Raw genomic sequence first — 107,773 nt, forward strand, 5'->3', positions numbered from 1 at the left:
GTGATCACACGATTTCGGTCAATTGTGGGCCGCCCACACACTCTCAATCGCTGAATAGAGGAAGCAATACGAGGACGTTGGGGCTCTTTGATGTGTGGGCAAAGATCCAAACAAAGCCATTCTTGCCATCTTGTGGTGAGTTATCATACTGAAATTATGCCCAGAGGCTTGATACTTAATGATCAGCTGTGCCAAAGCCTCTGGAATAGTTTTATTTTTTTTAAAGAATAAAAATAATATTTTTACGTTTTGGCACTCAGGGTCAATGCTCCTGTATTTATGTTATGGCATTGAATGAGGTAATGTATAATAGAATATAATATACCTTTATTGTCATTGTTACAAAATGGGTTGAACATATTGTGACCACCAACATGGACGTGGCACTCCAGTTTCACATTTAACAGTGAGGATAAAAGAAAACACAGATGATAAAGGCTATAATTTACGCAATATTTACACAAGAAATGTGGGCAAGTAGGATGTTACATACAGTTTTGGGATCGTATTAGTGCAATATGAGGTAGTGCAAAAATAAGCAACATTGTGCAAAGTGAGCATAGGCATGAATAAAATTAGGTAGTGTGTTTGCAAGAGTTTCAGTTTTTTGTGCGGTGTGTGATAAGAGTGGTAATGGCTCTGGGGAAGAAACTGTCTCTGAGTCTGTTTGTTTTTGTTTTGTGTGACCTGTAGCGTCTGCCGGAGGGCAGCAGGTTAAAGAGGTGGTGGCCGGGTGAGAAAAGTCCTTGATGATGTTTTCTGTTCTGCTGAGGTAGCGAGAGCAGGCAATGTCCTCCAGACTGGGTAGAGAGCAACCAACGATTCTCTGGGCTGTGTTGATGACCCTCTGGAGCGTTTTCCTGTCTGCTGCTGTGCACCCACACCGTAATGCAGTATACAAGAATGCTCTCCACTGTGGCTCTGTAGAAGGACACCAGCAGCTGCGGTTTCAGATGATTTTTCCTGAGCACTCTCAGGATATGGAGTCGCTGCTGGGCCTTCCCTACCACCGCTCTGGTGTTTGCAGACCAGGAGAGGTCATCTGAGATGTGCACACCCAGGAATTTGCAGACACAGAAGAATGAAATATGTACATTTTATACAGTCTTGTTTAACTGGGATTTCGTTATAAAATACAACTTTTGATTTGTAATCGTAAATCACTTCTCCTGCTCCCAAGGCCACACAAGAAAAATACAACCTTTCGGGTTAGCTCTGGGCTTGGTCCTACAAATTAAGTTAATTGGTCGGGATCAGGTTGAGTCGGGCTTTAATACCGGTAGGCCTGGATTGTTTTAGCCCATATCTTATCTCTGAGGCACAGCAAGGGAGGGATCATGTCGGAGAGAGAGTGGTGTGGGCGAGGCTAAAGGGGTAAGCACTTCCGGTTTCGTGGCCACGTGTTTCGCGTCTGTCTGCCTGTCAGAGTAGGTGAAGCTCTCCAATCCTCCTCTCCCTATTCTCCTCTTCTTCCTCCCTCGTCTCCTCCAGTCGTCTTCCTCCTTCGCTATTTCAACTTTTTCTCGTGTGGATAGCAACCGAGAGGGGAAAGTGTCCGCGACGGGCGTGATCGTGTATGTGTGCTTCGCAGCTCTACCCGCCCGTCCGTGTTCTCCTCCCTACCCAGCATTCCGCTTCGTTGTGTCTGTCATGACGTTGGAAGCGATCCGCTACCGTTCCGGTTCTCTGCAGATCCTCAACCAGCTGCTGTTGCCTCACCAGACGGTCTACGATGACATTCGCTCGGTGCAGGACGCCTACCAGGCCATCAAGTCCATGAAGGCAAGAAACCTCTTCTCCCTCCTTCTTCCACCCCCCTCCATGCACACCGGCTGCATGTGTATCTCCTCTCGTCGATTTCTTTGTGCTCCCGCCGGTGCGCGCATCTGTGGCCCTGCTCTCGCGACAACCGGCCTCGATTTTTGTTTTCGGGGGGGTGGGGGGTATACAAAACAAATCCGTAATGAATAGACTACACACTTACCGTCTAGTGCAAGATAGACAATCTGTTTAAATAGAACCACCCGTCAAGCAGACCCCTCCTTTCCATGGTAGGGTTTATTGATGAATTATTAATGCCCCCTGCCAGGGTTTTTTGTTCGCATTTTTAGTCTTGCATTCGGTGACACCCCCACTGCATTTCAGTGCACAGATGAAATGTGCTGTCTGACCATTTTTAGCAGATGGGGCCACAGATGTTTCAATTCCTGACAGTTACACAAATAGGCAGCTTTTCGAAGTGTGGCATTGTGGCTGTGTCAGCATGAGCGACTGTGCCTTAAGCGAATGGAGATGTCATGATGATGTCGTTTAATGGTAGTGGGGATTTTTGTTTTTACTGTTCTCGGAAGGCTTCAAAATCTAATGGTAGTGAGAAAATGCCCAACTCTTCTCAGAATGTCGTCACAGCGATGCTGAAGTTTTCGTTTGTTCACTCTGTTAAAGCCCCAATGAGTAATTCTTGACCACTAGATGACACTGTGTTGTCTATTACGAGTGTGGCCAGTGATACACGACAGAGCGTGGCGGCAGGATACCATAGTCTTATATTTCCTGTGTTTTTTCAGCGTTGATGTGTTTATATAAAATGATTTTTCTTTCATCGCTTTTAATTTGTTATTTTTTGTGTTTCTCTTTTTCCATTATTTTCCATTTAATTTATTAATCCTCTTTACATTATTTACTGCAGATTGTTAATTTATTATATTGTTTGATGTTTATATTTGTTGCACTTCAAGTTTTGGATACATCTGCTGCTTGTGAGGTGAAAATCAATATTACAAGATCCTATAACACAACTACATTTCTGTTCTTTATTCAACTGACCCAAATACTGCTCGGAGATCTTTTTAAAGTAATATAGTAATTTTTTCTGGTAAATAGTTACTATTACCAGTAATTTAGTTACTGACTCAGTTATTTTTTGGAAGAAGTAGTGAGTAACTATAACTAATTACCTTTTCAAAGTAACGTGCCCAATACTGCGTATCATCAAGAGTCGTGCGCCATTACTCCGCCCACCCGCCCTTTCCTACTCCTGCACCTGCGCAACAGGCGGACACCTTCGTTATGGTGACTCATAATAAATTCACATTTTATTTAGTTGATATTATCCTATTTCAAAGTCAATTTTATTTTTCTGCATTTATATATAGCGCTTCTAAAGTCAATGAAGACCTCCCAAAGTGCTTTACAATTTGCTTCACACTTACTAACTAACGGATAGCAGTGTCAGCCATGCAAGGCAACTACCTGCTATCGGGGGTATTAGGGATTCAGTGTCTTGCCCAAGGACACTTCGACATATAACTCGGAGGAGCTGGGAATCGAACTTGTGACCTCCTGAGGGAATACTGCCCAATTTCTTCAGATGCACTTGACATACAAAGGAATCAAAGTAACGTTTCAAAATGTGCCATGCGTAGACAATTGACAACAATAAAGTGCAGATACACGAGAACAGTCCTAACCACAAGATAATCATATTTATCTTATGATTGTATTTTTAATGTTTCATTATTATTTGAATGTGTTTTTAGTGATCAAGAAGATTTGTTTTATAGTTATTTAGGTTTCACTTTTTGGCAGGTCTGAATCGGTAAATTGTTCGATTATTTCATATTACGAAAATTCACTTATTACATGAGCATATGAGCAATATCCTTGAACGAATGAATCCCATATGTAGAGGTACCACAGTATAACTAAATTGGACGGCTTCTCCTTTTAGTGCTAGTAAAACAAATAAAAAGGTAAAAATGTGGAAAAGGATAAAAAACATTAAACAATGTAGTAATGATACATAATTTCTGCATATCAACAGTGGCAATTGTACAGTAAATTGAGCTCATGGATGCTGTAGATGGGAGTTCAGGGTGGTAATAGCTTTGGAGGAGAAGCTGTTCCTTATTCTGTTTGTTTTTGCTTCGATGCACCTGTATATCCATCCTGAAGATAGCAGGTCAAAGAGCTGGGCACCTGGTCGTAACCTGTCCAGTTACCTGTAACTAAACAGTGGAGCAGATGTCCATCAGGGAGGGGAGAGGGCAGGAAATGTCTTAGTTACTGAATTAACTTGACTCGTAACTTGAAGCGCAAACGGTTGTTAGGTGTCCGGTCTGAATATGAATATGGCCACCTCCCTCCATCAGGTGCGTGGCGCCCCAGCAATTGCCATCGTCGGTTGCCTCAGCTTGGCTGTGGAACTACGAGGAGGAGCTGGCGGCGACGATCCCGTGACGTTCGTCCGAGAGTCTTTGTGTCACCTGACGTCAGCGAGGCCGACCGCCGTCAACATGGGTCGCGCCGCCCGCGAGCTGATGGAATTTGCCGAAAATGAGAGCATGGAGAAGAATTCTGAGCAGCTGAGAGAAAGGTGTGTCAATTGGAATTTTTAGAGTTACCCTAACATTCTTGCAATATTTTTCCAAACCATTTTATTTGGTCTCTAAACCAGTGATTATCAATTTCAAGTCACATTTATTCGTATAGCCCTAATCAAAAAAATTCTCAAACGACTTCACAGGTTACAATGACACCATCCCCTGATCTTAAACAAAAAAATACCCAGAAATTTAAAAAGTGCCCCTTGTATTCTGTTGTGCCTTACAGACCTACTTTTTTGCTACATTTGGAAACATTTTTGACGACCTTCTAGAGAAATGAGTCCATATGTTTGCCAAAAGTATTAATACAATACATAGCAGGAGCAAAAGAGGTTTAACAGTACTTTATTTAATATTTACAAAATACTATATTTCAACTTTTTCACCCCCAAATCAAGTCCTCAATTTATACATCAGGAATGAGCAGGAGTGCAAGTTATTTATCAAAAATTCTACATAATTCCTTTGGTATCATCAATGTCATTGTCAGGTGGCTGAAGAGATCTTTAATCCTCAAAGAACGATACTAAGCAAATACAGCTTGCTGGGAGCATGCATGGTTGCCAGGGAGATTTTAAGTGATAGCCAGTTTGTTTACGTTGGTTAAATTCCTGAAACGGCGAATACCAGCGCATACCGCTCCGTATTTTTTTTTTTCTTTGTAACTAGAGGCAATATTATTCTATTAAGGTACTTTGTAACCTGAAACTTTTTGTATGTAGAGACATTCGAAGGTAGAGGTGCCACTGTATATGCGATGTAAATCACATAATACCTAAATATATGACTGCCGTAAATACAATTTATTAAAATATTTACGAATTTTTGCCATTCATTTGTTACAACAAAATGTTATTCAAACTAACTTGATCCGAGCAAATGACAGTGTTCCCCATTTGGTCTGGATCACAAATAACAACTGCACGTATTATTATCTTGACTTTGCAGTTCTATCTTCATACACCATAATTCATTTTCATTCTCGCAGTAGAATCTAATTCATCAGTAAACTTTAGTGACCCTATTTCACTGCTAATAAGGCTGCCTCCTCTATGATCCACAGATACCCCAAATCTTTGGATCGCCCTTTTCTATTTGCACCACTGTGCTACAAGTTCATCTTAATTTCAACCGTCCTATTAGAGTCGTAAGCTTTGCTTTATGTTTTTTTGTGAGCTCTGAGGTAATGAACTTTTACTGCCCTTTTAATGCATTCACATTCACAGTTGATGTGACTGGTGCATTGTTACTTTCTGGCAGGTGATTGTTTTGCTCAAGGATCCTTTGGAAATTAAAGTTTAGCCATTTGATATCAAGATGCCACTTCTTTTTATTTTAATTTATAACTCTTCTTGGAACTGCAGAAAAAAATCTTGGTTAAATTCAGACTTTTTTAATGGTTCAATTCTTTGGCTGCTTCTGCAGCTATCAGCAAATTCTATTCTTCTTAACAATGTAGCAGATTGGAGATTTGGCAAGTCATGCAGTAAATGCCATCTGTCTTGATCATTTTTAGGCCTAATAATGTTCCCTTTCTCCTTGCCTCTGAAATTCTTTTACCAGGTAAGAGATTCCATGACTAGATTAATAAAAATCACCTCAATGCGTTAGGAACAGATGTCTAGTAACTTAACATATTCAGCTTCAGTTATCAGATGAGTTGAGAGTGACAAATTCAAATATTTTTGTACCTGTTTCGACAGTCTTTAGATTCACAACTTTAGGGGGTTGTTTTTTTTTTACCCTGTTCCTCTGTTCACATCTACCTTTGCTTTCTTCTATCTGTAGAGAACCGCAATGGGCTTTCAAACAATCTAGCATGCATTTTTCTTTCATACCCAGGTAGCAGCTGTCATAACACTTATTTTTTCTAAAAGCTGCAGGAATTGTAGCTGATGAAAGACGATGAAATGGTGTGATGCCATCTTTTTGAATGTCTAATTGTAGCTTAGAAAGTTAGTGTGAAGGAGAAAAAGCACCATTGATGCAATTGAATGGCATAAAAGGCTCCTAATATGAATAAATACTATGAATCTTTCAATATTATCGGGTTATTTAAGATAAAGATAATTCTTTTGAAGGTAGGTTAAACCTTACAGACAGGTCTAATTTTCAACTAATTTACTGCCAGTGCCAGAAAAATGAATCAACAATGTCCTTAGACGCCTAGCTCAGTAAACAAAGTCCATTGTGACTGTTAAAAACTGATGAGTTTAAAGTTAAGTAGACATTCAAAATGAGGAGGGAAAAGTTATTTTTTAAAATTAAGGATAGAAGGCATCAATGGATTGCATGTGCACGTTTTCGTGACAGAGGTTTTTACAGTATAACAACGCCAAACCGCTCTGCAATAATGCATTTGCACACTTTCAGATAGTGTACTTCTCAGGTGACATAGATGATGATGATGCTTTGGCACTGTTGTCTTTGTTTTGATGGAAATATAGGAAAGAGTTTTCTGCTGGCACTTGGCCATTGTCTTGGATCGCCCCTATACTGATGACCTCACATCTATTCTGCTTAGTAGGCCAACTTGCCACATCAGGGTGCCCTTGGTACAGGAAGGCAGTTTTTCTGACCACCCAACAGCAATTCTAAGCCACTCTTATCATATAGTGGTCTTTTGTCAAACATTACCACAGCTATAAGACTAAGCAGGTGGTGTTACAAAGTTTTTCTCTATTTATTTTGGAAGTTTCAGTAAAATGGTTCAAATTCATGGCACCAAGGATGGATGAAATCCCAAAGTGGAAAGAGCTGTGTTATAATAACTGCACGTTTCATCACAGCCGACTCTGGGATTTTGAAGTCCAGTGCATTGTATTTTTCATTTAGTAGATATCATGTTAATTTTTATTCACCAGTTTTGGGAGACCTAATTCCCAGAGGCATGTCTGCAGCTCAGAGGCAGAATTGACGCAACTGGCTTTTTTCTTATGGTAGAGAACAGAAAAATGCTGTCCTCAGGCAGTGCCATGTGATGTCAGAATTCAATTATTTGCAGTTTTGACTTGACATCTGTTAAAGAGCTTTATATTCTACCACGTAAATTGTACTTCTAGCCTTAAAACAACTTGTGGACGGCCATTTCATCCGGAACAGGCTCTAACCGTATTTACATGTGTTTAGATTACCCATTTAATGACGTCACCATTGTTCGCGAAAATGAAATTGTTATGATTATTTTGCGCACTAACTGAGTGCTTTCCAGTGGCTTGGTGGGTATAGCTAGCTTCGTGAAGGCTATCATGAGCAACTGCATTAGAATAAAGGAAAAACAATTGATATTCTAATCAAAATACATCGTTAGAATATATTTGTTGTCGATTTTCTTTTTTCATTTGTTGTCTTAAATGCAGATTTTCATTGAACAGGTAAAAAATAATTGATAATATACATCCAATCTAGCCAGAGTTGAGTAAAAAAAACACTTTTGCAGATAATAAGTTGACAATCAATTTAGGACTAAAAACACAAGCAAAAAATTAACAGAATTTTCGTGGATTTCTATGAAAGATTTACTGATGCTTAATGGACTGGTGACTTTGTCAAAAGGTTCAAGTTATGTAAAAGACACACCCAAAAAAAAACCCATCCCAAAATACCCTCACCAAAATTTTCCCAGATCATGTTGTCTTGCCTATATTCTCAACCAGCACAACAAAGTTAACAGTGGTGCAATTATCCCTTGTAAAATGTAGGTTTTGTCCAAGAGAATAGCAAATGTATCTTTTTTTCTCTATAGGGACATTCTTAACAGCAAGGGAAACAAATATTAAAAATCTCGTTAACATCTTGATATATCGCCCAGCCCTGCCCAAGGGATTCTAACCTCTTTCCTATCCCATAGCATAATAACTTGGATTGAAGACATGCTGACGCGAGATGTTAACGACAACAAGAAGATCGGAAACTTTGGCGCCCAGCACATCCTTTCAGGAGTGCCGAGGGATTCCGTCACCATTCTCACACACTGCAACACCGGCTCACTTGCTACGGCAGGGTACGGGACTGCACTAGGTAAGACTTTTTTTCTTTAGTTGGGAAATAAATCTTGTTAATGAACCGCAAATTTCGGACTACAAGCCGCTAGTTTTTCCACAACATTTTAAACACTGCTGCTTTAAATACGGTGCAGCTTATTCTTAACATCTTCTTTGGCGGCACAGAGGGAAAAAGCGAGCTGCTCTTTTACAAATAGTATGGGCTGTAAATACAAAACACCATGTTGACGTCTGGAAATATTTATGACGCCCTTCAAAAGACATTAGTCCCTGTTTTTGCCAGCATTCTTCATATTATGCGTAACTAAAGCAAAATGGGAGCTTAGACAGTACTTCATTATTTACTCAAGATATTTAAACTTTCACCCACAAATAAAATCCTCAATTTATACATTCAAATTTAACAGCAGAAGAAGTTGTCTATCAAAAATGCTACATTTCCCTTTCCATATCATCGGCGTCAGTGTCAGGTTAAAAAAAAAAGACTTGACACATCTGTGTTGCAATCTGGTACTATCCTCCACAGTATGGTGGCACTGGCATTTTTCTATGGGGCTCATATTTTAACAACGCAGCCCTCATTCGTGTTTTTAGGCGCAGTAGTAAATATGTGCTCGTCTTTGTGAAACCATCTTTAATGGTCACGTGACCTGAAAACATGCAACGTAAACAACTCTGAGCAGAACTGAAAATAACGCAGCTGAATGTGTGTGCTGGGCCTAAAATGTGTTACATGCATGTGAATTATAGTATTTATTCGTGTATAACATGCATGCGTTTATAAAATATAATGGTGTTCCAATTTTTCTCGGCTCAAACTAAGCATTGTAAGTGAATGATTAAAATCATTTGACAAAAAAATCATTGACAACGTAAACATGAACACAATTCCAACATAAAATTTACATTGCATTTATCTAATGTCCTTCAAAGTCCGATTAATCATCAGACGCACAAAAGTTCTTTGCCTCGTCATGCTTTTTTGCATTCTGTGTTTCAGGAGCAATTTTTTTTCCATTCTCTAACATTTGTATCTAGTACCATGAATAAAATTAGTGTGATAATAAGATAAAACCTTATGCCCTTTCTTATGTCATTTATTGCACTGGTGGGTTGTGGTAAGGATGTGACGCTCTCACCGCCGAAACCTGGGTTCTATTTCCACTGCATCCGTTGTTTTGTTTGTATAGTGCGCACCCAAACTTTGAGTTCTTGTTTAGGTAAAAAAATAGCCCCTTAGACGCGAATAAATACGCTAGGTAATTTTTAGGGCTGTTTGAGCCCATGGCTTTTACTAAGAGAAAATTAGGATTTGTTCTTAAATTTGAGCATGCGGGTTTTAATCAGATGCGCTCTATAGTCTGCAATCGACTGTACTTAATCATGAGTCTGGTTATGTAGGAGTGGTGCGAAGCCTCCACGCGTTGGGAAGACTGAAGCGGGTCTACTGCACAGAGACAAGGCCGTACAACCAGGGGTCTCGACTCACTGCATACGAAGCCGTCGCTGAGGGGCTCCCTGCTACTCTCATTACTGACAGCATGGCGGCCCTCACCATGCGAGAAATGAACATCACAGGTTTGCGTTTTGCCATTCCTTTCCACTTGTTTCACCGCTTCCTCGTTTCAAACTTTGTCTGTCTGGTTTCGCTCACAGCCGTGGTGGTTGGAGCTGACCGGGTGGTTGCCAACGGCGATACAGCCAACAAAGTGGGAACGTACCAGCTTGCCATCGCCGCTAAGCATCACGGGATTCCTTTCTACGTAGCCGCTCCAAGCACGTCATGTGACTTAAGCTTGGAAAGTGGCAGGGACATCATAATCGAAGTTCGCCCGCCTGAGGAACTCACCAGTATAAATGGAGTGCCCATTGCTGCTTCAGGTATGCTATTCAGTGGGCTTGAAGGCCGGATCCGGGTCACTGCACCAATTGTCATTGGTAACAACGTAGTTTCCATCGGAATTGGACATGGCATTTCAGGATAAATTCTTAAAAAATACTTTAAAGAGAAAAATAAGACAAAACAATGTCAGGACAAACAGGCTAGAATGTTTATAAGATGACTAGCATAAGTAGTTTGAGTAGTCCAACATGACAATAGTGATTATTGGACTATTGAAAACGTCAAGGCTTCAATCATGACTTTAAGCCAGAAAATGGTGGAAGACTAACACATGATTTGCATGCTGGTATATGGCATTTCTTAGGCGCGCATAAATTGACCCTTCTTTTTCGTCTTCTTAGGGTTTTTTTACGCCCCGAACAGGTCTGCACCGTTTATCCTCAGTAGGGAGCCGGAGCCCATCCCATCTATCTTTGGGCAGTGGTCAGGGGACACCCTGAACTGGTTGCCAGCCAGTCGCAGCGCACACAGACAGACAATTCACTCGCTCATTCACACCTAGAGACAATTTGGACCGGCCAATTAACCATGCATGTTTTTGGAAAGTGGGAGGAAACCGGAGTGCCCGGGAGAAACCCACGCAAGCACGGGGAGAACATGCAAACTCCACACAGGAAGGTTTGATCTCATGACCTCAGAACTGTGCCGCACACACGCTAACCCCTGCGCTGCCGTGCTGCCCCATGGATATATATATATATATATATATATATATATATATATAAAATTATAATGACCTTCAGATGCCGCTTTACGGTGTAGTGCAACCTTAAACGAGTGCTAATAAGTAAAAGCAAGAATAAAAAATTACGGAAACTCGAAGTGGCCAAAAAGGATTTTGAGGTTTTTGACAGCTCCCTCTAGGTGAGGCTCATGTTATATAAAATAAACGCAGATTTCTTGGCCTATGTTTTTTTTTAAATTGCATGTTTATATCCTAGTCCATGTGTTTTTGTCTGTCATTTGAATCCATTGTTTTTATTAAGTTTGTTGTGCCACTATGAGGCGCTAATTAATACACACTGCCCCCTTTAAAGCAAAAACAAATGAAACGGTACTAATAAAACGCCTTGTGTCATACTTATTATCTACAAGCACATTGCTTCTTTTTTGAATGAATGAATGAAAACTTTTATTTCGAACATAAAAATAAAAACAGGACAAAAACAACGAGTCAACAACAGAATAATGTCACATAACATGTTCTAAAAGGGGTAGTCAGAAGCAGATGCTTATTTTTCCTACCCCTTTATCTTCCCCACTTCATACATTCCACAAATCCTCCTTTCCTCTTATGTCTAATATAACAAAATCTCATGGATATACTTATTACATAGGTCAGATATCAATAATTATAATAGTTACAATAATCACATATTTTATACACTAATCTTCGCAATACCCATCCCTCAACGTCATAATGCGCATAATGTCACTGCGGCACCAGTGATAATAACAATAAAAATAAACACAATACGTATAATAACAGTTCTGATATAATAATAGCAACAATAACAACAAGTTGACCATAGTTTGAAATGCAGTATTTCCAATCTCTCTCATATCCCATTTTCTTCATCCCTGTATTTCGCCAGTAATGCTTTTTTGTTTTTAAATTTGAACACATGGATAGTTGGACATTGTTTGATCTCATTTTGCAAATTATTCATATTTCTAAGCGGTCTTGAAATGGCATTTTAGCAATTTTGCATAAAGCCAAGCGTTTTCACTCCCCTGAAGAATAAGGTTAACAGGGACGCTTGCGCTAACACAAAATGACAGGTGTCGTAACTATTTTACCTGTATTAAAGACCAATGCTGAATGTGGTCCGGGGTCACCATGGAAACACCAGTCATGCAGTTCATGCAGTGAGACTGTGTAGAGACGATATAAGAAAGATAGCAAATCTATTGCGTGTCCAGTTCAGGTCCAGTTGATTAATATTGTTGGTCTGGCGTTGGGCATGATTATGTAAGGACACTAAGGATAAAGCAGACTAAGTGGATTTTGTTAGTCCTGGGCTGAGTCATTGATCTATAATTGCATTTGTAGAGGAGAGAGGTGCTTCACAGTAATTAAAGAACACTTGTTTAATGGGCGCAATGGTCCTTGGAGAAGAGGGGGCGGGGGCCTTTTAACTTGCACTTCTCGTCTGCTACCATTCCATAGCTGGCTATAACAGAACATTTTTCTTTCCAGATGGATTCAATTCTTAGGTTTTGGTTTTTAAGGAGATGCTTAATTAGTTATTATTTCATGGTTTTGCCATCATTGCTACTGTATACCTGTGACGTTCTGATTAGCTTTAGCAGATTTCAACATGATTTAATCCTTTTTGAAAAATGACTGAAGAGACCTCTGAGTGTGGTTTATGCCTTTTTAGTGAATAATCATATTGTAATTTTGGTCAAACTTAGAACATAAACACAAACAAACATTACATTTTCAATGTATAGACATACAAAGCAGTCAAAAAGCACAAACGCTGTTGAAATGGATATAAATATTGGGTTGTCAGTAGCTTAGGCGGTAGTGCGCTCGTCTTCGGTCCCTGGTTTGAATTCCGGCTCCTCCTCTTAACCAACGTTTAAATGACATTTTGGGGGCATAACACATGACTTGGTTCCATATTCTCTTCAGTTAGATCCAGTTAGTGTTCCAACATTTTGTTTATGGGATCGTCGTCTTGACACTAGTTATTTTTGTATCCACATGTGACAATATGTTCTTTATCCTTTCCCTCTTTTGTTCAGTTAGAGCCACTTAGTGTTCCAGCTCTATATTTCATGGTCTTATCGTTATGGCACTAAAGTTGTTGTCTTGTCCACATGTGAAGGAACGTTTTTGTCATCTTCCATTTATGTTTTGGTCTGTTAAAACTAGTTGGTTTTTCAACATATCCTCCATTGTCTGTCATGTTTTGTTCAGTTAGAGCTAGTCTGTGTTCCAATGTATCCACTGACACACTTTCATGTTGATTTAGATCTTGTCTTTGATGCTGTTTTTGCACCATTTCTGTGGTTGCTTATATTTACTGTTGTTATTGACTGTGTATTGTCTGCTGATGTATCTGCAACATCCCTTGGAGCCAGGTCACCTTTGAAGGGGTGTGACCCCTTCTTAAGGTTGATAAATACCAACAATGTCGATCTGCTTTCATGTACAAACAGCTGTGCATTTGGTCATGATGCTCTTTGGCTCTTTCTAGTGGCTCCCTGGCACTTTTTGAACAAATCACAGCCCCAACAACCTCGCGCAAGTAGAATCCCCTCCAACGCCAAGCCCGGCAACGCCAAGCTATTAGCCTTGCTCTTACACAACGAAATACGGGGCAAAATAAAAGACAAAATTATTACAGAAATAGATAAATAACAAAATGCATAATTAAATGAATAGATACCATTTAGTTCCACGGACAAACTGAGATCATTTCTTCCTCATGCAATGAGGCTCTTTAACTCCACCCGGGGGAGTAAAAGTCCACATTAAGCCACACCCCACTATGCATATTACCGTATTTTTATTACAGTGTGTATTTTATGTAGCGCTATCTAAATACTCTATATCAACATGTTACATTAGGTATTTATGTATTATATTCCTTTTACTTTATTATTGTTTTATTTTCAACACAGGGATACTGCTGGAAGTATGAATTTCCCTACGGGGATGAATAAAGTATTTATCTATCTAGGGAATATATCTGGGTATAATGTGATTTGTTCATGTATTCATTTACTGTATTTATATAACATATATTTCCTGGTATTTATTTATATATTCTACATATGTCAGGTGCTGCTATAAACTATAGTCTGTAAGTAAGTGAGTGAGTGAGTTGGTGGGTGGGTGTATTGAGTAGATTGGTTGAGTCGGTCGAGTAAATGTTGTTTCTGTGTGCCCTGCGCCTGGCTAACAACCAGTCCAGCAACCCTAGAGAAGATAAGCAGTGCATAAAATGAATTGGATGGATGTTGCTCACGTTCTGTCGCTATTTGTCCTTTGAACATGCAGGTATCGAGGTGTGGAATCCGGCGTTTGACGTGACTCCCCACCAGCTCATCACAGGCGGCATCATCACGGAGCTGGGTGTCTTCCTCCCATCAGAGCTCCAGGCAGCCCTCACTGGTCGCCTCACTGCCCTTTAGAACGTCACCTGCTGGCACCTTGGCGCCACTGCACCTTACTCTCAAACACCAACGCCAATTTCCTCGTACACAGACGCACACTTTGATGTTATTAAAAATCACTCACATTGGCAGAAGAAATAGTTCTTTTACCTTTATTCTTTCATTTACTCCGTCATGCACACAAGAATAAACACTGCAGGGATACAGAGACAAGCGTGCAGTTAACCTTTTCAAAAATTAATCCAATCGCACTGCTGCTCTTAATTTAAGACACATTTTCGTTTTTTTTTCTCAGAAGGCTAGCAAATACAGGTATCAAATTTTGATCCCAATTGTGGTGAATTTTCAGGCCTACTCCAAACCGTTGGTTCAAGTTGATATTTTGATCATCTAGGTCTTTTTCTGAAAGCGCCGCTGTTGTCCACTTGTAAATACACGCGTCCCTGCTGGTAGCATGTACATAATGTAGATCAAGTGCACTGCTACTTCCGATTTAGTAAATTGAAGTGACACACGGTGGCATCGAAATGTTATATTAACATTTTTTTCTTTGTGTAGATACTTTAATAGGAGCATCATTCAAAGTCATAGCTGTTGTAGGAAACAATTTCCGTTTATAGCCTGTGTTGCCAAATTTTGAAAAAAGTGGAGCATCTTGTGGGGCCCTGTTAATGATACGTAGCTATATTTATACATTACAGCACTTACTCTTAATGATGGCCTGATTTTACCATCTTACAGTATATATGTAGGCATACCTAATTCAAACATCAATGTCAACTTAAATCGCATACTTGATTTAAAAGCAAAAGAAAGACTCTTATCATTTAAACATTGAGGCACAGATGTGACAAAAAAAAACTTTGGCATTCAATTAAAAATGTTTTGATTTTATTTTTTCCTGTAGGTTGCTATGAAAATACTGATTGATTACATTTATTCCGATAAGTTAATATGCGAATAAGCCAACCCCACATCAATTAAATACTTCATTTGACACCAAATGATGTAGTCAAGAAAGAGGCTGATGTGAAGAAACCATGAGAGCCTAGCGTTTATTTGGTCTTGATTTTGATCAGTTCAACACCAAGGGTTTTTTCTTCTCAAAAATGCTTTAATAATGCAATACAAAATTGTTGAACGACATATTACATCATTATCTCAATAAATTAGAAATTTGCCATAAGTTGATTTTGTTTCATTCCAATTAAAAAATGGAAAGTAAAAAAGCTATGAAATATTTTACGTCTTTCCTTTTAACAGTATTTATTTTCTAATATTGCCTACAATCAAAAATCCCTTAGTCTAAATGACGACAATACGCAAAAAAAAAGGTATGTAGGTACTGATCTCTTGTAAATAATTTACACATCTTTAAAACTAATGTTATACAAATGTTTAATGAATGTCATGTTGACCTTCAGCTTTACTGTCTAGCAGTCTATTCACATTCTTGTATTTTGTTTTTTACCCAGACCCAACACAAAAAATTTGATATTTTAAAGATTTGTTTTAGGGTTTTTGGGCCTGATATTACTACTGTATTAAATGAACCTGTGGCAGATTCTCCCCTACTTTTGGCAAGGTGAATGTTGGATTCAGGACTCCTCTAAAACGATATATTGGAATGTGTTATTTGGGCATAAAATAGCAACTTGAAATATAAATTATACAAAATTAGTGTATAGTATGTATAGTGACATGCGATGAGGCACAATCAGATTTACAAAGAAATGAACCGACATGTTACTCATTTGTTTGGCAGAGTGAGGAAGCAATATATTAACTGTATCATATAAAAGTAAATGTTATCGCTGCTCCTTTTGAATAAAATAATTGATCGATAAATAATTAAAATTGATAATAATTTCTTGCAATGAGAAAAAAAGGTGTTGGATGTCCAGCCTTGCTGTTAACTTGGTAATTTTAGCTATATTTTTGGGGCGGTGGTGTGCGCCAAATCACAATTTTTGGTCTAATTATTGCCCTCTGGCATGAGACAAGAGAATCATATGCCTCACTACATCTGTAGACACTCGGCACAGTGAAACATTACATACTGCTTCTTTTGAATACAAGTGTCAATAGGTATTTTTTCTCTACAGAAAAAATGAGAAAAGAAAAAATACTAGATAGCTTGACTTTCTGTTAGCTTGCCAACACCATCACTAATTCGATTTTGGGGGGATGGGGTGTGCGCCAAATCAGAATAGTTTGTCTCACTATCGCCCTCTGCCATGATGCAAGAAAATTGCATGCCGCACTCTGCATCGGTGCAGTTAAACGTTACATACTAATTGTATTATTATTTGTACTATAATGGGAAATTTCAAAGATTGTGAAAAAGAAAATCCCAAAATGATGAAGGTAAATGAGACTTATAACACGCAATAAATATAACCATTATATATAATAAATTTGAGGCAAAACCTCACATGCCTGACTTGACTGCAAGTCACTGAGTGTGTGGATCTATATATAAGGAGAAAGGAGTTTCGAGTGGTTAGGATATCCTATTTTTGCCTTACCAAGATGTTTGTTGTGTTGAGCCCATTTCTTAATCATTAGACTCACACATAATATATAGCGAGATCATTTACTATTTCTCCTCTATGCCCTTGACTGTTCAAAAGTGCTCTGTGTAATTTTTTGTGGAAAGATGTGCTACACTGTACACTACCTCATTAACTACAAACATTTTCAAGCACTGACTCTCTCAAAGTGGATTGCAAGAAAAAGAAGCAGACCATTACAAATACATGTTTACATATTGGTGATCATCGTGTATTGAACTAAAGAGTCACATTTTTTCCATATTGTTCAGGGCTCAGGATTGGGTCTCCCTTCAGGGATTTGCAGAAAACTCTGCCCTCATGAGGCCCTAGAAATGCCTGACTAGGTGCTAGGACTAAGCATGTTTTTTTAAAATAACATTTTTTTCCATGTGGAGGACTTGACTTCAGATGGCTTCTTTAGAACTAAGGAATTATGTGATTTTTATTTAAAAAAACACTTAATCATTGTTGTGGAATCAGGTTTCACCGCGGATTTTTTTTAATTGTTGTGTATGTACTTTACTTAACTGCATTCGGGTCTAGTCTTTTCACATAAGAACAATATACAAATAAAATCACCGTGATGTATTTGGTTTTAAGAGTCGTGTGTCAACTTTGCACTAGAGCCAGTAGGTGGCGGTAGAATGAAAGGCGGACGATAGGAACAGCGGAAAAAGGTCCCCAGCGTGCTGGTTTCTCTTCCTGGTAGCAAAGATGGCGCAAGGTTCACAAAAGTTTAAAGCTCAACGCCCAGGAGCAGCGAAAAAGCCACATCAAAATAAACTAAAGGGTCCGAAGAAAGGAGGTATGACTGACATTTTTAATTTCCACGCGGCACATACGAAAGGCAAAACGTGAGATCGTCAGTTGTTGAATAACTTAAGTAGTACTGTAATGTGTTCCTTGGCTCGAATCCCTGAAGCGTGTGCGAAGTGTTTGAGAATAGTGATGGAAAAATGAAGCCCTCAAGGGAAATCGTCCACTCACACGGAGGAGCTTCAAGATGATTCATTACCTCGACAATTTCCGTCATGTGGACAGAAAAATGTACAACATGCTTGTGTAAAATGCGCTCTGAATTCAAGAAAATGTTGAAGAACGTATTAAGAGTACCAGATTAAGAGTGCATCAATGATTGTTTTATGTTGCTCTGTGCTTATACAACAAGTGAAAAAATGATGTAAAAAGGAGTATTCATGTGTATTCAAAACAATAGTTTTCCCAAAGTTTCGGGACCCAGTCGGTTTATTTTCTTGCAGGGAATTTCACCTGCTTTTGAAATAACTCAAGGTACAGATGAGGCATATATGTATGATGTGTGATTTTTTTAAAGAAAGGGAAGTGCATATTTATGTGATTCTCAGTACTGAAGGGGACTTTCAACTCTGGGGGCGTTTCCTTTCTGCTTTTATTTTGAACCACACTCATGCAAGTGAATAATTTCACTTGGTACACCCGCTTTCGCCGGGCTTAAAACGTCTTTGTACAGCCTTTAAGCACAAAATGTCTCTAAGGACTGCACATGTTACAATTACACCATCCCTTGATCTTAAACCAACATGCAGACAAGGGAAAAACTCACAAACCTAAGCATGAGGAAAGTAATAAACCTTGAGAAGGGGCCTCTCTAGTGGTAAGCCCCCTGCCAGGATGACCAGGGAGCAATAGATTAAACATTGGCTAGCAGTACACTAAACATAGTAAACATCGATTGAAAAGAAACAAACATTGCTAATCTGTAGACATTGTCCAGAAAGTGCATGAAATCAACGACTCCACGAGCCTGAAAATCGTCCAAATAGTCTCTGACATCAACGAAACCTAGAGCCTGTAAAATTGTCCAAAAAGTTCATGATGGGAAAATGCAGCTTCCCATCTCTGCTGGCTGGTTGATGCAGATGTTGACATGCTTCAGGTCCAGACACTAGTCTGCTGACTCATCGCGAATTGTCCTTCACCCTTCTATCACAACCAGCCAGGCAGTCTGAAAGCATGGGTAAAGAAAAGTATGAGGTGGGCATCAATCATAAGCTATTGAATAGAAGATTTAAAAACTTCCACATGGGTTGCAAATCTTATCTCCGGAGGCAGATGAAGTAAAACTGTTGAGGAAACTAAAATGCGAATAGCACAAGCAAGTGCATTGTATATCCTAAAATTACCGTAAAATTCAGACTAAAGAGCACCGCACCTGATTATGAGCCGCACTCAGTTCATTTTTAAAGGAAAAAACAGTTATTACATAGATAAGCTGCACCAGACTAGAAGCCGCCTGTGCCCACATTGAAACATGAGATATTTACAAAGAAAGCCGGTACACAGAAAGAGTTTTAATAATATCCGGTTTCTTAACCCCTTAACATTCTGACGGCTCGCCAGTGGGCTGCCAGACTATCGATAAACAAATACCGTAATTTCCGCACTATAAGGCGCACATAAAATCTGATTTTTAAAAAAAAAAAAAGCTGACTATGCGCCTTATAATCCGGTGCGCCTTATATATGGATCAATATTGAATTACAAGGTCTCTCAACTTACGGTAAGCAGCCACCGACTCCATTTTTTGCGTAGAAGAAGAAGTGCGCTGTGCATACTGGGAAATATTAAACAACGATTCTCTTTTATTTGTGCGTTTGTATAAAGACCCTGAAATGGCTCCTATTAAGAGACACGCTTACAACGCAGAGTTTAAACTCAAGGCGATCAGTCAAGCAGTAGAACATGGGAATAGAGCAGCAGCGAGAGAGTTCCAACATTAATGAATCGATGGCCAAGTAAGGAAGAATAAACAAAGTTTCCGTGGCAATAAAAGCGAGATGGCCACAGTTAGAGGACACACTTGAACAGTGGGTTGTTGAACAAAGAGCAGCAAGTAGAAGTGTCAGTACAATAACTATTCGAATGAAGGCAACAGCGCTGGCACGGGAACTTAACATTAAAGAATTCAGAGGTGGTCCTACTTGGTGTGTGTTTACATTGTAGCGGGCAGAGACGGGAGTCGTAGGCGGAGTGTCAAACAAAGGTGCCAACGAAAGCTGCTTTAATGACATTTAAACTTGCAATCGAAACTTAAAAAACAAACAAAAACACGAGAGTGGCTCGAGCCGGCAGAATAAAGAGTCCCTCTAGGAACTCGCTAACTGAACAATGGTTCCATGGGTGAATTATGAAAAACCCACTACAACGTTTTACATTTTACAGTTATTATGTTATTGCTTCACTGTTATTGTTTTGCACTTGTTGTTTTTGCACATTACGAGTGTCACTATATTGCGATTGCACTAACGTTTAATTTACCATAACAGTATCAGAGGTTTTTTTGCGTGTTGACTAAATGGAGGAAAAGTAAACTGTTATGCTTTGCTGTTGTTCAAAGATGTTAAAGATGTGTCACGACAATGCTTTACCTCAGAGAAAATAATAAAACAGCTGTTTATTCATTTTGGGAGTGAATGGAGTTGTGGTAAGCTTGTTTGTTATCTATTGATAAAGTTTGACTGACCTATCTGATTGTTTTGTTGACATTCCCTTTAGCGCGGCACCATCTAACGGTTGTATAACGTAACTACATCCCCTACTGTAGCCAAGTCAAGTTAAGTCACATTTATTTATGACGCCCTTAATCACAAAAATGTCTAAGGACTGCACAGGATTACAATTACAAAATTGCACAATTACCTGATCTTAAACCAGCATGCACTTATAGCGCCTTTTAATGGGGTGCGCCTTATGTATGGAAAAAGTTTGAAAATATATCATTGATTGAAAGTGCGCCTTATAGTGCGGAAAATACGGTACGTGTCTGTACGATGTCACCAGTTACTGAAATACATCATGCCACATATCATTGGAAATCTTAAACTCTTGGGATTCAAGATATTGAAAATATACTCTTTAGAGTAACACCACGACCAGTCTGAAACAAGATACCCAAAAACTATAAAGTCGGCCTAACTCAACATTACATTCCTTGGCCGTCTTCTTTGAATGTTTGAGAAAATACCTTCGTGACAATAAACACAATCCACTGATTCCAAGCTTGTAAAATATTGACTCCAAAAGACATGATAATGCTGGCAGATAAATAGGAATCTGCCTTAAACATTTCTGCTTTGTTGGACGTTGCTCCTTGTAATCCGTTCGTTTTGCTTCAAGTCAAGTCATGTTTATTTGTATAGCCCTTTATCACAAGGAGTCTCAAAGGGCTGCACAGACCACAGATTATTGCAAACTACAGACTTAATACACCATCCCCTCCCCTGATCTAAAACCCACATGAGGGCAAGGAAAAACTCAAAAACATCCACATCAGGTAAATGAAGGGACCTCACATGAAGTCATCCCCCTTCCAGGATGACCAGGCTGCAATGGATGTTGCAATAACAATTAATACACAGATATTGTCAACGTAAAATTTAGGTCATTCCTAAGCTATATAATAGAAATGTGTTTTAAGCCTAGATTGAAGCAGTTCAGATTTAGTCGCGTCTTCTCACCACCTCTCCATAATTAGAAAATATCTTGATCTTCTATAAAAGTTATAGCACAACTTTTAATAATTTCCATTTACAATTGAACAGACTCAGAAAATATTACCCAATATGGTAGTTAGCGATCCCATATCAATTGACACCTTTTCCATGATAATAGTTTGTCCATGCTAGTTTTTTTCACGCCCAAAGCGCAGAGTTGTAGTAAACTTGTGTCTTCCTCGACGCATCTATTCCACGTTTCTCACTCTTACCTTCACTACTCGAGCGCCCCCGGCAGGTGTTAGAAAAAAACGCGTAAATTAGCTGCATAGTTGCATAATTCGCAGGGTTGAAAGCTTGGGAAAAAAGTCACGCTTTATAGTCCGAACAATACAGTTGGTGGTTTCGGTTTATGGGTTCCCTGTTTTTTTTTTTTTTTTTTTTTTTTTATACAAATCATTCGGTGACCACACCCCTACCGATAGTTTAAAATTGATACATTTAAATAGGGAAATATCCAATACAGTACAGTATGTACTCGGTGGGGCCCTTGAGCACCCGAGTTGGTGACTCCTGGTTAAGGTGATGTTTATTTTTTCGTGACAGTCTCCTCTCCATATTATTAGGTTTTCACTCAAAATTCCCATTTTTTTCTTTTATTAAAGGAAGGATAATTGCTCCCAAGAAGGCTCAAGTGATTCAACAGCAGAAGCTGAAAAAGGTGAGATAGTACACCCAAGCATCTGTTACGTGCTCATTTTCAACCGGCGACCCATATTATTGTATTGCACTTGTTTTACTGTTTAATATATCATCCATCGAAAAAAAATGGTTGGAAATTGTTCACATACTCAAAGGGACAATTTGTATTTGTTAGCGCTGTTTAGTGGTAAAAAAGCACTTCATTCATTAAAAAAGGTCCAATATTAAATGATCATTCAAACATTGATTTACTTTGATTAAAGTAGATTAAGAAATTAGCATTTATTCTACATGACATGAGCCTCACATAATGAGAGCTTACATATTTGTCCCCCTAGCTGCGGCTACAGCTACCCAAAAAGATTAAAAAAAATTGGGCCGAAAAATTTGAAGTAAAATGGTGGAGATTTGTCACTTTGAGTTTCTGTTTTCTTCTTTTAAGCACTCATATTCGGTTTCTCTAAACTACATGTGTCAAACTCATGGCCCAGTGGCCTGATGTGGCCCACCACATCATTTAATGTGGTCCACGAGAATTTAAAATGTCTGAGCGTCTAAAACCTCATGGGTCAAAGGATTAATATGACCCAAAACTACTGTCCCTTTAAGTAACATTAGTTAGCATTTTTCATTTGAAGCTGAAAAGCACATTTAAGAATTTATATTGAAATAACACCGGATCAACATGGCACTTTTGTAGTGTTTTTGATTGGACAATTGATAGTAGGTTTTGAAACAACCGAAAAACACCACTTAATAATCATTGGTGTAATCATTTTAATTCAAAAAGTGGTTATTTTTCTCTCTAATCAGGCCTTACCATGTGTAAACATTGAATTCTTAAAGATTTTTAGATTTTGCCTTGTACAAAGGTTTAATAAAGCTAACACACACCTTTTTATTTGAGTGGATTCTTTACCAATTGCTTGATTCTAACAAAATGAATGATTTTTGTTCTTCCTAAAAGGGTCTAGACGTTGCCATCAGAAACAAGATTGAACACGATGTGACCCAAAAGGCGAGCTCATCCCTACACAAACCCCTCAGCGTGGTTAAAGGGGCTGAGAGCAAAGGCAAGCCCGGGGCCCCAAAGCCTGGAAACAGCTCCAAATAGGATGTGATGCAATGGACACAAATCATCATTTAGACTTTTGGAAAAGAAATATTTTAAGGTTTTTTTTCTTTCAAAGACGGGAAATGACTTGACTCAAAGCTGTATTGTGTTTTTTTTTCATGTTTTTTTTTAATATCTGAAAACAGAATATCAACATTTAAACAAAGAATAAACATCTGTAATTTACAGTCAGTAATTATATAAAGAAGTTTTCTCTTAAATACTTTGCTGTAAAAGTCTTACTGTTTCTTCTGTTCAGGGTTTCTGTGAAGGTTTCATTACCTCCAGGTGGTGATTACTTTAAAGATGGGCGATACTAAGAATTTTGGTATCCACCGGATACAAGTAAATACATGAAAGTATTGATTTATACCACTCCAAGATAGTTTTACTTGGACATGTCATTATCTTTGAATATTTGAACCCTTCCACCTTAGTTCATAACGATAAACACAGCTTGAAGATTTTACGCACTAAACATGTTTCATCTTTTTATTAATTAACATTATTGCAAGCTTCAACAGTATACAATTAGTGTATAACAATGTCAACTGTATAACTAAAATACCTTCCATTGCACAATATTTTGAAAATAAAGTTATAAATACAAATAAAGGGTCAATCTAATCTTATCTGCTCTTGCCCTAGTTGCAACGTATTTACAGTTTTTTTTTGTTTAGGAACAGTACAATGGTTAATTTTTTGGTTGCAGCTTCTTGCTCATCTGAAGCTTTTTTCCTGTGTTTATGTGAATTTGTGGTGTTTCCACAGTAGCAGACCACCTTACCCATTAAATTACACCTGATATTTCCCTATCATTTTGTGCTTCTGCTAGGGGTGCAGATTTGGCCCTCTTTTGTTCAACTGGCAGGCAGGATGCAGTAACAGCCCAGGGGTGCCTGTCACTCACTTGAATAACATATAATGGTGTCATTCCATGGTTTGTAGAAAGAAGTTATTGCCAAAATTTAGAACAGAAACTAGTTGCCCATTGTGGCCAACTGAGTCACTCGTGCTGTACTCTTTAATTCCCAATGCCGTGCTTTTTGTTTGAGTATATTCTTTCTGCTTATTGCCCAGAGTCAACTGAGACTGCAGCTTCTCTAAACAGAATATGTTGTATTGAAAATGGACGGGCAGCCAAGTGCACTAAGTGCAGATGAAAATCTCCAGTGAGCCACGTTCCGCTTCCACAGTTTTGACTGTGAGCTTCCGGTGTTCAAAACTCTATTACAGTTTTAGTTCGAACATGTGGCCCTTACTTTTTTTGTAAAGTAAAACTGATGAAATGAAATGATCTGCATTTCTATAGCTCTTTTCAGGTCAAAGACTTCCCAAAGTGCTTTACAATGTGCTCCACATTTCCCAATAGCGGCCTTGCAGCCATGTAAGGCGCTAACCTGCTTATTGGGGGTATCAGGGGTTCAGTGTCTTACCCAAGGACACTTCGACATGTAACATGGAGGAGCTGGGATTCGAACCTGCGATCTCATGATCCCCAGAAGAGCGCTCTACCTCCTGCTACTGCCACCCCCCAAAAAATATCATGAACCTCCATCCATCCATTATCTGCGCCGCTTATCCTCAGTAGGGTCGCGGGGCTTCTGGAGCCCATCCCAGCTATCTCCAGGCAGTGGGCAGGGGACACCCTGAATTGGTAGCCAGCCAGTCGCAGGGCACACAGAGACCGACAACTCACTTGCCCAATCACACCTAGGGACAATTCAGACCGACCAATTAACCTGACGTGCATGTTTTTTTTGGAATGTGGGAGGAAACCGGAGTGCCCGGAGGAAACCCACGCAAGCACGGGGAGAACATGCAAACTCCTCACAGGAAGGCTGGTAGCTGGATTTGAACCCATGACCTCAGAACTGTGCTACGCACGCACTAACCACTGCTCCGCCGTGAACCTATTAAAAGCAAAAGAAAGCATAATGAATGCAAAACAAAACCACTGTTTCCAAAGTTAACTCATTAAGTGCAATAACGTATGAATATGTTTTCAGAAGCATGGTCCTTGATTGCCAAATTTTTATTTTTATTAACTATTATAATGGGTTTGGCACAGGTCATTAGTAAAGATCAAGCCTCTGGGAATTAATTCAGTATGATAAATCGGCATGTGCTTTCCCTTCTCAAGGTTTCTTCATTTTCCTCATGTTGAGGTTTTTGAGTTTTTCCTTGCCCTCATGTAGGTTTTAGATCAGGGGATGGTGTAATGATAGTCTGTGGTTTGCAATAATCTGTGGTCTGTGCAGCCCTTTGAGACTCCTTGTGATTAAGGGCTATACAAATAAACATGACTTGACTCGACATGACATTAGATGGCAGGAGTGGCTTTTATAAGATCTTTGTCCACACATCGAGGAGCTTCCACTTACTAGTGTTCCATCTTTTTTTCCGGCCAATGAGTAGGTGTAGGTCGCCCCATATGGTGAGTACGTATAATGAAGCAGTGTTGTGAGAAAAGTAAAGATATGGGTAAGTACAGGTCCGGGGTTCGATTGGAGCTAATGCAGGCTGCAGTAGCTTAGACTTAAACGGACTGTATTTATATAGCGCTTTAACCAGTCACTGAGGAATTCCAAAGTGCTTGACAATGCACTTCACTCTTTACCCATTCACACACATAATCGCACACCAATAGCTGAGTCGGCAGTCTGCAGCCTCCGTGCCTGCTTGGGTTTCTCCTGGGCACTCTGGTTTTCCCCCCAAAAAATATGCGTGTCAGGTTATTTGGTTGGTCCAAATTGTCCCTAGGTGTGAATGAGAAAGTGAGTCGTCTGTCTGTGTGCCCTGCGACAGACTGGCAACCAGTTCAGGTTGTCCCCTGCCCACTTACCGAAGACAGCTGGGATGGGCTCTAGCACCACTGCGACCCTAGTGAGGATAAGTAGTGCAGAAAATGGATGGATGAGAGCAGACATTGACGCTTCAACTGAGCTTTTTCTTTCTAAAAAAGATGACAAAGTCTTTTTGACTTTCTTTACACGTCCGAAGCATTGCGATCGCTGTGGTGACTGGAATTGTGTGATGAAGTTGCCGTAAACACCGGGCGCTGAAGAGTTTTTGCAAAGTACACGCATTGTTCATGCATAAGTTCAGTGTTCTTGCAATAAAATTAAGTTTTGCAAGAAAAGTGCCCATGTGTTTATGAAAAGCATTGTTTTAGATATTAAAGGTAAAAATAAAAGCCCAAAAGTTCTGCTTGAATTGCATCCTTTAACAAAAGCCATTTACTTTGAAACAAATATTTTCAAGAACTTGCAATTTTCAACTGTTGTTTACTAAACAAAAAAAAAAAAGAAACATAGTTTTTACATTTAATGAAAGATGAGAGTCGTAGTGTTCCTTTGGTATGTCCAATGCCTATATAGCTACAGAACTAAATTTCTGTAGGTCTTTGAAAATAAGTCAAAATGGCAAACATTGGGTGGCACTGGCTCTTCCCATTTGAGAGAAACGTCTGGCATTGAATGAGTTAAAAAAACGGCCGTACCATTTATTGATGTTTTGCCAATACCAGCCTATTTTAAGCCTGGGATACTCATGACGGTACCATATTCAAGTATCAGCTGGCTTCTTGTGGCCATTCAATCATGAACCTCAAATTAAAGGTATGGTGATTTAACAAAAAAAGACTTGGAATAATGAAATGACATTGTGTATTGTTACTCTCCTCTTGGTGGATTTTTTTTTTTTAATCTATAAACTTAATGGCTCTTTTCATGAGTAGGCTACATATGGCTCGTGAGCCAAATATGGCTCTTTCATGAGTACTTTCCAAACTTTTTGAAGTATAAGTTGCACCAGCCCAAAAAATGCATAATTAAGAGGGACTAAACATGTATAAATCAGATTTTTGGGGCAACTTTTATGGGATTAAATCCAACACCAAAAACGCACATGTCATTTTGAAAGGCAATTTAAAATAAAAATAAGAACACTGTATGTACATGCAAATCTTAGACACGCTACTCAGGAACAAAATAAAAAGAGTTATTATATATAAGCACCTCTTATCCTCAGTAGGGTCGCGGGGGAGCTGGAGCCCATCCCAGCTATCTTCGGGCAGAGGGTAGGGGACACCCTGAATTGGTTGCCAGCAGTCGCATGGATGGATGGCTGGTGCTATCTGAAGCAGAGTACAATGATGCATATTTTCTCCCTACTGACATTCTCTCCTCTGAATAAACTCGCATCCAAGCTGTATTTACAACTATAAAATAAAAACTAAAATCAGCGGCTCAGCTTAAATGCTCAAGTTTGGTTTTGTTTCACAAGTGGCAAATGGTAGGCAGCGCGTGGAGAGAGTGTGTGGCTTATACAGGAACAACTCAATCAATAAGGCAAATGTGGACCCATCATTTGCGGTAAAGTGCTGAATTTCGTCCTTTTATTCGTAACATTATTTTTGCAAAACATCATACCTGGAGAATGAAGAAAATGTTTTGGACATTACCCAAAATAGAGAGGGAAATATTCAAGTGGTTTGAAGCCCAGGGACAAAATGAATATTGAATGTCTCCGCTGTGTTAGTTTGCCATCTCTCAGAATTAAACTACCGGTAACCAAGAAATATGAAGGCTTCAAAAAGTTAGTGTACACGTTTCATTCTGTGTACATTGTTACAAAGAATGACAATACAAAGGAAATTACTATTATTATTATTATTCATTATATTTATTTTATGATGTGGCTATTTTTTAAAGGTGGTGACTGTGACTTCAAAATGGTGTACTTGCTGGCGCCATCTTCTGGCTGATATCCTTACTGCAGCTCCTTTAGTTGCACGTGCAAGTATGTGAGATTCTTAGATACAATTACAATACTTGTTAAATGAAGTAACTAGTAACTGTAAAACGCCCAACATTGTTCTTTATACTCAATTGATATGCATGCATCCTGCATTCACAGAAACGCCGGCAATGGCAGGGAACTATAATGGTGATTTGGAAGGTGCTCGTAAATGACTGCGTGTTGAGAATAAAAGCAGAAGCTTTGCATTGAATCCAAGTTATGACGCAAACCCCCCCAACCCGGCTACTTTCTCTCCACATTTCGGTCCACGGAGCTTCAGTCCGATTTAATGTTTGTTCGTGGACCTGCGAGTTTTACGTGTCTCAAGGAGGGGAGGGTCCACGGCAATTGAGGCTTTTTGCAATTCATTTAAGCAGAAACGGATCTCAAGATTATAAGGTGAGCACTGAGAGTTTACTTGTATCCCCTTTTGCACTGAAAAATACAAGAAATAGACCTTAGCGTTTAAGTTTGCATGCCTGTAATTGAGACATATATTACGAAAAGTCACCTTTGCAAGTTGTGCAAAATTGTTCCACTTAAGACTTTAAGAACAACTCAATCATTTTTTCTTATATTTAATTTCAATTCATCTCAAATTCATTTGAAGATGAGGACGAAAATCAACGCTGTCCTGCTGTTGTCTACTCTCTTTTTTACAAGTAAGTTTTCTTTCAATTGTACGCCCTTTACACAATTTATATCAATTTTTTGAGTGGTGCTCCTTTTCTTTATATTTTTGAACGTTTAAACTGGATATGTTGATTCACTGTGTCAATTAGTTTATCGAAATTATATTGGTGGACCTTGGGATATTTTATGTAAATATACAAATACCTTTAGTATGTAGACCTAAAAACGAGATAAAAAAACTAGTAAGCTGAAACGTCTTTTATAAGTAAATTCAATCTTAATAACTCAATAAATACGTCGTTTTGCGTCTTATACTTCTCTTTATGGAGTAGTATAAAACTATTTAGCATTATTTCAAGAGTTGTTTCGAACAAATCAAAATTAATTTGCACGGCACGGCACTCCGAAATGCATCTCAGAGTACTGTGTAAAAATATTCATAAAATAATGAGAACCACCCCTGCCTTTTTTCCCCTCCTAAGTCTCAGAATGTAAAATACACATAGAATAACACAAAATGGGACAAATACAAAAACATGGTGGAAAGACACGTTTGGAGAAAACCCACTATGCCACTGTTAACCAGCTAAACATAACTGATGACACCCACAAAAGTAGTTTGTGCTCACGTTGTATAAATTGATGTTGATAAAAATATTATATGGAACAAATACGGCACACTTATGTTATCTCTGTCTGCTGTATCAGTGAAACATTGACTGAATGACTGAAAAGCAACCAATGACCTTTATTTTGTCGGTTTTCTTTCTGCTCAGAATCTGTATGAGCAAAATACAGGGTTCGTGCGGGTGCTAGAAATCCTTGAAAATGCTTGAATTTTAATGCTGTATTTGGATTGAAAAGTTCTTGAATTTTGGATGAAGTGCTTGGAAATGCTTGGAATTGTCACCTTGTTTCTTAACAAGCGTACTTAAATATGACTGCTCTCTGGTGGCTTTGCTTTGGCATTGTATTTATTCTTTGTGTTATGAGTTAGCACTAAGTTTGTCACGGGAAAGGATTTACCCAAGTTAAGAGCAAAAAAAATGTATCCAAGAGGGATTAAATGATATTCTATGAATAAGTGCTATTGTCATAAGAAACATAAAACCTAATCTTCTAGCCAAAAGTAAAGTGGAATTGTCTCACCGATGAAATATCATTGTGGAAAAATGCAATGAGAATTATTTATTGAACAATGTGACAATTGAGGCAAGCACATTTCTTTCATGGCTCCCACTTGAGTTTGTTTATGTTGGTTGTGGTTGTGGTGAGTTGGTTCAGATGTAATGCTGCATTTACTTAACTGTTTCAACAAATTGACAAACAAATTGTTACACATTCAATGCCAAACATGAAACTCGTTTTATTTCCTTTATTTATGAATACGTGGATTGTGCTTAGGAAAGATCTCTCATAATCTGTTATTGGTTTGACATGCCTGTCTTATACTTTTTAGGTTGTTCAGTGGCATAGTGGTAAATTGATTACCCCGAGACTGGGAGGTTGTCAATTGAATTCTTGGTCACATGAGAACAAATTTCTCACCTCTGTGATACCCCCCAAAAAAGTATGCTTGTGTGTGAGTGTGTTTGTGAATGGTTAAATATAAAGCACATTGTAAAGCACTTTGGGAGGTCTTCAGTGACATGAAAAGCGCTAAAAAATGCAGACCATTGTCATTAACTACAGCTGGCATTAGTTTGTACAACATTGTCCTATTAGGGGTTATCGCCCCCTATAGGTCGCACCCAAGAAGATAGGTGCATGCTACACCGAGGGCACTTTGAAATGTTTATTAGTGCAAGATTTATGTACCAATTATGAACAATTATTGTGCACCATGCAAAAATTGTAATGTAAAGAACTTCCTGCAACTGAATATGTAAGCTACATGTTACTGTCATTTTAACCGATACCTTAATGGGGAGAGATTTGTCTGAAAAACAAATATACTGTATTTGATTTACTTAAGATCTAAAAATTCTATAACTTGATTAATGCACACTCAAATTTAAAAATTGCACATGTAAATCACAGTTATGTGAGTGGCCATGCAAAATACATGATTCACACCAGTTTATTTTTTAAATGGCGCCGCACAAATAAAAAAAAATGTCTTTGAAAGTCCTCAAAAAGTACTTGTATTTAGCCATGAAAAAGGTATATGAACCTTAAAAAAATGCTTCTCCTCACACTCCAATATTGTCCAAGCAGATGATGTATTTAGGCATCTTTCATTAACTGTCGTTTGAGGTTGTAAGTAAAGTAATTAAAAGTCTATTCGGAGTGCACACACCCTAAAATGTCTTTCCCTTAATTTATTCGGTTTTCTCAGTCAACTGCATTGACCTGGTTGTATGTGGTGTCCATTAACTTAAAATATCTCTACCTAGAGGCCCTTAATAATTTACCGTTGGACCTTTCAACCTAGGTGTAATCAAGGAAGCAGAAAACCGATCTGAAGAAAGGAGGACTAACTTGCTTTGTTTTACATAAAGCTTTTGTTTTTCATTTAAATAAGAAACCAAATTATCACCACAAGTTGACATCTGCTCCATAACAACAACTGGACTGGCAAAGATGTTTTACGACAGAACAGTGAGTAACGCATTGTACTCAAGGCAGAGATACCCTCAAGTCACAAACTAAATTATTGAAATTCTGGAATCTATGCTTGAGTCTTCCCACATGTTTTTTGGGATGTGCGCTGGCACAGTGGACGGAAATGCAAGCACAAAACTTGTCATTTTAGAGAAGGCGACCCAAAGGATTTCCTAACATCAACACGCAGAAACTAGTGTACCCCTCTCATTTTAATTAATCTTGTGGTTTTGAAACATGAGTAAAAAGCAGTTTCCTCATTTTTTCAAAAATACATTTTAGGGCAGGTATTTTGCTATTTGAAATCTACTGAAAATGACAAGTTTTACAGCGCTAAAGTACCGCAAATTCCAGAGTACAAGCTGCAATTTTTTTTGCTGCAATTTAGATATTGTGCGTTTTCTTTCTGTTTTGTGGTGGCAGAGGAAAACGGCGAGCTGCTCTTTTTATTTATGGAGCCCTTCAAGAGAAATAAGTTCATTTTTTGGCCATTATTATTCATATAATATATAAAAGGAGCAAAATGTTAACAATCCTCTATTCAATATTTATAATGTACCCACAATATGTCAACTTTTTCACCCACAAACCAAGTCCTCAATGTATATATAAAAATTGAACAGCAGAGGAATGTATGCACCAAAAACGCTACATTTCTCTTTCCATATCACTGGCGTCAATGTCAGGCCACTGGAATTTCCTTTAATCCTCCAGGAACGATGACAAGTGAATGCAATTTTGTCCATTATTGCGGCAACCATCAATAAAAACAACAGAAAGACTACTCTCTGGCACTATTCTCTAAAGTATGGTTTCCCTGACACTGGCGTCTACAAATATAGGGCTCACCATTTATGGGACGTAACCCTCATTGAGCTTTTCTTCTGGCGCAGTAGTAAATATGTGCTGGTCTTTTTAATCGCCACCTAGAATGGTCACATGATCGGAAAACGTGATGTAAAAAAACCCCAGCAGGTTGAAAACGACTCTGCTGAAAATGGCATCAGGTTCCGTTTGTGTTCTTCAGCCAATCGTTGAAGTTTGCCAAGTCCATCATATTCCAGAAAGTACATTGTTTAGACCACAGGTGTCAAACAGGTGGCCCGCGGGCCAGATCAGGCCCACTAAAGGATTGAATCCGGCCCGCGAGACAACACTCAGAGAAGCGCAAGAGAAAAACTAGCTGCAGGTTGAAATATGTCAACTTGATGTTGCCAAAGCCAGGTGCCTTGAACAAAGACACTGTACTTGTATTTGTCTCTCTCTCTCTCTGTCTCACTCTCTCTGTTTTCCACCCCCTTTCTCCCACTCTCTGTCTCTGTCTCTTTCACTCTCTGTGTCTCTATCTTTCTCTTCCTTTGTTGCTCTTTGTCTCTTTTTCTCTCTGTGTCTTATTTTGCACTAACTTCCCTTTTTCCTTTTCTCTTTCTCTCTTCCTACCCTTTGCCCTTTCTTTTGTCATTCCTCTCCTTCTGTCTTTCAATTTCTCTTTGGATTTTTTTTCTTCCTCACCCTTTCATTTACCCTCTCTCACGACTTTTTATCCTTTGTTTCTCACGCTCTCTCTCTCTTTTTCTTTCTTTGTCCCGCTCTCTCTCCTTTTCCCTCCCTCTTTCTTTTATTTCTTTATCTCTTTTTCTTTCTCTTTAATCTACTAGTCCGGCCCCCAACAGAATGTTTGTTCTATCGCGTGGCCCCTGAGTTAAAATGAGTTTGACACCCCTGGTTTAGACTTTAGAAGAATAGTAAAGGTATAAGTCTATTCGGAGTGCACACACCCTAAAATGTCTTTCCCTTAATTTATTCTGTTTTCTCCGTCAACTGCATTGCCCTGGTTGTATGTGGTGTCCATTAACTTAAAATATCATGTTTCCCACCATTTTTATTTTTCTCTTGAGTGGTCACCGATACCGATAATCAGTGTTGGTCGCATTACTGAAAAACAGTAATTAGTTACAATTACTACTTACTTCCTTTAAAATGTAACTCAGCTACCCCTCAGATTACTGAGACCAAACCGTAGTGTATTACTCGGAAGGAAGAAGCTGACCCTTTAGAACTTCTTTAAAGTGGCCACAGAATAAAATAAGCAGAAGAAATAATGTACACCAACTTGTGGAAGCAGTGAACCCTTTACATTTCTTGGCTTGTGCAATTTTGAAAGCTTGCAAAAAAAAAAGCAATTAGCTGAGACACTCCATATCCATTTTGTCACTTGGCTTCAAACCACTAGAAGATTTCCTTTTCAATTTTCAAGAGGTTTTCTTTTTTTCTCCAGGAACGATGTATTGAAAAAAATAACTTTAAAAATAAAAACACCAAAATTCAGCACACTTTTACAATACATTTTGTGCAGGTTTAAGCCTATCTGCCTCCCTCGTCACTGGTGACACACAACCAAAAAATGCTCATATAACCTGACATTCTTCTTTAAATATTTTATTTCGTTGTGTAGATGCTTAGATGTGAGTATACACAGTAGGAAGAATATCTCCGTGAGGAGATATTCACTGCCCTCATATTCTGTGCTTCAGACAATGCCACCATAACAGTATTCAGTTGTACTTTGTAGGTAAATATAAACAGGCCTACCCTTCTTAATTGTGCCTGGTGGATTGAGTGTTGTATGTTAAATCATGAGATTTCGAAAAATAGTGCTCAGAGGACGTTGTTTATGTTTTGGTTTTTAAGAATTAGCCGAGTAACGCATCATATTGTGACTTGAGTTTGAGATACAAAATGTTATCCATATAGCGTTACAGTACTCTGTACGGAGAAAAGTAATTGCATTCCAGGAACGTGTTACTTTGTAACTCGTTAGTCCCACTAATGCTGAAAATATACTGATACAAAGTTAAATGCCCTTCTCTGTGCTAACAATGACTGCTATTTTAAAACAAATACAATTATTGTAGAATGGCAGTTTAACATTCTTTTAATCTTGGGTACCTGTTCATTTAATGTTCAACACCAGGGTACTTTTAAACGAAAAAATCCTGGTATAGATACTTGCCCCTAATTTGTAAAGGCTCTAAAAATGAATTCAGTGCATGAAACATGTTTATTTGTGACTGTCCAGGCAGCAGAGGCGAGAGTGCCGAGGAGCGTCTGGTCAATTTCCTGTTGGGTCCCGAACGCTACAACAAACTGATCAGACCGGCTGTCAATAAAAGTCAACAGGTCACCATCTCTATTCGAGTGTCGCTGTCTCAGCTCATCAGTGTCGTGAGTATATTCATCAACGATACCTCATAAATGTTTACTTGACAAAGGAGACAGGCTAGTGATAAAGCATCATTTACGACATGGTCAGGTACAGAATACCGTAAAATCCTACGAGCCACCAATTTTTGATACATTTTAAATGTGGCATATTTTTTTTCGTGGCGGCATTGGGGAAACCGACGAGCTGTTCTTCTACAACGCATGTACTCTAAATACAAAACATTGTAATGATGTCTGGAAACGTTTATGACGCTCCTTGAGAGAAATGAGTCACATTATTTATATACTACATAATAGGAGAAAACAGATGGTTTGATAGTACTCCGTTGAATATTTACAACATACCCTATTTGTGTATAACGCACATTTCCTTTTTTTACCCAAATAAGAACTCAAAGTTTGGGTGTGTGGTATTCATGAGGTTTTATTGTATTTGTGCAATTATTATTCTGTCAAAAAATATTGCTGACAACTATCACAAAACTGTCACAAACCAGAAACGGAGACAGGACCCACTTGCGTTCGTTTTCTCAGCTTTATTTAGAAGGAGGAAAAGGCTTGCACCCACGATCCGGCGATCGTCAATCACGGCTAGCAGATCGCTCGGAACGCGGAAGTGGCACTTCCGTGGCGAGTGAAGGCATTGTCGAGAGCGGGGGAAGAACAGGTCGATGGCCGGGACGGAGGAGCAGAAACGTAATCGATTTCAGAAAAGGGGTCGAAGCCGGGAGTCAAACAGCAATCAGGACAGGATAGAGTCAGAAAGGGCTTGCCTAGCGTGGGCTGAGGTTCGCAGACGGACTGACAACGGGTGACAGGAAGACGGGGGTTTGAAAAGAGGTAAGCAGCCAATCAGCGCCCGAGAAAGTTGGCACCATAGGAGCCGACTCAGGTGCCTCGCATCAGTAATCATGACACAAAACATTGGTTGCAACAGGAATCAAACACGGGTCATGGCGGCAAAAGCGCCAAATCCTACTCACTGGTCCACCAGTGATACAGAAGATATATAAGACAGCATTAGACATTATCTCATCTCACTTTTTTACAGTGCCATTCATCTCAAGATGCCGTGAGTATAAATAATGTGATAATGAGATGCCTTTTCATGTGTCATGTACATCACTGGTGGTTCAGGGGTTATGATTCGACGTGCTCACAGCTGCGATACGGGTTTGAATACCATTGAATCGAGCTGCAAATTGCGAGCTAAGAAAAAGTGCCACCCTTTTTTTTTATGATTTTAAAACAAAAATTAAGGTGCGCATTACAGTATACAAGAAATAAATCTGGTACCCACGATATTTCAGCCACGAGTCATGTTCTCATATTGCACATAAGAATTGAACAGCAGTGGGGGTTATCTCTCAAAACCGCCACACTTCTCATTATGTAACATTGGTGTCGATGCTAAGTGGCATTTTTCGAAGAATGCTAACAGCGAATGCATTTTGGTCCATTACCGCGGAAACCACCAAAGAAAACAAGACGAATAAACATGTCTGTGTTGCAATCTGGCACTATTCCCCACAGTATGGTTGACCTGGCGCTGTCATCTAGAATTATAGGCCTTACATTAATGCAACAAAGCGGCAATTCATGTTTTCCTTCGGCACAGTAGAATATTTTGAGCTTGTCATTGTAATAGCCATCTTGAATGGTCACATGATTTGAAAACATGTGACGTAAACGACTTGGAGTACTGAAAACAACCCAATTAGGTGTCATGTGCGTGGGGTAAATGTCCTTTAATCCTCAAAGAATGATAACTAACAAATACACTTTGGTCTATTACCACAGAAACCACAAATTACAACAACACTAAAATACACATTTGGGATGCAAACTGGCACTATTCCCCACAATAAAGTTGCCCTGGCGCTGTCTTCTTTGGAACTGTGCAGCAAAGTTGTCCAGGACAATTTCCGCATGCGGTTGGCGGCAGATGTGCGCCAGGCTTAAAATGTAAGAAATTAATTTAAATTAGTTAATTTTTTTGGCTCTTCAAGTCGTGGCTATAAATCCAGTGTGCCACGTACAAAGAAAATATTGAGATTCATACTTAATATTTGAGTTTGCGGCTTTGGATAAGTGCCGTAGTTCAGAGTCATGTTTCCGTGGTGCAGTGGTTAGCACATCTGCCTATCTTCTGAAAGGTTCCTGCTTTACAACATAACAATATAGTGATTGTAGAGTGGATTTTGAACAAGAATGAACAAAAAGAAGACAATCATATTTACTAAATGTCCCTTAACGCATCACTAGCAGCCATCCCGCACACGTAAACAGCCTCGCGACACTGCAGTCTCGCACTAATTAAATTTAATGAGTGCTACATTGTAAGGATGAATAAAATACAAACAAAAATAAAAGAGATATTACCTGCAACACAGTGTGACAAACATGCAGTGATAGACGAGTTGGCTGGCTGTACAACAGATTGTAGATTTCTCTGTCTCTCTCTTGTCAGTGGATCAAATGATGATAGGCACAATTCATCTATTGGCGTATTCTGTATATAGATAGATAGATAGATAGATAGATAGACAGATACTTTATTCATCCCCGAAGGGAAATTCACATTTCCAGCAGCATCCCTGAGCTGAGAACAATGCAATAATAAAGCAAAAAGAATACAATATACAAATACCCAGTGTGACGTGCAAATGCCCACTGTAGCGTGTTATATAGAATATCTAAATAGTGCGACACAGAATACATATTGCAATAAGATTCGGTAATATGCAATGTAGGTGGTGTGGTTTAATTTGGGCTTTTACTCTGCCGGGTAGAGTTAAAGAGCCTCATGGCATGAGGAATAAAAGATCTCTTCAGTCTGTCCGTAGTACAAGACAGTGACAGCAGTCTGTCGCTGAAGCTGCTCTTCTGTCTGGAGATAATATATATACAGGTATATATATATATATATATATATATATATACAAAGTAATCATTATTTTAACTAAATGTACCTGTAATTACGTAACTCCCCAAGCCTATATAAAAGTTACTGTAGGGTTTGGTGAGGGGTGTCCAAACTTTTCAGAAAGCAGGCCAGATTTGGTAAGCTGAAAATGTGTGAGGGCTGTCTATTCAGCCTGGTTTTCTTTGAACAGTCTTTAATGAATTCACACCCTGTAAAAGTCAAGTCAAGTCATTTTTATTTGTATAGTCCTAAATCACGAAGAGTCTCAAAGGGCTTCACAGATTATTACACTATATCTCATCTCATCTCATCTCATCTCATTAGCCGTACCGCTTATCCACTATATTACACAGACTATTTTTCAGAATATTATTATACATTCCCTTGCTCTGGAGCCGATGAGAAGAGTAGGTTATTCATGTGCTATAGAGTAGAAGTGAGTTTTAAGCTTAGATTTAAACATTTCCACTGAGGTTGCAGATCGGATCTCAGGGGGAAGAGCATTCCACAGCACCGGTGCCAGGATGGAGAACGCTCTCGAACCAGCAGAACACTTCTTTGGGAAGTGACCTTGCAGCTCACTTTTGTAGCATTTTCATTTGACTCGCAGGGTCTCGAGAAAAAGTGCTGCTGTGCCTTTAAAAAGCTTTCAGTTACTATACCTTTTCACAGGGTTTGTTTCCAGTTAGCTTTTGGCTGTGAGCATGTTTTGTCTGGCAGTGCCTCTTGATATTATATCCTTTGAAAACAGCCACAGTCTCTTGGCAAATTAGGCATACGCCGTTGTTTTGGGTGAAAAAATACTCAAATTTTTACTTGTCCTGGAATTGTCGGCCCTCAAAGTCAACTTTCCTTTTTTTCATGTCTGGTGTAGGGTTAGTTTTATGAACTTGATTTTGCTGTCTTCAGATTTTGTGGGTGTTTTTTGCCTGAAGAGAAGCTATTCAATTTTGTTATCCTAACCCATAACTTGGACTCAGGGCTCTTGTAGGGATTTAAGTAACCTAATTGACCTTTTTTCGCTCTTAATTCTCATGATGAGTAATCAGTTCCTAACTTTCATTTGTTATTTTCCTGCAGAATGAGAGAGAGCAGATAATGACAACCAATTTGTGGCTATCTCAGGTGAATGATTTTCACCCTGCACAATTGTTTCATCACACAAAATGAATGTCATTTAATCTGGTTGACTACCGGATTTTCTTTGTTCTCCCTCACAGGAGTGGAATGATTATAGGCTTAGATGGGACCCAGAAAAGTTTGAAGGCATTAAGAAACTTCGGATACCCTCCAAACTACTCTGGCTTCCTGACATTGTGCTCTACAACAAGTGAGTCCTAAAATACATTTTACTGCTGTTTTGAAATCATGTTTCAATTAATTTAAGAATCAACAAGCTCATTGGTGTAATGGCCATTTGTGTTTGTACTTTGAAGATAGAAGGCCTTTTTCTTCCTCTACGCGTCGGTAGGTTGCGATGAGAAGTTTCTTCACACTTTATCATAACAGAATATTCCAGGCACAAACGAACTTCACGAGTTCCCCTTCAAAATGGTTGATAATTACTTTTATACAAAACTTTAGAGCAAGGGTGTCCAACCTGGTGCCCACTAAGGAGAGGTGAGGTGTCCGCAGACCTGGCATGAAAATAGGTCAGCAGTGCTGGGTCATTGTGATTTTCTAGTAAAACAATTTAGTGGTTGACTGAGTCTATTCAACCCTACTCTTAATAATTCAGATTCAGATATACTTTATTGTCATTCTTGTACACGTGTATACAGAACGAAATGTCGATACATCTGACCCGCACAGTTTCCTTGAATGTACAAATATAAATAAAATGTTGTATTGAGTTGGCGTATTGAAGTACTAATAATATACTAAATAATATAATAAATAATGGTAATAAGATAGTAACAACATAGTAATAACATGTTACAAGTTGCTATTTTAGAAATGCATATCAAACTGGTTTCCCTTTGCGCTAATTAGTAAAAAAAAAGTAGCTCTCAGTTTGAAAAAGGTTGGAGACCCCAGCTTTCTGTACTTCACACAAGCCCTTTGTTTAATCCGGGCCCTGGCAAGTACTGAAAAACTCAAAGCCAAGTGCAAACTACTAACACAATGTGAAAAACACTACTTGAAACAATGTAGGGACTAGAAACTGAATAATAACTAACATAAATAATTATATCAAGACATTAAATTAAACTCAAATACATAAATAATCATCAAGTGTGTTAATTATGACTAAATAAATGAAGGAATTATAAATGACTGAAATAATAAAAGGGTTAGAAATGAACAACTCATACAATCATGACCAAAAATGCAGCGACACATTTAAACTTTCGAAAAAATTCTTGTGATGTGGAAAACTTCAGCAGTAAGAGCACTTTGAAATTCATGATCTGCATTTAATGAATAGCAAAATAATACCGTAACGCTCCATGAAATAATGACAAAAGAGTTCAATGTTTTATTAGCATGTAACAGTACTCATTACCGAGAAAAGTAATCGCACTCCTTTGTAACACGTTAGTGTCAACTCATGGTATGATCGGACCACAAAAAAAAAACCAGCACGAGCTGACCCGTCCCGAGGTATAAAAGCCAGAATCAGTCTGAGCCCGACAGAATAACATGATTTGAACGACCGAGCCTGACAAAAACTTGAATTTTCACATTTTATTTGCGGGAATGAAAGGTGATTTTGTCAGTTTCCGACAATGAAAAGCCCGGCGCCGAGGTGCTCTGCATGCACGCTACCCTGACAACCTCTTAAAAGCGTTTCCGACAACAAACAGGCAGGCGCAGAGTTGCGGACGTTGGCTGCGAAGTGCACAGCATGCAACCTATCCTGACTACCTTGGAAGGATGATTTTTGCCATCTGAGATAATAAACCTGTAAATCGGGCCTGGTTCGGGCCCAAGATCTTACCTCCTGTGTCAACACAGTTGATGATTCACAATTTTTCTTCTAATTTGGTCTTTCTAAATCTTTGCTTTCTTCTCCCTAATGTGTGGTCACAGTGCAGACGGTGTGTATGAAGTGTCCTTCTATTGCAACACGGTAGTGTCCAACACCGGGGACATCGTTTGGCTTCCGCCCGCCATCTACAAATCGGCCTGCGCTATCGAAGTGCAGAACTTCCCTTTCGATCAGCAGAACTGCACGCTCAAGTTCCGCTCGTGGACGTACGATCACACCGAAGTTGACTTGATTCTCACCAGCGACTATGCCAGCCGCGACGATTTCACGCCCAGCGGAGAGTGGGATATCGTCTCGCTCCCCGGGAGAAAAAACGAGGATCCCAACGACATCACTTACCTGGATATAACCTACGATTTTGTTATCAAGAGGAAGCCGTTGTTTTATACCATCAATATGATCATCCCCTGCGTGCTGATCACCTCGCTGGCTATTCTGGTGTTTTACCTGCCGTCGGACTGCGGAGAGAAGATGACGTTGTGTATCTCGGTACTGCTGGCACTCACTGTGTTTTTGTTGCTTATTTCCAAGATTGTACCGCCAACTTCCCTAGCAGTTCCTCTTATTGGTAAGCCCTATTTTTTTCACATGAATACAAATCAATATGTGTCATTCACTCTATCGGCAAGAACAGAGGTGGGCAGCCCAGTTCTTGAGGGCGGTATGTCATGCATATTTTTGGAGGTCTCTCTTTTATAACTCAGCTGATTTCAATAACCAGGATCATAAACAAGCTCCTGCCAAAGTCAATGTATTTGTCTTAGATGTCGAAATTTCGTTTCACACTCTCCCATGCGCAGACATTGACAACAATAAAGTGCGGATGCACAGAACAGTCCTAATTTAAAATAATACTTAATGAAAGTGCAAGTGATCTTTTGACTAATACTGAAGTTAAAAAAACTGACATATAAGACACGACATACAGTAAAATAAATATAAAGGTTAAAAATGTAAAAAGGTAAGCTACAATAGGTTAAATATAAATACAATCAGCAGATGTGTGCAATTTAAAATGCAGTCGTGAGGGATCATTTTTCACTGGGTATGGAAAGAGTTTGGTAGTTTCACTGGCTGGTGGATGAAACTGTTAGTTAGTCTAGAAGTGCAGGAGTGAAGGCTACTGTATCTTTTTCCCGAGGGCAGGAGGCTGAATAGACAGCGTGCAGGATGGGTTGCGTTATTAGGAATAGATGTCAACGATACCAATGCCAGCTTGATAACGTGCTGATAATTTATATCCCCTAAGTTGAAAAAGAGAAACCTCCAAAATGGAGAACCGGGTTTCCCACCTCTGATCAAGATCAATTCTAATGAAACTCTAAAATTTGGGGGTTCATGTCATGTACGTGCAAATAATTGCTAGCAAAAGTGGGAACTGATTTTTCAGTGGGGATACATCTAAATCTGGGGTGTCAAAGTCAAACGCATGGAGGGCAAAATAAAAAATAAAGCTACAAGCCGAGGGCCGGACTGGATTGATATTGAAAATTTGTAAAATGACGCAGGTAATCTAGACCAGTATTTCTCAACTGGTGGGTTGGAACCTAAAAGTGGGACGCAACCCGTTTTCAGTGGGTCACAAGCCTTTGTCTCGGGAAAATAATGCTCAGAAAAGAAAAAAATAACTGAGGGTCATTCATACTCCCTTTGTGTAGCTGGTGATAATTCCGGCAAATACGAGTCGCCACCTGCTGTTTCACACCACAGGAAAGATCAATGAAGTTTGTCTACCTATAGTCAGACCATTCGTGGACTACTGGAACCTAATTGAACCTACTGGATAGCTAAAAATATATATTCCAATACGAGCAATATACTCTTATCGATCTGTCAGTAATCCTGAATTTTCAACAGGCACAAAATAATTTGTGTGACAAAGGTTGTGGCTTCTAGTCCGGGATTTGCGGTAATTGCAAGAAAAAAAAATATGCAGAGAACTGTTGATTATAAACATGATCAGGCATCATTATTTTTAACCTGTCAGACATTGTTTTTATTTCTTATTTTAGATTGGATGATTTTTTTAATAGCCATGTCATTACAGCTAAAATACGTTTGCCTAGCAAGAAAGAAATTGTAGTTAATATTCTTTATTATACAGTGTAGAAAATCCTGCCCCATTGGCTCTTAAGGAAACCATCCAGTGGTCAAACATTACACACAGGTCATAAATGCATACATTATTTCTTGGTTGCTTCAAAATGAGGGTCACCAACTACTTTTACTGGTCTAGGAAACATTTGATGCATCTTAATTTGTTTTGGGTGCTTCCTTGTAAGTCCTGCTCCTTTCGCTCTGCAGGTAAATACCTGATGTTCACAATGGTGCTGGTGACCTTCTCCATCGTGACCACCGTATGCGTTCTGAACGTCCATCACCGTTCCCCATCCACTCACCACATGCCCGGCTGGGTCAAAAGCCTTTTCTTAGTGCAACTTCCCACTTTTCTACTCATGAGACGCCCGAGTGCGGCCACTGCCCGCGAGAAACTCAGAAGAAAATATACCGAGCGGATCGCCGCCAGAAAAAGTCCCTCTCAGACAGCTGTTGATAAACAGCGCTTATCCAACATAAAACTGAGTGGGCTTCAGGGGAGCTCGGACTCGTTCTACGTGAACGCTGACTGGGCCCACAAATATTGTTGGCGGGTCGGAGACATCCCCGATGCTGGCGGTGGATGTTCCGCTACCCAAAGGCCTTTGCGCTCTCAGTGGAACGCCGACGTCGAGGAGGCTGTCGAAGGTGTGAAATACATCGCTGAGCACATGAAGACGGAAGACGATGATGACGGGGTAAGTGTTTGCCGGTGAAGGCTGTGCATTTCACACCTAGGCCTTCAGCAGGCTGAATCAACCCAAACTTTCTGGTGATAAAACATTTCTTTCAGCTACAGATTTGACACATAAAAAAATACATCGTTTAACTATTATTTTGGAATATAGCCACATTGTACTCACCAAAATTCCTTTTTATGGAACACAAACATCCACCACCTTTTTTTTTTCCACAAAAAGATTTCAATTACTCTGTTGTACAGATTATCCGAGCGTTTTAGTTCCCTCAAGAAGTTCTTTTCTATCCCCATCAAAGCTAATACTTGAAGTTAAGCTGGCCCCTGTTGTTTTTTCTGTTATGACTATTTCTGTTACCCCCCTTAGCCAATCATAGTTTGCGAAATCACTGACGTTTCCTTACCCCTTTCTAAAGGGCCTAACATGTTGCCAAGTTGAAATCTGAATGGCTAAACCAACAGTATTATCAATTTTTTTTTAATGCTTCAGGCCCTGCAGAACAGATTGTGAACACCTCTACGTAGATTTCTGACCCTGGCAACAAGTAATGACAGAAATGTAATTGGTTAAATTCTTAACTATGAAAGCACACTTCTGAAAGCAGCACAAACAGGGGGAAAGCAATTAAATGAAGTTTACAGACAATTTCGAATTATTTCCTAAATATCCATGGACTAAATAAAATTAACATCAAATTATTCCGATATTTTTTATGCCATAAGAGAAGGCCTCGCTGGCTCTGACGGCCCACCACTGGTTCTTTGCTGTGTAAAAAATAAACAAACGAGAAGAATTGATTAAATTAACTACTTTTTGACACGCTTGGAGAGAAATTAGTCAATATTTTTGCCAACATTATTCGTTATATACATAAGTCGTAAAACTGTAGGTTTTACAGGTTTTTTATTTAATATTTACAACGTATTAACGATATGTTAAATTTACACACACAAATCAAGTCCTCAATTTATACATTCGGATTGAACAGTAGTGGAAGTTATTAAAAACGCTACACTTCTCCTCAGGTTGCTAAAGTTTCCTTTAATTATCAAGGAACAATAAGAAGTGAATGCAATGTGGTCCATTACCACTGTAATCACCAATGAAAACAACACAAAAAGTGTTGCAATCTAGCATTAACGGTATGGGTGACCTGGTGCTCTCATCCATACCTATAGGGCTTACATTTTACATGACACAGCTACGATTTGCGTTTTCGTTCAACGGAGTAGTTAATATGTGTTAGCCTCTGAAAGCGCCATCTTGAATGGTCACATGATCTGATGACACGTGACATAAACAACTTAGAACAAAACTGTAAACGACCTTGGGTGCGTGGGGGCACGGCGCATTGGCGCTCTGCAGCCAAAGCAAGGATGCCAAAATTCTCACGCTGCTTAAGCTTGCAGCTCAAAATCCACCACAACATGTATAAAATATATGAGTTCATGAATTTTTGCTTCTTATTTAAAATCAAGAATGTTTTTTTATGAATGACGTTTTTTTTATCAATAGGAGGCACTAAATAATAGGGTTAGTCACGTCAAGTCATGTTTATTTGTATAGCCCTTAATCACACGGAGTCTCAAAGGGCTGAACAGGCCACAGACTATTGCAAACTACAGTCTATTCTTAAACCATCCCCTGATATAAAACTTACATGAGGGCAAGGAAAAACTCAAAAACCTCAACATGAGGAAAATGAAGAAACTTTGAGATGGGACCGCACATGAGGTAATCTCCTTCCAGGATGACCAGGCGGCAATGGATTTAGCATTGACGAACAATACACAGATATCGTCAACAGGTCATTCGTAAGCTATAGAATAGAAGTGTGTTTTAAGCCTAGATTTAAACAGTTCCAGTCAGAATCTCAGAGGGCAGAGCATTCCACAGCACCGGGGCCCGTATGGAGAACGCTTTCGAACCCGAGGAGCTCTTCTTGGCGATTAGCCCAGCATTTTCAGAGCGAAGTCTCTGGACAGTAACATTCTTTATTTTGTCACTTTAATCAAATATAGTAGACCAAAATTGCATCTCGCTACTTGCTCCACAATTTAAGCCTTGTCAGTACTGGTTGTCCAGAAGTGGAACCCCCCACAACCAAAAACAATAGCATTGTCGGCACCTCTTCCAAAGACCCAAACACGCAATCAAGATGGGTCAGTTTTTTACGCCTGATCATACATGCGTGCCTACAAAAATAGAGCCCCGAATATGTAACATCGGATTAAAAAACTTTCATAAAGCTCCCTTGCTTAATAAATATTAAAGAATCCTAATTGCATGTTAGTTTAGTGAATCATAAAGATTTGGTGTGCTGTTATCCTCCTAATCCTCGCTGGCATTAATAAAACACGGGCATTTTACAGTGAATTTCATCTCCAACACCCAAAATGTGATGTGTGTGTTTCAGATAATAGAGGACTGGAAGTACGTGGCCATGGTGATAGACCGTTTGTTTTTGTGGATCTTCATCCTGGTGTGTTTGATAGGAACGTTGGGGCTCTTCATGCAGCCGCTTTTCCAAAGTTACAACACGCCGACTGCTGATGACGCAGAGTGAGTCTTGAACGCACCCTCCAGAACTTTAAAATTGCATAACTGACACCTAAAGATTGTCTGTTAAGACTAAATCATATTGCGTATTTAGTAGGTCTTACATTAAGTTTTTAAAGTAATCGAATGACAAATAAATCATCAATAATTTTCTGGACTATAAGTTGCTCCGGAGTATAAGTCGCACCAGCCAAATGATGCATAATTAAGCATGAGTAAAAAAACATATATAAGTCACACCCGGGTATAAAATGGCGGCGCCCTCTGTTGGCTGCGGCTGCATCGGCTCGCTACAACGGATCAGGTGTATCGACATTTCGCTCTGTGTACATTGTTACAAAGAATGACAATACAAAGGAAATTATTATTATTATTATTATAAGTCGCTGGATAAGTTTGTACGGTATACAAATGTTACATGATTGATATGCTCGTTACTTTCAGTTACGATGTAACATATTAGGAGTTATTCAGATGGCATAATGCACAGGTGTCAAACATGTGGCCCGTGGGCCAAATCAGGTCAGCGAAACAACACCCAGAGAACCACAAGCGAAAAATGAGCTGCAGTTTAAAATGTATCCACTTGGTAGCCAGGTGCCACTTGGAAAGCAACTGGAGCTATAATACTTTTTCCTTTGACCCTCTCTTTTCAGCCTCTTTCTCTCTACTCTCTCTTCTGTTCCCTCTGTCTTTCTGACTTTTTCCTATTTATCTCTTTTTATATATCTGTCTCTTTTCCTCTCTTTTCCTCCCTTTCTCTCCTTCTTTCTTTCTTTTTCTAAATCTTTTTTACACTATTGTTTCTCTCTCTTTGCTCTCTATTTCTTTCTTTTTCTATCTCTCTCTTTCTTTGCTCTCTCTCTCTCTCTCCCTCTCTTTATTTCCTTCTTTATATCACTGATTTTCTCTTTCTATGCCTCTCTGTCTTTTTCCTCTTTTTCTTTATACCACTCTGTCTTTCTCTTTCTTAGTATCTCTCACTCTCTCTTTATTCTCTCCCCTCTCTCTCCTTCTAACTTTCGCTCTACTTTATCTCTCTTTCTCTCTCTTTGCTCTCTTTCACTCTCCTTTTTCTAACTTTTTCTCTCTGTCCCCCCCTCTTTATTTTTCTCTCTCTCTTATCTCTTTTTCACTCTCTCTTTTATGTATTAGTCCATCCCGGTGGGGTTTTTTTCTACGATGTGGCCCCGCAGACACAGCATAAAGCATAAAGAACAAGCTTAACAAACTATCAGTTTTAATCCAAATACTCAAATCCAATGAAATTTTCATCCTCGGTGTCACAGTAAGATACGTCGCTTCCTCCTTTCGCTTCTACGTTGCTTCCATCCGACTCCATCCATCCATTATCTGCACCGCTTATCCTCAGGAGGGTCGCAGGGGTGCTGGAGCCCATCCCAGCTATCTTCGGACAGTGGGCAGGGGACACCCTGAACTGGTTGCCAGCCAGTCGCAGGGCACACAGGGACAGACAATTCGCTCGCTCATTTACACCTGGGACAATTATGACCGGCCAATTCACCTGACATGCATGTTTTTGGAATGTGGGAGAAAACCGGAGTGCCCGGAATAAACCCACACAAGCACGGGGAGAACATGCAAACTCCACACAGAAGGTTCGATCTTATGACCTCAGAACTGTACCGCACACATGCTAACCACTGCGCCGCCGTGCTGCCCTCCATCCGACTCATCGTCACTTTTGCTTCTCACCAGTTCTTTATAAGTCTTTCGTTAACTCCAAACTTTCTTTCTACTTTTGTGCAGCATATTTCAGTATTTGCATTTTATAATCTGCAGAATATGATTTTCTTTCCAGTGCCATTTGTTTTTAGAAATTACCAGAGTCAAGACGAAAATTGTCCCGGCAAGTCCACATCTGGCAGTATATGGTAGCGCCTTACCCTAAAATGTGGCCCAAAGAAATTACGTAAGCAGTAGCAGACTGGAAAAATGAGACAAGAAACAAAATAAGAATAAGGTCTTAAAATGATGGGCAGTTTTGCAGCACATGCTCCCAAAAGCTGATGTTGTCAATGACAAAGAAATGACAACATACAGTGGAGCCTCGGTTCTCGACCATAATCCGTTCCAGAACACTGTTCGAAAACCGATTTGGTTGATCACCGAAAATCGTTTTTGCCATTTAAAGTAATGTAAAATCGTTTTAATCCGTTCCAACACCCTGAATGTTTAACATGAACCTAAACATGAAGCTAACCCAGGCTAATTGTACGTTCGCGTTAGCGTAATCTTTCATACGGAAGATTACGTTAACATGAACGTGTAAAAACTAAAAAAAAAAGGATTATGAATAGGATTTCTTACCTTTGTGGTGGACAGTGGGGAGAGAAAAATCATCAAAAGTTTTTCAACCTGTTCTAAAACTTGCGGCCGTTGCTTGCTTATAGCGCTAACTTCCTTAGCCGCATCACTCAATTTCACAGCCTCCTTATTCTTTACTATCGTATTGATAGTAGATTTAGCCATGCTGTATTCACTAGCAAGATCGGAAATTCGTACACCTCTTTCATATTTAGCTATTATGTCTTTCTTAAAGGCAATAGTTGGACGAACAACTTTTTTTTTTTCACCTGTCCTGCTTGCACCGTCCTTCTTCGGAGGCATAATTAGGGGCTAAAACACCCGTACGCCGCTCAGCATCGCACCATAGCGTACCGGCGTTTGAACTCCGATTTTTTGACCGAACAGCGAAGTAAGAATCTCTCGAAATTGTTGGTCGAACACCAATTTGTCCAAACTGAGAGGCGTTCGAAAACCGAGGTTCCACTGTATATGAGAAAATACACCACGATAAATGACAAAATACAGAAATAAGTAAATGGCAAAATGCATAAATATATGAATAAATTGCATTTCTGTAACATATTAGATATTAAAGAATGTATTTAAGTGTTCATTTATATGGCAAAGATTTGTGGGTATTTATTTATTTCTTCATATGGCAGGATTGGTCCTCCATTGTTTCAATGTGTTATCCAAAAAGCTCGCACAAAACAGCTTGACTGTCTAAAATAGCGCAAAGCAAGCCCTAATATGACATGCTGTAATTCCATTAATCCTCTTTACACAGAAAGAAAACCAATTAAATCTTGAAAATAGTATTTTTCTAATTTTTCTGTGTTTTAGACAAGGTGTACATATTGGGTGCAGTCTATGAATAATTTCAGTTTTTTAAATCTTTAATTAAAAATGCCTTCAATATATGCATATTTTGGTTTTAAATGCAGAATAAAATGGTTATATTTGTTCTGATCAATACAATTTTCAGTCTAAGTCATTTTATTTGAAAGTGATAAGTTTATAGTTTAGTAGACACTCAAAATAAGAATACACATCAATGGATTTAACATGCAAGGAGAACATTCGGTAAGAAATTTAAACCCCATCTAAAAGCCCTCCCCAGAGCCCTTTCTTTTCATTAAACCTACTAGGTTACAAAATCAGATGAGCTCTAAAGGGCGTGGAAATATATACAAAAACAGCAACACCATTGTTCGATAGTGAAAATGACGTAAATAGTGCCTGATAGTCAAACAACAAAAGGCAGTGCACGGTTATATTCGAAATAACAAACTGGTATCCTGTATAATCTCTTTTGCAGGTTTCTCATACTAAAATCTGAATAAACTTAAGAGAAACCAAAAGAGAGTCTGGATGTGATGTGTATAGAATACATCATGAAAAAACAAAGAAACATATTTTTACCTATAATCTATTCTTCATTTATTTTTGTTATATAAACACTGCTTCAAAAATGTCCCTCAAATGGGCAGGAGAGGAGTTGTGACCAATGCATTCATCCTAGACAGACATAATCAGCCGAACATAGATCAACTGATCAACCCAGACACACAATAATTTCTGATCCCGTGATTGGATCAAGATATCCAAATTTTTTTGTGGGTTATGTTTTTGCCCTATGCAAAGTCCAAATGAGTCCAAAAAAATATTCTTACACCATGTTCAAATATGACATCAAACAGGAACAGTGCAGACTGATTTTTTTCTTTAGTTTCAGTCCTGCCTTATTTCGGGTTATCCATTTCTATTGTAAAATATTGATACAACCTACTTCTCAGAGCAAGTAATAGAGCAGAAACAATCTTACATCATGCTGAAGGTTTCTCCCCCCATCCACCCAATACACTTTTTTATGGTACCAAGAACGGACCATTTCAAGAGCTTTTATCGCACTTCTTGTTGTGACTTCTAAAATGGACAAATCAGAGTCAATGTTAGCAAGTAGCAGCGTAACCTCAAATTATGATCTAAGGATACTGTGTGAAAATGAAGAAAAGGGTCACAGGGCGGCACAGAGACATAGCGACACAAGTAACACAGCAAAAAAAAAAACAGGACTGGTTAAAAACAGACACAAAGTGGTAAAAGTCACTGAGATGCAGCAAGTATTGTAATACACACAAAAAACAGCAGCAACAGAAGTAACACAGTGCTAAAAGAAAATGTATACATGAGCTGCATCTCTGCAAAGGCCACAGGGTTGTAATTGCGTGACAAAGGTTTCGGCTTATAGTCCGGGATTTACGGTAATTGCAAAGAAAAGACATAAATTACCCAAAACATAGAGATATGTGTTCTTCACATAACAGCACATTTATGCTGAGAACTGTTGAGAATATAAACATGATCAGGCGTCATTATTTTTAACCTGTCAGACATTGTTTTTATTTATTTTAGACTGGATGATTTTTTGGGGGCAATAGCCATGTCATTACAGCTAAAATACGTTTGCCTAGCTATTAAGAAATTATAGTTAATATTGTTTCTTTTACAGTGAAGAAAATCCTGCCCTATAGGCACTTAAGGAACCTTTACCTATAGTATTTTTTCTCTTTTTTAAAATATTTTTAACTTACACGTGTAAAAAAACAATTTAATCTTCTGTATTTGTTAGGTTTGGCAATTGAACCCAAACGCGGACACAGTAGCAGTGTTGATAGATTTGGGGAGTAAAGGGAGGTAAACTAAAGTGCTCCGCACAGGCAGGAAGAACTCACGGCTGGAGGGGGTAATGAAGGTCTTTCAGGGGCAGGACACAGGTGACAAAGAGTCAGGAAATTTTGGCAGGCATCAACGATCTGACAAATACAATTTTCAGCCAGTCCATTTATACCAGGCATGTCGAAAGTCCGGCCAGGGGCACAGTTAAAAATCACCATTTCAACAGATGATGGCAGTGGCCCCTGGCTACCTTGCCCTCGGCTTTCTGCGAGAATTTTGTGGATATTGAGATACAGGTTTGGTGATTCTCCAACGCCTCCTGATGAATGGTGGCATGCTAGATCAGGACAGTATTTGAAATTGTTTCTCTAAAAAAATAATACATATCATATGGAACTTTGAAATATTTTTTTAAATGAACAACATTGGTAGATAACTTGATAGATAGCTCATTTTCATTGCTGTTCTTCCGAATCCTGTTCGAAAATCATTACATGAGGGAATCATTGACTATATCATATTATTCCAATCCTTTAACGGATTTGTTTTTATCAATTAACTGTCCAAATACGTTTTTGAAAAATCAAACAAAAATGTGAAAATAGGATTCACAAAATGAGCAAATTATTTTGTTGAGTAAATTATTCTGATTTGCATTATATGCTTCAGTAAAATAATCACAGAAGGTTTGAAATTCTGTCTTACCTGGTTGTGTTCTATTTCCACAGGTATGGGGATTTTTAGGACATGCTGTGCCTGCATCAATCACTGATCCGATCAAGAAGTGGCAGCTGGTAGAATTTATGTACTTGCAGTAAATACATGCATACAAAGAAAGTGTAAAACCTAATTAGAAGAGCGTCCTTGTACACATGTGCACCTTTTCATAAATAAAGGAAAAATACGTTTTTACACATGGAAAAAAATAATAAAGCACACATGTCACAACACTCACAAACTAAAGGAATTAAAAAGCACTTTGGCATGCATTTTAATTTGACAAGACTTCCCTGAATCGCTGTTCGACTTGTTGACTCGATGAATCGTTCTTCTGTTTGACTTTTGAACATATTGTCTTTGTAGTCTTTCAAAATAAATGCTTATCTTTCACAATGTTCAGATGTGCACAACAGTCACGTGCGGTCAGATTAATTTCTGGTGAGGCATAGTCAGATTTACAAATAAATTGACATTCAACTTATTCATCATTCGATATCCACAGCAAGAAAGCAATATAGTAATACCTCAGTTGTCGCGGTTAATGGGGACCAGAACCCCCCGCGAAAAGTGAAATTCTGTGAAATAGCGACAATCATTAAAGCCCCTAAGAGTCAAACTTACCTCGAGATTGCTGGCCTTATCGACTGAGAGTCTTCAACTTAGAAAATAACACCCATAGATCTAAAACTATACATATAGAACACAGAGAACAGAATTGCAGTTAATAAAATGAGCTTTATCATCCAAAAAGTACAACAAAATCGGAGGGCTTTTCCCTTCAGTGTAAGAAAACAATTTAGAGAGTGGCTGGCTAGCTGCATGCTAGCATTCGGTGTCCTCTGGTTGAGCTCAGGTTCTGCAATGATTGAAATACAACTGTTACAAATGAAGCGGTTTCCCACGAGTTCAAGCTCCAGGCCTGTTTCATAGGTAATGGTGAGAAAGTATTGGTGAGATGAAGGTTCGACAGGGGTAGCTTGTAGCTTCTAAGAGTTTTTATCTAGCCTAGCCACATTAAACAAACTAACAGACTCGCTACAGTCTTCTCTCCTGACGCCACCTCAGCTGTTTCCCAAACCCGATAATAATCACACTTGCTGGTGATCACCACTTTTTTGCGCTCTTCTGACTGTCGTCAGAGTCCAATTCAATTGGTGAATTCATTTTCAATGTAAAGAGATGGTAAAAGCTAGCTGGCACTGTTTGTTTTGGGTGGATCCATTTACTTTACCACCGCTCTGCTGTTTAAATGACAGCATACACTAGCCCATCACAATCACGCACACCATAATGCCCACCCAACACACACAGTCCTACCTAAGCTGTTACCATCATAGCTTTTGCTGTATGCTGTCTGCTCAGAACACAATGCACAATACATTAAGATCAATGACAACAAAGACAATTAAATTCAAAATCTGCAAAGCAGTGAACCAGAGATAACCAAGTGTGAAGCAGCGAGCGGTACTGTATATAAACTGCGGCAATCTTTTGATGACAGGTGAGGCCGTGCCTCACCTGCCTCCCCTGACTGCACGTCACTGGTGCTCACATCACAAGATAGTAACTTTTTCAGGATTAGATCAAAAAGCAAGTCTTTGTGACATGCATGTATGAAGTTACATTTACGCTAGGTTATCACAAAACTTTGATGTACAAATTTTGTTACTATCCATATTAAGAGAGGTAAGATGTTTTCCTCTATTAGTTGTACAAATTCTTGGCCAAAACTACCTTTGTTTTCTTTTTACTTGTTTATTGTGCGTTGCTGTTTTAAGAAACTAATAAAATTGATGTATGAGTTCCGACAATGTTCTTTCTGTGATTATTTGTTCATCTGATTTGTTATTATTGCTTTTATCCATTCGACAATGTCGTAATGTCACAGATTCAAAGAGACACTCAAAATCAAGAGAGAATACATCAATGGATTTATAACTTGCAAGGAGTGCAGGAAAGGACTGAAATCTCCGATAAGAAATTCCAACCTTTTCTAAAAGCCCTCCTAGGAGCCTTTTCCTTTTATTACATCACTTGGGATACAAAAGAAGATCCGCTCTTAAGGGAGTGGGAATAAAAGAACAGCAGCATGATTGTTTGACAGTGACAATGATGTAAATAGTTTATTATAGTGAAAACAATGAACAACTGTGCTCAATAATAGTCAAAAACCAAACTGGCATCCTATGCAATCTCCTTGGCAGGTGTGCAATATTAAAAACAGAATAAACCAGTCTAGATTGGAGTCAGATACAGATACATTATAAATTATAAATTCAAATCATATATATTTGTTAGCACTTTTTCAGGCAATAAATGTACACTCAAAGTAGTGCATAAAAATATTCACTGTACTATGAGACAATCAAATCTGCTCCTTTATCCCTACACAACAACTCAAAACACCTAAAGCACATACACAGATAACAGTTCAAATAAAATAAAAAAATAAACAAAATAAATGATAATAGAAATAAAATATAATTGTGACAAGGCACGGCCCATCCATGTGAGGAAAGGGACCTGAGGGAGACTTATCCAATAGCAGACAGCCTACGGATTTTTAGCATTTGAACCTCAACCTACGGTATAGTATTGTGTCATGCAGTAATTAATAAAATGATCAAATCACGCCTCTTGTTCAACTTTATATTTACTTTCATTTTTCTTTGCACACTTTGAGATGCAAATCTGTTGCAGGTAGCAATCAACATTCTAATGCTCCTTTGATCTCGGCAGGATGCCTCAGGCTACATTCAACAAGGCTGATTTCCATCCTGGCTCTTGTTTTGCGAATGAACCAAGCTTTGCATCACGGTGGCTGCTCCGGCAGCTCTGCTCGAGTTTCCTGAGGTTGCACTCCTAAATAAGCAGAGTGTGTCAGACGCCCCTGCAGTTGTCTGGAGGACTTAGTTGAGAATATGAAACCCTGTGGGTGAAAAAGCACAGATGGCCCGCCATAAAACCTCAGTTGAACCTGGGCAACCACAAAGCGTCATCTCCCTGGCTCATGCCATCCCTTTTTTCAATCAAACTCTAATAAAAATGCTATTAAATTGAGACGCAACAAATGTGTTGTTTTTCACACCAAACCTCTAATAATATTACGGGGAACTATCAGTATAATGGCCACCCATATTGTGTGTGAGCTCCAAGCTGACATCTACTAGCTGATGTTACCAAATAAGACCTAACTTATGTGTGTATTCATTGCTCATTTTGACATTATTGTTGTCCATAACCTAATAAGGAACAGAGGTAAAAAATATGTCTGCCAAAGTGTGCTCTATAATCTGGTTACTCCCACCTGGTGTGTGGAGCTTTGCTCTTACCCAAACACCTACCAAAACGATACAAAACAGTGTTGCCTGTAAAAGCGTCTCATCGCTGGGGTTGATTTTCTCCTCAAAGACTATGTCTTAAGCCATTACCTTATACAAATTGGTCATGCTGCTCTTATGTTACTATGACTATCCATCAGAGGTAAAATCGGCCCTGAAAAAAAAAACAGCCTGACCTAACCCAGGCCTTCGGACCATGTTGGGACTAACGCATTACAAAGGTACACGTTCCTGGAACACAATTACAAGATTGCACAAGCCAAGAAATGTGAAAGGGTTCACTACTTGCACAGATTTGTGTACACATTTTCTTCAAATACTTTTATTATGTTGCTATTTGAAAGCATTTAAGGGTTGGCTTCTATGCCAGTACAGAGACCCCTCCCTACGTCGTGCTTCGGTTATCGCTAGTTCACTCCTTGAAGGATTTTCAATTGAATGTCTGCTTTGTCATTAAAATCAACATATTCTTTATTGTGGTCAGCGAGAGCACAGAGTAAGTGCTGAACAGGCAGGGTCTGTGTGCGTGTATTGGGTGGACGTGACTGTCTACGTGCGCCACTATGACAGGCTCGTGTATGCTGTCAGTCAAACAGCTGAGGTGGGCATGCAGAGTCTATGTCTCTGAATCGAAACAAACTCGGCGCATGGCTACAGCTATTTTTCAAAAGAAATTGAAAATAAATTTATTAATCAAATTGGACTCTGTGGAAAGTCAGAAGAGCTCGGGTCCCGACATAAACTGAAGCGGCATAGGGAGAGAAAGCAATAGCAAGGCTTCGGGTCCAGCCTACTGCTACAGCTATGCTAACAATCCTCACAAGCTACCTCTGCAGAGCCTGTATTCCAGAAACGCCAGGTCCATTAACCATGAATTAAGTGATATGGAGCTACAACTCGTTGGAAATCGCTATATTTGGGACTATTTCATTATAAATGATTAGATTTTTTTTTAATCATCGCGCAGACTTTGCTCAAATTGAGGACACCTGATGAAAGTGCCCGGCTAGCCACCTTTCCTCTAAATGCTTTCTTACTATGAAAGGAGAAACCCTCCAATTTCGTTTTTCTTTTGTATCATGACAATAAAACCATCCATTCAACTGCATTTATGTGTCGAATGTTTTTATTTGTAGATTTATAGTTGTTGAGTCATATACTCTAAGTAGGTAATAACGTCATCTCGAGGTAAGTTTAACACTTTGGGAGCTCTAAGAATGTGCGACGCTACTTCCCTGCCTTCACTTCTCGTGTGTGGTTCTGGTCCGCATTAATCTTGTATACTTGGTCATTTGTAACAAAATAGTTACTTTTGGAGTAACGTGCTGGGGAGTATCTGGGTCATATTTTAAATGAATTAATTAATAATTGTAACTATCTACTGTTTTCCAATAACGCGCTCAATACTGACTTTTGCGCATCGAAATAAAAGACACAACCACCAGTAAATGCTCTTCATTTGGTGGGCATGCTTCATGATATGTAATAGTTTATTTGCTAAAACAACTATGTGAGAGAAATGTAATAACTGACATTGTTTTGGGCTGGTATTCATCCATCCGTCCATCCTCTATATAAGGCTCATTATTTAGACGGCTGGGTGGCTAGCGCGCAGTCCTCCGCTGTTCTAGGGCTCAATTCTAGCTACCGCATGCGGAGTTTGCATGTTGTTCCTGTACCTGCATGAGTTTCCTGCAGGCACTCTGGTTACCAATAACATGTTGGGTTTTTCGGACAGTCAAATTTGTCCCTAGATGTGAATGTGCAACTGAGTTCAAAGTCTCTGTGTGCCCTGCAACTGGCTGGCAACCAGTTCAGGTTGTCCCCTGCCCAATGCCCGAATATAGCTGGTATGGTCTCCAGCACTCCTGCAACCCTGGTAAGAATAATGGGTACCGATCGCTGCTTCACACTTTGGTTATCTCTAATTCATTGCTTTGCAGATTTTGAATTTTATATTCTTTGTTGTCATTGATCTTCATGTATTGTGCACTACATTCTGAGCAGACAGCACACAGCAAATGCTATGATGGTAGCAGCTTAGGTAGGACTTTGTGTGTTGGGTGGGCATGATTGTGTGTGCGGGCAGTGAATTGAGGGCACACCTGTCGCTTGTGATTTCTTACCCCGTGTGCTGTTTTAGAAAAAACAATTGAATTGCGTTGTTATGAAATTTTAAGTCTAGATTTTTGTGTGATTGTTACTTCACAGGTTGTTTGTTTCTTATGAGTATTTTTTGTGTGTTTGGCCTAATTTGTCTTATTTGTCCGGAGCTTTTGCTGAGAAAATGCTGGTCTACTAATAATCCTATGAGGCAAGAAGAGGTCTGCAAGTTCGAGAGCGTTTTCCATCCGGGCCCGGGTGCTGTGGAATGCTCTGCCCTCTAAAATTCGATTTGCAACTTCAGCGGAACTGTTTAAATCTAGACTTAAAACACTATAGCTTATGAATGACCTATATTTCATGTTGACAATAACTGTGTATTGTTTGTTATTGCAACATCCGTCGTAGCCTGGTCATCCTGGAAGGGGTATTACCTCATGTGCGATCCCTTCTCAAGGTTTCTTCATGATGATGTTTTTGAGTTTTTCCTTGCCTTAATATAGGTTTTACATCAGGGGATGATGTAATAATAGTCTGCAGTTTACAATAATCTGTGGTCAGAGCAGCCCTTTGAGACTCTTTGTGATTAAGGGCCATACGGTTAAACATGACCAGACATTACTTGACTTGACTACACAGCCAAATCTCCACATGCTGATTCATGCATTAGGATATTCAGTTGTGAATTTTGTGCAGTAATAAATGTTCCTGTTTAGTTGTGTTTTAATGTTGCGTGCAAAGCTTGATAGTTGGAGTCAGGTTGTCATTTCAGATAAGCACGTAACAGCAGAGCACAGCATGCGACCACTGGTGCGTCACCTTGCATGCGCATGCATGTGTGGCAAAACTTGACCCTCACTGTCAAATACATTCAGCACTGCAAAAGTTAAACAACTGAGAAAAACATGAAATAATAAAAGTCATATTTTATATATTTTCAAGTAACGTTTCTTGTAGTGTTGTATGAAAATTGTGCTTATTTTTTCGTTGCTTTTCGTATGTGTCCCTTTCCTCTATTTCTGTATTTCCATATAACAATAATAGAGTTAAGAATGTAAATGAGAAAAAATTGGTAAAATGAGGAAGATACATTTACAGATCTAATAAAATAAGACAAATAGATCAAGTGAGAAAAATTACGTGAATGAAATATATCTTTTCTTAAAAACAAGAATAACAAATCAAAAAATGAATAATTTAACACATTCATGTTGACTTGCCTCTGCGGAATGTCAGATTTTTTTATTCGCCGCTGATTTACGGTGAATTGTAACTACGGCATGTAAGAGCTAAACAACTGTGATCGTTACTCTAATTTTAAAGCCATATCTTTGTGCTGCTGCATCAATAATTCAACTTTTTTGACATTTTAATGAGTGGGATGTTCTTAGACAGCACTTTGCATGTTTGTACATCACTCTTTCAGTTTGTTGAAGTTATTCTTTTGCTTGTGGCTAAGCACTGTGTCAGAGATGTTACCTTCTCATTAAATAAGTAAACCTAGTCAGTCTTGTAATATAATCGTGTGTATTTCTTATTCAGAACCATAAATCCATTTTTACTTGCTAGTCATCTCTGAAATTGACTGTGTTTGCTATGTATCTGTGTACTAAACCAGTCTACTGTGCTGCAAGAAATTTCCAAATTTGGTGCAACAAAGTTTGCCATTGTTCAGTATCTTTGCTCTCTCTCAGCGATCAGCCGAGTAACTAGTATTCATTCATATCAGTAGGTGGCAGACTTTTTATTTTTAATAATTATCTGCTCATGAGGTAACACAAGGAAATATTTTGTTTTATAAAGATGTTACAGATTTCACTGCAAATATAATGATATAAATGAAATGATAAAAAGTGAAGATCTTGTTTATACTTTTCTGACTTTATTTTTTTATTGCTTCAATAAAAAAAGTTATAATGTCAAAATCTAACTGGCAGACACTGTTTTCTCATTTGAAATTGTATTATTTTTGTTATTCTTATTGGAAAAAAATACATAAAAACAACTGTCACCAGTTTGAAATATTATAACTGTCACCAGGGTGTTTGTTTGTTTTTTAAGAATCTTGAGATGGATTGTGTTTTGCATGTAAGAATACAGTGTGCAAAACATTTATCGCTTTTTAATGTCAAAACGTTGTGCCTCGTGTTGTCTTTAATCAAAAACGTGTGCCCTGGCTCAAAAAATATTAGGAAACACTGTACTAAGGAATCCAGCACCACTCATCATAAAAGGAGACTGTGTAGAGAGAGTCCACTCTTTCAAATTTCTGGGTGTGCACATCTCCGACGACCTCTCCTGGTCTGCAAACACCAGAGCGGTGGTAGGGAAGGCCCAGCAGCGACTGCATTTCCTGAGAGTGCTCAGGAAAAAATGATCTAAAACTGCAGCTGCAGGTGTCCTTTTACAAAGCCACAGTGGAGAGCATTCTAACATACTGCATTATGGTGTGGTATGCTGGGTGCACAGCAGCAGATAGGAAAACGCTCCAGAGGGTCATCAAAACCGCCCAGAAAATTGTCGGTTGCTCTCTGCCCAGTCTGGAGGACATTGCCTGCTCTCGCTACCTCAGCAGAGCAGAAAACCAAGGACTTTTCTCACCCCGGCCACCACCTCTTCGACCTGCTGCCTTCCGGCAAGCGCTACAGGTCACACAAAACAAAAAAAACAGACTCAGAGACTGTTTCTTCCCCAGACCCATTACCACCCTAAACACACACCGCACAAAAAACTGAAAACTCTTGCATACACACTACCTCATATGAACGTAAAATGGTACTCATGTCTATGTTTCTTGCACAATGTTGACTGCACTATGTTTACTGCTCACCTTGCACAATGTTGACCATTTTTTTTTGCACTATGTTGACTATTTTAAATAATTATAAAGGTATATTCTATTCTATTCTATTCTATTCTAAACCACACAAGGGAATCCTTTAGACCCGTGAGCTCATAGTTTTATATATGATTAGTACAAAAAATAAACATGGCAGATTGCATTTTTGTTGCGGACATCAGCACGAGAAAACTCATTTTGGCATCGTGCACCAAACCACATGACCTTCAACATCCCTGAGGAGATTATTTGATAGAAATCAGCTTGTTTTATTCTGTGTACTCTGCATGTTTTTGAACGTGGTACCTGCAGTAGATTGTAAATCATTGGCACTGTATGTAGGTCTGCAACGGACGCAGGTGTTTGTTTGCCATGCAGAATAAAAAGTACAGACGGCTGGAGACAGATCAGGCCTTTCATTATGCTAAAATATTAACATTGCGGTTAAGTCTGTATGTGGGTGTGTGTTTATTTATTTGCTGCAAACACAACACGGATATTTTTGTAGGCTAAAAAAAAAAAAAAACTTTTATTCGTACGTATTGTGTTTAATTATTTGTGTGTCCTTAATGCTCCCTCGAGCCACAAAAACATATACAGGCATGACAATAGTTGCCTTCGATATGGATAATGTTTAAAACCACTGTTTTCTTAGACCTTGGCTGTGCTTAACGACCATTCAATAAATGAAGTTTTATATTTCAATCTTGAAAAGGTGCTGCCTTAAGGTTACATCTAAGAGCTTGCTCTGTCCACTCCACGCATCGGCCCGGTATTGCATTTCCTCCGGGTACGGTGCATTCGCAATGATCGCAGCAAGGCTTTAGGGCTAGGACCTTAGCTTGGCCTTTTGGCTGAGAGTAAGTGTCCCGGCTCCTAGGCTTTGTAGCGTATTATGAACTGACCGATAATGGATAATGAATAACGAAGATAGAACAATAACCCTTAAAAACCCCAAAACCCCATCTAATATTCAACATTTACATTAAGTTCAAGATCGCCACACTCTAGCATGAATACCACCGAGTGAATATTTGCTTCATTGATTTCCACAAAAACAATAATAAACAGAATGCGGCATTTAGACAATTGGGAAAATACAGGATATGAAAGTCATTTTTTAAACCAATAAGGCAACAGAATACATTTATAACACACCCACAACAAGATATGAGCTTTCCATCCGCTGTAGTCACAAAGTTTAATCTATTTAAATAGGGTATATTATGGTATTCGTTAGATATTTTACATCCACATACTGTGTGTGGCCTGGCCAACACTAAGCGGGATTTGTGCAGAAACACAAAACTTAAAACTTGGGAGTTTTTTAAGTCAGGCCCAACATTGCACTGCGTATAATTTGCAGAAGCAGCCAAATTATTGGACAGAAATTAAACTGATTGTCTGCAAATAGGATATTCTATGCCATCCTACTAAGGATAAGCGGTCCAGATAATGGATGGATGGATGGATATTGATGAGTAAAAATAAAATTGAAATGCTGCCAATTTGGCATACACAATCAAAATTGGATCAATTCTTACTTGGCTCAATGTTCTTGAAGTTTATATGTTCGTTGTTATTTCAAACAAAAAGGTCTTAATGGATACGTTTACATGCAGGGAATAGTCTGACTGTATTCTGGTTATTTAAAGCCAGTGGTGGGCCATCACCAGTAGGCCTTCTCTGCTGGCCTAACATAACCAGACACCGTTATAAGTCAAGTCATGGTTATTTGTATAGCCCTTAACTACAAGGAGACACAAAGGGCTGCACAGACCACAGATTATTGCAGACCACAGACTATTTTTAAACCATCCCCTGTTCTAAAACCTACATGAAGGTAAGGAAAAACACAAAAACGTCAACATGAGTAAAATGAAAAACCTGGAGAAGGGTCTGCACATGAGGTAATCCCCCTTCCAGGATGACCAGGCTGTACTGGAAATTGTAACATATGTAAAATTAATTTTAAATGTATGTGTCTAAAGTGTATACATATTATTATTATTCTCCAGATTTTGTATTTTTCATGATATATTTTATCCATTTTATTACACCACCACTTGTATTTTTAGGTAGGAGTTTTTATCCAATAAGTTAAAAATCACCCAAAACACAAGTCAGCTGCCACGATCCTACACTGAGGCTCTCTGGCGCGCTCTCTCTCTCTCTCTCTCTCTCTTTTGACCCCACCTTGCGGGTTCAATTTTCCTCCTCACATCTGTGGTCACTTGTCTTGCTATCATGATTTTTCCTCTGATCACAACTTGTCCCCCTTCCTTTATTAGTAGTATGTTCCCTTGGTTCTTTGCTATTTTGTTGTCTTCCTCATCTCATCCCAAGCACCCTTGTCTGCGTTCCTTGTTCTTCCAAAATACTGAATCCTTGCCTGCCCCTCTGGATCACAGGTATCGCCTTATGAATCCTTGGGAGTGTCACCTTCGCTGCTTGGGTTTACTGAAGCATCGACCCCTCCCCTGCCTCTTGCATCACAACCTGATTCACAGTGTACTGAACCCTGCCCAAATAAGAGACATCTGTTTACATGTATCTGTTACTGTATTAAGCTATGTTTCTGCACTGTGCTCCTTACTGTGCAAGTGGGTCTTTGACTGTCTTGGACTGTTGGCAGTGTTCCCTTTAAACGTGACACATGATACTGATGAAAAGAAGGAACTACCCCTTTATGGTTTCATAAAGGCACAATTTTCAAAGGAATGACAATGACTGGCAACTACAATGATTTTTTGGCATTACTATTTCATACAGTGTCACATCTAATCAACTTCATTACAGTCCACGATCTGTGCATGGTATTTCTCCTTTGAATTACAGTGTAAAGGGCAGCCAGTAATATACGGACATTTCGTTGATATGAATCTCTCAACTCAGCAGGAACGGATCTACATGCAACGTATCCATCTTCGCCCTTTGGAAAATCTGCTTATCGTCCATGTTCCACTAACCCTACCTCGGTGAGACGAGCCGGCTGAAGACTAGGACAAAAAAAGAAGGACATTGAGATTTTATTATGTGGCGTTGAGAATAAAAGCACTTATCTTAGGGTCAGGGATGCGCTGCAGATATGTATGCATGTAAATAATTCAAAAGAGTCTAAAAGTTCTAGCGGGGGAAGTGGATATAGTTATGTGTTGTGTTTCTCTGCAGGCAAAAAGATGGCACTAGTGTACAGTGGACAAATGGCAGCAGGTGCAAAGGGTAGAAAAGCTCTTTACGGGAAGTGAATGGAGAAAGAACCATTGCAGCCCATAGGATGAGAGACATAAAATAGTTTTTCTTTTAAATAAGAAATATTTAACGAATGACAAGGAGAGACGTCTGGTTGAGAAGGACTTTCTTAGTAACGCGTGACACAAGGGAGTGAAAAAAATGGTGATCTTAATGGCTTTTGGAGTGTGTGCAGCCAACCTTAACAAAAAAGAAACATGAATTAAACATGTTGCACTGTGGTGCAGAAAGGCAGTCGATGGTGCGTCACACTAAACAGCCCTGGCAGAAACACTGATTCTCATCTAGTTCTCTCTTGAACCTTCCTCACTAATAAGACGGGCAAAGGGAGGCATGTGATCAAACACCACGCTGAGGGCATCACTGGCAACAGCAAATACACTTTGTGTCTTTCATCCATTTATATATATATATATATATATATATATATATATATATACACAGTGAAGAAAATAAAATAAGTATTTGAACACCCTGCTATTTTGCTATTACTCCCACTTAGAAATTTTCATCGTAGGTGCTTGTCCAGTTTGAGAGAGAGAAAATAAAAAGAAAAATCGAGAAATTACAATGCATGATTGTTTAAATATTTATTTGTGTGATATAGCTGCAAATAAGTATTTGAACACCTGAGAAAATGAATGGGAGTATTTGATACAGTAGCCTTTGTTTCCTATTACAGAGGTCAAACTTTCCCTGTAGTCTATCCCCTGGTTTACACACACTGCAGGAGTGATCTTGGCCCACTCCTCCACACAGATCTTCACTAGGTAAGTCAGGTCTCTGGGCTGTCGCTGAGAAACACGGAGTTTGAGCTCCCTCTAAAGATTTTGATTGGGTTCAGGTCTAGAGACTGGCTTGGTCATGCTAGAACCTTGATATTCTTCTTACATAGCCACTCTTTCATTTTCCTGGCTGTGTGCTTAGGGTCGTTGTTGTGTTGGAAGACCCAGCTATGACCCATCTTGAATCCTCTGACTGAGGGAAGGAGGTTGTTCCTCAAAATCTCACAATATACAGCCCCAGTCATCCTTTCTTTAATGCAGTGCACACGTTCTGTCCCATGTGCAGAAAGTCCTAACGCATGATGCTACTACACCCCATGTATGGTTTTCTTCGGATTGTACTCTTCATTCTTCATCCTCCAAACATGCCTAGTGGAATTATGACCAAAAAGCTCTATTTTGGGCTCATCTGACCACAAAACCTTCTCCCATGACTACTCTGTATCATCCAATTGGTCATATCCAAACTTACGACGGGCCTTGACATGTGCTGGTTCAAGCAAGGGAACCTTTTGTGCCATGCATGATCCCAAACCAAGACTTCTTAGTGTATTACCTACAGTAAAAAATTCCAAATTTCTTTCTTAAAAAGCTAGCTGACTTTTTATGTGAACCATTATTTTACCTGTTTTCTAGATCTTTTGAGGATTCACAGCTGCCTGAGGACTGGCTCAGTGCTATTGTCATACCGATTTTTAAAGGGGGGAGCACAACAAGTGCAGCCAACTATAGACCAGTTAGCTTGACTAGCTGCGTCTGTAAAGTGTTTAAGAAAATTATCTCAGATGCCATATGGAAATTTATACAGGAGCACAATCTTTTTACGTTTAAACAACATGGGTTTAGGTCCGGACATTCTACCATGACTAACTTAATAGCTCATTTGAATAATATTACCAGTATGTTTTTTTGTTCACAATATGGCTGGTCATGTTGTTTACTTAGACTTTTGATAAAGTGTCTCATAACAAGCTTTTACAAAAACTGAAATGCTATGGTATTAGGGGAAAACTGCTTGAATGGATAACAGCATATTTGTCAAATCGTAAACAATGCGTAAAAATTGATGATGTTCTTTCAGCGTGGTCGGAAGTTTGTAGTGGGGTACCGCAGGGATCAGTACTAGGACCATTATTATTTCTGTTTTTTGTGAACGACCTACCTGAGGCCATTCAAAGTAGTGACATCTCAATTTTTGCCGATGATGCTAAACTGTCGGCTTTCTTACCAAAAACCCGAGTGACAGGAACAATTGATTCTCTCCAAAATGACATTAAATCAGTTTTTCTTTGGTCCGAAAAGTGGCAACTGCAATTGTCATCTCATAAATGCTTAGCACAGTCGTTTTTACATGGTTCTGTTCCGCTGCATAACATTAATGATCATGATTTGCATGTTGTTACTGAACATAAGGATCTGGGTGTCACTCTTACTTCAAACTTAAAGTTTATCACGCATATCGCCAAAATTACCAACAAAGCCAATAACATAGCATCAAACATTTACAGAAACTTTTACAACAAGAACCCAGCATTCTTAGTTCGAATGTTTTGCGTTTATGTTAGACCCGGGTTAGAATATAACAGCGTTGTGTGGAACCCTTACTTACTCAAGGACATTAACCTACTGGAAGGAGTTCAACGACGGTATACGAAGCGGATACCTGGGATGCACAACTGGTCATATCCGGAAAGACTACAAAGACTGAACTTGGACTTTTTGGAGCTCCGTAGAATTCGATTTGATTTAATTTTTGTGTTCAAAGTACTGCATGGAATGATCGATGTGCCTTTTGATCAATTTTTTGAGTTCTGTCGTGTTGATGGTTTACGTGGTCACAGATATAAGTTACGGGTGCCTAGACCTACCAGCAACTTGCACGGAAACTTTATTTCTTTCAGGATACCAAAAATTTGGAATTTTTTGCCTGACCGGGTTATTAGTGCAAATACGGTGCAAACCTTTAAGCAAAGGTTGGCAGAAACAGATCTGTCAAATTTCCTTAGGGGAGGGGGCGTAAGGTGACCATATTTGGCCATGCTCACTCTCAGCATTAGTTTTTCATTTTGTGTCATGTTTTGATTAATGTATCCAACAATACATTCAATAAACATTTCATAACTAACCTTGGAAACGGTGGTCCCAGCTCTTTTCAGGTCATTGAACAACTCCTGTCGTGTCGTTCCTGGCTGATTCCTTACCTTTCTTAGAATCATTGAGACCCCAAGAGAGGATATCTTGCATGGGGCTCCACTCCGTTTGAGATTGACCGCCATTTTTAGCTTCTTCCATTTTCTAATGATTGCTCCAACAGTGGACCTTTTTTCACCAAGCTGCTTTGCAATTGCTTTGTAGCCCTTTCAAGCCTTGTTGAGCTGTACAATTTTGTGCCTGGTGTCTTTAGATAGATAGATAGATAGATAGATAGATAGATAGATGGATACTTTGTTCATCCCCGAAGGGAAATTCACATTTCCAGCAGCATCCCTGAGCTGAGAACAATCGAGAACAATCGAAAATAACACGGGAGCTGCTGGAATAGGCTGCCATTCGTGACGGCGCCGGAAGAAAAGATTCAATTTGAATCATGTACAAACAAACAAACAATTGAATCATGTACAAACAAACAAACAATTGAATCATGTACAAACAAACAAACAAACAAACAAAATATTCATGTTTCAATAAGTGGAGTGTTAATAAAATGGGGGGAAAATAATTTCTGATACTGATATAACCAGAAAAGTGATGGATGGATTTAAAAAAAAAAATTAAATTAGGTGAATATTTAAAAATAAACGTCAGCGATCTGGGTTTATTTTGTGGATGTATATATATTTAAATCAGAAATTATAAATTTTGCAGATTAGCTATTTGTTTTTAGACAGCTTTTTGGTTTTTGCCATGTTACAAGTTAATGTCTTACTGATTGTATGGGGTAGACAGGTATCTTTATGCAGCTAACGATCTCAAACAGGTGCATCTGATTCAGGATGATACAGGGAGTGCAGGTGGACTCCTAATGGTCGGACTAATAGGTCTTTCAGGGTCAGAATGCAGCTGTATTACCCAAATAAATTGTTAAAAAATCATGCTTTGTGATTTCTGGATTTTTCTCTTTAGTTCATCTCTCTCATAGTGGACATGCACCTGCGATGCAAATTTCAGACCCCTCCAGGATTTTTAAGTAGGAGAAATAGCAAAGCAGCAAGGTGATCAAATACTTATTTTCTTCACTGTATATAAAATGTAAACAAAAACTTTCAAATGATGAAGGTGCTGCATCTGAGTCCCATCAGGTGGCTTATCCTGGTACTGGTAACCATGGAAACCAATTCTATGTTTCATGTGGGGGAGCAAACCTTTTCTCGTGACATAGAGAGAGATGGGCGCCACCAGGCTGTACTTGCCCAAGACACACCAAAGGAAGTGAGACATCTACTACCGTGGCGTTAAAGGGTTTTGCATGCAAAAAAATGTACATTAGATTTTTATGACAATACATTTTGCTTACTCAAATTATTATGTTTCATATTTGACGTAAAGTACAAAGTTTTTTGGAGTTTAAATCAACAAAATAAGCATTTGCCATCTCAGATCATTACGCTTATTTTAGGGGTGTTTGTTTCTTTTTTTGCTAGAAAAATACGTTTCAAGTATAGTCAAAGAACAAACAATACTTTGTGTGAAAACATGGGGCAACCTTTTCGTGGTGTCGAGGCAATTGAGAATATCCGTTCAAAAAATGAATGATTAATTTACAGTTGATCTTAAATTAGAAGCCTTTTGAATGGAGTTTATTATAAATTATTTGTATGTACAATACCTAGTTTCCTAAAATATAGTGTATCAGAGAGATTCTTAATATATATATATATATATATATATATATATATATATATATATCTCATCTCATCTCATTAGCTGCACCGCTTATCCTCAGTAGGGTCGCGGGGGTGCTGGAGCCCATCCCAGCAATCATCGGGCAGTGGGCAGGGGACACCCTGAACTGGTTGCCAGCCAATTGCAGGGCACACAGGGACAGACAACTCGCTCGCACATTCACACCTAGGGACAATTTGGACCGGCCAAGCCACCTGAAATGCATGTCTTTGGAATGTGGGAGGAAATCTGAGTGCCCGGAGGAAACCCACGCAAGCACGGGGAGAAGATACAAACTCCGCACAGGAAGTCCGGTAGATGGATTTGAACCCACACAGGAGGTTCCCAAGACTTAGAACTGTGCCTGCACACGCGCTAACCACTGCGCCTCTCGTTCAATACAATCTTTTACAACGTTGATATCAATGACAATAAAGATAAACATTAAGTTAAAGAAAATGGAGATGTTTGTCCGTAGTTTGTATTATTGCTTGTACTTTGTAGTAACCATTTTTTGGTAGCACTACAGAGTGCAGAAACATCGAGTGGTCATCTATTGCATAGTGTTCCTTTAAATAAATATTAATTTCCAAAAGTGGTAGTCCTTTTATTTTATTTTTTTTCAGTATCTGTCATACATATCTGTTGCCCAACACGTCATATAAATACACCCAAATTTCACTACACCCACTGCGCCACTACTTAGACAGGTTTTTCATAGTTTATTTATTCCTTAACCGTCTGGGTTGTCACTTCCTGTGGTAGGTCTTGGGCAAGTACAGCCCGGTGGAGCCCATCCCTTTCTCGGGCTTTTTAGGTAGGGGTTTGCTCCCCCCGTATAGAGTAGACAAAACTGGTTTCTATGGATACCAGTTGCAAAGGAAGCATCCTAATCTGACTCAAATACAGCACTTTCATCATCTGTTTGCAGTATTAAAACGCTTTGGGAGGTCTTCATTGACTTGAGAAGCGCTATATAAATGCAGACCATTTGACATTATTAAATAACAAAACAACTACAGACTTACAGTTCAAAAAATAGAAATCTACTTTAATGTATATGTATATTGTCGTTGGTTGGATGCCGTAACCACTATGGTTGTAGGGAGACTATTTCCTGTGGTGTGTCTTGGGCAAGTCACCTTGGTGGCGCCCGTCCCTCTCCAGGCCAACATAAGTTTCCACCTGGTCTCGAACCTGGGACCTTTCGCGTGTTAAGCGAATAAGATTGTTTAAAACAATTTAAAAACAAATGATCAAATCCTTTTTAAAAAAATCAAGTCCATATTTTGTATGAATATTTTGCAAGATTTCTGAAGACTTCAGAATGTATGACCAGTCTAAAATCTTCTCTAGTATGTCACCACAATGAACGGGTTCTGCTGCAGTGAGGTCTGCTTGAATTCCAGACCCAGACCCAAACCTGCTGCACTAGATTTGTTCCAAAAGGAGTGCGCAAAAACAGGGTCATTTTTCCCTATAGTTGAGTTGTAAGCTTATCAATGATAAAAATAGCAATATCAAACACATATGCGTCACCATAGGACTTGAGTATAAGTCTCTATTTTGACATTGTCATAAAATGATGTGCAAAAATAATAATGTAAAGGGAGACATTAAAAAAAATAAAACTACTGCAATTTAAACATTTATTTGTAAACCAAAAAAAAAATCAATGTATTTCAGTCATTTGCTTACCAAGCAGTCACTGGAATCTACCTAACCTGACTTACTGCACCTAATTCCTTGATGAAGAGAAACCAAGCATGGTAAATTACAGGATCATATTAAACCTAATCATCTTGATGTGAAGGTTGGGGGAGTCACTTGGGGGGATAACATGTAAGCTTGACAACAATGCGGAACTAAAATTGCATGACAAACTGTCTTCCCTGAATCTTTCATCTGTGATGCATTTTTCCCCATGCGCTGTAATTATTGAAATCATTAATCAGAAAACTAGCCAAAAATACATTAAAAACAACAAATATGCCATTATTGAGTATAAATACAAATATGGTTAATATTTCATAGGTAGGGTGTGTAGTTTAAGGTGTCTTTGAAATGTTTCGAATTAGATATTTTATCTATTAAGTATGTGTTAATGTCCAAGTGATTTCAAAGAGCCTTTATATATATATATATATATATATATATATATATATATATATATATATATATATATATATATATATATATTTAGTTTCACCTCGCCTATTTGCTTTTATCATTGGTGTTCTAGCCACTAAAAGCATTAGACTTGAGGAGGGAGACGGGGGCTGGAGTAAATTTGTAGAGTAAATTTTTGCTTGTGTGCAAGGTTTTCTTTAATTGTAGGATGAAAATGGTGAAAGTAAGAACAGTTTCAAACAGTCCAAATGCCAAGCCAACACCCCCCCTCCAAAGGTTACAAAAAAGGAGAGTTTATTTGAACACATCTAAGAGAGACTCATATGTGGACGCGCCACGGAAGCAGATTGACAAAGGCAGCCAGAAGATGGCGTCAAAAATTAGAATATCTTGAACTTACGGACCAACTTTAAAATTACATCAGTGACGCTCAAATCCCTGTTATGACTGGCTTGAATCAAATTCTGCCGCAATTATGAATAACGTGTTTTTCTTTTTTTTTTTTTAATCGGTGCGAAAAAAACCTTACAAAAAAGCAAAGTTGAGTTCTAACTTTGAGCATGGGACTGCCACAACATTTCTATCAGTCATGTCAAGCATACTGTTTCATGTGGGCGAGCAAAACCCTACCAAAAAATTAAATGGCCTGGAGAGGGATGGGCGCCCTCATACTGTACTTGCCCAAGACACAGGATAGGAAGTGGTGACCCTATAACCCTGGCGGTTAAGGGATACGTGAGCCTTGTTAGCTGTGGAACAGCATTAGACACTGCCGTATGGGAAAAATTAGAGGTTAATAAATCATTAGAACAAATGATCAATTGAACAATTAATATGAAGAGACGAATTCAATTCTATTACTATAGTTCCGCCATTTACACAACATTTGTTTCCAAGAGGCAGGTAAAGGTGACAATCCAAAGGTTCATGGATGGGTTGGGATGGAGCAACAAACTAGCAAGGAACCAAGTACTAGTAAAGGGAGAATGATAAGATTCAGATTCAGATTCAGATTCAGATCTACTTTATTGTCATTCTAGTACACGTGTATACAGAACGAAATGTCGATACATCTGACCCGCACAGTTTCCTTGAATGTACAGATATAAGTAAAAGTTGTATTGTATTATGGCTACGTATAGTATTTTACCATAGTGCCGATAGTGCAAGAGGAGTAGCTAACCAGATGTGCAAAATGGGCAGTCAGGTTAACAAGTCAGGTAAACAGTAACATTAACACTGTAACAATAACGCTGTAAGTACAATAGTGCAGAAAGCAAATGTGCAAGGAGTGGTGATAGGATAAAAAAATGTGAGGAAATCAAGACAAATTACTACAGCTATGAGGGGGAAAATTGAATCCAGATGTGAGTGGCCAAATAAAATAAAGAGAGAGAGAGAGAGAAAACTACTAATAAGAAGTCAGGGCATGATTGTGACATTTAAAAAAAGGAAAAGAAAGAAAGAACACCAATTTTGTTCAATGTATTCTTTTGATTCATGATTTATCTAATTATTAATTTCTATAATAAAAGAAATTGTGTTACTATTACCGATATCAATATATTACATATGATTGGGTTTCTGCCATTTTATACTCTTGTGTGTATGTACTATACGTGTTTGCATGTGTGTGGACAAGGAGTGAGTTGCAGGGATGCAGCACACGCCGGGAGAAGGAGGAGGATGGGGAGATGGAAAAAGAGGAGGCGGGACAAGCTCACTCAAGTTTGGATCAGTAAGGAGCAAAACCACACCGCTGCTCCCGGACAAGAGACTCTCACGGTGCCTAACTCTTCCAATTGCATCGGAAAGCTTCATGGCAACTGCGTGAAAAGATAAAAACATTTAAGTCAGATTAGATATGCATTCAGCTGTAAAATGGACCTGGCTGCTTCTTCTGGGAGGGTCCGTGACACGAGGTAAGTGGGATTTACCAGTTGTCCCAGTGCATTACAGACTAGAAATGACTTTTGGACTTTTGTTGCTTACTAAAGTAAATTATACTGCATCTATCACTGCAAATGGACAACGTGCAAGTTGTGGACAATCACTCATGATTGGTTCATTTCTGGAGAGAGATGATAATAATTAACATTAACTAGGCCGTCAAAATGAAATGCGCACACATGAATTTTCATGAATGCTAATGTCGTTTTGGAACCGTGCCTCATGATTTCACAAAACTCTTTTCGGATTGCAGTATCTTCCTTGCAGCTAAATATTACTTGGAGTGTTCTGTGATGACCTTAAGTCCCATTTTGGATTTTATGGGAGATCTAGAGTTTTTGGAATATATTATGGATTTGTATAGCCACCACACTTATGTGGATTTGTTTTCTGTTTACTTTCCTGCTACAAAGTCAGATGAACGATGCTCCAAACTGCATGATCATCAGTCTGAAAGGGGGCGCCGTTTAGTCTTAATGGCTTTAGTGCTTAAGACCTCATTGTTGCCAATCAATGAATGCCTTGTGACTCCCTGAGCTGAAAAATGATGGATGGGTTAGAAAAACAGCAGTCCCCTGTGGTTGAATGTAGACGCTACCTGAGGTAAAAATGGGAGGCGAGAGTTGTCCTGGCTGAGAGCCTGTATATCATACACAGTGGAAATGTTTGGTGGTACATGAAGGCGGGTAATTATGTGGCGGCATTTGAAAGCATGAATGCAAACATTTGGCTTAAAGGGCATTCAGCGTTATCTTCAAACTCCTCTGCTGTACCCCAAAGAAAACTTTTATGGTTTATCAGCCCACCGCACATGATTCTTTTTTCACAGAACTTCAATGGGATGGATATGACAAATGCATATTTATTTTGCCTTCCATTAACATGACATTAAAGTTACCATTCACCTTCAATATTTTGTTGATAAATAATTCATTTTTAGATATTGTTTTAAAGGAACAGTGTGTATTATTGGACCACTAGATGTCTCTGTATTGTGCAGTGTAACAAAAAACAAGTGTTAAAAAGCACAAAGAAGAATGCAAATTGACTAAACGACACGTTGTTTATTTTGGGAGGTTTTTGAGAGTACCCGTGGCAGGAAGATAAACGTAAAATAAACACAAATTTTCCGTACGACGAGTATTAAAAAAAAAATCACGTATACATGATAGTTCTTGAATTGTTCTTATTATACAATAAATATTGTTTTTTGATAAATAGAGATAAAGAGGAATTAGCCAACACGGAAAGGTAATAGCATATTAGCCTGTAGAGGGATGAGCACCACCTGGCTGTACTTGCCCAAGACACACCATAGGAAATGGTGCCCCTATGATCCTAGTAGGATCCAACCAACCAACCAACCAACCAACCAACCAACCAACCAACCAACCCACTAACCGAGCAACTGACCAACCAACCAACCAAACAAAAGGCATAGTGATTTTCTAGGAAATATGTTTATTCACAGGCATAAAGAATCATTGAAAAAAATCAGTGTCCTTAAAAAGTTGCTAATTTATGCTATCTATCTATCTATCTATCTATCTATCTATCTATCTATCTATCTATCTATCTATCTATCTATCTATCTATCTATCTATCTATCTATCTATCTATCTATCTATCTATCTATCTATCTATCTATCTATCTATCTATCTATCTATCTATCTATCTTATTATTATTATTATTATTAATATTATTATTATTATTATTATTATTATTATTATTATTATTATTATCATCATCTATTTATTGCTATCTGACTATTTATTATGCTGGTCTACTAGTGATCCCAAGAGCCAAGAAGAAATCTGCAGGTTCAAAAGTGTTCTCCATTTGGGCCCCGGTGCTGTGGAATGCTCTGCCCTCTGAGAGTTCATCTGCAACCTCAGTGGAACCGTTTTACTCTAGGCTTAAAATACCCTTATTTTCCTTAGCTTATGAATGACTTATGTTTCATGTTGAGGATGTCGGTTTGTTAATGCCCTTGTGACACCCATTGCAGCCTAGTCATCCTGGAAGGGGGATTACCTCATGTGCGGCCCCTTCTGAACGTCTACAAATTTCCTCATGCTGAGGTTTTGAGTTTTTCCTTAACCTCATCTATGTTTTAGATCAGGGGATGGTGTAATAATAGTCTATAGTCCATGCAGCCCTTTGAGGCTTGTGATTAAGGGCTGAACAAAAAAACATTACCCGACTTTTGAAAATTTATTTTAAACTGGTAAATTTTCACGCTAATTAGTAGCAATAAAGTATACTTTAGGATTTAAAAGGTTGAGGCTCCCTGCATTACACAATTCAGCTGCGTCTCAGGGTCAAGTATTACAGTGTCCCTTGAAGTTGTATAATTATATTGGTCTGAAAATGTGGTGTAAGAAATCACATGTCATTTACTACTCTTGGGGTTTCTAGTTGTTTCATAAACCAGGGGTCATCAATGGGGTGCCCGTGGGGACCAGGGTGCCGCTTAGGAACAACTGAGGTGCCCTCAGACCTGTTCAGAAAAAACTCACCAGTGCTAGTTCATTGTGCAGTGGTCCTGCGTGGGTTCAAATCCAGCTCCCGGCCTTACTGTGTGGAGTTTGTATGTTCTCCCCGTGCTTGCGTGGGTTTCCTCCGGGCACTCCGGTTTCCTCTCACAGTCCAAAGACATGCATTTCCGGTGAATTGGCCAGTCAAAATTGTCCCTAGGTGTGACTAAGCAAGTGAGTATATATGTCGCACAACGCCGCACCCGCTGGTTTGGCCATGTCCTTCGTCTACCACCAGACCATCCGACACGAGCCATTCTGCAGTTTGACCCAAAGGCCGCTGGCTGGAGATGACCACGAGGGAAACCCCGCACTCGATGGCTCGACGTCGTTACAGGCGACCTCCAACAGCACGGAGTTGCTGTAGAGGATGCAGAACAGCTGGCACCAGACCGCCAGCATTGGAAAAACCTGGTTCATCTGGTCGGCTCAACGCACAGGGACGGGACCCCCCGACCTTCGCTGGAGCAATAATCAATCACTAATCAATATATATATATATATATATATATATATTGATTTAAAGCCTGGATCTACCAGCACTCTGTTCTTTCCAGAGTCTTGTGGCCTCTCTTGGTCTATGCAATACCGCTATCAACTGTGGAGATCTTCGAAAAGATCAGTGGCTTTCTCCGGAAATGGCTGGAACTTCCGCGCAGCCTTACCAGCGCTGCTTTGTACGGGACAAGCAATACTGTCCAGCTACCCTTCAGCGGGCTCACTGAGGATTTCAAGGTGGCACGTACTAAAGAGGCTCTTCAGTATAGGGATTCAAAGGACAGCAAGTTGTCATCTGCTGGGGTAGAAGTGAGAACCGGAAGGAAGTGGAGAGCTCAGAAGGAATTGGAGGTGGCAGTGTCACGACTGAGGCAACACTGGTTGGGGTCCTAGCATTGGGGAGAGCATGTCTGGGCTTCTTTTCAAAGACCAAAGTGAGTCAGGCCCAAGGGAAGGTGAGGCACCATCTTCTCCAGAAAGAGGTCCGAGCAGGTGTGGAGGAAAAGTGGGTGAGCAAGGCAGTTGGACTCCGGAAGCAGGGGGCATGGACAAGGTGGGAGAACACATTAAAGCGCAAAGTGACCTGGTCAAGCATCATGCAAGCAGACTTCCACCATGTCAGGTTCCTTGTGCAGGCAGTTTACGATGTCCTACCAAGCCCAGTGAACCTTCCTGTGTGGGGAAAGAGTGAGACACCTACCTGTCCCCTTTGCTCTGGAAGAGGCTCCTTGGAACGCCTCCTCAGCAGCTGCCCAAAGGCCCTGGCTGATGGTCGCTATCGCTGGTGCCATGACCAGGTTCTGAAAGCAGTTGTTGAGTGCATCGCCCTAGCAAACAACGCGTTCAAATACCATCAAGCCCCGAGCAAGGCAGTCAATTTAATAAAGGCTGGAAAGAAACCCAGGGCTTGTGCACATACAACATCAGGACTCCTCCACATTGCCTCTGATTGGCAGTTGCACGTCGACCTTGGGAAACAACTAAGATCCACCCGGCACATGTCAGCAACATTGCTCCGACAAAACATGATAATCACCTCTGAGGCTTCAAAACACCTGATCATGCTGGAACTCACAGTCCTGTGGGAAGACCGCATTGAGGAATCCAATAAAAAGAATCACACAAAGCACCAGGAGCTGGTGGAGGAGTGCAGGGGCTGGAAAGTTTTCTTTGAGTCAATAGAGGTCGGCTACAAGGATTTTGCTGGACGATCCTACTGCAAAGTCCTAGGACGGTTGGGTGTGACAGGGGCAGCCAAGAAGAAAGTCATTAAATCCGCTAGTGAAGCTACAAAAAAAGCCACCAAGCGGCTTTGGCTTAAATGGGCAGATCCGTGGGCTGCTACTGGGACGCAAGTTGAGACATGATCAACCGTGGCTGGGTCACCTGGGCGAGAGTGTCTGATGTTGCGAGACCCGAAACACTCAATGAACCCAGGATACATCACTGATGATGCATCCCAGTTGCATCCAAAAGATGTTTCTTTCCGGTCAAGATTTATCTCTCTCTCTCTGTCTCTCTTTATATATATATTCCAAATTGTATTAATTTAATCTCTTATCTCAAAATTCTACACAAAATAGTCTCAAGCTCAATCAGGTTGGATGGGAGACGTTTGTGCACAGCCATTTTCAGGTCTCTCCAGAGATGTTCGATCGGATTCAAGTCTGGACTCTGGCTGGGCCACTCCAGGACATTCACGGAGTGGTTCTGAAGCCAATCTTTTGAGATCTTGGCTGTGTGCTTTGGGTCGTTGTCCTGCTGAAAAATGAACCTTCGCCCCAGCCTGAGGTCAAGAGCGCTCTGGAGCAGGTTTTCATCCAGGATATCTCTATATATTGCTGCATTCATTTTTCCTTCTATCCTGACTAGTCTGCCAGTTCCTGCTGCTGAAAAACATCCCCACAGCATGCTTCACGGTAGGGATGGTATTGGCCTGGTGATGAGCGGTGCCTGGTTTCCTCCGAACATGGCGCCTGGCATTCACACCAAAGAGTTCAGTTCTTTTGACTTCATGCTTGGTGTTTGTGCTCTGACATGCACACTCAACTGAGGGACCTTATATAGACAGGTGTGTGCCTTTCCAAATCATGTCCAATCAACTGAATTTACTGCAGGTGGACTCCAATTAAGCTGTAGAAAGATCTCAAGGATGATCAGTGGAAAAAAGATGCACCTGAGCTCAATTTTGAGCTTCATGGCAAAGGCTGTGAATACTTATGTAAATGTGATTTCTTAGTTTTCTATTTTTAATAAATTCCAAAAAAGTAAAAAAAAAACGTTTTCACATTGTCATAATGGAGTATTTTGTGTAGGATTTTGAGATAAGAGATTAAATTAATACAGTTTGGAGTGAGGCTGTAACATAACAAGATGTGGAAAAAGTGAAGCGCTGTGAATACTTTCCGGATGCACTGTATATATGCAAAGCCTTTTTGAGTTTTATGGGTTCCAGCAAGATACCGCAAAGTTTTTTCAGCTCCCTTTCAGTGAAGTTTTCCGCATCTATGAATATTTTTTAAAAAAAGGCACATTTATATGATAGTTCATATATTTTTGCTTACCATTTGAATATTATCTTTAAATGAATGACGTTTTAATGACCGCTAAAAGGTACTAAACAATAAACACTATCTTTTTCAAAAATCAAATCAAATGAACTATATTATGATTTTGAGTGGTGGTGTGTCCATTAATTTTACCGCTCGAACAAGTCAAGTCACATTCATTTGTACAGCCCTTCATCACAGAGAGTAACAGACGAAGTTTACAATGTGTAAAAGGTCGTAAGTATGCTGAATTTAGGCAAAATATACTGTTTATATATATACTGTTTATATATATATATATATATATATATATATATATATATATATATATATATATATATGTGTATATATATATATATGTTTTTTAAATCAAACTACTGTAAATGACTCTTCAAACTTGTAATTTCGCTTGCACTTGAATTTTAATAATATGCAGACGATTGCTCGTTTGTGTACCATACTAACATGGATGACTGAAGAGCCAGTCAGTGAAGTGTGCAACACAAAAATGGTGTTGCGTGTGTGATTTTGTGTGGCTGTGCGCTAACAAGGATTATATCACCAGAACATTTATAGAGCAGAAGAAAGAACAGAAGGGGCATGGGAAAGCACCGAGTGACTCGCAGACAGACATCTTGAAAATACCTCATAAACGGATCTTATTGGCTCATTTGATTCACGTTACAATAACATTTGGATTGCATTACACGAAACAAGCTAACGTGACAGGCTGGGCTATCGAAACTATGGCTCGGAGGCCTGACTTGTTCAGGATTGTGGATTGTACTTACAAACGAGACTAAGTGATTTTTTGCAAAATACATACGATAAACAATATGGGATTAGACCTGGCACTCATGGGTAAAAAAGTAATGAAGACTTAAAAGAGAAGAATAAGATTGAAAATGTAAGGATAAATAAGCAAGAATATTTACAAGGCAGTGCTTGGAGACTGGCACAAGTGGTAATAATAGTAAAATGAAAATAATTTTTTTTGCTTGGACTGTACTTATTTTAGTTATTTCGGGTTGAGAGATACTTGTATTGTTTGATATGCCAATATGCATGTCAATTTTTGAGGGTGCTATATATTTGTCAGATCAGGAGGCTTCTCCTGGTACAGGTAACTTTGAAAACCAGTACTATGTAGAGAGAAATGGGCGCCGCCAGTTGTACTTGCTCAAGACTTACACTTATTTCCCCAAATAATCAAGCTATTTACTAGGAAAAACAAAAAACAATTGCAAAACTTGAATGAAAGTTACATTGCAGAGAATTTCGTCAAGAGAAAGGTGTTCAATTTCTTTTAAATTCACTAACAGCCGCTGAGGGATATTAAAATTTTCTAATATCTTCTTGTGATAGAGGGATAAACAAATATATTATCCTGATGGGATTACCTAACTAGTAGTCGCTCTTTACTGTAGCTATCTAAATAATGTAATCCCTGTTTTTTTCGTGGGGGTTGCATTTCAAAAATTGTTGAAAACCCGCGAATTATAAACCTTTATTTATTTATTTGTTTGTTTATTACTCAAGAATGAACCCAATTTACAGGTTAAATCAGGTATTTGTTTAACAAATAAAAGGTTTTTACACAATACTTCTCTACTGCCAAATTCTAATTTTAAAAATAATCTTCCTGTTTTATTGCATAGCTCTATGGATTAAAGACAGGATCCAATTTACTTAAAAGGTAGTTTGTCACTACCATGTGATGTTATGGTAAATTGCATTTACTTTCCGGTTTTGTCCTTCAGAAACTATATATATTTCAATTATCAAGCGTTTTTGATAAATCGCCAGGGAGCCAATTCCGAGTCCCAAAGACCTGCATGAGACTCCAGAGCAAGTTTAGCAGGTCGAGAGGTCTAAAATTGTTGGTGATAGAAAGCCTCTTCCTTGTTTTAGCCAATTAGGAAACAAAAGTCAGTCCCATTCTGCATGGAAAGTTTTTATTCGTCCCATTGCTTTCATAAAGATTAATGATTAACACATTTGATGCATAGAACCTTCTCTTCTTTATTTAAAAGCCTCTCTATGCTCAAGACTGGAAGAAGCCTTGAAGTCTTTAACATTTTAATGCTGTTTTCTCACTGTCTTTCTCCAGAATGACACCCATTCTTAACCATTTTACTTCTTACGATCCAAGTTCACCTTTAATCCTCAATGCTTGGCTGCGTTAAATATCCCTCATGTGATCCACACTTCAAGAAAATTGCACTTTCAGTTTTGACAGCTTCAGCACATTATTTTGAATAATTCACGTTGTCCATTTCATGACATGAGATGAACCTGCATTGCACTTTACGAAATCCTCTGGTCTCTTTTTTTGTATTTTAATATTATCAGACTAATTTAATTTTGGATTCCGTGTGTTTGTTTATTCAGCATCCAGGTCATCACAGATGCTTTCAACTAATTCCAGTGTAGGCCCTGCTGGCATTTTGGAGTGTACCAGATAATATCACGAAGAGGGTGGAGCAAACGTAGCCTCATTATTCATTATAAGAAAAAAATGGCTCAACTTGTATTCTTTTTGGATCACAAAAACATGTTTCTACCTATGTAGATAGATACAGGTATGATCATCAAGTCTAGTCATATGCAAGCTGAAATCTTTGGTAATTTCTGGGTGGGCTAGAGAATTATCTCTTGTCCAAGGCCTTTAAAAACAATTTCCAACAATATGAAAGACGAACCAATCATCATTTATCAGATAAATAAATATCACATCCTCATTTGCTCTTTTTTTCATCGTCAAATAATGATGACAACAGTTAGAACTATACTAGTACCTATAAGTGACTCATTACTTATCATTAATTGTGTATGAACGGGACAATTATTCATCCATCCACTGCATACAAAAAGAAGACATAACCTCTGGTCTAGCTTATGTTATTTTGACCATCTATTATTAATAGCTGCTCTATGAGTTTACAGTTTGTACCAATCAATCTATAAAGAGGTTGCTTGATTATGACATGTATTTTCCCTTGTATTTAATGAATTTTACGTCTCACACAAAATTTGTATTAGCTTTTACAAATATAAATATTGTACAAAGCCGGAACACCAGCTTATGCTGGGTAGTTAATAAATATTTATCTTTAATTTTTTTGTTTTTCTGTCAGAATTTACAGAATTGAGCAACGGGAGATCCATATGTGTGCATTCATGTGCCGAGAGACTATAATAAAATTTCGTAAATCCGCACCGCTTATCCTCAGTAGGGACGCGGTGGTGCTGCAGTCCATCCGAGCCATCTTTGGGCAGTGGGCAGGGGACACCCTCAACTGGTTGCAAGCCAGTAGCAAGGCACACAAAGACAGACAACTCACTTGCTCATTCACACCGGCCAATTAAGCTGACATGCATGTGTTTGGAATGTGGGAGGAAACCGGAGTGCCTGTAGGAAACATGTACAGGAAGACTGGTAACTGGATTTGAACCCATGACCTCAGAACTGTGCTGCGGACGCGCTAACCACTCAGCTGCTGTGCCCCCCGGGACAATCATTGATATATAATTAATTCATTCATTTATCTCTTACATTTCGTGGAATGTACAGCCCAGTGACGTGGGGTGAGGTTCGTCTCTGGTCAGGCACGGTCAGATTTACAAATAAATGAACCTACATCTTATTCATCATGTGATTGGCAGAGCAAGAAAAAGTTGCATTATTGAAATATGTCACTGATCATATTTAGTCATGATTATGTGCTTTTCATTTATAACTTCTTTCAATTATTTAGTTGTAATCATCATGTTTCAAGATTGCCACCATCATGCCAGTGCCAAAGAATCCCCAGATCTCATCATTGGACGACTACCGGCCCGTTGCACTGACTCCTATCATAATGAAGTGCTTTGAGAGACTGGTTAAAGAGCACATCACCTCCAGTCTCCCCTCCTCACTCGACCCCTTTCAGTTTGCCTACCGGACAAACCGCTCCACCGGGGATGCCATCTCCTTTGCTCGTCACCTGAGCCTGACACACCTAGAGGAGAAGAACACCCATGTGCGGATGCTTTTCCTGGACTTCAGTTCAGCATTCAACACCATCATCCCACAACACCCTGTAGACAAACTGAGACTCGTGGGCTTCAACACCCCCCTGCGGAACTGGCTGCTGGAATTCCTCACTGACAGACCCCAGTCAGTGCGGCTTGGTCAGAACATCTCAGATGTCATCACCCACAGCACGGGCTCCCCCCAAGGCTGTGTCCTGAGCCCCCTGCTGTTCACCCTGACGACACACGACTGCGTCCCTAGGTCAGCCACAAACTACATTGTGAAGTTTGCGGACGACACAACAGTGGTGGGCCTCATCAGGGACGGGAACGACCTGGCCTACAGAGAGGAGGTGGAGCAGATGGTGGGCTGGTGCAGAGTCAACAGCCTGGTCCTGAATGTTGACAAAACTAAAGAGATCATTATCGACTTCAGGAAAAACCAGCCCAATCATGCCCCACTTCTCATCAACAACAAGGCTGTGGAGGTTGTCAGCAGCACCAAGTTCCTAGGGGTGCACATCACAGACAAACTCACCTGGTCCGTGAACACTGCATCACTGGTGAAGAGGGCACAGCAGCGCCTGTACTTCCTGCGGAGGATGAGGAGAGCCCACCTGCCCCCACCCACCCTTATCATATTCTACAGGGGCACCATAGAGAGCATCTTGACTAGCTGTATCACTGTGTGGTGTGGAGGCTGCAGTGCCTCCGACTGGGGTAGTGTGAGAAGGGTGATGAGGACAGCAGAGAAAATCATCGGGACTTCCCTCCCCTCCATTCAGGACATCGGCCAGAAGCGCTGCCTATCCCGAGCCAAGAACATCATTAGGGACCCCTCTCACCCCCATCATGGACTGTTCACTCTGCTAGCCTCTGGGAAGAGGTACTGCAGTGTGCGGTGCAGTACCACCAGGTTCTGCAACAGCTTTGTCCCCCGGGCCATTAGACTGTTAAATGGTCAATCACACACATAGTAAGCCTACACAGCTGCTAATCTGTACATCTGTTAGTTTTTTTTTTTTTTGCACTACTGGCCAGTTCTCTTATACCTAGCCACTCCTTTGCACATCTGTTCTCCTCTGCACTATCGTACTCCAGTGTTATTGTTATTGTATAGTGACTTGTTTACCTGACTGCCCATTTTACACATCTGGTTAGCTGCTCCTCTTGCACTCTTTGCACTACTGTATAATACTATACATATCTATAATTATTTAGTATATTATAAGTACTTCAATACTCCAACTCAATACAACATTTTATTTATATCTGTACATTCAAGGAAACTGTGTGGGTCAGATGTATCAACATTTCGTTCTGTATACACGTGTACAAGAATGACAATAAAGTATACTAAAAAATGAATGTGAATAATAAGTGAAAATGCCTGTAGCCATCCATGACTTCAACTTTTTGCCACAAGTATTAACCAGAATCAACCATTCTTCATTAACAATGAACTACAATCAAAAAACAAGTGCCATGGACAGCTACCATACCATTCATCAATGATAGCTTTTTCCAGAAAATATCAAAACTTGAAATAACAGCAGCTAAGCAGAAGGCACGCGCGTGCACACACACGCATACACGCACACACACACACTTCTTTAAAAAATTTGCCATCAGTAAATGGTTTTCTGTGCTTTGCTATGCAGTGAGCAATGTGAGCTTGCTTCAGTGGTGGTGTTTTTAGCAGTGACAAAGGCCTTTAGGGTCTGTGTTTGTTTGCCGTGCCTGACCTCTACGCATTTTAATGTCTCCACCATGTCGGACTCATCCTTGAATTCATGTTCATATTTCATCTCGTAATGATGTTTAACTGTGCGAGGTACTACGCTCTCGAGGCATAATGCACATAACTGCTCAGTCATTTTTTGCAAAAAGCCTCATTCGTCTGTCAGCGCTCGCTAGAAAGAAGAACATTTTTTCGCTGGAGGAGCCGTCATGATTCGTTAATTGTGTGTTTTGTTGGGTGGGTTAAAACACGGATCTCTCCTCTCCTCTACGCCGCGCAGGCACGCGCTCACACACGAAGCAGAGGAGGAGGGGCGCCACCGTAAAGCCTCTAAATAACACAGCATGCAACTGAAAATGTCTAAATTTCAGGTAAAAATATTCATTTAAAAACAAATTATCATTATTATCTTGCCGTGCGCTCTCCTGCCACTGGTTAACCCCTCGCGTGCCACTTGCTGCACGCGTGTCATAGGTTGCCAACCCCTGGTGTAGAGGATCCAGTAAACATCCCCAAAATGATGTGGCAGTCATCAGTAGAATAATGTTTCATTCAACTGTTTGTCTTGTGATAGATTTTCACTCATATTATGGACTGCCCTCTTGTAAAAGTTTTCGCGCAAGTGAATCGCTACTGCCATTGGCTGTTCATTTATGCGCAGAATATATGTTTTAGCCTCTATTTTGAAAACCTGCCTTCTTTGTATCCAGAACTAATGAACATGCTGATGAAACGATTTATCAACAAAAGCAATATATCAAAAAACATTTTGTTGTTTTACCCCACCTTACAAATTAAGCCTATGCATCAATAGATTTGTCCATTCTGAAAACTAGTCCATGCAACGATAAAATAATGACTGAAATGCTTGACTTTGTTAGCTTGCTAATACTATCACTAATTCTATTGTTTGTGGCTGAGGTAGGTGCCGAATCAGAATCGTTGGACTCACTATCGCCCTCTCCCATGAGGTACGAAAATGACATGCCTCATGCTGCATGTGCAAACGCTCTGCACAGTAATATGTCACATACTAGCTGTATTAATATTTCGTACAATGTGAAATTCTGTGATTTGGAAAAATAAAATCCCCATTTTTTAAAGTTAGATGTACTGAAGTCCTATAGTATAACCATTTAGTATATTTTTGATATTATATTTCCATGGTGTCAGGTGAGGCACTGCCTCGCCTGACTGCACGTCACTTGTACAGCCAAAGAAATCACAACCACCACTTACACTGATGTTATATATCCATCCATCCATAATCTGCACCGCTTATCCTCAGTAGGGTTGCAGGTGTGCTGGAGCCCATCCCAGCTGTCCTCGGGCAGTGGGCAGGGGGCACCCTGAACTGGTTGCCAGACAGTCGCAGGGCACACAGTGACAGAAATCTCACTCGTTCACACCCAGGGACAATTTAGACCAGCCAAATATGTACAGGCAAAAATAGTCGGAAATCCTTAATAACGATCAAAGAAACAATCTTTACAATTGCTTGCAACCTTAAATAAACCCTGACAAAACGTATACTATCACTTTGCATCCCTCCAATCCTTTATTATGGGTAACTGCGTTCTACAGAAATAATAAACAACACAGGGAAAGATGCTGATTGCGATATTGGCTCTTAACATGCAAGCCAGCGCTTGCTCATTATTTGTCGCAATCAACTCTGCAATATATTTCAACTTGAGTCGCAAACTGTGTCTATTGTGTATAGTTGCATGCATGTGTGCATGAGTGAGGGAGAGATTAAAAAGCTGTGTATTTGCCGCTGTCTTTGTAATTTGACTAAATAGGACCCCATGACCATTTAAGGTCAAGTTTTTATCCAATTATCCGGCATAAAATTTCCGTCCGAATCTAGTCACATAAACTGATTTTAATAAAGTTTGGTCACACATCATACTTAACCTGATTACAAAACATCCAGTAAACATTTGCCAATACTGTTACGAATAGGGATAATAAGTTCTGTATCTATACTTGCGATCCCTAAATAATATTTCCGAAAACAAAGACCTTTATATTCATACATAACAAACGTGACTACAATTAGTTTTTAGGATTAATTTTCTATTATTGTTTCATGCTATGTTGTAATATATACATTCTTTAAAATCCGTCAGACTTGCCCCAATTCCCAATTGTGAGGAAAAAACACATGGGTTGATACCTGTATTGATAGCCGCCGAAAATAAAATCCCTGAAATCACGCCTGAAACTGATTTGTTACCTTATTCATTAGTATTATTGTTACTTCAGTTTATCACAGGTGTGTCAAAGTCAAACAGACATCGGGTATAATTTAAAAATAGCCATAAGCCAAAGGATAGACTGATGAAATGATGAACATTTTTAAAATGACCCTTATGGTCCAGTAAACCTTATTGAGCCCTAGGAAAAGCTAAAAAATAGATTCCAACATGATCCCATAGATACATTATTTAATGCATTATTTGATGATAAATCTGTCAACAATGTAAAATGTTCAACAGGCAAAAGTTTATTTTGTGTAGAAAACCCCATAACATTGCAATTGAATATAAAAGCCAGTATTATTGACACACCATCAATAGCCTTTAGTTTTGATTTTTAGAAATGTAAATTTATGTTTGGAAAATTATGGTCTAAATGTGCCTTTTATACTGTTATATTTTTTCTACTCTTGTACTCTTATACTTTTATATACTTTTATATACTTTCATACTCTTACTTTTGTACTATTATATCTTTATAAGTTTAAATCGTTACAGTATATTCAATAAGTGTGTGATTTTACGAATTATAATTATTTTACGAGTTATATTCAGGCACGCACCTTCAAGGTCGAAAGAATAAGTTCCTAGGGAGCAACTATGTGACGCTCTTTAAAAAGCTAAGACTTGAAAGGCCACTAACAACTTCCTAAGATAACTCCCATTTTTAAAAATAACTTTCAGGTGCTTTTTAAACATCGAACTACTGTGGTGTCCAAGGATTTTCCTGCTAGCCTATCACATAAATCATTTTGTTTTTCCCACTCCAAGGAACCGCTAGAGTCTAGCGGCTAGACAAAGGGAAGTCAGTGATCCGCTAGCTACGTATCTGGGTTAAAGGCTACGGCCTTCGATATATTTTGTTAACTTAGCTTTCTGCCTAGTGGAGGAGTGTACTCCCTTCTTTCCATGTTTATTGTTATGTTGGAGTGCCCTTTAGTGGCCAGCATTGTATATCAAACTATGTAACCTAAGAGATCGTCCAATCAGAATGCCTCTTACTTGCACTTCTCCAATCAGAATCCTCGTGACGGAATAAGAAAGGCGCTAACGCTTTTTGTTTAATGGTAATCTAAGAGCGCAAATCGTCTTGGGTTCTATGCTCACTTTTCTTTAATAAATAAGTGTTGTTTTATAACTCAAAAAGAGTAACCTGTTTGAATATAATTGAACTGAAATACAATAAATGCAAATGTCTATTACCAAAAACAACACTTTCTTCAAGGAGAAATAAAAACAGTTTAAAGAAAAATACTCTTTGTTTGTATTTAATATAATATTGAAACAAGTTCATCTCAAGGGCCGTAGAAAACCTACTTGCGAGCTGGATGAGGCCCGTGGGCCTTGACTTTAACACATATGGTCCATAAAGTAGCCCAGATGAGCAAAGATCTTCCTGCTGTTCTATAATTCATTGTAACAATATGGAGTGTATAATTTCAAATGTCACCGATCCAATTACTGACAATGTTAATGATCTAGAACCAGCAATATTTATATTCATTTCTCAGTTTAAAAGGTCATTACTCAATACACACCATCTCTCTCCGTACATGAACAAAACTGGGAATAAAAATACCGTATGTACTCTGTAATGTAAATGAAGATAATTCTAATGTGTAACCATCCACAATGGAACCTAGAGGCTGTGTATTAGCTTCCTGTGTTTACAATGGTGTATGTATGAATTATCGAGACTTTATATGGGATTCTTGTCTCAGAGACCACCGCTGACTTTCGAATTGATTTAAAGCATAATGGCATTACAGTATTTGGAACACGTGAGTCATGTGATTCAGGTCAAGTAAAAAGGTTGATGTGGAGCCCATGAATCTTGAATGTAATTTCCCTCTGACATTTTTCCAGTCAATTATCACCAAATATTGTGTGGAGATAAACAGGTAAACGCCACCTCACTAATTGGTTCAAATAATTACGTTGATTTAAAAAAAAAATAATATATTCCTTGGGAGAGTGAGTTGAGGAGGTAATCTTGGGGGAAATGTCTTGAGAAAAATATTTTGACTTGAGTGTCATGAGAGGAATAGCTTGAGGAGAATGCCTTGGGATTAAAATGGGGGATGTCTCGAGAAGAGTATAATGACCGATCAGCAACATGAAGTGGAAAAGCAGCGTATTTATTGCAGAATGTGGCTAATGATGATCGGGAATGGTTACAAGGTATAAACTTAAAACAGTTGGGTCAGAAAAATAAACAAAATGCTTGAAAATAGAGGATAGATTGATCTATTTCAGATGGTATAAGCCAGCTTTTTCGGTTGCTTCTCACAAGCTACAGAAAAAAAAACGTTTGGTTTTGTTTAAAAGGCCCTCAAAAGTGTAGCTGTCTTGTACAAAAACAATCCGCAAATATTTTTTCACAGAAAATACCTCCAAATTGTTGACGTTTCAATACATCCATTCATTTAGCGGTTATATTTTCTCTACATTGTTTCTAAATGGATTTCTGATTCATTGTTTAAATAAAGGCCTTGAGTCTGCACTAATCCTATCATACCACCTGCAAAATCCAGTTAGATACAATCTTAACAAAGGATTGTAGTGAAGCTTTGACTTCCTGACTTCGTCATCGTCTCTTTATTTGTTTATGAGAATGTTAAATACTCTCCTCTTTTCAATATTATTTTTTCAACCATATAATTTTTCCAATGTCTTGAGACGATCCCACTCACTTGATTGGTTCTAGTGATATCTGTCTGTGATGCTTTTGCTTATTTCCATTCCATTCAGTTACTATTTATATGAAATATATGAGGGCAGCACGGCGGCGCAGTGGTTAGCGCTTGTGCGGCACAGTTCATGTCATGGGAACCTGTCGTGGGTTCAAATCCAGCTCCAGACTTCCTGTGCGGAGTTTGTATGTTCTCCCCGTGCTTGCGTGGGTTTCCTCCGGGCACTCCGGTTTCCTCCCACATTCCAAAAACATGCATTTCAGATTCAGATCTACTTTATTGTCATTCTAGTACACGTGTATACAGAACGAAATGTCGATGCATCTGACCCCCACAGTTTCCTTGAATGTACAGATATAAATAATGTTGTATTGTATTTTGGCTACGTATAGTATTTACCATAGTGCCGATAGTGCAAGAAGAGTAGCTAACCAGATGTGCAAAATGGGCAGTCAGGTTAACAAGTCAGGTACACAGTAACATTAACACTGTAACAATAACGCTGTAATTACAATAGTGCAGAGAGCAATGTGCAAGGAGTGGCAAGCTATAAAAAAAAACTGCCAGTAGTGCAAAAAGTCAGATTAGTAGCCGTTTAGATTTAAGTTAACTATATGTTAGATTGACCATTTAACAGTCTAATGGCCAGGGGGACTAGACTATTGCGGAGCCTGGTGGTCCTGCACCGCACACTGCAGTACCTCTTCCCAGAGGCTAGCAGAGTGAACAGTCCATGATGGGGGTGAGAGGGGTCCCCGGTAATGTTTTTAGCATGGGATAGGCAGTGCTTCTGGCCAATGTCCTGAATGGAGGGAAGTGTAGTCCCGATTATTTTCTCTGCTGTCCTCGTTACCCTCCTCACACTACCCCAGTCGGTAGCGCTGCAGCCTCCACACCACACAGAGATGCAGCTGGTCAGGATACTCTCTATGGTGCCCCTGTAGAATGTAATGAGGGAGGGTGGGGGCAGGTGGGCTCTCCTCATCCTCCGCAGGAAGTACAGGCGCTGCTGTGCCCTCTTAACCAGTGATGCAGTGTTCACGGACCAGGTGAGTTTGTTTGTAATGTGCACCCCTAGGAACTTGATACTGCTGACAACCTCCACAGCCTTGTTGTTGATGCAAAGTGGGGCATGGTTGGGCTGGTTTTTCCTAAAGTCGACAATGATCTCTTTAGTTTTGTCGACATTCAGGACCAGGCTGTTGTCCCTGCACCAGCCCACCAACTGCTCCACCTCCTCTCTGTAGGCCAGGTCGTTGTCATCCCTGATGAGGCCCACCACTGTTGTGTCGTCAGCATACTTCACGATGTGGTTTGTGGCGGACCTAGGGACGCAGTCGTGTGTCATCAAGGTGAACAGCAAGGGGCTTAGGACGCAGCCTTGGGGGGAGCCCGTGCTGAGGTAGATGACATCTGAACTGTTCTGACCTATCCGCACTGATTGGGGTCTGTCACAGAGGAAGTCCAGCAGCCAGTTCCGCAGGGGGGTGTTGAAACCCAGGAGTCTCATTTTGTCTACCAGATGTTGTGGGATGATGGTGTTGAATGCTGAACTGAAGTCCAGGAACAGCATCCGCACATGGGTGTTCTTCTCCTCTAGATGTGTCAGGCTCAGGTGAAGCGCAGAGGAGATGGCATCCCTGGTGGAGCGGTTTGTCCTGTAGGCATTTCAGGTGGATTGGCCGGTCCAAATTGTCCCTAGGTGTGAATGAGCGAGCGAGTGAGTTGTCTGTCCCCGTGTGCCCTGCGATTGGCTGGCAACCAGTTCAGGGTGTCCCCTGCCCACTGCCTGGAGATGGCTGGGATGGGCTCCAGCCCCCCCGTGACCCTAATGAGGATAAGCGGTACGGCTAATGAGATGAGATGAGATGAGATGAAATATATGAAATTCAAATGTACCTGCACTTGACTTGCCAGTCTCTTTCTCTCATTGCACCCTCAGACTGCCTGGCATCCAAAGCAGAAGATCGCCTTTTCAGACAGCTTTTCAGGAGGTACAACCAATTCATCAGACCGGTGGAGAATGTCTCGGACCCGGTCACAGTGGAATTTGAAGTCTCCATCTCTCAGCTGGTCAAAGTTGTAAGCTAAACCAATAGTCTAATATGATGAGGTTTCACTGATGGTATGGTATGTCAAATAACAGAGATAGTCTAACATTTTGTACAGACTCTCCCAAGGAATAGCATTGCATTCTGATTGTAATAATAACCTTGGAAATGTGAAGATTCAGGAGCCTATTGCCTCATGCAATAGACGAGATAAAAATTGACCAAGGAATTATTTTTAAAAATGCATGGTTATACGATAGGTCATGTGTTTTGGCTTTTCATACAATTACATCGTTTTTTTGTTGTTGTTTTTTTTTTTAGATTTATTAAGTTTTCACCACTACGAGGCGCTAAATATTATATAGGGCCCCTTTAATTGGAAAATTATTAAGTAATTAACATCAGAGGTTCAACAAGAAGTTTGCAACAATATGGAAAAAAAAATAAAATTCAAGCATGATGAAACAAAATAATATTACCATAATAAAAATATGGCACTGGGATAATTCACTAAGGATTTTCAATGAATACACACTTTTGTTGTTATTTTAATTTCAATTTATTAATATGAAAAATTAAATTATGTCAGAAATACATAACATTTTTGCAGGAATCTGATCATTCTTGCTTTGAGAAAATAACATTTGGTAACAAGGAGAAGAGATTGATTAAAAAAATCATGCACAGGACTTACACTATTTTTTTTTTAATCTCTGGATTCATTGCATTGGTGCTTACAAATCAAGGATGAATCAATCACGGAGCACCTGTTTTTCAAAGCTCAGCCGTGATTGGGTGGTATTCTCATTCTTTGGCATTCTTGTGTAATTTTCACTTGACCGTATAGAACAAAATGCTGTTCGACAAAATTAATCAAAATACATCTATAAGGAACTCCTAGAACATTATATTAGAAAGGAGAAAATCCACTTTAAATGTGTCATCGGGTAACATTTTCCTCTGCTTCTCTACAGGACGAGGTCAATCAAATCATGGAAACAAATTTATGGCTCAGGCATGTGAGTACACACATTGTTGGATAGAACTGTTCTAGCTAAGTGTTTCTCAGCCGGTGGGATGGGACCCAAGAGTGGGTCCCTGAGTTGTTTTCAGTGGGTCGCGGGCCTTTGCCTTGGCAAAATAATGCTAAGAAAAAAAAAAAAAAACTGAGGATCATTCAAACTCCTTAACCATAGACGGTTGGTCTAGATGGATCCCTTAACCACTACGGTCATAGGGGCACCTGTGGTGTGTCTTGGGCAAGTACAGCCTGGTGGCACCCATCCCTCTTCAAGCCAACATATAGCGATAATAAAAACATGGCCAGTTCTCACATTCATTTCTCCAAACTCAGGGTTAGTCTTACAGCTAATGTGGAAATAAGTACTGTTTAATTTTCATCAAAGCACATCGTTTTATAGTATCTAACTACAGTGGGACCTCGGTTATTGCAGTTAATGGGGACCAAAACCACCCACGATAAGTGAAAATCCGCGAAGTAGCGGCGCACCTTCAAAAATGCTTAAAAAAAATAAAAAAATATTTATATATTATTATTTTTTTTATTATTTTATTCTATTATTATTATTTTTGAGACCTGCGAAGCTCTGAACCCGCGAACGTGGAACCACGAAGTAGCGACGCCCCTTCAAAAATGCTTAAAAAAAAAAAAAAAAAAAAAATTATTTTATTTTATTATTATTTTTTTTTAGGCCCGCGAAGCTCTGGAACCGCGAACGTCGAAGCGCGAAGTAGCGAGGTCCCACTGTATTAATAGACCAATTAGAAGAAAAACACATTTTTTGAACTTGTGCTTTTTTGGTGTAATTTATTCGGCGTTTGTGGATAATGACTCCTACAGAGGAAATGTTTGGGTTCAGTAGGTGATGTTTCCTTGTTAAAAAGTACAAAATTTGGGTTGTTTTGAAATATCTATACTGTGTAGCAGTATTTGTTGAGTGTTCGAAATGGCTGAACATACTGAAAGGATTTGAAGTTGGATTTCATTAAAAATGCAGCTCATTGGGCATTAAACAGAATATTTAGTTTTGCTGGACATTTTGTTTGAAAAACGCGTGAATAGATTATTCTACATTTGTTTGAACTGCACAATTCCTTTATTCAATAAATTTCAGAAGTGGCCATTTCTTGCTAGATTTGGGTCGCAGCTTGTAATTAGAGTGCAATGTCCTCAAGTCAGACCAGTTGTGAACCACTGTCATAGATTATTTTCTCATTGACCAGCATATTAACAATAAACTGTCAAGGTTTGTGCGCAACTTCAATACAGTTTAGGATCACTATTATGCTTATTAGTATAGTCACTCCTTGAGATAAAAAAGTGCTACATGTTAACGACTACTCGATGCCAATAAATTTTGCACATCTATTGTTACATGCGCTCTCCATTTAACATCGAAATATTGAACACAGCATTAAAGGTTGTACAATAACTCAAGAGATTCAAAACGGATGACAAAATCAATGTCAGTATTAGCGTTTACAGTCACGTAATACCTCTCTGAGAATGCTGACCCCCAGACTTCACGCTGCCACCCTCTTATTAATTCGTCATGCTTGCTTTTGTGGCGTTCGTGTATTAAAGCATTGCATTAAACTCACGGTTTTCATCGGCGGACAAGTCTGACACTGATAGCATTAAACATAACAGTTCCTGTGATTGCTTGCTCCACTTAAAATGCATTAAACTGTCGGTAGAGGTTTGTTTTGTTTGAACTGTGTCTATTTTTAACAATATAATCATCACCAAGTGTAGTAACTCTGTAAGGATTGAGAATTTCTACAGCATTCCATTCTTTGATTGTAAAACATTTTAATTTGAATACTTTACCACATAGTTCTGTGTATGTTTTCTCTTTTATTGAATGCTGGCTGCATTTTATTTTGGTGGCACATGTGATGTTAACACATTTTAAGCGGTCTGAGTTTGAGTCCATGGGGAATTGGCGACATTTTACAAACAATGAGGCATTCAGTGCGTCCTGGCAGGATTTTCATCTCCAACTCAACATAATCTCAGATAAATGGAAAAGCCAATGTAGCATGAAGTGGTTAATTAAACCGCTCTCAGGTTGTTACTGGGCATTAATCCGCCTTGCTAATGAAAGACTTCATCTTGAATGGCGTGCAAATGGCCAAGACTAATGGATCCACTGCTCATGAAATGTTACCCGCAGGTATGTTGACAGAATAGCAAGTGAATCATGTTTAGCTTGATAAGCCCCTATTGCAACGCCTTTCTGATTCTTAATACATGTTGATGGTGCAAGACCAGTTAAATTTGTATTTCGCACTAACTAGGCTACAAGTATGCATTAGAATGCCACAATACAATCATTGACTTCTACACAGGGCTCAAGTCTGTGCAATATGGCTATTTGTGCTTAATAAGAGAAAAGGAAGCAAAATGTTTGTTTTAAAAAATATATTTTCCTTCCACGACAGAAATAGACAAAAACAGGCACCGCCTCTGTGATAAACTATTATGAGTACAAATGGAAGATGGAAAAAATAATGACATCCACCAAGACGGCTTGGAAAGGCATCTGCCAAGTGACACAGAACAACACAGGCTTTGGACCAATAATTTAAAGGGAACTTGGGTATTATTTAGTACTTCCTAATAGTCAAAAAAAACTATATTAAACTGAATGATAAGCAAAAATACACTAAATATCAAATAAACAAGCATTTTTTGAAATACTTGTAGGTCCATTTTTTTTACTTTACATAACATGAGGGTCACATAGGACGTGATTCTTTTGTTGCTCAGGGTACCCCCTAAAAAAGAGAAGAAAAATGGTGATGTTTGGTGAAGGATTTTATACGTTTGACTATAAAGCATTAGATTCAACATACAAGTTACATTTATTGAGTTTAATGCTATAGTTGTTTACTGACTGTGCCTGTATTCAATGAGCAGTGAAAGTTCAGGGCTGGCATAAGTGGTGGAAGAGATTGTTTACAGAACAGAAAGTACTGCTGATAAGATAATCAGCACATCCAGACGTTGTTGACGCAGGCGTTGTTTTGAGCACCCCAGACATCGGGATGCTCATCTATGAGATGGTGAAGCCTAGGGGGCTTCCTTGGCGCACCCATGGGAGGAGTCGGTACACCATTATGCGGGGAGAAGATGGCCAATAGGAGAAAGCTAAAGGACTTGAGAAAAAGGCTTGCACTACCCAATATAGCAATACCTAGTGGTCAAATATGACCCAGTGTCTCTTTAAAGTAGCTGTTTTCTGAATTTGATGCAAGCTTCAATATTTCAGTTTTATTTGCCATTAGGATTCGTGTTCAAGTACAAATTTGGCAAATTACACATACCAGATAGCAACTCTTGTCAACTCTGGATTAAGTGTTTACAATTCAGGCAACTAGCGCAAAGTGAACCATCCAAAGTGTGTCATATTTTTTCCTTTTTTTAATTTGTGCTGATAATGGGGAATTTGTTACGTTTTTTTCCATTTTAGTTTTTGAATGAACATTGAGAGGGTCTTATTTAAAATAATCTTAATTTCCTGCTGTGTTAGGAAAAGGGAAAACAAATGAAATATGAATTTATCCACGCTAACTTTTCCACTTGTAGCATTAAATGCGACAATGGGTTTGGTCGCACCCTCGGTATAGCATTAGTAATAGGCATGTAGTTGTGTTGTATTTTGAAAACATTCTTTGTGTTTCAGTTGGGTTATATAACCAGTTATTTTTTGCCCATAGACATAATAATTCTGACCAAATTTACAGGTGAATTGTTCACAGATGTCAACATTCAAATAATTTGTGTGATACGGAGAAGACCTCAGCTTTGACAGCAACAGGTCATTGACAGTTTATTTTTTTTAACCACAGATTTGGAACGATTATAAGCTGCGATGGATCCCCGATGAGTTTGATGGGATTGAATTCATTCGAGTTCCATCCAACAAGATCTGGAGACCAGACATTGTTCTCTACAACAAGTGAGTCATATTATGGACATCATATCAAAGCCTAACCTGTTGTCTTCGCTAGAGTTGTTATAATTGTCAAGATGGTGAGGATGAGATTTAAAAAAAACTAATGATTCTCTTACTTTTCTCTTCCCATCGCTTATGTTCCTTGTTTTCATTTCCATTTTCTATATTTCACCTCCTTCTCTAACTTGTGCACTCTTTTCCAATGCACATACTCCCAAAACATATACCGGTAATTTGTTCCAAATTTGATGATAAACTAATGTACAGCGCAGTCGGCGATTTTCTAGTTGAGGATAAAACCAAAGCGCTGCTCAAGTTCGATGGTACCATCACCTGGATTCCTCCTGCAATTTTTAAATCCTCCTGCCCAATGGACATCACTTACTTCCCTTTTGACTATCAAAACTGTTCCATGAAGTTTGGCTCATGGACTTACGACAAAGCCAAGATTGACCTGGTACTTATTGGATCGAAGGTCAGTGTTTAAGACATTTATATTAGTCTCTTTACAGAATTTTTCTTTTTCTTTTCTGAAGCATGTGCTGAATTGTTAAGCACCTGGTCTCATAGCAAGTTTTTCCCAGTTAATATATAGATTGGCTAAACCTTCTGCTAGTCCACAGCTTGCAAGACTATTTCATTTTGTAACAGAAAATAAACCTGACATTTGTTGTAAAACACTATAATTCAATGACTAAGATATTTTGACTGCATTTCTCCTTATCTGCACAAGTGTATGAAATAAGAATTACATAGGCGTATAATGACAGCGCCACCACTGTCCTTCTATTGCAGTCTAAGTACACAAGTGTAGCTTAACAGCATGCAAATGCAGCAAATGTTAACAGTTATAATACTGTATGAAGGAAAACAGATAAGAAAAACCTTACCTGGACAGGACCTGCGTTATGCTCAAGATGTTTATAAAGACTCTCTTAGTGAAGAGCTTCACCGTTATATCACATGTTTAAATCTACTACATTGACCTTGATTATTTTTTAATCTCTGTCATATTTGGTCCCAAAGTCTTAAAGGCATCAGTGTGCTGCTGCTCAAAAACAAGAAATCATTGAAAAAAAACACAACCATTTTATATCTGTTGTTGACTTAGTAAATCTATCACAAAATTAAATTAAATTATATAAAAAAATTATATTCCAATTTGCAAGACAGATTTTTATATTCCAGACAGAATATAATGAATATCATAAACTTACATTTGCTTTTCAACGTTTTGCAGCACTTCTAGCCTTAAATATGAAGATGTTTTTTTTCAAGCATCAACCACCAGTGGGACACAACTTTGAAGTGGAACAACATTTATTGAATATTTTAGACGTTTAGCAACTAAAAACCTGAAAACTGGGTTTTGCAGTAATATTCTGCCCCTTTATACACTTATTGGTTATTTTCACTCAAAAAATTGGGTGAAACACCAATCAAGATCTTTTTCGCAAGAATGACCAGACGATGAGACAGCTGCATCACACAAACAAAACAGCAAATGGGAATCTAGAAAAAAAAAACATTGGAATACAAATTATTGGAGGTTAAAAATTCAAGAACACAAGCACTTTTCATTTTCGGTTCTTTAAGGCAGTGTGGTTGGTCATGACCCAAAAAGTTGGTCATGTACCCGTTTTCAGTGGGTCGCAGTGCTTTGCTTTGGCAAAATAATGCTAGGAAAAATATAACTTAAATGACATCAATTACACTCCTTAATAGTAGTTGGCGATAATACCCTCTAAATGCAAGTTGACACACCCCGTTTCACACAAAATACAGATAAAGTTTGTTTGAACATGTTGAACATGGCCAAACACAGATACAGCGACAAATATGAAATTTGGATTTTATATTTAAGACAAAGGAAGAAGAAAGTTGCTAGCATATGAAAACATGAAGTCGTCGAAACTGAAGCGGCAATTGGCAAGAAAACACCACACTTTCAATAATAAACCAAGTTAAAAGATACGTTGAGTTGCTTTGAAGCATTTACTGCATATCTCAGCAGTTGGACTTTTTCCTTTCTTGTCTGTGCATATTGAGCCTGTAAAAATGGCTGAACAACTGAAGTGAGGCGTTTCGGACTCCATTAAAAAATGATTTCAAATAACATTTAAGGGACTATTATTACTTGAATTCTTTCATTTTTTTCCGATATATTTTCTTTCTTTAAAAAAAAGTGAATATATTCTTCTACAGTGCCATGAAAAAGTATCTGTCCCATTTCTGAATTTTGTGTCTTTTGCATATTGATCACTCACAAAGGTTTTAGAACATTAAATCAATTTTAACATCACACAGAGACCACCCACGTAATACAAAAGACAGTTTTGAAATGTAGATTCCAAATATTAAGGCACAAAAAATTCAAATCCTATCTGGGGATCAAAAGGTCGCAGGTTAGATTCCCGGCTCCTCTGGTTAAATGTCGAAGTGTCCTTGGGCAAGACACTGAATCCCCAATCCCCCCGATTGCAGGTACTGTAGTTGCCTTGCATGGCTGACGCTGCTATCGGTTAGTTAGTGTGTAAAAGGGAAAAGTATGAAGCACATTGTAAAGCGCTTTGGGAGGTCTTTATTGACTTGAAAAGCGCTATATAAATGCAAACCATTTACATTTACATCTGGCCGTATGTGAAAAAGTAATTGGCCCTGAACCTAATACCAAGTTTGGCCATCTTTGGCAGCAATAACAGATATCAAATTTATGTGATAAGTGGTGAGAGGGTCTTTCATAAATACCTTTGGCACCACAGCAACTCAATTAGATTCAAATCCAGAGTTTGACTTGGGCACTCCAGAACCCTTATTTTGTCTTTTTAATGAACCATTTAGAGGGAACAAATGAGTTTCCAAGGCTGTGGGGCTCCAGGGAACTACTGTAAAAACTCGGAACAGTAGCAAACCTTCCCAGAAGTGGTTGAACAACTGAGATTACTCGAAGAGTGCGACAAAGGCTCATCCAGCAAGTTACAAAAGAACCTCAAAAGCATTCAAGGAATTGCAGGCCTCACTGACCTCAGCTAAGGTCAGTGTTAATTATTTAATTATAAGAAAGACACTGGCCAAAAATGTCATCCATGGGAGAGTTTAAAGACAAAAACCACTGCCTTTGCAAAAGAACAGCAAGAGTCGTCTCACATTTGCCAAAAAGCATCTTAATTATCCTCAAATGTTTTGAAGACTGATGGGTCAAAAATTGAACCTTTTGAAAGTGTGCAGTATGTTACATATGGCGTAAAAATGGCACAGCATTTGGCAAAAAAACATGATGCCAACATTAAAGCATGGCGGTGGCTGTGTGATGGTCTGGGCTGGGACCGGAACCATTTTTTGTGGTTGACAGAATAATGAATCATGGTGTTTATCAAAAGATCCTGAAAGACAATGTCAGGCCATCCGTTTTTGCCCTCAAACTCAAGCATTCTTAGATCATGCAGCAGGACAACGATTTGAAACAAACCAACACGTCCACCTCTAAATGGCTAAAAAACAAAATGAAATGAAGGTTTTGGAGTGACCAAGTTAAAGTCTGACTTTAAATCAGATTGAGATGCTGTGGTGTGACCTTAAGTAGGCAGTCCATGCTATAAAACCTTCGGATATGGAAGATTTGAAAAAATTCTGTAAAGAAGAGTGGGCCAAAAAGCCTCACTACCAATTATCGTATATGTTTGCTTTCTGTTATTGCTGCCAAAAGTGGCTAAACTAATTTTTAGGTTCAGGGGGCAATTACTTTTCACATGGGGCCAGATAGTTTTAGATTTTTTTGTGCCTTAATAAATGCAATCAACATTTCAAAACTGCATTTTGTATTTCCTTGGATGGACTCTGTGATATTAAAATTGGTTTAATAATCCAAAACCTCTGTGACTGATAAATATAGAACAAAGACCGTAATACTTTTTCACGGCGCTGTATTTCTGGTTTAGACTCCACAATACCTTCATTCAATACATTTAAAAAGTCGAAATTTTTTCTCGTTTTGTTTGTAATTAGGTTGGGATTGTGGGTCCCACGAAGCACAATGAATAATACAAAACATGGGGAATCAAAGTGGCTAAGCCACACCATTTTTTTCTGTTTCTATTGCCTAGCCTTTCACAAGGTTTTTGTTATTTGAGCCGTACCCTTAGCAGCAACAAGGCGGGCAACTATGTCAGCTCCCCCTAAGTGAGCCGTATGTTATGTATGATAAAAAAAAACAAATGTTGAACTATTAGTATTTTAAAACAAATGCATATTCATTAGAAAGTTTGTGTATTTTATATATTTTTTCAAATCTGTTTTTTTTTAATGAATGTAGTTTTTCATACTGCTAAAAGGCTCTTACTAATGCACAATACCCCTTTAAGAACAGCCAGAATTCTCCAATGAAACAAAGTCCAAAAGGTTCAGATGCATGTCATCTGTTAGACATTTTTAACCAATACTGCACTACGTGTGCCCTCAGTGCAGAAGCATAAAATAAAGGTCTAAGTTATCACAGTACTTGATGTGTATCCAGATTTGTACTTGGCTGTCCAATCGCAGCTTCTTTTTTAACTTCCAGGTTAACCTTAAAGACTTCTGGGAGTCCGGCGAGTGGGAGATCATTGATGCTCCCGGCTACAAGCACGATATCAAATACAACTGCTGTGAAGAAATCTACCCGGACATCACCTACTCCTTCTACATCCGTCGGCTGCCGCTCTTCTACACCATCAACCTCATCATCCCCTGCCTCCTCATCTCTTTCCTCACAGTGCTGGTTTTCTATCTCCCATCCGACTGCGGAGAGAAGGTCACGCTCTGTATCTCCGTCCTGCTCTCCCTCACTGTATTCCTTCTCGTTATCACTGAGACCATTCCCTCCACATCTCTGGTAATCCCGCTGATAGGAGAGTACCTGCTCTTCACCATGATCTTCGTCACGCTCAGCATCGTCATTACGGTTTTTGTGTTGAACGTGCACTACCGCACCCCCATGACGCACACAATGCCCGGATGGGTGCGTTCGGTCTTTCTTAAAGTGCTGCCGAGAATTATGTTGATGCGGAGGCCGACCGATGAAGATGGCAAGGCTGGAGGGTTGGACAACAGTGGGGAGGCAGGAGGAGTTGGAGGGGGAGGAGGAGGCGGAGGAGCCAGGAGGAGGAAAAACAACTTATCGCAGGCAAGACGTCTTTTGTTTCGACATGAACTTCAGGGTGATGTCCAGTGTTGTGCGCATAACTTAAAAAAAGTAATTACTTACCGTTACTAGTTACTTCATTTTAGAAGTAATAACGTTATCCCCCACCCCCTCCCCGGATGAATGACGCACTACTATGAAAGTGACTATTTAGTTATAAATTACCATATATACTCGCATTGAAGTCAACCACTTAAAACTGCTTAAAAATAGCCACGTAATAATAGAAATGGAAGAAAACATGGACACCAAGCTGTGGAAGCGGTGAAGGTTTCATATTTATTGTGTAATCTTGAGAGCTTTTAAACATACACTCAGAAGAGAAACTCCATTTTGTCTGTGGCTTCAAGCTACTCGATTTCATCCTCCATTATTGAGTACTTCTTAAGCCGTTTAGTTTCTAGGCATTTTAATTTTATATTTGTAAATACACCCACACCTGCAAGGATATACGTTTCCCCAATTTTACCCTGCCTTTTCTCATCAGTATTGCCAAAAGCATTTTTTTGGAGTGCACATACTAGGTTCACACTAGCAACTAGCTCAGTTGTTATACATCCCACAAAAAACTCAGTATTAAGTATTACTATAAGTTAAAAAAAGGGCACTATTGCATTTATGTGAGACACTTGAACGTCATGATTCTGAGTGAAAGTGTGCTCAGAACAAAGTTACACTCCTTGCCTCCACTAGCAATCATGCATCAAGACTGAGAGGTTTATTGGCATCCCTATTTACATAAAATCTCAATGTGCATATAGTTGTAGAACTGTTCAACTGACTTAAGGTAGATGTGAAATAATGCCATAAACTTGATTTATATGGGAAGTGGAAACCTCCCAGCAAGAGCTCAGTGTTACTGCAGTGCTAAAGCAGTTACATATCAGAGCCATCAATAACCTTTGTAGACACTTGTCATTCTCTGAATTGCGCACTCAATCTAAATATTTGCAACCAGGCTGGCTGTGCATACGTCTTCAGGGTGTAAAATTCTACAAACGACTTGTTATCCATTATGTTATTGGCCTAATGTCCACAATTTATTTTTTCTAACAGTAAAAACACAAAGCTGAAGCATTCATTAACCACATTGTTTTGAAAACGTTTTTATTTCAAACCAGAAGGTCAGTAGGTTATTCTCTAAGGAGATTCTCCATCAGGTAAACTTGAAAAAAATGTTTTTACTCTCTAGCAGGTTGGAGAGGGTTCCTTAAATTGTCTAGAGTTTGGGGAGAATACGCAGTCCTCCACGGATGGCTGTGCTGGGACAAAATGCCCTTGCCCCCGCCAGCATGGGAAAGAAAGTCAGGAATCGACCCCGACCATCAAGACAACCCGTCAGCTGAGTCCACAGAGCGTCAACTCACTGGTGGCCTTTTCCGTCGTGTCGCCCGAGATTAAGCAGGCCATCGAGAGCGTTGAGTACATTGCTGAGAACATGAGGAGCCAAAACAAAGCCAAAGAGGTTCGTTGCGATCAAAAGTTTGGTCTTGGCCACTGAGTCAGGTACCTAATTTGATGTCTAATATGTAATAAGTAAATTCAGTGTTTTTAGATGGAATATTTTAGAATAACCCACTAACTAAATACATAGATAACTAAATAAATAAATGTGAAATCAACATTATGTAAAACATTTTTTTTTAAATGAAATGTCCTTGGTTACAAAAAGCAGATCCACCCCAAAGGGCGTGCAAATCAAAGAACATCAATGTTATTGGCAAATAGTGAAAACAAACTGCCACCTATGCAATCTCCTTGTCCAATCTTATAAATACTAACAGACCAAATAAACTTCTCAGCAATATAAAATATAAAAAGGTATCCATAAAAAATGTATATGCTCTACAGTAGGTGGATAAAAACACCAAATGTATGCAATGAAAAAAAAAAAAGAAAATTAAAAATAAATATCAAATAGATCAACACATAGTTAGTGAATTCAAGTCTTTTTTTAATTCTAAATGTACATAAAAACAAAACAACAACAACAATGTATTGAATACAAAAAAAATCAAATACAAAGTTTTTTTATTTTGTTAAAAAAAAAGCAAATGTCACCTAATAAATAAAATGTCCCACGTTAATTATTTTGTTAAGAAGTTTTGTTTCTTTTTAATATCATATGAATACTTTTGTTGTATGTAATCATCAGAACATCTTTATTTTTTCTTTATTTTTAACTCACTACTTTTTAATTGCTTTCCCCTCTCATGCTTTCAGATAAATACACAAAATCTTAAAATCCTAAAATGGGTATTAGACCTCTGTTATGCTAAACAATGATCTTCACAACAACTGCGTCATATCCCTTCTATTGAAATGTATGATGATTCCCATCATGGCATTGTCTATTAGGGTGTCACCTAGCGGTGAAACACTTTAATACTCAATTAATCTTTGGCCATTTGACTAAAAAAAACTATTGTTTTTGCACTTGTTTCACCCACAGGTGGAAGACGACTGGAAGTACGTTGCTATGGTCATCGATAGAATCTTCCTATGGGTGTTTGTGACTGTGTGTATCCTTGGGACTCTGGGCCTTTTCGTCCAGCCCCTCTTTGGATTTGTCTCGTAACCTCTCAACCATCAGGGTTCCCATCGCCGCTTATTGGACTGTTGTGAACAAATGAACCATTTGATGACAAAAAAAAGCCCCAACACTCACAAAAAGCACTTATTTTTTGTCCAGTTTTACTGTATTTGCCTCTTGCATAAAACAGTTTTTTGTTTTTCCATTTTATGCCTAGTATCAATGCATATGATTTAATCCCAAACTGGCAGAAATGGGTACAATGGTATGAGAGTGGTTCATCAAATGTATAATTTTCCAGTTGCCAAAGGATAAAGCAGGATATGCAACTACACTGGATTTTCCTGAATGCGTAAAGGTTTTAACTGGCATTTTTGTTGTTGTTCAAACGAGAGATAAATATGAACTTTTGACGCTGCTTTTACTTGCGACCAATGCTGATTACGTGTATATTTCTAACCTTTTAATATTTTCTCATTTTCATCTCTTTTAGTTTTACAATTGAAAATCCACAATGGAGATGTTAATTTACATTTGGATTTGCATTTCCCAATGCTGACTAAGCCACACCATAGCCGATGATACGGACTCTTGAATGCTATTGGAATCCACAAACTTAGAGCACACATTTCCTAACAACATATAAGACAAAACATCTTTTTCTATGCAGACACAACCGGAGTACAAATGAGACTTTCCAAATCATTTTTTTCTATACATGTATATAATATACAACTTAGTATCAAACTATGGAGAGATAACATCAATACATTTTGAACTTGCAAGGAGATCTGGAGAGGACAGTACAATGGAGCCCTTTCTTTTTTCTCGAATCTGCTAAGTTACAATATGCGGATCTGCCCTAAAAGGTGTGGAAATGAAAAAAAAAACGACATTATTGATCGATGGTGACAATGATGTGAACGGTGCATAAAAACATGCATAAAAACAAATAATAGTAAGGGTACAGTGTAATAGTCAAGATAACAAACTTGCATCCTATATCCTGTACTCTCCTTTGCAGGCGTTCAATATAAAAAACTGAATAAACTCCATCAGTTGTTTAAAATAAAATAAAAAAAAAGACGACGTAGTGGTTAGCGCGTGTGTGGCACAGTTCTGAGGTCACGAGATCGAACCTCCTGTGTGGAGTTTGCATGTTCTCTCTGTGCTTGCGTGGGTTTCCTCCCACATTCCCAAAAAATGCATGTCAGGTTAATTGGCCGGTCTGAATTGTCCCTAGGTGTGAATGAGCAAGCGAATTGTCTGTCCTAGTGTGCCCTGCGACTAGCTGGCAACCAGTTCAGGATGTCCTCTGCCCACTGCCCGAAGAAAGCTGGGATGGGGACCAGCAACCCTGCGACCCTACTGAGGATTAGTGGTGCAGATAATGAATGAATGAATGAATGAATAATAACCCAAGGAAAGCACAAAACTACTTTTCAAGAAAGCAATGTTATGTGTACTTAACCCACCTCCCAAAAATCTCGTTATGAATGGGGAACTAGATATGTCCTGCACATCACTCTAAATAGACATAAAAAAATACAATTTCAACTACTAATTATGTAGTTATACTATAATATTCACCTCTCACAGCATCCTAAACAGCTTTAAAAATCAGGTACATTATTATGACAGAATTAAGAGTCTTACTAAGTATGAAACATGTTTCAGGTTTCAGTTAAAAAAAGCCAGCATAATTCATAGAAAGGCTGATGGGAGAAGGGACACAGTGGCTAGTATTCTCAGCAAGTAAAAATGACTAGATTTAAAAACGAATTTGGCCAGACTCCGGTTAAGGCAACTCTCCTACGTCATACTGAGTCTGATTCATTGAACAGTTTGCAGTCAGAGGATATCTTCCACAGATAAATCAGATGTGAGACGTACAAGCCATGAAAGCAAAAGAGGGTCTTTTTTCTTCTGTCTTTGGAATCCGTACACACTATGATTAATGTTACGCATATTAATTGGTTTTCCATGGAAAATATTCAATCCGAGGCACTTGATTGGTTGCTTCCAAAATAGAAATGTTTTAGTTCATAAAGGATTTACGTGTAATTCTAATACACTGTGCTTATCATACTTATTTCCTCTGATTATGTATTTTTTATGTTCTGTGCCGTTTATTCATTGTCATTATAATTGTATTTCTGACTGTTGGGCTTCAATGTTTTTACTGCTTTTGGATACACTCTACTTTAGTCTTGTAAAACAGTATCAATCTTTTCAGTGTCTTGACACTCAAATACAAATAAGTACAACATTTGATTAATGTGGTGCATTTCTTGTCCACTCAAATATTCCAAGCAAAATAAGAAGGGTGCGTCAACTTTGATGAAAAATGAAAACAAACCAAACATTTGTAATCTCATTCATCATAACAAGTCCAATGGGGCCTTGACTTATGACTTAAATTCCTTCTTGCAAGTTGTTGTATGTCAAATTAATTATCTCTTTTAGGGTGAATTAAATCAATCAGTTCTATCGACCCAACATGCATTGAAAACATTTCTGAAATGTGTTTTATTGTCAGAAAATTGGAACATATTTGAAAAGTACCTCATAAATATACAATTTAATTAATTTTCATGAATTGAACATTTTCTACAATGCATATATTATCCTTTTATAAATTTCACCTCACCAGTTTGTAGTAAAAAACACAAAGTATGTATTTGGACAAGAAACATAAGACATATTTTACAACAGTGAGCTTAAGGACTCTAAACATGATTTTATATGCTTCTTTCGTAAAATAATTTTTTGACCACACAAATGTGTCCAAGTTTATGTTTAAAATAATTATACATCTATTTAAATAAACTGTTTAAATATGTTTTGTTCATTCAGACAACTTTATTGGGTGCAACATCCTATTGGAGTGTTCTTGTCAAGGACCGGACCAGGAGGCAGGAAGTGTGAACTCAATTGCGTAACGATCAATTACTTTTATTTAAAAAATAAAAGTTGTCCAACACGCAGGGACAAAAACAAAACAAAAACAGACTTACAGGCACTCAGAAATTCAGACTGGGTAATACTCACAAACAGGCTTAAAGTTACTAACTCAGACAAACGGGCATGACAGGTCTTCCTCGAATCAAACAGAACAGAACAGAGCAAAACAGAACAGACTAATTCAATGATCCAGCAACCGGCAGTCCCCAAAACCCGCCCTTAAGAAGCACACACGCAATTTAGACAATCTGTTACAGCCGGTGCCAAGGGGCGGGGCCAGCTGGTTGTCATGGCGACCATGATTGACATGACAAAGCCCCCCCTTTAAGGGACAGAAAGAAAATAAATACCTCGCACTCCGGAATAGGTCGACGCTCCCGATAAGGGCAACCCCGCTCCCTCCTCCGAACACGCAGGAACGGGGAGAGGCAGGTGCACTGGCGCTCGGCAGGGGGGGTTCTGACTGGGGATCGGCAGCGGAGTCGGACAGGCGATCGGCAGTTGAGTCGGACAGGCGATCGGCAGTTGAGTCGGACAGGCGATTGCCAGTTGAGTCGGACAGGCGATCGGCAGCGGAGTCGGACAGGCGATCATCAGGGGAGTCCGACGGGCGATCAGCAGGGGAGTCCGACGGGCGATCATCAGGGGAGTCCGACAGGCAATCATCAGGGGAGTCCGACGGGCGATCATCAGGGGAGTCAGACGGGCGATCATCAGGGGAGTCAGACGGGCGATCATCAGGGGAGTCGGACAGGCGATCATCAGGGGAGTCAGGCAGGCGATCATCAGGGGAGTCAGGCAGGCGTTCATCAGGGGAGTCAGGCAGGCGATCATCAGGGGAGTCAGACAGGCGATCATCTGGGGGAGTCAGACAGGCGATCATCAGGGGGAATCAGACAGGCGATCATCAGGAGAGTCAGACAGGCGATCATCAGGAGAGTCAGACAGGCGATCGGCAGGGAAGTCAGGCAGGCGATCATCAGGAGAGTCAGGCAGGCGATCATCAGGGGAGTCAGGCAGGCGGTCATCAGGGGAGTCAGGCAAGCGATCATCAGGGGAGTCAGACAGGCGATCATCAGGGGAGTCAGACAGGCGATCATCTGGGGGAGTCAGACAGGCGATCATCAGGGGGAATCAGACAGGCGATCATCAGGAGAGTCAGACAGGCGATCATCAGGAAAGTCAGAAAGGCGATCATCGGGGGAGTCAGACAGGCAATCATCAGGGGAGTTAGGCAGGCGATCAGCAGGGGAGTCAGGCAGGCGATCGGCAGGGGAGTCAGGCAGGCGATCATCAGGAGAGTCAGGCAGGCGATCATCAGGGGAGTCAGGCAGGCGATCATCAGGGAAGTCAGACAGGCAATCAGCGGAGTCAGGCAGGTAAGCAGGACTCGGACAGGAAAGCAAGGGATTTAGACAGGAAGCAAGGGAATCAGACCGACAAGCAGGAGAGTCAAACAGGCAAGCAGGAGAGTCAGACAGGCAAGCAGCAGGGGAATCAGACAGGCGAGCAGCAGGAGAATCAGACAGGCGAACAGCAGGAGAATCAGACAGGCAAGCAGGAGAATCAGACAGGCAAGCTGGAGAGTCAAACCAGGAATGAAAGATCGGCCGACAGGCGCGGCGTTGAGACCGACAGATGCGTCGGACAGCTCGGCGTCAAATCTTCCTGGGAACCCCATTCGAGGCATAGCAATGGCCACGACGGGCGGGCCGTGGTTCGAATGGGCAGGGAAGGTGACGTCGCGGCCAGAGAAGGAGCTGCGGAAGGCGGTACCGTTGTCTATAGGAGCTCTTGGACAGCTCGGCACCAAGTCTTTTCGGAAACCCCACTCGAGGCACAGCAATTGCCACGACGGGCGGGCCGTGGTTCGAGTGGTCAGGAAAGGCTTCCTCATTGGGCGATTGTCAAACGGCGTCCTCCAGCCTTCCTCAAATCGGTTTGGGATCGTTCGCTGAGTTCACATGAGTGG

The 107,773-nt window shown here is 39.3% G+C and overlaps 4 protein-coding genes and 1 long non-coding RNA gene across 8 annotated transcripts; 4 read left to right on the forward strand and 1 right to left on the reverse strand.

The window, feature by feature from the left end:
- Nucleotides 1-1,340: 1,340 nt before the first annotated feature.
- mri1 (methylthioribose-1-phosphate isomerase 1) lies at nt 1,341-17,566 on the forward strand. Its single transcript, XM_088342485.1, has 6 exons — nt 1,341-1,782; nt 4,152-4,375; nt 8,236-8,405; nt 9,791-9,967; nt 10,046-10,270; nt 14,308-17,566. The coding sequence occupies exons 1-6, from the start codon at nt 1,651-1,653 to the stop codon at nt 14,439-14,441; spliced, it is 1,062 nt and encodes a 353-aa protein (XP_088198611.1). The 5' UTR covers nt 1,341-1,650; the 3' UTR covers nt 14,442-17,566.
- A 60-nt stretch (nt 17,567-17,626) lies between these two features.
- Nucleotides 17,627-23,462, forward strand: c8h19orf53 (chromosome 8 C19orf53 homolog). The gene is made up of 3 exons (XM_088342486.1): nt 17,627-17,783; nt 22,116-22,171; nt 23,120-23,462. Exons 1-3 carry the CDS (start codon nt 17,693-17,695, stop codon nt 23,264-23,266), a joined length of 294 nt encoding a protein of 97 aa, XP_088198612.1. The 5' UTR covers nt 17,627-17,692; the 3' UTR covers nt 23,267-23,462.
- Nucleotides 23,463-28,344: 4,882 nt separating this feature from the next.
- Nucleotides 28,345-53,323, forward strand: LOC148361730 (neuronal acetylcholine receptor subunit beta-2-like). 2 transcript variants are annotated; one of them, XM_088342487.1, is made up of 9 exons: nt 28,345-28,468; nt 28,680-28,731; nt 34,386-34,531; nt 38,538-38,582; nt 38,678-38,787; nt 40,491-41,017; nt 42,754-43,244; nt 45,661-45,806; nt 51,521-53,323. In XM_088342487.1, exons 2-9 carry the CDS (start codon nt 28,680-28,682, stop codon nt 51,534-51,536), a joined length of 1,533 nt encoding a protein of 510 aa, XP_088198613.1. In that variant the 5' UTR covers nt 28,345-28,468; the 3' UTR covers nt 51,537-53,323. The 2 variants fall into 2 exon arrangements, with proteins under 2 accessions (XP_088198613.1, XP_088198614.1); XM_088342488.1 differs by lacking the exon at nt 28,680-28,731 and having other exon boundaries at nt 28,370-28,468.
- Nucleotides 51,897-66,155, reverse strand: LOC148361731 (uncharacterized). Its single transcript, XR_015851150.1, has 3 exons — nt 65,959-66,155; nt 52,037-52,087; nt 51,897-51,947 (listed from the first exon to the last, which is right to left on the reverse strand). It is a non-coding gene; the product is annotated as an uncharacterized LOC148361731 (long non-coding RNA).
- Nucleotides 66,156-71,531: 5,376 nt separating this feature from the next.
- Nucleotides 71,532-105,111, forward strand: chrna6 (cholinergic receptor, nicotinic, alpha 6). Of its 3 annotated transcripts, none has more exons than XM_088342490.1 (8): nt 71,532-71,766; nt 90,035-90,174; nt 91,118-91,162; nt 95,019-95,128; nt 95,393-95,600; nt 99,684-100,286; nt 101,497-101,769; nt 102,757-105,111. In XM_088342490.1, the coding sequence occupies exons 1-8, from the start codon at nt 71,709-71,711 to the stop codon at nt 102,880-102,882; spliced, it is 1,563 nt and encodes a 520-aa protein (XP_088198616.1). In that variant the 5' UTR covers nt 71,532-71,708; the 3' UTR covers nt 102,883-105,111. The 3 variants fall into 3 exon arrangements, with proteins under 3 accessions (XP_088198616.1, XP_088198617.1, XP_088198618.1); XM_088342491.1 differs by having other exon boundaries at nt 101,500-101,769; XM_088342492.1 differs by having other exon boundaries at nt 95,398-95,600.
- The last annotated feature ends 2,662 nt before the right edge of the window (nt 105,112-107,773 follow it).

This window comes from Urocampus carinirostris, chromosome 8 (assembly GCF_059441175.1).
Source record: "Urocampus carinirostris isolate Australia breed hairy pipefish chromosome 8, RoL_Ucar_1.0, whole genome shotgun sequence".
NCBI lineage: Eukaryota > Metazoa > Chordata > Actinopteri > Syngnathiformes > Syngnathidae > Urocampus > Urocampus carinirostris.

Excerpts from the sequence above, each read along its gene's own strand:
- mri1 (XM_088342485.1), top strand. The coding sequence starts at position 1,651 with ATGACGTTGGAAGCGATCCGCTACCGTTCCGGTTCTCTGCAGATCCTC. Across the intron at positions 9,968-10,045 it reads GCGAGAAATGAACATCACAG|CCGTGGTGGTTGGAGCTGAC; the intron begins GTTTGCGTTTTG and ends TTTCGCTCACAG. Across the intron at positions 10,271-14,307 it reads AGTGCCCATTGCTGCTTCAG|GTATCGAGGTGTGGAATCCG; the intron begins GTATGCTATTCA and ends TTGAACATGCAG.
- LOC148361730 (XM_088342487.1), top strand. The coding sequence starts at position 28,680 with ATGAGGACGAAAATCAACGCTGTCCTGCTGTTGTCTACTCTCTTTTTT. Across the intron at positions 28,732-34,385 it reads GTCTACTCTCTTTTTTACAA|GCAGCAGAGGCGAGAGTGCC; the intron begins GTAAGTTTTCTT and ends GTGACTGTCCAG. Across the intron at positions 38,788-40,490 it reads GACATTGTGCTCTACAACAA|TGCAGACGGTGTGTATGAAG; the intron begins GTGAGTCCTAAA and ends GTGTGGTCACAG.
- c8h19orf53 (XM_088342486.1), top strand. The coding sequence starts at position 17,693 with ATGGCGCAAGGTTCACAAAAGTTTAAAGCTCAACGCCCAGGAGCAGCG. Across the intron at positions 17,784-22,115 it reads AAAGGGTCCGAAGAAAGGAG|GAAGGATAATTGCTCCCAAG; the intron begins GTATGACTGACA and ends CTTTTATTAAAG. Across the intron at positions 22,172-23,119 it reads AACAGCAGAAGCTGAAAAAG|GGTCTAGACGTTGCCATCAG; the intron begins GTGAGATAGTAC and ends TCTTCCTAAAAG.
- chrna6 (XM_088342490.1), top strand. The coding sequence starts at position 71,709 with ATGCATTCAGCTGTAAAATGGACCTGGCTGCTTCTTCTGGGAGGGTCC. Across the intron at positions 95,129-95,392 it reads GACATTGTTCTCTACAACAA|CGCAGTCGGCGATTTTCTAG; the intron begins GTGAGTCATATT and ends ACTAATGTACAG. Across the intron at positions 100,287-101,496 it reads GGAAAAACAACTTATCGCAG|CAGGTTGGAGAGGGTTCCTT; the intron begins GCAAGACGTCTT and ends TTTACTCTCTAG.